Source organism: Scyliorhinus torazame, chromosome 9 (assembly GCF_047496885.1).
Source record: "Scyliorhinus torazame isolate Kashiwa2021f chromosome 9, sScyTor2.1, whole genome shotgun sequence".
Lineage (NCBI taxonomy): Eukaryota > Metazoa > Chordata > Chondrichthyes > Carcharhiniformes > Scyliorhinidae > Scyliorhinus > Scyliorhinus torazame.
Genome location: NC_092715.1, coordinates 85518242 through 85662420, shown reverse-complemented (window position 1 = coordinate 85662420; position 144179 = coordinate 85518242).

Sequence of the window (144179 nt, the reverse complement as noted above, 5' to 3'; positions counted from 1 at the left end):
CCCTGAATTTTCTTAATTATGTCCAGATCTTTAGTGCCCCCTAGTGGCCATTCGTCACCCAATTTCCTCCTTAAAGTTGCTGACATTTTTCTAAAATCCCTCACTTTATCTGGATAAATATCACATAATATTTGCAATGAACTGTTTGGATCACTCGTGTCATCCAAACAATTCCCCATAATCTCGAACTAGTCCTCAAGACTGCGTTGTTTGCCACTACAGTCCAAGGATACAATTTTAGCTGAATTAACTATAGTTTCAAAACACACGTGGAACTGAACCACCCTTCCGATGTCCCATCAATTCCCCAATCAAAAACACACGTGGAACTGAACCATCCTTCCGATGTCCCATCAATTCCCCAATCAAAAACACCCGTGGAACTGAACCATCCTCCCGATGTCCCATCAATTCCCCAATCAAAAACACAAGTGAAACTGAACAATCCTTCCGATGTCCCATCAATTCCACAATTAACCCAAAACTGAACTATCAATATTATGATATCTAATCAGTTTAATTTTCTAATCCCCAGACTGACCTTTGATTTCGTCGAGATGATCTTTCTGTACCAACCGCGAGTGACCAGACCAATCAGACCATGAGAAGAGGGGAAAATCAATGTGGTCATTTTCCAGCTACACACATTGTGGGCCCATTTCCACTTTCCTTGTCCAACATCAGTCTAATTCTGATTTCACAGCTGGCCGGTGACCGTCTGGAGAAATCCCGGGTTTCGGCACTAAATGACAATATTAAATTCTTTACCCGTCAGTCTGGCCTCAATAAAAGTCAAGATGGATTTGTAGGTCTAGTATTAGTTATTTTTAACCAACTTGCAAGGCTGACTCGCTTCACAATGATTTTCCGAACACACAAGCTGTCTCCTGAAACCCTAGAACCGAGTGAGGTCGGAGACAAAGAAATCTCTGCAAATACATTCAAATGGCATCATGTTTCACACACAAGATTCCCATAGGTCATCCTATACACCTCCTGGCCTGGCCATATATCCTGATTGGCTCACTTTGCATTCCTTAACCCTGGGCCTCTTGTTACCCAGCATCCTTTTCCCCATCCTCCTTGCCATGCTTTCTGAATTCCTTTGTCCTTTGTGAACTCACTACTATCTACATTACTGTAACTAATATTTGAACTAACTATTTATATCACATTTGTTTGTTCAATTCCTCAAAGGGAGTGGCTGCTCCTTCTGCTTCTTTGACCTGGAGTGAGGCCAGGTGATGGGGAGGAATTGGCTGGTCTGCTACCGGACTGAAGAAGGGAGAGGGGTGCTTTCTCAGTGCAGAGGAAGAGGGAGAAGAGCAGTAGTGACTTGGATGATACTACAGCTACCTGGAAGTTGTGGGTCTGCTTGCTGCTACCCCTTCTGCTTCTTTGACCTGAGTGAGGCAAGGGGAGGTTTTGGCTGGCCTGCTACCAGACTGAAGATGGGGTAGGGGTGCTTTCTTGCCCTGTCTGCAATTCGCTGTGTTTGTGTGGCTTCTGGTAATGGAACCTTCTGCCTTTGCAGAACTGCCAGAGGGGGCAAAAGAAGAGGGTTACTGTAACTATTTGGGATTTACTGGTACTTTTGTTGTAATATTGATTGTATATTGACTTTTGACTGTTTCATATTTGGAAGTGTGAGTTGCTTGCTACTGCCTCCTTTATTCCTACGGCCCGGTCCTTGGATTGGGTGGTGCCAGGTTATCAGATGCTGGTACTGCAGGTGATGAGGGGTGGCGACCCCATTCCACTGAGCAACTTGAAGACTGTGTCGATGTGTATTATGTGTGACTAATGGTGACTTTATGTGCTGGTGACTATTTACTGCTCCCAGTTTGGATGCTGTGTAAAATACTGATGCTTTTTTGTACCGTTGCTTGCTTCTATTTTGTTTTGGGGAGTTTATGCATGTTATTGAAATGTTGTTGTTTACTGTCTACTGCCCAGAGGCTGCAGGCATGGCTGCTGGGGCCCCTGTTGCTTCTGATTGGCCTGGAATTCTGGAATCACTGCTAGTGCTTGAGAGAGGGAGAGGATGATGCTTTGCCTCTCACATCTTCCACCATGCTCTGTGTCAGTGTGACATTTCCAGTGGATTGGTTTAGCGACTGCGTGATGCACTATCAATTACTACAAAGACGAGAGTAGTGAATAATCGAGGCTTTATTGAACAAAGATGTGTTGCCTCCAGTAGCTGCTACCAGAATGGGAGCAGCCCCGGTGAGCACACACATTTATACGCCGCCTACTGGGTGGAGCCAGCAGGCACGGATTTACCCATGTACCTCTAGTACAGGAGTCTTACCGTACTACATCTAATATACATCTAATACAGTTAGTGGTGACTACCACATTCACCCCCTGTTAAAAAAAGAGTCCGGCGGGGGTGGTGGAAAAATTTTACAAGTTCAGTCTGTCGGGGGCCTTGATCCTCCGCTGTGATTGCCTCGGTCCTGGTGGTGATGCGGGCGCCGACTTGGTCACCGGTGACTCCGGGAGCGTGTTGTCCTCGTCTTCATCGCCCCCGAGTGGAACCAGTGGGAGGACAGATCCTCCTGGGGCGGGGGCTGCAGTGAGGTGCACTGCGGGGAGGATGAGTGGCGCAGGGGCAACCGGAGGAGGGGGTGTCGGGTGGTGGGCCGTGGGTGGGGATCCAGCGGGTGCCAGGTCCCGGAGGGAGACTATGTCCTGGAGCCGATCGGGATGCACCAAGTAGGCGTACTGCGGGTTCGCGTGCAGTAGTTGGACTCTTCCGACCAACGGGTCCGACTTATGGGTCCGCACGTGTTTGCGAAGGAGGATGGGTCCAGGAACTGCCAGCCATGTTGGGAGCGAGACCATGGAGGTGGACGTCCTGGGGAAGACATTCGTTAGTTGCAGTGCAGCGGAGCGATTGGATGGAATGGAGCGCTTCGGGGAGGACATCCTGCCAGCGGGAGTCCGGGAGATTCTTAGACCATAGGGCCAGCAGTACGGCCTTCCAGACCGTCCCATTCTCCCTCTTCACCTGCCCGTTTCCCCGGGGGTTGTAGCTTGTCATCCTGCTCGAGGCAATGCCCTTGCTGAGCAGGAACTGACGCAGCTCATCACTCATAAAGGAGGATCCCCGATCGCTGCGGACGTAAGCGGGGAAACCGAACAGGGCGAAGATGCTGTGGAGTGCTTTAATGACCGTGGCAGAAATCATATCGGGTATTGGGATGGCGAAGGGAAACCGGGAGTACTCATCGACCACGTTCAGAAAGTACGTGTTTCAGTCGGTGGAGGGGAGGGGCCCTTTGAAGTTCCATGCACATAGCGTCGTGGTCCTGCAGATCGTGGCCACAGATGGTGACGTTGTCTGGGTACGGGAAGGTGGCCCGCAGTCTGGTCAACCATTCAGTCCATCTCATGTTGGAAGACCGAGACCCCATTAGTGACGCCGAAGGGAACCCTAAGGAAGTGATAGAGGCGGCCATCTGCTTCGAACGCAGTGTATTGGCGGTCCTCCTTGCGGTTTGGGAGTTGGTGGTAGACGGACTTCAGGTCCACTGTGGAAAAGACCCGGTACTGTGCAATCTGATTGACCATATCAGATATGCGCGGGAGTACAAAGTCTACAAAGTCTACAAAGACGAGTATAGTGAATAATCGAGGCTTTATTGAGCAAAGATGTGTGGCCTCCTGTAGCTGCTCCCAGAATGGGAGCAGCACCGGCGAGCACACACATTTATACGCCGCCTACTGGGCGGAGCCAGCAGGCAGGGATGTACCCATGTACCTCTAGTACAGGAATCTTATCGTACTACATCTAATATACATGTAATACAGTTAGTGGTGACTACCACACTGCGTGAGGGAAGGAGAGTTTTTGTACTGTCGACTGTGTATTGCTCAATGTCTGGAGGTCATGTGTTTGTCAGCTGCTGCCCCTTTTGCCTGTGGCGTGGCTCCTGGAGTAGGGTGTTCCCTTGCACTTCCGCCTCGCCCTGCGGCCGGGTGCTGCGGGAGTGTGAGGGAGTGGCGGGTTGATTTGTATGCTGGTATCTTTATCATATTGTTCATTGTTCACTGTTGCTAATTGGACGCCATATGCTTATTAACTACAGCCCCTTTATCCATGTCTTTGTCCTCGGAGGGGGGCGCTTCCTCGCTCCTCCGCCAATGTGACTTCCAGAGCATTCTGGTAAATCTCCTCTGCACCCTTTCCAATGCTTCCACATCCTTCCTATAATGCGGCGACCAGAATTGCACGCAGTACTCCAAATGCAGCCGCACCAGAGTTTTGTACAGCTGCAACATGACCTCATGGCTCCAAAACTCAATCCCTCTACCAATAAAAGCTAACACACCGTACGCCTTCGTAACAACCCTCTCAACTTGGGTGGAAACTTTCAAGGATCTATGTGCATGGACACCGAGATCTCTCTGCTCATCCACACTGCCAAGAATCTTACCATTAGCCCAATACTCTGTCTTCCTGTTATTCCTTCCAAAATGAATCACCTCACACTTTTCTGCATTAAACTCCACTTGCTTTTCTCACTGGTATGCTAATTCACATATCAAAACACCCCTTCAGATAGCTGCCTTACCAGTTCCTCGATTTTATTTTATCCCAATTTCACTTTTTAATCTTAATTTTCTCCAATTCTTAACACTTTTTGAACTTTTTAGTTGACTTAGCTTTGCAACAAATTCATTCAGCCCACCTGTTTGTACTCATGAAGTTAGATATTAAATTCCAGCTGTAATTACTTTCTTGTCAAATGTGTAATGGCAAGTTAACATTTCTTGTCTATTGCAAACACATGTAGCTACTACCAGTGACATCAGCCACCTCGCCTTATCAGTATTTAACAGTGCCTTCGTAATTACTGACTAATCAGATAATAATTGGCTTATCAGCTGTTACATATCAATTCTATTTACTTTGTTCAATTACATATATTTCTATTCCTAACTCAATTCTAGTAGTTTTTATTCTGTTGGCATTTTCAAGTTTTCCCCCCACATTTTGTCTTCTCCTGAAAGTGTTGTCTTGTACTGCTGTTACTGACATGGGGGGGGGGGGGGGTGGGGGGTCTGCAACTTCACCTCTGCAGTCACACAGTAAAGGGAGGGACAGAGAAGAGACGGCTTTGCAGTGCAGAGACCACAGATGAAATAAATATTGCTTTGCGTAGGGTCCAGAGCCCAGAATCAAAGTCCAACGAGGAATTCTCTCATGTAAATGAGTGGACTGAAAACCAGCATTGCAAAATACATTTTTCTGGAGCTGTTGGCGTTACAAGATGAAGTAGGCACGCATAGATGAATTACTCCTGTAGGCAATGGTACAAAACCTCCAACACAGTCATGTTAAATGGAGACCAGTTGTCTAGCCTGGCCATGGTTTGCTTTGGCCTGGCCTGCCAGTCAGCTGTTAAATAGAACACTGGAGCTTGCAGTTTAGGAAGACAACATGAACCTGTTTAACCAGCCAGTTCCTGTGTCCTTACCTCTCCCAAATATCTCCAACAAGGGACATTTATCCAGTGTCTCAAAATAGTCTTTGTTTTTCAGGCTGAAAATGTCTCAGCCATTATTGGTTGAAAGAGATTCAATTTGTTGAGGGACTGGTGTTTGGGAAGTCATTGTATCAGTAGGTTCACAGACTCCCATAAGACCAAAAGTAGGAGCAGAATTAGGGCATTCAGCCCATCAAGTCTGCTCTGCCATTCAATCATGGCTGAGATGTTTCATGTTTTGTGAGATCAGAGGCGACATTCTCCGACCCCCCGCTGGGCCGGAGAATCGCCGGGGGCTGGCGTGAATCCCGCCCCTGCCGGTTGCCGAAGTCTCCGGCACCGGATATTCGGCAGGGGCGGGAATCGCGCCGCGCCGGTTGGCGGGCCCCCCCGCTCGATACTCCGGCCCAGATGGGCCGAAGTCCCGCCGATAAATTGCCTGTCCCACCGGCGTAAATTAAATCACCTACCTTACCGGCGGGACAAGGCGGCGTGGGCGGGCGTCGGGGTCCTGGGGGGGGCGGGCGGGGCGATCTGACCCCGGGGGGTGCCCCCACGGTGGCCTGGCCCATGATCGGGGCCCACCGATCCGCGGGCGGGCCTATGTCGTGGAGGCACTCTTTCCCTTCCGCCTCCGCCACGGTCTCCACCATGGCGGAGCTGGAAGAGACTCCCTCCACTGCGCATGCGTGGGAAACTGTTAGCGGCCGCTGACGCTCCCGTGCATGCGCCGCCCGGGGATGTCATTTCCGTGCCAGCTGGCGGGGCAACAAAGGCCGTTTCCGCCAGCTGGTGGGGCGGAAATTCCTCCGGCGTCGGCCCAGCTCCTCAATGTTGGGGCTCGGCCCCCAAAGACGCGGAGCATTCCGCACCTTTGGGGTGGCGCGATACCCGTCTGATTGCCGCTGTTTTGGGCGCCAGTCGGCGGACATCGCGCCGTTTCCGGAGAATTTCGCCCCAGATGTTTTGTGCTTAAACAAAGGAGATTACAATGGGATGAGAGAAGAACTAGCTAAGGTAGACTGGGAGCAAAGACTTTATGGTGAAACAGTTGAGGAACAGTGGAGAACCTTCCAAGCGATTTTTCACAGTGCTCAGCAAAGGTTTATACCAACAAAAAGGAAGGACGGTAGAAAGAGGGAAAATCGACTGTGGATATCTGAGGAAATAAGGGAGAGTATCAAATTGAAGGAAAAAGCATACAAAGTGGCAAAGATTAGTGGGAGACTAGAGGACTGGGAATTCTTTAGGGGGCAACAGAAAGCTACTAAAAAAGCTATAAAGAAGAGTAAGATAGATTATGAGAGTAAACTTGCTCAGAATATAAAAACAGATAGTAAAATTTTCTACAAATATATAAAACAAAAAAGAGTGGCTAAGATAAATATTGGTCCTTTAGAGGATGAGAAGGGAGATTTAATAATGGGAGATGAGGAAATGGCTGAGGAACTGAACAGATTTTTTGGGTCGGTCTTCACAGTGGAAGATACGCCAGTGACTGATAGAAATGAGGCTATGACAGGTGAGGACCTTGAGAGGATTGTTATCACTAAGGAGGTACTGATGGGCAAGCTAATGGGACTAAAGGTAGACAAGTCTCCTGGCCCTGATGGAATGCATCCCAGAGTGCTAAAAGAGATGGCAAGGGAAATTGCAAATGCACTAGTGATAATTTACCAAAATTCACTAGACTCTGGGGTGGTCCCGACGGATTGGAAATTAGCAAACGTGACACCACTGTTTAAACAAGGAGGTAGGCAGAAAACGGGTAATTATAGGCCAGTGAGTTTAACTTCGGTAGTAGGGAAGATGCTGGAATCTATCATCAAGGAAGAAATAGCGTGGCACCTGGATGGAAATTGTCCTATTGGGCAGACGCAGCATGGGTTCATAAAGGGCAGGTTGTGTCTAACTAATTTAGTGGAATTTTTTGAGGACGTTACCAGTGCAGTAGATAATGGGGAGCCAATGGATGTGATATATCTGGATTTCCAGAAAGCCTTTGACAAGTTGCCACACAAAAGGTGGCTGCATAAGATAAAGATGCATGGCATTAAGGGTAAAGTAGTAGCATGGATAGAGGATTGGTTAATTAATAGAAAGCAAAGAGTGGGGATTAATGGGTGTTTCTCTGGTTGGCAATCAGTAGCTAGTGGTGTCCCTCAGGGATCAGTGTTGGGCCCACAATTGTTTACAATTTACATAGAGGATTTGGAGTTGGGGACCAAGGGCAATGTGACCAAGTTTGCAAACGACACTAAGATGAGTGGTAAAGCAAAAAGTGCAGAGGATACTGGAAGTCTGCAGAGGGATTTGGATAGGCTAAGTGAATGGGCTAGGGTCTGGCAGATGGAATACAATGTTGACAAATATGAGGTTCTATTTTGGTAGGAATAACAGCAAAAGGGATTATTATTAAAATGAGAAAATATTAAAACATGCTGCTGTGCAGAGAGACCTGGGTGTGCTAGTGTATGAGTCGCAAAAAGTTGGTTTACAGGTGCAACAGGTGATGAAGAAGGCGAATTGAATTTTGTCCTTCATTGCTAGAGGGCTGGAGTTTAAGGCCAGGGAGGTTATGATGCAATTGTATAAGGTGTTAGTGAGGCCACACCTTGAGTATTGTGTTCAGTTTTCATCTCCTTACCTGAGAAAGGACAGACTGGCGCTGGAGGGTGTGCAGAGGAGATTCACTAGGTTAATCCCAGAGCGGAAGGGGTTAGATTACGAGGAGATTTTGAGTAGACTGGGGCTGTACTCGTTGGAATTTAGAAGGATGAGGGGAGATCTTATAGAAACATATGAAATTATGAAGGGAATAGATAGGATAGATGCGGGCAGGTTGTTTCCACTGGCGAGTGAAAGCAGAACTAGGGAGCATAGCCTCAAAATAAGGGGAAGTAGATTTAGGACTGAGTTTAGGAGGAACTTCTTCACCCAAAGGGTTGTGAATCTATGGAATACCTTGCCCAGTGAAGCAATTGAAGTTCCTTCATTAAATGTTTTTAAGATAGAGATAGATAGTTTTTTGAAGAATAAAGGGATTAAGGATTATGGTATTCGGGCCGGAAAGTGTAGCTGAGTCCACAAAAGATCAGCCATGATCTCATTGAATGGCGGAGCAGGCTTGAGGGGCCAGATGGCCTACTCCTGCTCTTAGTTCTTATGTTCTTTCTTATGTTCTTAGGGTTCCCTTTGGCGTCACTAATGGGGTCTCAGTCTTCCAACGGGAGATGGACCGAATGGCTGACCGGTACAAACTGCGGGCCACTTTCCCGTACCTGGATAACGTCACCATCTGCAGCCATGACCAGCAGGACCACGACGCTAACCTTTCCAAATTCCTCCACACCGCCAAACTCCTCAACCTAACCCACAACAAGGAGAAGTGCGTGTTCAGCACAAACCGATTAGCCACCCTCGGCTATGTGGGTCAGAATGGAGTTCTAGGGCCCGACCCTGATCGCATGTGCCCCCTCATGGAACTCCCCCTTCCCCACTGTCCCAAGGCCCTCAAACGATGCCTGGGGTTCTTCTCGTACTACGCCCAGTGGGTCCCTAACTATGCGGACAAGGCCCGCCTACTCATCCACTCCACCGTTTTCCCACTGAGGGCCGAGGCTCACCAGGCCTTCAACAGTATCAAGGCCGACATCGCCACGGCCGCGATGTCCCCGGTCGACGAGATGCTCCCCTTCAAGTCGAGAGCGATGCATCAGACGTCGCTCTGGCCGCCACCCTCAACCAGGCAGGCAGGCCCGTGGCATTCTTTTCCCGCACCCTCCATGCCTCCGAAATTCAGCACTCCTCTGTCGAAAAAGGGGCCCAAGCTATTGTTGAAGCTGTGCAGCATTGGAGGCATTACCTGGCTGGCAGGAGATTCACTCTCCTCACTGACCAATGGTCGGTTGCCTTCATGTTTAACAACACACAGCGGGGTAAGATCAAAAATGATAAGATCTTGAGGTGGAGGATAGAGATTTTATATCGCCCCGGGAAGCTCAACAAGCCCCCTGATGCCCTATCCCGAGGTACATGTGCCAGCGCACAAGTGGACCGACTCCGGACCCTGTATGACGATCTCTGTCACCCAGGGGTCACCCGCTTTTATCATTTCATAAAGGCCCGCAATCTACCCTACTCCATCGAGGAAGTCAGGACTGTCACCTGAGACTGCCAGGTCTGCGCGGAGTGTAAACCGCACTTCTACCGGCCAGACCGTGCGCGCCTGGTGAAGGCCTCCCGCCCCTTTGAACGCCTCAGCGTGGACTTCAAAGGGCCCTTCCCATCCACCGACTGCAACACGTGCTTTCTTAATGTGGTCAACGAATATTCCAGATTCCCCTTCGCCATCCCATGCCCCGATATGACGTCTGCCACCGTCATCAAAGCCCTCAACACCAACTTCGCTCTGTTCGGTTTCCCCGCCTACGTCCACAGCGACCGGGGATTCTCATTTATGAGCGATGTGCTGCGACAGTACCTGCTCAACAGGGGCATTGCCTCGAGCAGGACGACCAGCTACAACCCCCGGGGTAACGGGCATGTAGAGCGGGAGAATGAGACGGTCCAGAAATCTCCTGGCCTCCTGCAGGCAGGAGCTCCTCCCCGACGCCTTCCACTCCATTAGGTCGCTCCTGTGCATTGCGACAAACGAAACTCCCCATGAATGTCTCTTTGCCTTCCCCAGGAAGTCCACCTCTGGGGTTTCGCTCCCCACATGGCTGGCAGCTCCAGGACCCGGCCTCCTCCGCAAGCACGTGCGGCTCCACAAGGCGGACCCGTTGGTTGAGAGGGTACAGCTACTCCACGCGAACATGCAGTACGCCTATGTAGCGTATCCCGACAGCCGCCAAGACACAGTCTCCTTCAGGGACATGGCGCCAGCTGGGTCCCCACACCCCCTCCCCCTGCTGCCCCGGCACCACCTTCCCTCCCCCAGCGCACCCCACCACAGGCCCCGCGCCAGGACGATCCGTCCTCCCCTTTGTCCCTCCCGTCGATAAAGATGATGTCGACACGCTCCCGGAGTCACCGACAACCGGACCGACGCCTGAATCACCACCAGAACTGCGGCGCTCACAACGACGGATCAAGGCGCCCGATCATCTAAATTTGTAAACTCTTTCTAAAATTTTAGACAACCTGTATGTAAATAGTTTTCCACCCCCCACACTGGACTCTTTTTTAACAGGGGGTGAATGTGGTAGTTGTATTGTATATACTGCATACGAGGGTATTACGGTAAGGCCCCTGTACTACAGGTACGGGGGTAGATCCCTGCCTGCTAGCTCCGCCCGGTAGGTGGAGTATAAATGTGTGGGCTCTCCGAGCTGCAGCCATTTCGGCAGCAGCTGCGGGAGGCTCCACATCCCTGCGCAATAAAGCCTCGATTACGCTCTACTCTCGTCTCGTCGTAATTGATAGTGCATCACACCCTTCGTTGCCATGAAACCCATGGTGGGGCTGCCATGAAACCCACGGCTGTCGGCTTGACCGGAAAAACCCACCGGCATGGACGGCCAGAAAGGTCCAACCATGATTTTTATTTTCAAGCGTGAAGGAGCCTGACAACTGACAAGTGACAAAGTTGTACGTGAATTATGGTTTGGCTCATGGGTGGAAATTAAAATCTCACTATCCTTTATAGCCTACTCTATTTATAATATTAATTTGTTCCTATACTTAAATAATTTTAGCATTCATTTAAATGCTATTCTTTTTTAATTCAATTTTATTGTTGACAATTAGAAGCACAAAATGCTCTTTTTTTATATTTTTGAAAGAACATGTGGCCACCTAAAATGGTGTCCAGCAAGGGATGCTGGAAAAAGTGGTCAAGGATATGGACAAGCAGGCTGCAGAACAGATCAAACAAAGTTCCAGTCCAGGTTTTGCCACTTCAAACGATTTCACAGGTTGTTGCGAACGACATCAGCAAAAGGCCATCTCCAGGCCACCCAGGATCAATAGAACTGTCCTGTTAATCACACTTGTTTACCAGACACAGTAGCACCTAACTTCCTTATTTGGAAGGCCTACATGTTTCCAACACTTTCAAGCATGGCCACTGAGTTCCCTCCCCAAAATTGATGTGGCAGCCCCTGATTGGACTTGATCGATCAGGCTGATCGAGCCCTGATCAATTGATTGACAAATGACCCACAGACCGCCCATCAAAAGAGTCACGAAATTCAAACAGCATTAAAGTTACAGCATAGGTTCATTCTTTCTCTTGGAGCAGCAGTAACTAACAACGGTGCCTTCCACCGGCCGGCAAAGGAGACCATCCACACTCCCAACAGAAGGAAGACCAGAGCCAGAAGAGAACCAGATTGATAACAAACTAACAGAGGACTACAAGACCGGAACGACAAATAACTGGCCTGTATCTGCCTAGTACTTGTTGGTCACTGCCAAGTTAAGTTAAGACCTTGGAACTATTGGTGTTTCGTGTAACCTATGATTGGGAGTGTGTGATTGAATAACCATAACTATTGTGTGCGCGTGAATAAATATTGTTCTGTTTTATAAACTGAGTCTCATAGTAATTTGTCCACCGTATACGGGTTAAGACACACTGTGGTTTAGACAGGCGCAACAAACTGTTCATATTGTACCACACACCAGCTTTTTCTTCAGAACCATGAAAATTGATTCTCTTCAACTACATGCCCAATTCTTCTTTTAAAGCTTGTATGGGATCTGATTCCATCACTTTTCATGTAGTGCATTCCAGATCATAACAACTCTCTGTTTGAAGAAACGTCTCACATCCCCTCTAGTTCTTTCGCCAATTATTTTAAATCCATGGTCAATGGTTGCTGGCCACCTGCCAGAGGAAATAGTTTATTTTTGTCACTAAGGGCAATTTATAATGTCCAATCCACCTAACCTGCACGTCTTTGGACTGTTCAGTTTTGGTCTCCTTGTTCGGGCGGGAAAGTGGAGCTGAGTCCACAAAAGATCAGCCATGAACTCATTGAATGGTGGAGCAGGCTCGAGGGGCCAGATGGCCTACTCCTGCTCCTAGTTCTTATATCCCCATTCTCCTGCCTCCTCTCAGTAACCCCTAATTCCATTATTAATCAAGAGCCTATCTATCACTATCTTAAAGACGCTCAGTGAACTGGCCTCTACAGTCTTCTGCGGCAATGTGTTCTACAGATTCACCACCCTCTGGCTGAAGAAATTCCTCCTCATCTCAGTTTTAAAGGATCGCCCCTTCAGTCTGAAGCTGTGCCCTCGGGTCCTAGTCTCTTCTACTAGTGGAAGCATCCTCTCCATGTCCACTCTATCTAGGCCTCCTCTAAGCAAGCCTGGTTTTTCAAAAGCAAATGGTACTTCAGATGTGGCCAAAACCTCGCTATGTTTGTACTCAATTCCCCACACAATAGACAATAATATTTCATTAGCTTTCCTAATTAATTGCTACTCTAGCCTTTTGCGATTCATGAGCTATGATACCTAGATTCCTCTGCACCTCAGAGTGCTGCAATCTCTCACCTTAGTAGGTAATTTGTAATTTGTTTATTTTTCGTTTTGCTTGCTAAAATGCATAATTTCACATTTTTCAACATTATACTCCATTTCCCAGGTCTTTGCTTACTTAACCTTCCACTCTCTTAACCCTATATCCCTTCGTAGCCTCCATGTGTCCTGTTCACATGTCATTATCCTCTCTTTGTGCCATCAGAAGTTTTAGCAACTATACCTTTAGCCTCTTCATCCATGTCATTTGTATAAATTGTAAAAGAATGACCCCACCACTAATTCCTGTGGCACACTACACATCTTTCCAATCAGAAAAAGACCAACTTATGCTTACCTTCTGTTTCCTGCTAGCTAGTCAATCTTCTATACATCGTGTAATATCTCCCACAATGAAGTGAATAATTTGTATAAGTTCCACAACTTCTTTTCTATCAAATCAGCAGATGGAAACAGGACAAATTATGTCTACTCTCAGAAGAATTTGTTGTGAGCAGTAGATTTTAATATGTACCAAGAATGTTGCTGCTAATTTGGGCACATTTTTCAGTGTCCTTGTGAGTAAATAAGTTGGAGACTAAATGAAGCTGAAGTATTGTAAGCTGGGGGATACTTCTTGTTTCCCCATCTCTTGCTTCCAAGTCTTGCAACTGGGCGCACGGTAGCACAGTGGTTAGCACTGTTGCTTTACAGCGCCAGGCTCCCAAGTTCGATTCCTGGCTTGGGTCACTGTCTGTGCGGAGTCTGCACGCTCTTCCCGTGTCTGTGGGCGTTTCCTCCGGGTTCTTCGGTTTCCTCCCACAAGTCCCAAAAGATGTGCTGTTCGGTGAATTGGACATTCTGAATTCTCCCTTTGAGTACCCGAACAGGCACCGGAATGTGGCGACTAGGCCATATTTTCATAGTAACTTCATTGCAGTATTAATGTAAGCCTACTTGTGACAATAAAGATTATTATAGGGTCAGATCACGCAATGTATGCCAATCTCCATTATATCAACCGCTGAGGTTTCTGTACAGTCATTGTCATCATTTGTTTCCATTCGTTATTGAAGATTGCCATTTCTTGCATACGTACAGTCAGTCATGTGTTTTCATGTGGCTGCGGGACTGATTACAGACTTTCATGGCTTTTCACAGTGCAGATAAGGATGAATTGTCTAATTTTTTTGGGACTGCGCAGTCTTTCTGGCTTGCTTATTTTTGACCTGCCCACAATATGCGATAATGCTTGGGTGAATAACAAAGGATTGCATTTTCAGGGTATAACAGGATGTCTGTGAGGGCTTTGGTACATGTGCACACAAGAAACACCTGTGTCTGAGTTCATTACAGCAGAGATGGGTTACACTTGACCTGCCCCACTCTCCCAGTCCTTCACATCTGTTCCCCATGGCTTGGCAAGTAAAGATCGCTGGTGATTTGGTCGACTGCAATAGATGATCTACAACAATTCATGTGCTCGTATGGATAGACTTTACAGTTGTCCACACAACTGGGCTGAGGTGCTTTCGGTACCAGTGAGGGAATATAATTTCTACTGCTACATCCACCGAGGCAGCTTTTTTGGTATACCTGAAAATGGGAGGTTGGAGATAAATGTTCTTCCTCACATGTGGACACGGGCCACACCTGGTTTTGGCCTGTGAACCAACACAGTTATTGGGATGTGCTCACTGCTGTGCACAAGCAACTATGGTGAGCCAAAGGTGAAAGCTGGGTTAGTGGTGAGGACCAGGTGCAGTTAACCATCAGCCATGAAGTAGGATGCAGCTGACTCCTGTACCGGGGCTCCCTGTGACTCATTCCCCACACCCCTATGCTGCATAGTATTGCAGGCTTTTAAACTGTCTGCCAATCTACAGTTTGTGAGACATTTCACCCATGGTGGGGAAATAGTAATTTTTTACTGTCTACCCTAAGAACTCTTGCTGCCCTTGTCAGACCATGCAACCCTGAGTCTACCAGAAGCATGAAGCATTGGGCTGGATTTAGTGTTTCCAATGTGGGTACCATCCACTGGTTGGCGAACCGGTGGGAGACCTGCGTCACTTCAGTTTTTTGAAAATTCTTTCATGGGCAGTGGGCATTGCTGGCAAGACCAGCATTTGTTGTCCATCCCTGATTGCCAGCAATTGCTAATGGTTTGCTGGACCATTTCAGGGGCAGTCAACCACATTGCTGTGGGTCTGGAGTCACATGTAGTCCAGGCCAGGGAAGGATGGCAGATTTCCTTCCATAAAGGGCATTAGTGAACTACATATATTTTTACAACAATCAATGATAGGTTCATGGTCACCATGACACCATTACCGAGACTAACTTTATACTCCAAATGTTATTAACTTAATTTAAACTCCACGACCTACTGTGGTGGGATTTGAATCCATGCTCGCTGGGCATTAGCCTGGGTCCTGGATGACTATAACATCACCGTCACACTGCCCCCCATCAGGGAGGCCCGATTGAATCAAATGCTTGATAGGTATTTGAATTTACATTGTTGGGCCTCCTTGTGATTTAGGACCCAGTGCCCGAGAGCTGAGAGCAGCCGGCCAAATTGAGACTAACAGCTCTCCATTGCCCGTCAACGCTACTGGGAGCAGTGGTTGCTGCCGGGAATGCATGCACTAGGCACCAATGAGTTTGATACGTAATCGGTCGAGGGGGGGTTAAAAGCAGAAAATATTGGACAATCTCAGCAGGTCTGACAGCTGTGGAGAAAAAGGGAGTTAACATTTCGAGTCTGGGTGCCCCTTTGTCAGCACATTCAGCTATCAGTATGTTGAGGGACAGGTTAGTCCGTGGTGTTAATGGCACGGCCATGCAAACAAAATTGTTCGCAGAGGCAGAGATTACCTTAAAGAAGGCATTAGAGGTCACCCAGGCTATGGAAAGTGCCAGGGGGCAGGGGGTGGGGGGTGACAATGCAGTCGCAGAGCATGCGAGCAGGAGAGGTCCATCAGGTTTGGCGGGAAGCCGCTGGCAATCATGGCACCATGGATGAAGGTGCAGAAAGTAATGAGCAAAAAAGCTTGGAGCAGAAGAGAGTGCAGAAATATAAGGAATTTGGTCTGCAGAACAGGAGCTATGAAGAATGCTACCAGTGTGGAGGAGGTCATCCCCCAGGAACGATGCAGATTCAGCGAAGCTACATGTTATGCTTGCAATAGGGGTGGGGGATGGCACATTAGGAGGAAATGCAAAGCTAGACAGAGCCCACGGGGGCCATCAAAAAAACCTCACACTCCAGTATACAGTGTTGGGAATAACCATGAAAATGGATCTGAAGCAGACATTTTAAACACCATAAAGGTGGGCAAGGCACCCCCAGTTACGATTGCACTGGTGGTAAATGGTCAGCCGCTTAGAAGGGGATGGACACAGGGGCCTCGGCTACAGTTGTAGGTGAACAAATGTATAATTATTTCCAAGGTGAGGTCTAGCCCCTGAAGTTAGGTAGCATGTCAGCGGGGCCAGCCACGTATACTGGGGAATCTTTAACAATCCTAGAAATTACCACAATGCACGTAAGCTATCAGGACCAGTCCGCTCAACAGTCCCCGAGTAGTAATGAGGGTTGAAGGGCAAAGTCTGATGGGCTGAGATTGGCTCCACCAAATTAAATTTAATTGATTGGAGGTCTTTCAAATTAACAAAGGAAGCCATTTTGCTGTCGTAAAACAAATCAGGAGATTTCCCAAAATTAGTTAGGCAAGATACAGGGTTTCGAAGCAAAGACTTATTTGGATCCTAAGGCCACGCCCAGGTTTTTCAAAGCTCGACCTGTCTCTTATGCCTTAAACAAAAAGGTTGAGTCTGAACTCAAGCGACCAATAGAATTAGGAGTCATCAAAGCTGTACAGTTTTCGGAGTGGGCAGCTCCAATCATGCCAGTGGTGAAGCCAGATGGAACCATTAGAATACGCGGGGATGACAAACTAACTGAATCAGGCAGCCAAATTGGACCGGTACCCAATACCAAGAATTGAAAATTTCTACGCCAAATTAGCAGGAAGTTTGATTTATACCAAACCTGATATGAGTCATGCGTATCAACATGTAGAGTTAGGGGAAATTTCCAAGGAATTTGTTAAGAGTTTGGAGTCTTGGAACATGGTAGCTTTTATTTCACTCTCGGTACATAGTTTCTCACTTTAATAAATAGTTCATTTGTTAATCCATCTAATGGTCGACCGTCTGTAAGGGGATTACATGGAAGTTAAGAATTTAAGAAAAGACAAGGACAATGAAAGACATACACGTCTGGAATGGATTTTTAATAACATTATTCAGATTTAGGCCAGTATTTTTCCAATGATAACAATGCAGGTAGAATTTTGGAACAGATTTGTGTTTCTCTATTTGTACTTTGCAAGCGATGTGCACATATACCAGTACTGTGAATGCAGAAATTCCTGTCCAGTTCAGTTGAGTTTTCAAGTATTTAGATTTATTAAAAAATTCTGAATAATGTCAGTTCAAATTTAGCTGAAGTAAATATGCAAACCTTAGTTGACTTGTTGTTTCTTATATTATATTGCGAGGGCAGCACGGCAGCTCAGTGGGTTAGCACTGCAGCCTCACGGCGCCGAGGACCCAGGCTCAATCCTGGCTCTGGGTCACTGTCTGTGTGGAGTTTGCACATTCTCCCTGTGTTTGCATGGGTTTCGTCCCCACAATCCAAAATAAATGTGCAAACTAGGTGGATTGGCCACGCTAAATTGCCCCTTAATTGGAAAAAATGAATTGGGTGCACTAAATTTATTTTTTAAAAGTATTATATTCGTCTCGTTTTAATGAAATTTAGAATCTTGCTGTAAGTGAGGTATGAACTCTCACAGGACACATTTGAAATAAGCAAAATAATTGGCACGAAATGGAAAGCCTTTAGTTTCACAAATGTGTGTGGTCAACTATAATCTGAAACTGGCAAAATATTTTCATTTAAGGTCAATTCTTGTGAAACTAAAGATCACAAATCAGGACAGTTATGAGAAAATAAAGCAACAGTGTTTAGTAAAATAAATATTGAAACTTTTTCTAACCTCTCGTGCTATCTGACTTTCCACTCTATTAAACAAGGCACTTGACATAGATTTGATGTATTGGGCAACGAAAGAATGAAAAGAATGATAGGAACGGACATAGACAGGATCCAATTATGAACATGTGCTCCTCAAAAATATATTTAATTGGCGGCATGTGGCACAGTGGCTAGCATTGCTGCCTATGGCGTTGAAGACCCGGGTTCGAATCTCGGCCCTGGGTCACTGGCCATGTGAAGTTTGCACATTCTCCCCGTGTCTGCGTGGGTTTCACCCCCACAACCCAAAGATGTGCAGGGTAGGTGGATTGGCCATGCTAAATTGCCTTTTAATTGGGAAAAAAAAATAATTGGGTACTCTAAAATTTAAAAAAAATATATATATATTTTATTGAGGTAAATAATAGTTCTAGCATCAGTACTGAGTGTGTCAGAATGTTTGGGGAGCACTAATTGTTCCGCCTAGCAATTTTGAATGGGAAACATAAAGTCAATGGCAAGTGTGGTTTGTGTTTACCTGATAATGATCATTACAACTTAAACACACCCTTGATATAGCCTGCTGTAGATGAACGCTCCCACATTATTTTTTTCACAGCAATAAGTACAATTAAAACTATGTAATCCTTATTCTCATAGGGAAATAAAGTTAGCACAGTGCTGTAATTTGCAAAGGATAAAATAATTCATTTATCTCACAGAAACTTTTATTGGGTGCTGTTAGTAAGCTTAAATAAAAATTGGTAGATGGTCCTGGCTAGTTGGCAGGTTGTTGTTAATGACAGGGATCACATTGACAGTCAGCTGTGCAATAATAATCTAATCATAATAATCTTTATTATTGTCACAATTAGGCTTACATTAACACTGCAATGAAGTTACTGTGAAAATTCCCTAGTCGCCACAATCCGGCGCCTGTTCGGGTACACAGAGGAAGAATTCACCTAACAAGCACGTCCTTCAGGATTTGTGGGAGGAAACCGGAGCACTCGGAGGAAACCCCCGCAGACACGGGGAGAACGTGCAGATTCTGCACAGGCAGTGACCCAAGCGAGAATCGAACCCTGGACCCCGGCACTGTGAAGCAACAGTGCTAACCACTGCGCTACCGTGCCGCCCATGTGCTACCATGCCGCCCATGATTCCTGATCCAGGGAAATAGATCAGGAGCAACCATGGAATGATAGGTGAAAGCACTGTCCAAGAAAATCTCTCCCCTGAAGAGAAACATTCATGATAGGAGTTTCAGATATACGTTAGTAGTCCAACGCAGGATTTCAGGCCAATAGCTTTGTTGGTTGGAAGCTCAGGTACAGGAAAGTTGGCAATTATTTTGGAGAAACTGGTTGGAATTTTGTAATTGTATCGCGTGTCCAAACAATGGGACATGACGTGCATGGGACCTTTGCTCAGTAGCGATTTGGTTGACCACACACACGCACAATCAGATGGTGGCCAACCAATTAAATATTCTGAGTGGAGCGGCCCAGCCAATCATGCGCCAGGAATGCGCTGGAAGGCGATGCCCCTGCTAGAGTGTCATGGCGACACAGTGAGTATATCGCCAACCTGGTGTCGAGAACTGGGCTAACATGAGGCACGTGTGACACTGCACTGGGAAAAGGGATTGTGCATGACTGTAAGCTAATCCTTTGTTAAAAGCAAATTGCTGCAAATGCTGGAATCTGAAACAAGAGCAGAAAATGATGGAAAATCTCAGCAGGTCTGTGGAGAGAGAATAAAGTTTCGAGCCTGGATGACTCTTCGTCAGAGCTGATTCTTTATGTTCTTCACTACAGGCTCTCGCAGTCAGGAGACCTGACAATCACAGTATTCAGCAAGTCTGAACTCTACCTCTGCGCACGGTGGCACGGACATCATAGAGAATGCACTGTCACATCATTTTTCCGTCCCGTCCCCTGATGCAGAAACATTTACCTCAGCGGGAAGGCATTCGCCTTTAAGCTCAGAGTCGCAATCTGGTCAGCACCTCACAGGTATGTTCCTGCAGCTGATGGAGGATGTGACAGCCGAGATCCCTGAACGTCAGAGGAGTGCTAGAGATCAGGCCCATGGGGAGCTCCTTGCTGATGATGGGGCTCTGGGAACACAAGAACATAAGAATTGGGAGCAGGACTAGGTCATTCATCCCCTCCCGTCTGCTCTGTTATTCGAAAAGATCATGGCTAATCTGATTGTGGCCTCAACTCCACTATCCTGTCTGACCCCCATAACCCTGAGCTCCTTTGCTGATCAAAAACTGAATCCAGCCTTGAATATATTCAATGACGCAGCCTCCACTGCTCTCTGGGAAAGACAATTCCGCGACGATATTAAATGGAAGACCACTAATTTTTGAACTGTGCTCCATGGTTCTAGACTCCCTACAAGAGGGATCATCATCTCCGCATCCAATTCCTAATTCCTTGTTCATTAAGGGTTGGAAAATTTAAGGAAATGTGCTATGATTCTCACTCCTAGAGTGCAAGGCCTAAATCTTGAAAGTTTACATTCAGAAAATATGGGCGGGATTCTCCGCTTCTGAAACTTGTGTTGACGCCAACGCAAAATTCATGGACTTCCATTACAGAAAAACTGGTGCCACACCTGGACCGTTTCCGCTACTGCTAATGGGCTAGCACGGGCATCACTTGGAACACAATTGATTTCAATGAGAAACGGTGCCGCTTTCATGATTCACACTCATGAGGCTGACAAGCTGCAGCCGCACATGTGCACTTAACTCCCCACACACACCATCTCAGCCAACAAGATGGCACTGAGGAAAGCTGCCCCGAGGTTTACGGATTCGGAGCTGGAGATCCTTTGGGTGCGATGGAGGAGCGGAACATATCCCTGGTGTGACACAAGCCCAGACAGTAGTGGTACAGTTGCAGCGTGATGTGACACAGTCCCAGATGGAGATGGTCCACTCCCTGTGCTCTATGGCCGTGAGCGCGCGGACACTGATCGAGACCAGATCTGACCTCCAGGACTGGCAGCATCAGGTGGCGGAGAAGCCTCAGAGGATAGCTCCCCTTGCACCCCCGCCACATGGAGTAGCCCAGGGGTCATCGGGCACCCCGAGGGAGGAGGAGGTAATAGGGCCAGTGTGGCGACTCTCGCAGAGGCGGTGCCGGAACACCGCAACACCTCGGAACCCCCCCTCCCCCCATTCCTGCCCATGGTACATCTGGTGGGCAGCAGGCAGAACAGGCGGCACTACACCACCCGGGACACTTGAGCAGCAGCCAGGCCCATCCAGGCCCGGTCGCCCCAGAAGATGTGCGCCAATAGGGACCCAGGTCGCAGAGCCGGAATTACAGCAGGCTGCCTCCACTCCTGCTTCACCATCTGGGGATCCACCTAGACATAACGTTCGGCCCGTAAGGCCAGAAAGTTAAACACCAGTTAAGTTGGCATGGGTGCATGGCACAGTTTAGTTATAGGGACTAGGGCACAAATCTGTATATATTCATTAACATTGAACATCTGTTGCCACCGTTACAACCTGCCTCGGTGCTTTGTCTGATGGATGCGAGGGGTGGGCCGGTCAAGGCTGTCTGGGAGGGGGAAATGGGTGGCTGCTGGGCATTGGGGGGGGGGGGGGGGGTAATGGGTGGAGCCTATGGGTGGAGCCTGTGGGTGGCCTGGGCTCCTCACCCCCCACCTCACCGAGCATCACCACCACCACCACTCCAGGTATTCGATGGGACCGTGTGATGGATGGGCCTGCTCCCATGCAGGGATCACCCAGATAGATGGTGGAAAGTGTTATCGTGGGCAGGAATCAGACATTGTCAAATAATGTGGAGCACCAGAGGTCATCGTAAAGCGTGTTATCATCATCCTCCAGCCCATGGTCCAGACCCACTGTTACTCGCAACTCGGGGCCCTCACCCCGTAGTTCTGCAGATATGTATCACAGAGGGGGTTGCTGGTGGGGTGTGGCTGGGGGGAGGGGGGTGAGGGGTGAGGGATGAGGGAGTGTGGGGTTGGGATGCACTGTCTGTGCCCCTGACGCCTCCCTCCACTCCCCCAGTCGGTGAACCTGGAGCCGATCAGAACATCCCTGTGCGTTGGCCCTGGCGCACCATACGGCTTCACATGCCTGTCTGGGTCCCATGTCCTGCCCACCCTCCCCCTCCCCCGCATCCTCCTCGTCGGACGAGGCCTGGAGTTCCTCCTTCCCCTCCAACTCATCGCCCCTCTGCTGTGTGATGTTGTGGAGGATGCAGCAGGCCACCACCATGCAGGCATTATATTGGAGGGTACCCACCCAGAGACGTCCAGGCAACTGAACCGCATCTTCAGGAGGCCGATGCACTGCTCGATTGCGCTCCTGGTTGCTGTATGGGCTTCGTTGTAGCGGGTCTCCACATTGGTCTGTGACCTCCGATAGGCGTCATCAGCCACGATTACAGTGGATAACCCCTGTCACCCAGGAACCAACCCCCCCAGCTCAGGGGGGTGTCTCAAACATGTCACGTATCGTTGAGTGTGTCAGGGTGAAGGAGTCGTGCACACTGCCCAGTGTGAGCCATCTGGGATGGCCACTTACAAAGGGAAACATGGCCACTTACAAAGGGAAGTATGACCACATGCAAAGAGTCACGGGAAATATGGCCAATGCAGGATCCAGACCAACTCAGAGCTGAAAGTGTAAATTGGCCACCAGATAACCAGACAGTATCGAAACTCCCCAGCCGATTTGCATTCTGATAGCCCATTTCCCCACAATAAAAGACTTGTACTCAGGTATCAGATACAGATCCAGACTCATCGGTGCCACTCCCTTCACCCAGGAAGCCCAAACAGCCAAGGTTAATGACCGTTCAGGACACGCCCCGCCATCAAGGCACCCGCCCCTTTATTGGCTAAAAATCGAAGGCAGTAATCGAAGCCCGCTGAATTATTGGGTCTAAAGCTAAGGACCACCCAAAAGAGCGCGAAACCCCCGACGGATAAAAAGAGACACTACCATGTGTTCGGTCTCTTTTGGCCCCGGCGCACCGGCACTCTCTTGGCCCCGGCTTGTGCCCAAAACCAATTGCAGCACCACGACCAGAAGCAAGTTTAAGACTAAAGATCGCTACCAGACAGATGAGCCCAGCAGAAAGGAAGTCACTTCTCCAGACTCAGCCACGCAAGATCTGAACAAATGCCTTGTTCCTCTGTATAAAGCCGGGTGCCTGAAGTTAAGTACAGGTTGTTGTAGTGTTAGGTGTAATTTAGCTTGTTGCATGTCGAACTAATTCTTGTGTGTAAATAAACTATCATTGAACTTGAACTGACTAACTGATTGTTGGGTCTTTGATCGATATCCGATAAAACCTTGTGGTGGTATCATTTGATACCTGGCGACTCTGAAAAGCAATATCATCATTAATAACTGCCATATCAGTATCCAGTTAAAAAGAGCAACATTATTGCCGTCTCCTGTGCGAATTGACAAAACCAGAACTGGGCGCAGACGTGCATGATGCACAGCTGATGGTCAGAAATCAGCTGCACGCTAATTGAGTGGAACCCCTTTCAGTTTGTGTCGAGCAGCCTGTCATCTGTTGGTGCCTTTGGAGGACATGCATCCCGTCGATCACTTCCTGGACCCGGGGCATCCTGTCGATGGCGGCGAATCCCCCTGCCTGGGCACCTGGGCAAGCTGGTGGGCTCGGTCCAAATCGAAGTGGATGTATTGAGGCGCCTGGGCATATCGGACATCCGTGACTGCGCGGATGCACATGTGCACTAAGGTCTATGGATCCTGGACAGGTCCCCACTCGGCGGCTGGAAGGAGCCCATGGCGTAGACATTCAGAGAGACCCTCACCTTTTCGGCCACCGGGAGCAGTTGTACTCCCCCATTCCCCCCACGGTGCCAGGTATGCCATCATCTGGCAGATATGTCGGACTGTCTCCCTGCTCAGTCGGAGTCTTCAGCGGTATGCTCGGTCCGGCAGGTCCTCGTATGACAGGAGGTGCCAGTACACACAAGGCCTCATGCGGCGCCTCCTTGACAATCCTCCTCCTCGGCCTGTTGGGCAGCCGGCTCTCCAACTTGGGCAGCTGCCTCCTGTTCCGCTACTGCCCGCTCCACTGCTATCCGCTCCGCTGTTGCAGCTTCCTTCTCCTCAAGCAACGCCCGCTCGTACAGCCATAGGGCATCCCCCAGGGCTGTGGAGACTAGCAGGAAGGCCACCATTGCTGGCTGCATTTGATGTCCATTGTCTGCAGGGGAGTGAAAGGTTGACATGTTAGCATGGTGCGTACCCCTGTGCCCAACCAGGTCTACCGGGCTACACGGGGCACTGTTTGACATTGCGGGCTCTGCATGTCCATCCGCCTCCCCCCACCCCCCATCCCAGCAACCCTGGCCCCGTCGGTGGCCAGCACCGTGGAGGTCTATGGCCCAGGCGCCTGTCCCTGATGCCAGGGGTACTGTTGGCTGGCACTGCTCCCGCCACAGGTTGGCATCGCAGCCCCCATAGGGGCTGCTGTGGGTGTTGCCCTGGGTGGGCCGCCGGTGGGTGGCGGCCAGGTGGGGTGTGATGGGGTGGGGGATGCGGGTGTGGGGGCACCCATACAGTCGGTGTCACTCTGCAGAACCAGGAGTCAGGGTCGCTGATCAATTGGGTGTCCAGAAAGTTGGCTGCCTTGCAGGCCGCGGTAATGGCAGTCCGTGCCTGGTCAACGCCCCAGTCCCGTGGGGAGTCACCCCGGTCACTCGTCCTGTTCCCCCCCGTTTCCTCTCTGCCCCATCCTGACCAGGCCCACTGCCCCACCCCAGCCAGCACGGCCAGTGTCTGAGCCGGCAGCCTGCAGTCGCTCCTTTCTGGGTCCTACCTCCCCTCTCTCTCCTTCATCAGCCACGACAGCAGTTTCACGATTTTCAAAAGCAGAAGTGAACCGCGCTGTCGGGAACTCGGCCCATTGGAGGAGGAGAATCGCGGAGATCACGGAGAATACCGGGTCAGGCACGCTAATGATATGCCAACGGTGTTTACTGTACGTGCGTTCCGGAACACAATGAGCTGCTGTCGAGGCGCCTGCCGCGATTGTGGCACCGGCACTGATTCTCCGTCCAATCACCTTTCCCAATTTTGGTGTTGGATAATGGAGAATCCCGCCCTCTGTCTTTGTAAGACATGATTATTCATGGTTTTTGCACAAAATAAATGGTTTGCATTTTGATGCTGAGAACATTGCCTGATATTACTTCATAATAGTCATTAGAACACCGTCAATCATTGCCAATAGATGAAGCAATGATATTTGCAGAACTCGGCTCCTTTGGAGTCACTAAGCTCTGCCATCCGTGCCTTCATTTTCTGTTCTTTCGGTAAATGCTGTGTGTTCCCACAAGGAAACAATACTCACCCCCAAATTGGACGAGGTGGGTCAGGATCACAGGATCATCCCGTCCTCTTTCACCTTTCCTGAGATCAGGGACTGAATCCCAGAGGGAGCCAGCCTGCTGGTGTCTGGCAGATAGCAATTGAGCCAATTAAAAAGAGTCTTGTATTTTCAACAAAGCATGGATTCTACACTGTCTGCACATCACCAAGGTTACTGAGGTAAGTGCACAGCCCCAAGTGCTTTTACTGTGAAACTGACATGATAAATGGGCTTTGATCAGTCACACTGAAGAGCTCCAACCATGGTCACTTCTGTTCACTGCTTGGCAGCCAATTGGCAACATACTGGGAGACACTTCACCTGTTTAGTACTTCGCTAACATATTTTTACGTTACCAAACTTCAACACGGCATGGCAGCAACTTATGCAGCTCCACCTTCCACCTCTGCTGAGTGGCATGAGCAGAATTCACACCTCCACCAACAGCTTCAGCAAAAACAGGAACAATACTATGGGCGCGATCATCCTAAAGGGAATAAAGTCCCTGAGGAAATGCATTTAGCTTTCAGTTTTTTACAATGGGTAGCTCCGCTCCCCGTAACTCCCCATTGTAGCAAGAGATCGGGACACCAGATCTGCGAGGCCCTAAAAGGAATCTTTGAACTCTGCTCACCCCCCCAGCCTGAACACAACATGGAAGGGCCCGCGCCCCCCGCACCAGGCACCCACAACCCAATCACGTGCTTGCAAAGCATTCCAGCTTGACACCTTGGCAGTGTGATGGATCTCTGTGACTATTCAGATTGCTGGATATCCGTTATCCCTTCTCAGTTCCCAAATAACAGAGGTCAAGTCTGTGCTTTTTGGCAAAGTCCTCTTGTACTTTATTTGTCAGCTGTGCCACTGGTAAGCTTATCTCCAATACAACATTTAGGAAGTTCCAACTAGCCCTGCAGCAAGCTAGTCAGGTTGATTGTCTTTAGCGGATACAGTAGCTGAGTTTTCATTCAATTACAGATCGTGGTAATTCTTCAAATCATAATACAGAGGATAACATAACCAAGTGATTTAAACAAAAGAAAGATGGTGATTAGCAAAAGCAAGTAGCAAAGAAATAGGTTTCAGAAATATAGATTGGGTGATTCCGGAATGAGTTTTTCCAACCCGGTAAGTGATTCTTAAGGAGATTATTATCTTAAGGTCTGGCTTTCTTTTTAGTTCTGATTGGCTTTAACTAATTTATAATTCACTCAATTCGGCCAAACCGCCTGTCCATCAATTTAAGAGATATATGTATTTAAATATACTGGTGCCAATTTCACATTCCATTGCTTGCCAATTTAATTAGAAAAACACAGTTTTCGATAAGAAATTATCAGTAATTATTCTTAATGAGTTCTCAATTATCTTCCCTTACTCTCATGGTTGTAGTTGACTAGAAAAGTCAATTTCTATCACAGTGACAACAGGGCAGTGCCCCTTCCAGCTGGCAGTGCCACCTGGACACCTTGGCAGTGCCAGGCTGGCACATAGGTGGCATTGCCAGGGTGCCCTGGTGGCACTACCAGGGTTCCATGCTGGCAGTGACAGGGTATCCAGGTGGCACCAGCAGTGTCTGGGCATCATCCTGCCCAAAGGGCATTCAGCTTGGGGCCTCCAATCCACTTGGAGACCCCCATGGGTGCCATTCCATCTGGTCCCCATTTGTGGAGAGGCAAACTACCCTTTTGGAGAGGCAAGGTGTCCTTTGGGATTGGTGAGAATAGGCACAGATGTACATAATGTGTGGGTAAGCTCTGTTGAACTGTCAAGCTTTTAAGACATTTAAATCTTCTAAAAAAAAAAAGTGCTTGCAGTTTCACTTCCTCTGTCGGTTGACACAAGACTGAGAGCTACAATTTTCAGATTGCTGCTGTGTGACTGACTCCACAACTTTTCATTATCACAGTGGTAGGAATTGACAGCCCCAAGTGGATATGTGGGGTTATGAACACAAATGTTTTTTTTTAGAGATTAAGTACTTGAATGAAATGTTGCTTTTAGAACATAGAACATAGAACTGTACAGCACAGTACAGGCCCTTCGGGCCACGATGTTGTGTCTAGCTAGTCTGAAACTAAGATCAAATCAACCTACTCCCAATCATTCTAGTGCACTCCATATGCCTATCCAATAACCGCTTGAAAGTTCCTAAAGTGCCCGAATCCACTACCATAGCTGGTAGTGCGTTCCACGCCCCAACCACTCTCTGAGTAAAGAACCTTCCACTCACATCCGTCTTATATCTTCCACCATGAACCTTATAGTTATGCCCCCTTGTAACAGCTGCATCCATCTGAGGAAAAAGTCGCTGAACATCCACTCTATCTATCCCTCTCATCATCTAATACACCTCAATTAAGTAACCTCTAATCCTCCTTCTCTCCAATGAGAAAAGTGAGAAGTCTTACAACAGGGTCGGGTCGGATTAGGACAAGTCAGCATGGATTTAATAAAGGGAGGTCGTGCCTGAGAAACCTGTTAGATTTCTTTGAAGCGATAACAAACAGGTTAGACCAAGGAGAGCCAATGGATGTTATCTATCTTGACTTCCAACAGGCCTTTGATAAGGTGCCCCACGGGAGACTGCTGAGTAAAATAAGGGCCCATGGCATTCGAGGCAAGGTACTAACATGGATTGACGATTGGTTGTCAGGCAGAAGGCAGAGAGTTGGGATAAAAGGTTATTTTTCGGAATGGCAACTGGTGACGAGTGGTGTCCCGCAGGGTTCAGTGTTGGGGCCACAGCTGTTCTCTTTATATATTAACGATCGAGATGACGGGACTGGGGGCATTCTGGCTAGGTTTGCCGATGATACAAAGATAGGTGGAGGGGCAGGTAGTATTGAGGAGGTGGGGAGGCTGCAGAAAGATTTCGACAGTTTAGGAGAGTGGTCCAAGAAATGGCTGATGAAATTCAACGTGGGCAAGTGTGAGGTCTTGCACTTTGGAAAAAAAATAGAGGCATGGATTATTTTCTAAACGGTGACAACATTCATAATGCTGAAGTGCAAAGGGACTTGGAAGTCCTAGTCCAGGATTCTCTAAAGGTAAACTTGCAGGTTGAGTCCGTAATTAAGAAAGCAAATGCAATGTTGTCATTTATCTCAAGAGGCTTGGAATATAAAAGCAGGGATGTACTTCTGAAGCTTTATAAAGCACTAGTTTGGCCCCATTTAGAATACTGTGAGCAATTTTGGGCCCCACACCTCAGGAAGGACATACTGGCATTGGAGCGGGTCCAGCGGAGATTCACACGGATGATCCCAGGAATGGTAGGCCTAACATACGATGAACGTCTGAGGATCCTGGGATCATATTCATTGGAGTTTAGGAGGTTGAGGGGAGATCTAATAGAAACTTACAAGATAATGAATGGCTTAGATAGGGTGGACGTAGGGAAGTTGTTTCCATTAGCAGGGGAGACTAGGACCCGGGGGCACAGCCTTAGAATAAAAGGGAGTCACTTTAGAACAGAGATGAGGAGAAATTTCTTCAGCCAGAGAGTGGTGGGTCTGTGGAATTCATTGCCACAGAGGGCTGTGGAGGCCGGGACGTTGAGTGTCTTTCAGACAGAAGTTGTTAAATTCTTGATTTCTCGAGGAATTAAGGGTTATGGAGGAGAGCGGGTAAATGGAGTTGAAATCAGCCATGATTGAATGGTGGAGTGAACTTATGTCTTGGTGGCTCCTATGTCTTATGGTCTTAACACCAGGTTACAGTCCAACAGGTATGTTTCAAACACTAGCTTTCGGAGCACTGCTCCTTCCTCAGGTGAATGATGAGGTATGTTCCAGAAACATATATATAGACAAATTCAAAGATGCAAGCATTTGCAGGTAATTAAGTCTTTACAGATCCAGAGATAGGGGTAACACCAGATTAAAGAGGTGTGAATTGTCTCAAGCCAGGACAGTTGGTAGGATTTAGCAAGCCCAGGCCAGATGGTGGGGGATGAATGTAATGCGACATGAATCCCAGGTCCCGGTTGAGGCCGCACTCATGTGTGCGGAACTCAGCAATAAGTTTCTGCTCGGCGATTCTGCGTTGTTGCGCGTCCTGAAGGCCGCCTTGGAGAACGCTTACCCGGAGATCAGAGGCTGAATGCCCTTGACTGCTGAAGTGTTCCCCGACTGGAAGGGAACACTTTTGCCTGGTGATTGTCACGTGATGTCCGTTCATTCATTGTCGCAGCGTCTGCATTGTCTCGCCAATGTACCACGCTTCGGGACATCCTTTCCTGCAGCGTATGAGGGAGACAACGTTGGCCGAGTCGCACGCGTATGTACCGCGTATCTGGTGGGTGGTGTTCTCACGTGTAATAATGGTATCCATGTCGATGATCTGGCACGCCTTGCAGAGATTGCCATGGCAGGGTTGTGTTGTGTCGTGGTCACTGTTCTGAAGGCTGGGTAGTTTGCTGCAAACAATGGTTTGTTTGAGGTTGCGTGGTTGTTTGAAGGCAAGTAGTGGGGATGTGGGGTGACCTTGGCATGATGTTCATCTTCATCGATGACGTGTTGAAGGCTGCGAAGAAGATGTCGTAGTTTCTCTGCTCCGGGAAAGTACTGGACGACGAAGGGTACTCTGTCGGTTGTGTCCCGTGTTTGTCTTCTGAGGAGGTCGGTGCGGTTTTTTGCTGTGGCCGTTGGAACTGTCGATCGATGAGTCGAGCGCCATATTCCATTTGTACGGGATTACCCGAAAGTTAGTGTTTGAAACAAACCTGTTGGACTTTAACCTGGTGTTGTAAGACTTCTTACTGTGCTCACCCCAGTCCAATGCCGGCATCTCCACACCAATGTGAAAAGCCCTAGCTCCCTCAACCTTTCCTCATAAGACCTACCCTCCAATCCAGGCAGCATCCTGGTAAATCTCCTTTGCATCCTCTCCAATGCTTCCACATCCTTCCTATAATGAGGTGACCAAAACTGCACACAATACTCCAAATGTGGTCTAACCAAGGTCTTGTACAGTTGCAGCATAACATCACAGCTCTTAAACTCAATCCCCCTGTTAATAAATGCTAACACATTATAGGCTTTCTTCACGGCTCTATCCACTTGGGTGGCAACTTTCAGCGATCTATGGACATGAACTCCGAGATCTCTCTGCTCCTCCACATTCTTCAGAACCCTGCCGTTTGTTAAGTAATGGGTTAAGAGACATTGTAATTAGTCATCTCATTTATGTTAAGTATCCATTAATTGACACTGATATGTCAAAGGGGCTTCAGGTGGCCTCTGTCAGGTGATGTATAGTGAGAGTTTTGTGCAAAGGCTGTTGAAAGGAAAGAAATGTGTGTTTGTGAAAAAGGAACAGAACTTTAGACTCTTCATATCACAGCAACTAAAACGTCTAACAATTGGTAGCAGAGGATGGTTGCTGTGTAAATGTGAAGGGTTGAAAGATACAACTTTTCCAGATCAAACCAAGGAGTGAGTGAGAAAAAAAAAAAAGGGATATATGGCTGAACCGGGGATAAAGATGGCTGGATATGACTATCCGCCCTTATTTTCTGAAAGGGAATCGTACGACCAATGGAGAAGTGCAGTAGTTATGTGGACTAAGGTAACTGCTTTGGGAAAGAGAAAACAAGGTATGGCATTGGCTCTTTCTCGACCATATGGCAGTAAAATCCAAAACAAAGTGCTTTCTGAGCTAGAATTGGAAGAGTTAGACTCAGAAGAAGGTCTGGAGACTTTATTACATTATATGGATAAGATTTATAAGAAAGATGACTTGTTAAATGCGTATGAAGCATGGTCGGATTTTGATAAGTTCTGGAAAATGGAGGCTATCTCCATGGAAGACTATAAATGGAATTTGGCAGACTATATAAAAGACTGCAGAAACTCAACCTGGAATTTCCACAGTCTGTGTTGGCCTTTAAATTACTTGACTGTGCTAGAGTGAGCAACATGGATAGGCTCCTGGTTTTGACAGGAGTTCAGTTTACTGATAAGGATACCTTATTTGAACAGATGACAAAAGCTTTACAAAAGTTTCTGGGGAAACATTCGATTCCGATGGCTCTGATAAGCCAAATAGATCAGCCTGCAATAAGGCAGAATATGGAAGATACACTACTAACAGGATGGCGAAATCGTATGGCTACGAACAGGACTCAAGACTATAGAAGGGGACCGAGACAAGGAAATTATGAAGACAGAAACCCAGTTAGAACCTACAATAGGAAGATGAACCCCAGAAATGCACGGGGCATGATAAATCGATGTTTTCGATGTGACTCTCAATACCATTATGCTTTCAACTGTCCAACTCGTTATGATAGAGTGTTTGAAGCGACACATGACACGGAAGAGTCAGAAGAGGAAAAAGATAGTGACCAGAAAGAAGGCATTGTCCTATTGACAAGCAGTTTTACGCCAGTAATGAGGGTGTTGGTTGCAGAATCCTTCAACTGTGCTGTATTGGACAGTGGCTGCACATCTACTGTGTGTGTAATTGACTGGTTGAAATGTTACTTGGACTCTTTGAATGCTGAAAATTGTAACAAGGTTAAGGAATTTGAAAGTTCCACAAGTTTCAGGTTTGGGGATGTTAATACTCTGAAGTCGCTGAAAAGAGTGGTGATCCCTTGCAATATTGCCGGAGTGAATCATTTCATTAGCACGGATGTTGTATCAAGTGAGATACCTTTGCTTCTGAGCAGACCGTCGATGAAGAAAGCACACATGAAACTGGATATGGAACAGGATATGTCAACAGTTTTTGGAAAGACGGTGGACTTACAATTTACAAAGTTGGGACACTATTGTATTCCATTACTGACAAATAATATTTCAAGTAGAGTGGTTAAGGATGTGTTAATGGCAGTTGAAAATGGGACTTTAGCTGATAAAAAGCTTGTGGTGTTAAAACTGCATAGGCAATTTGCACATCTGCCTCCTCGGAGGCTGAAACATTTATTAAAGGATGCAGGGGTAAGGGATGACGACTATACTAAACTGATAGAACAGGTTAGTGACCGCTGTGAAGTTTGTAGGAAGTACTGAAGGACACCAGCAGGACCGATAGTAACCCTATCTTTGGCAAGGGATTTTAACGACATTGTGGCCATGGACCTTAAGATCTGGGATAAAGCAAATAATATATTTATTTTGCATTTTGTAGATTTAGCAACCAGATTTAGTCAATCAACGATTGTACGAAGTAAAGAAAAGAGAGTAATTCTTGATTAAATCGTGGAAAAATGGATAAGGACAGGAATGGGTCCACTGGCAAAATTCCTTACGGACAATGGGGGAGAATTTGCTAATGATGAGTTTAGGGATATGTGTGAAAACATGAATATCAGAGTTATGAATACGGCTGCAGAAAGCCCATTTAGTAATGGTGTCTGTGAAAGAAATCATACTGTCATCGATGACATGCTTTGGAAAATTTTGGCAGATCGACCAAATTGCAGGCTAAATTCAGCTTTAGCATGGGCAATACATGCAAATAATTCATTGCAGATGGTTGGGGGCTATAGTCCTTATCAATTAGTGTTTGGTAGAAATCCTAAAATTCTGTCCATTTTGGATGACCAGCCTCCAGCTTGGGAGGGGACTACAATTAGCTCTGGTTTTGCTGAACATTTAAATGCATTACATCGCAGTAGAAAAGCTTTTTTGGAAGCAGAAGTCTCTGTAAGAATCCGCAGAGCTTTAAGACATAACGTACGGCCATCAGATGCCGTTTATCAGCAAGGAGACATGGTATACTATAAGAGAGACAATTCTAATGAATGGAAAGGCCCAGGGAAGGTCATAGGCATAGATGGCAAAACAATTATTTTGCAACATGGTAATCAAACTGTTAGGGTACATTCATCAAGGATAATGGGTACAGATTACAAATTTTCAAACTTAGACAGAGCAGACAGACATGACGAGGAACCAGAGTCATCTGGTACGCATGTGTAACGGAACTATGAGGACCAATTAACTGATATAGACAGGGTTTCTGTGGAGGAACACAACACTTCTGATGAATTAGAACAGGCAATTTTTCCGAAAGGGCAACTGCCAAAAGTAGGGACAAAAGTGACATACTTGCCTGAAGGGTCTAGTTAATGGAAGGATGCAACTGTTATTAGTAGAGCAGGGAAGGCCACTGGGAAGTATAAACATTGGTTGAATGTACAGCATTCAGGGGAAGGAGTCAAGACAATGGATTGGGAAAACGAAGTTCAAAAATGGAAGGCACAGAAACGCAGTGCCAGTTCAGATAGTGCATCGGATAGCGAACAGGTGCGCAGGAAAAGGTCGAGAACTATTGAAAGGACATCCCACAGCAGAAGGGAAAAATCAAGCAGTAGCAGTACAGAATGAAATACCAGGCGGGAGAGAGGACATAGTTTATCAAGATCTCGGAACATGAGTAAGACTACGAATACTAATAGGAGTAGAAGCCCACATGCACGTGAGATTTTGGTGGCTTCAAATAAATTAGATGAAAAAGTTATCAAAGAAGTTAAACAGCAAGAATTGCATAATTGGAGTGAATTTGGGGTATACACGAAAGTACTGGATAGGGGACAAAGAGCTCTATCCCACAGATGGATTTGCACGGAAAAGGTTCTTCCGGATGGAACTTATAAGGCAAAGGCCAGGCTTGTGGCAAAGGGATTTGAAGAAAACTTAGAAGATCAGGATTTAAGGGTAGATTCCTACAGCAGGAAAGGTTATTTTAAAGATCTTCTTGGCTCTATTAACCATAAAGGCATGGGAATGCAAATCTATAGATATAAAAGCTGCCTTTTTGCAGGGTCATCAGCTCCAGAGAGACATTTTTCTCCGTCCTCCTAAAGAAGCAGCTAACACAGAAGGAGTACTGTGGAAGTTGAACAAACGTGTATATGGATTAAATGATGAATCTAGAGTCTGGTATTTTTCGGTAAGGTCAGTTTTGTTAAAGTTAGGCTGCTGCCAGTTGAAAGCAGATCCTGCAATGTTTTACTGGCACTATAAAGGAAATCTTTCTGGCATTTTTATGATGCATGTCGATAATTTTTTGTGGGGTGGGACTAGTGATTTTGAAGCTATTGTAATCTCTGGTTTCAGGAAAGAGTTCAGGGTTGGAAGTCAGGATTCCGATGCATTTAAATATATTGGACTGGAAATTGGACAGACTAAGTTAGGGGCAACTTTGCATCAGCAATCTTATTTGGAAAGTATCAGCCCAACAGCAATTAGTCGTGGCCGAGTTTCACAAAAAGACGCAATGGTTTCAAAGATAGAAAAAGAGCAACTGCGAAGTTTAATTGGGCAACTGAACTGGTTAGGTAGACAGACTAGACCGGACGTGAGTTTTGATGTCTTAGAGTTGAGTACAAAAATGAATGATCCTAAAGTGGAAAACATAATAAGAGCAAATAAAGCGTTGGCCAAACTGAAAATGCAGGAGTGTGTTTTGAAGTTCCCGGTTTTAGGTGACCTTAGGCACTTGAAACTCATAGTTTATAGTGATGCGTCCTCTGCAAATTTATGTGATGAGGTTTCAAGCGCAGGAGGTTTTAACAATTTTCCTTTTGGGAAACAATGGTAAATGTTGCCCACTTGTGTGGGAAACAAAGAAAATAAGGAGAGTGGTCAAAAGCACTTTGGCTGCTGAGACGTTAAGCCTTGTAGAGGCAGTGGATATGGCCTTTTATATAAGTATGATATTGACAGAAATTTTGGGATTAGGGGATTTGGGTAATATACATATTGACTGTCACATTGACAATAAATCCCTGTGGGAAAATGTACATTCTCCAAAAGGTGTCAATGAAAAGAGGTAACGGATAGACATCGCAAGTTTGAAGCAGATGTCGGACAGAGGGGAAATAACAAAAATTAAATGGGTCGACAGGAGCTATCAACTGTCAGACTGTTTTACGAAAAGAGGGGTGAGTTCACAGAAACTTTTGGGTATTGTTATTGAAAGGCGTTTGTTTCTGTGACTGTTTTTTTTTTCTCGTCCAAACAAAAAAAAGGTGGGAAATCATGTGTGCGTTTTTGAGTTCCTTGAAAATTTGTTTTCACCTAATTTTTTTTTCTCCAGGTAAGGGGAGACTGTTAAGTAATGGGTTAAGCGACATTGCAATTAGTTGTCTCATTTATGTTAAGTATCCATTAATTGACACTGATATGTAAAGGGGCTTCAGGTGGCCTCTGTCAGGTGATGTACAGTGAGAGTTTTGTGCAAAGGCTGTTGAAAGGAAAGAAATGTGTGTTTGTGAAAAAGGAACAGAACTTTAGACTCTTCATATCACAGCAACTAAAACGTCTAACACCGTTAACCCTGTAATCCGCGTTCAAATTTGCCCTACGAAGATGAATCACCCCACACTTATGAGGGTTAAACTCCATCTGCCACTTTGCAGCCCAGCTCTGCATCCTATCAATGCCTCTTTGCAGCCGACAACAGCCCTCCACATTATCCACTACTCCACCAATCTTTGTGTCATCAGCAAATTTACTAACCCAACCTCCAACTCCATCATCCAAGTCATTGATAAAAATCACAAATAGCAGAGGAACCAGCACTGATCCCTGTGGTACACCGCTGGTGACTGGGCTCCAGGATGAAAATTTACCATCTACCCCCACCCTCTGTCTTCTATGTGATAGCCAGTTACTGATCCAATCGGCCAAATTTTCCTCTATGCCATGCCTCCTTACTTTCTGCATGAGCCGACTATGGGGCACCTTATCAAACGCCTTACTAAAATCCATGTATACGACATCAACTGCTCTACCTTCATCTATGTACTTAGTTACCTCCTCAAAGAATACAATCAAACTTGTGAGGCAAGACTTACCCCTCACAAATCAGTGCTGACTATCCTGGATTAAGCTGTATCTTTCCAAATGATCATAAATCCTATCCCTCAGGACCCTTTCCAATAATTTACCTATGACCGAAGTGAGACTCACCGGCCTATAATGCCATGAATTATACCTATTCCTTTTCTTGAACAAGGGGACAACATTCACCTCTCTCCAGTCTTCTGGCACTATTCCTGCAGACAGTGAGGACATAAAGATCAAAGCCAAAGGCTCTGCAATCTCATCCCTCGCCTCTCAAAGAATCCTAGGATATATCCCATCAGGCCCAGGGAACTTATCTATCCTCAGGCTTCTCGAAATTTCTAGCACATCTTTCTTCCAAATATCTACCTCCTCCAGCCTACCAGCCTGTATCGCACTATCCTCCTCAACAACATGGCCCTTCTCCTTTGTGAACACTGAAGAAAAGTATTCATTTATGGTCTCTCCTATATCTTCAGAATCCATGCACGCGTTCCCACTACTGTCCTTGACCGGCCCTAACTTCACCTTGGTCATTCTTTTATTCCTCTCATAAGTGTAAAAAGCCTTGGGGTTTTCCTTGATCCTACCCGCCAAGGATTTCTCTTGCCCTCTCCAAGCGCTCCTAAGCCCTTTCTTGAGCTCCTTCCTTGCTATCTTGTATCCCTCAAGTGCCCTAACTGAACCTTGTTTTCTTATCCTTACATAAGTCCCCTTCTTTCTCTTGACAAGACATTCAACCTCTTTTGTAAACCATGGTTCCCTCACTCGACCATTTCCTCCCTGCCTGACAGGGACATACATATCAAGGACACGCAGCATTTGCTCCTTGAACAAGCTCCACATCTCAATTGTGCCTATCCCTGACAGTTCCTGTTTCGATCTTATGGTCCCCAATTCTTGCCTAATCGCATTGTAATTACCCTTCCTCCAGTTATAAACCTTGCCCTGCCGTATGTTCCTATCACTCTCCATTGCTATAGTGAAAGTCACCGAATTGTGGTCACTATCTCCAAAGTGCTCTCCCACAACCAAATCTAACACTTGGCCCGGTTCATTACCAAGTACCAAATCCAATGTGGCCCCGTCTCTTGTCGGTCTATCCACATATTGTGTGAGGAAACCCTCCTGCACACATTGGATAAAAACAGCCCCATCCAAACTATTCGAATTATACTGGTACCAATCAATATTTGGAAAGTTAAAGTCACCCATGCTAACAATCCTGTGACTACCGCACCTATCCAAAATCTGCATTGCAATCTTTTCCTCCACATCTCTGTTACTGTTTGGGGGCCTATAGAAAACTCTTAACAAAGTGTCCGCTCCTTTCCTATTTCTAACTGCAGCCCACACTACCTCAGTAGGCAGGTCCTCCTCAAACTGCCTTTCTGCAGCCATTATACTATCCTTGATTAACAATGCTACTCCTCCACCTCTTTTACCACCTTCCCTAATCTTACTGAAACATCTAAACCCCGGAACCTTCAACAACCATTCCTGCCCCTGTTCTATCCATGTCTCCGTAATGGCCACAACATCGTAGTCCCAGGTACCAATCCATGCTTCAAGCTCACCAACCTTATTCTTGATGCTCCTCACATTGAAGTAGACACACTTCAAACCACCTTCATGCCTGCAGGTCCACTCTTGTGACCTTGGTACCTTCCTCAGTACTGCACGACCCTCAACTTCCTGAACTCCAGCAACGCTATCTCCTGGACTACAAATCAGTTTTCCATCCCCCTGCTAAATTAGTTTAACCCCTCCGGAAGAGCTGCAGCAAATTTCCCTCCTAGGATATTGGTGCTCCTCTGGTTCAGGTGTACAGGTCCCACCTTCCCCAGAATGTGCTCCAATTATCCAAGTAACTGAAACCCACCCTCCTACACCACCCCTGTAGCCACGTATTTAACTGCACTCTCTCCCTGTTCCTCACCTCGCTAGCACGTGGCACTGGCAGCAAACCAGAGATGACAGCATGGTCTGTCCTGGCTCTCAGCTTCCACCCTAGCTCCCTGAATTCCTGTTTTACATCCCCATCCCTTTTCCTACCTATGCTTTTATAATGGGTTAAGTCGCTGAAGGAATTTTCGTGGATTGAAATGTTTTTTTTAATGAATGAATGTTTTTTAAATAATGCCTGTGATAAACGCTTAGAACTTAATATCACCATGGCTCCTTTGGTCTGCCCATTGTGGATACTGGTGAGTTGGCATTGAGGGTGTAAGGGCAAAGGAGGTGAGAGGAGTGCATGAGTTGGTACAAGGGGTGGAAAGGGCCATGGGAGTCGGCAGAAGGGCATTGATTGGCTGGGATTATGAGGGGGCCATTGGTGGTGTGAGTACCATAAGGTGGTAGGAGTTGGCTTGGATGGGGGGGGAGAAGTATGTGTGGCGGGAGGGGTGGGGACAAGTGGTCTGCTTTTGGTTTTATTATTTATCGCACAGGTTCCCGAGCTCCGAAGCAGGCCTTTCACACAGCCCTGCTTCTGCGCCCAGCAGCCACTGTGGCTGTCTCTGAACTCTTTCTGGGGATGACTCCTATGAACATTTGCCCCTGGCCGGAATGAAAATTAGGACATCCAGGGCACATACTCCCAAGTTGGATTGGTGGGGCCAAGGATTCTTCTGATTCTGTTGCCCTGCCTCGCAAGTGAAAAATCAGCCCTTTGTCATGTTCACTGGCTGACAAAGGAAGTTCTGGATAACTAAAGTAAACCATGGGCGGGATTCTCCGTTGCCCAACGCCAATATTGTATTTGGTGATCGGGCAGAAAATCCTTTCCAACGCCCAAATTGGGGGCGCTGCCGGTTTGACGCCGTTTTCTATTCTCCGCTCCATCCAAAATGGTGTCATTGAGCCACACACCATGCGCGTCATCGGAATGCCCTCCCCCGATGGAAAAGGTTCCTGACCGCGCGGGGGACGTGTGGTCTCAGTGGTCAGGAACCCAGCGTGACGGTTGCGGACTGTGTTCAGCGCCGCAACAGTCGGCCGGGAGCCGTCGGCGAGGGCTGGGGGGACTGGTGGGTGGTGGCCAGGGGGTGGTCAGTGGGGAGGTATATCGCAGGTCGGGTATGCGCACAGAGGGCACCATGTTTTACGGCGCAACTGCTGCAGGTCGTCACCGTGCATATACACGGCCATGGACCCGGCGAGTCTCCAGCCGTTTCTGTCGTGGGAGCGGGAGGTTTACCCGGCGCGGCTGCTCGCCCCTCACTGGTCCCAGGATCGGTGAGGGTTGCAAGCCGATTTTGGCATCGTAAAACGCCACAGTTCTCACGCTGCCATCGGCACTTAGCTGCAAAATCGGAGAATCCTGTCTTTTGTAAAAGGACAATTCTGATGGGGTTCTCCATTCGCTGATGCTGTAATCATGAGACCCGATTGGGCTGAGAATAGGGGCGAAATTCTCCGTAATCGGCGTGATGTCCGCCGACCGGCGCCAAATACAGCGCGAATCAGTCCGGCATCGCGCCGCCCCAAAGGTGCGGAATCCTCCGCCGGACTGATTTCCGCCCCGCCAGCTGACGGGAAAGGCCTTTGGTGCCCCGCCAGCTGGCGCAGAAATTACATTGCCGGGCGGCGCATGCGCAGGAGCATCAGCGGCCGCTCACGGCATCCCCGCGCATGCGCAGTGGAGGGAGTCTCTTCCGCCTCCGCCATGGTGGAGACCGTGGCGAAGGCGGAAGGAAAAGAGTGCCCCCGCGGCACAGGCCCGCCTGCGGATCGGAGGGCCAGATCGCCCTGCGACACCCCAGGACCCTGGAGCCCGTCCATGCCGCCTTGTCCCGCCAGTAAGAGAGGTGGTTTAATCCATGCCGGCAGGACAGGCATTCCAGCAGCAGGACTTCGGCCCATCCGGGCCGGAGAATCGCCGGGGGGGGGGCCCGCCAACCGGCGCGGTGCAATTCCCGCCCCCGCCGAATATCCGGTGCCTGAGAATTTGGCAACCGGCAGGGGTGGGATTCACGCCAGCCCCCGGAGATTCTCCGACCCGGCGGGGGGTCGGAGAATCCCACCCCTCGGTTCTGACACCAAAATCGCGGCAGGCACCGATGTGATGCCAAATCGCAATTCAGCGTCAACGAGTTCTAGAAATCAGGTACAGTAAACACTGTTTGCATGTAATTAGTGGGCCTGACCCAGTATTCTCCAGGACCTCTGCGATTCTCTGCCTGCGGTGGGCTGAATTCCTGATGGAGCAGTTCACTTGTACTTTTAGAGATCGTGAAACCAGTGTCGTGGCTGATGAGGGAGAGAGAGAGGATGTAGGATACAGAGGTGTGACTGTGGCCTGCCAGGACGGACATTAGTTGGGCTGGCTGGGGTTGGGGACCCTGCCAGGACTGGGGGCGGGGGAGGGGGTGGGGGATGGGGCATGGGAGGGAGGTGGGGAAGGGGGGGCGTGGTGGGTGGGGGGGGGGCGTGGGTGGTGAGGGGGGAACTGGCCGAGTGGCCCACGAGACTGGGGCGGTTTCCAGTCACGACCGCCATTGCCAAGGCCTGCAAGGCAGCCATCTTGCTACGCACCCCACAGACCACCCACCTTGGTCCCTGGTTCTGCAGAGTGACACCGGCCGTATGGGTGCCCCAACACACCCCAGCCCCGCACCCCATCCTCCGCCATACCCTTCCCACGAGACCTCCACCGACCAGCGGCCCACCCTGGGCAACACCCACATTAGCCCCTACGGGGGGCCGGGCGGGGACCATGGAGCATACCGCTTGCAAGGGCAGCGCCCGCCGACAGTACCCCTGGCAGCAGAGTTGGGTGCCAGGGCCTGGGGCCCCCATGGTGCTATCCACCGATGTGCCAGAAGTGCAGAGGTGGTGGTGGGGTGGCAGTGCCGGCAGTGCCAACCGGGGCCACCATGTAGCCTGTTGGATCTGGCTGGGCACGGGGGTGCGCACCATGCTAACATGTCAGCCTTTAACCCCCTGCAGTCAATGGATATTGGAATACAACCAGCAATGGTGGCCCCTATGCTAGTTGCCGCAGCCCTGCATGATGCCCTGCAGCAGTACAACCTGGAGCTGCTCGAGGAGGAGGAGGAGGAGGAGGAAGCTGCAGCAGCGGAGCGTGCAGCAATGGAGCGTGCCACAGAGGATCAGGAGGCAGCCGCCCAGGATGGAGGCCCAGGCACCCAACAGGCCAAGGAGGAGGAAGTGCCAAGGAGGCGCCGCATGAAGCCTTGTGTGCACAGGCACCGCCTGTCATTCGAGGACCTGCCGGGCAGGGCATGCTGTTGATGGCACACCTGGCACTGCAGGGTATGGGAGAGGACACCCACTCCCAGTGCCCATCAAGATGATGGTCACCCTGAACCTTTATGTGACGGGGTCCTTCCAGGTGCCGAGCAGGGACCTGTCTGGGAAGAATGTTCCCGATGTTGGGAACGTCCAGAACCAAGGGGTCATAGACTAAGAATAAGGGGTCAGCCATTCAGGACTGAGATGAAGAAGAACCTATTCTCTCAGTGGGTTGTGAACTTGTGGAATTCTCTACCACAGAAAGCTGTTATATTCAAGAGGGAGCTGGACGTGGTCCTTGAGGCTAAAGGGATCGAGGGGTATGGAGGGAAAGCGGGAGTGGGATACTGAATTTGCATGATCAGTCATGATCATATTGTATGGTGATGCAGGCCCGAAGGGCCGAATGGCCTACTCCTGTACCTATTTTCTATGTTTCTATATTTGTATCTCTTTGATCTCAGTGCACAGGTGCATCCGCGCAGTCACGGTGGCCCTGTATGCCCAGACGGCACAATACATCCATTTCAATATGGACCAAGCCCACCAGGATGCTCGGGCAGCAGGATTTGTTACCATCAACGGGATACCCCTGGTCCAGGGGATGATCGATGGTATGCATGGTTTTCTACGAGCACCTACAGATGACAGGCCGCTCTGCACAAACCGAAAGGGGTTCCACTCGAACGTGCAGCTGGTCATTGAACATCAGCTTCATAGCATGCACGTCTGCGCCCGATACCCGGGCAGTGTGCCCAGTGCCTTCATCCTGGCACACCCGATGATTCCTGACATGTTCGTGACGCCCGTCCCCCGGCTGGGGTGTTGGCTCCTGGGTGAGAGGGGTTATCCACTGTAGTCATGGCTGATGACACCTATCCGGAGGCCATAGACCAAAGCGGAGACCCACTACAATAACACCCATACAGCAACCAAGGTCGTGATTGAGTGGTGCTTCGGGCTCCTGAAGATGCAGTTCAGGTACCTAAATCGCTCTAGAAGGGTCCTCCAGTATGATGCTGAGGGGGCCGCCCGCATTATGGTGGCCTGTCGTGTCCTCCACAACATTGTGCAGCAGAGGGCTGATATACTGGTGGAGGAGGAACGCCAGGCCTCGTCCAATGAAGAGGATGCGGGGGAGAGGGTGGATGGGCAGGACATGAAGCTGAGGCAGGCCCGGATGCTCTGATCGCCTCCACGTTCACCAACCAGAGTGAGGACGGAACTGGCCAGGGGCACGGACACCGCAAACCCCCCCTGGGCCACCCGCCCGGGCCATCCCCTCGCCTGCAACCCCCTCTGTGATACAGACCTTTTTTTTTAAATTTAGAGTACCCAAATTTGTTCCCAATTAAGGGGCAATTTAGTGTGGCCATTCCACCTACCCTATACATCTTTGGGTTGAGGGTGCGAAACCCACGCAAACACGGGAGAATGTGCAAACTCCACACCGACAGTGACCCAGAACCTGGGATCTCAGTGCCGTGAGGCAGGTCCTGGATTGGCAATGACACCGGGTCTGGTCCATGGGATGGAGGATGGTAACAACCCGCTCTGCAATGAGGTCTGGTGCTTCGCATCGTTTGACAACATCTGACTCTTGCTCATGGTACCACTTTCCACTGTCTACCTGGGTGAAATCTGCACGTGAGCTAGTCATTCCATCCCACTGTGCCATTGAATCCCTGGGGTGGCGGTGGTGGGGCTGGTAGTGGTGGTCGTGGGGAGTTGGGGGGTGGGGAAGGGAGGGGAAAGAGCACAGCCCAGCCTATCCCAGCCCAGCCCCCTCACAACATCCACCAATTCCTTCCCACCCCCTTTTCTAGACAGCCTTGACCAGACCACCCCTCAGAGCCATCTGGCAGAGCATCGAGATAGGTTATTACAGTGTTTAATATGACAACATATATACAGAGTTGTGCACTAGCCCCTATGACTAAATTGTGCCCTGCACCCATGCCAACTTAACTAGTGTCTAACTTTCTGGCCTTACAGGCCTGAACACTCCGCCTTGGTGGTTCCCCAGACCGGACCGCAGGAGTGGAGCGCGTCTGCTGTGATTCCCATCCTGTGACCTGTGTCCCCGTTTGCGGACGTCTTCTGGGACGACCAGGCCTCGAAGGGCCCAGCTGCTGCTCGGGTGTCCCAGGTGGCATACTGCCACCCTGTTCTGCCCGTTGCCTACCAGATGCGCCAGGCACAGGTGTTCCGGCACCTCCCCTGCGGGAGTCACCGACACGGGCCCTATCACCTCCTCCTCCCTCGGGTACCTGATGGCTTCCTTGCTACTCCATGGTACAAGGATGCGAGCAGACCTATCCCCTGAGGCACCCCCGCCACTTGCGCTGCCAGTCCTGGAGGCCCGCTCTGGTCTCGACCAGGGTCTGCATGCTCACTGCCATGGCTCTTATGGAGGGGACCATCTGGAACTGTGCCCCATACCCATTAACTGTGCCACCACCTTCTGGGTTTGTGTCACATCAGCCAGTGACTGTGCCATCTCCCTCTGGAACTGGGCACCTCCCTCTATGTCTTCGCCATGTTGACCAGCGCCTGGGCAATCCCACAATGTTCCCAGCCAAGGCCCGCAGTGGGCAGCTACGCTCAGGAGCCCAGCTGTCATTTCCAAGTGGCTCTGGCATATGGTTGCCTGTGAGGGGACAACATGCCTGTGAGAGGGCAACATGATTACACTGCGGGCCGGCGGGTGGGGGGGTGGGGGTGAGGCGGCAGTGCAGGTGGGGGGGGTGGGAGTGGTGTGGTGGTTCGGGTCGGGTTGAGTGTCATGTGGGGATGAGAGTGAGGGTGTTGGGGGCATAAGGGTGGTCACGGGTGAGGGTCAAGGTGGTGTGGGGTGAGGAGGGTGGGGGGTGAGGGTGGTGTGGGGGTAGTGTTGTGGGGGGTTGATACACGGGGAACAAGTCTCACTTCCTCGGCCGTGGCTGAACTCCACCCCGGCAATCTGCCTTTCCTCCGGGTCACTGACCCACTGCTCTGCCATGGTAAGGGGTTGCAGGTCCGGTGATACCCCTCCAGTCTTCTCCCGCTAACGGTGGTAATGGGCGGCCTTCTCCTGGAGTTGAGGGTGGGTGGGCGGGGAGGGGTGGGGGGGTGGGTGGTACAAACAGAAAATGACAAAGTTCGACAGTCCGATGCATGAAGCCCAGGGGATGAGTAGCTGGTGGTCTCAGTGGCCAGGGCACCAGGCCATGGAGGCTGTTATGGGTGCAGCATGTGGTCTGGGTGGCGGGGGGAGGTAAGGTTAAAGATGTGTGAGACGGGGGATGGCGCGAAGGGCACAGTGTTTCCTTCTCACCCTGGCCGCCCTGAGGTGATCGTGCAGTTTTTTCTGGCACTGCTAGCCGGTCGGGGCGGTGTTACCCATGGCGCTGACCGCTTCTACCATTGGCACCCAAGCACAGCGTATTTCATAGAATTTATAGAATTTACAGTGCAGACGGAGGCCATTCGGCCCATCGAGTCTGCACCGGCTCTTGGAAAGAGCACCCTACCCAAGGTCCACACCTCCACCCTATCCCCATAACCCAGTAACCTCACCCAACACTAAGGGCAATCGTGGACACTGAGGGCAATTTATCATGACCAATCCACCTAACCTGCACATCTTTGGACTGTGAGAGGAAACCGGAGCACCCGGAGGAAACCCACGCACACACGGGGAGGATGTGCAGCCTCCGCACAGACAGTGACCCAAGCCAGAATCGAACCTGGGACCCTGGAGCTGTGAAGCAATTGTGCTATCCACAATGCTACCGTGCTGCCCATGGTGGAGGTATGGTGGCGGCTGGCAGCCTCCTCCTCGGGACGGGGTACAGGATGATTTGCCTCTCCTCCACCGAGTCTGGGAGGGTCTCCAGCTCGGCATCCATGAATCAAGGGGCTGCTTTCCTCACTGCTAGCTTGTTGGCTGAGATGGTGTGTGGGAGTGAAATGTGTATATGTGGCTGCAGCTTGTCAGCCTCCTGTGAGTCCAGCCCCGTTTCTCATTGGAATCGATTGTGTTCTACGTGTCTCCGGTGCTAGCTCCTTAACAGAAGTGGAATTGGTCCAGGTGCGGCGCCAGTTTTGCTGTTGTGGAATTCCACACCCAAAATCCTCTAAAAGAAACATGCTACGCTAAAGTTTATTAAATCAGTCCGAGTTGTTCATGGTTTAGCAATTGGTTATATCAGCCCGAATTATCTGATTTTGTTAAAGCAGTAATAGGTAACCTAAGTTGGTGAGAGGCCTTCGTGAATGGCTCTCCTTCAACTCAGTGAGCTGCAAGATTGAAATCGGGAATGTTCACCAACTATTATCCTTGAATAAGATTTAAATCATTCCAAGTATTTCATAGCAAGTTATTGAAAAGAATCATAGAATCCTACAGTGCAGAAGGAGGCCATTCGGTCCATCGATTCTTCATTGTCCTTCTGAAAGAGCATTCTATCTCGGTCCACTCCCCTGCCCACTTCAGCCTATCCCCGTAACCGAACCCACACACCCCTGGACACTAGGGGATAATTTAGTATGACCAATCCACCCAACTTGCACATCTTTGGACTGTGGGAGGAAACCCATGCAGACACAGGGATGTGTTGTTTTCTGCCTTGCTCTCTCCAGATGGCTTTGCTGTGTTGTGTTGATCAGAGAACAGCAAATCTTGTAAACCAACAAAACTTTTTTATTTAACACAGCTACCTGAATTCGACACTTATCCCTTATAAACTAAACAGTTGATTAATCAATCATAAACTACACTCATTGTATGCATCTAACATCTAACTGTCTAACTTAATACACTTCTCTTGCTCTCTTACTATCTTCAGTCCTTCTAACCTGCCTCTGCTCTTACCACCTACTCCAACCTTCTGCCCCACAAGGCTCAGCATCATCCCTTCTATACATATAGGATTAGCTCCCTCTGGTGACTTTCTGTATCCATTTCATTAACCCTTACATTATCTTCATATATGATAACACCACAGGGGACATTGTGCAAACTCCATACAGACAAGGCTATAATTGAACCCAGGTCGCTGGCTCTGTGAAGAAGCAGTGCTAACCACTGTCCCACTGTGTTTAATCATTTATATATTAATAGAACTGTCATCAACTTCAATTGTTTAAGGCAAAATAAATATTTACACCTGACTGGACGCAGAGAGAGCGCACAGTCACTGTCGTGTGATATCAGCAAGCACTTCACTTCACATGGCCTTGCTTTCTGTGTGTATCACTTCAGTCACATCAGTTGGAAAAAAGCTATGTGGATGGAAACCAGCAGAATGTGTCAATGCTGCATGTGGGTAACACTCAACAAAATGTCTCTCATGGGCTGCAACCAGAACCCTGATGGGGGCAGATTGCCCACTACTGCCTCAACATGAGATCATTGTCATCTTACTTGGGGAGTAGCAGGCAGAAAAGTTGCAAGCTACGCCTGTCACGTGATGGCATGGAAAAGTGATGGAGTTACTGTTTACCAGACAAAGTTGTTTTTGAAAACAAGCTATACTTACATCTTAAGAAACATCGGGAAAGTTTTGGCTTGTACTTGCAACAGTGTTCCTTTAAGGAAACGGAGGTTTAATCTTCTAAGGAATGCTGTGGTAATTCCACAACAAAGCCCAAACCTTTGCAAAATTGTATTTTTCAGTTTTCTGGTAGCATAATGTGGATTATGGTAAGTTTTTAGTTTCAAAGAATTTTGAACTTATACTTTAAAAAAAAACTTTTGCATTCGCCTAGTTAAAAATGTTTGGGAACCTTTGAAAGCTGAAAAGCTCTTTTGATTTCTGAAAGTTAATGCAAAGAACTGACCCCTGGTAAAGAATGGAAAATGAAGCAATTGCAGCTATCTCCACTGCAGCCTGCTGATCTGTCTTTCACAGTGCCTTGTTCCACGTGCCAATGAGCCAGTGCAAATATTAAAAGTGTCTCTGGGAAGCAGCTGAAGACATGTGAGATTAGTGATGTCTCCGGGAGGCTTATTGGCAAATTATTTTTTTCCGCATTATCAAAGAATTAGTCTCAGGATCATCTAACAGCTCACCAAGGTTAAAATCAATTATAAAGAGTAATTACATCTTCCCGGCATGACAGGCGGCTAATTTCTGGTGACAGACTCTGAGGAGGTCCTTTCCCAGATATTGGGCAGGTAGATATAATTTAATCTGAGGTGGGATTCAACCAAAAAATTTCTAATGACGCGATTCTCTGGAAAACTTTCGAGCTGGCTTGTAATGCAGAACAATGCCAGCAGCGCGGGTTCAATTCCCGTACCGGCTTCCCCGAACAGGCGTTGGAATGTGACGACTAGGGGCTTTTCACAGCAGCTTCATTGAAGCCGACTCGTGACAATAAGCGATTATTACTAGGTGTGGAATTGCCGCAATCTTCCCAGCGCCCGGCCCAGCAAGGCCGGCAACGCTATTCAACGTTAATTGGCCCCCTTAATGAGGCCTCGCAGGCTTCTCGTCGCAAATGAAGACTCGCCAGATGATTTGCCAGGACCGAGCTCTGTAGCCACCTGAGTTGGCCAAGTCCCGATTTAAAATGGCGAACGGCAAAGGCTAAAGGGAAATTCAGCCAACATAGGCAGAAACCAGCAGGTGCCTGTTTGCTGTGTATTTAACTCTGCAAAAGCCCAGACAGCATCGATACCAGCGACCATCAGCATAATACTGTAGCAGCCATCTACATACGAATGAGCAATCCCCGGGAACAATAGCAACATTTGGGACACACAAAACTAAGCCAGACTCCCCGGCGCCAGCAGGAGCCAACACAAAAGAGGTTAACGAACACCTCAAGACCGCCCAACGATCAGGGAACCGCTCCAGTATTGGAGAAATCGAACCAAGCGATTGGAACAAAGTCCAATCACCTAGAACCAGGTACAGGGTCCGCCCCGAAAGGCGGGAAGCCCCTGGGGACTATAAAAGTTAAGCCCCAAGTTCAAATCGTTCTCCTTGACCGGGTCACTCAGCAACGCGAAGCAACCCCTAAGAGTGAGCGGTCCAAGCTGCCGCATCCCTGAAGTAAGTCTCAAGTCAACGCTCGCTATGAGGTAGGCGCTTCTAGCTACCAGTCCATACCGGCTTTGAATCCCGCAGTTGCAGATTCCGAACGAAAGGCCATTTGTTCCCCTGACCTGGTGAGCCAGTCCGAAGTTAAGTATAGGCCTGTTAGTTGTAGAAGTAGCTTAGACGTAGAATTTGTGCATGAGTAGCGATTACTGTGTACAATAAATGTGCTTTGATTTGAATCTTACTGATTGGTGTGTTGAGTTATTGGTCATTACTTGGACTTGAACCTCGTGGCAGTATCATAAAGATACTTGGCGACTCGAGAGCAAAGGTTATAAAACAGAGCCAATTGAACCAACCAAACGTTAGCAACATATTACTGGCGACATTCTGACGGGACCCGAATTAGAAGTGGCTTCACCACTCCGGGATAACCCAAACATTTGAATTAGAGATCCAATTGGGAACAGAAAACCACAAGTGTTCAAGCAGTTCTGATCAATACTCACAATTCGGAAGTGTGTTAAATGCATGCGTAACTAACAGGGCTATAAGGTAATACTGATAGAATTTTTGTTGCGGCAAAACTGTCGGGAGTTTGTATTTCGGAAATTAGCGAAAGCCGTACCCGTATTTACAGCACCACCTTAGTCCCCCTGTTCCAAATTTAAAAGAAGCATTCGGATAGGAAAGTTGGCAATGCAGGCAATGCAGCGCCTCACGAACCCAGAGGAATTTGCCGTCGCAGCGACCAGCAGCAGTAGAGTAGCACAGTGTCCCGTATGGGAGGAAGAAATTAGGAAGTACCTCAAAGGGAAAGGATAGCCCCTTTGGAGCGAATTCTGTAGCAATGAGGAAACTGGTCCCGGGAGTATAGGACATACTTGGTGGGAGAACCTGAGCGAGATCCACAAGAAGAGTTTAAGGAAAGCTCGCAAGCCGATGGCAATCGTGTCTTGCTTGGCACAGTTGCGAGGCACAGAGGAGGTCGTTAGGACGCTCCGGAAAGAGGTAGAAGGCATACATCGAATGAGTAAGGTCGATGTAACTGAGGTAGAAAGAGAGAACTTAGAGTTAAGGAGGAAGTTGAACGCAAAAGACGGAGAGGTGGATGATGCCAAGTGGGCTCACCAGTCTTGTCTGGCGCACTTAAGCAGCTTCCAGTCCCAGTATGAAAAGGCCTATCAGGACACGCAACGTGCAGTCCTGGTACGTGAAGAAACCGAGAAGCAGGTAGAAGCATTGCAGAGGCAGTGGAGTGACCTGAAAGCAGCGTTAAGATCACTCCATGCTGCCACCACGGAGCAAACACAAAGCTCACTAGATCACTCAAAGTGCCGGAAGCAGATTGCAGAACTGCAATCTCTGCTTTCAGTTCAGAAAGGATTCCAGGAAACCTTCGGAGCAAAGTTAGATGAGGAAGACGGCCCTGATTGGGAAGAGTTAAATGAGACAGCGCAGAGATATGTTCAGGGAACATGTGCGCAGGGAAAGCCACAGAAGAGGAAAACACCCCAACCCACCACAGAGCAGATAATTCAGGCTCCAATGAACCCAGTAACCACCCACCGCAGAGCCACATCAGACGACACGGAATTTTTGTATACCACCCCCTTAACAATGACCCAATTACGGGACGCGTGCGAGAAAACCACACCGTTCCTCCCCACCTGGGACCCCCACCACGTCTTTGCCAGAGTAAAGCAGCAGGCAACCATGTACGGCCTGGATGAGCGAGAGCATGTAAAGCTCACGGTTTTAAGTTTAGACCCTTCAGTCGTAGCAGCCCTTCCCGACCCACAGAATGTAGGAGGAAGCACCCTTGCAGAAATGCATACCGCGATCCTGGATGCGATCGGGTATAACCGGGGTGACCCCGTAGATGGCCTCAACAAATGCAGGCAAAAGAAAACCGAGCACCCACAGCATACGCTGGACGCCTGTGGATCCATTTTGCAGCAGTTTTTGGAGACTTAGGCCGCGCCCATTTGTCCCCAGACAACATGGCCAAATGGACCCGCACCCTTATCTCCCATGCCACAGAAACAGGACAGAAAGCGTGCGCCAATTATGATCCCTCAGAGGAGGCTCATAATGAAAAATGGGTAGTAAAAAGATTGTCCCGCGCCTGGGAGCAGTCTGTACAAAGCAAACCCGCAGTTGAAAATCCCGAAGAAAAGCAGGCCGACGCAGATATACAGGCAGTTACAACACGCCAGAACCCCGCATGGGTGAATGAAGGAAAGAACAGCCCCCCACAAAAATTATAGGAGTGTTACAACTGTGGACAGTTGGGACACTTTGCAACGGAATGCAATGCCCCACAAAAGCCACAGAGAGCCCAGCAGACGGGCACTCTAAGTATGAATAAGACAGAGCCCATTCACAGTGTTAGCACCCGTTCAAATCAGACGGACCTGAACGGAACGGACTGACGGTGTTCGGGCTCCCCCAGTTGGGTCTGCGACACCCTTTGGGATAGGTCCGGACGACCGGTAGTTGCAGCGAAAATTCTGGGACAGCCATTGAGTTTCTATGGGACACAGGAGGGTCCCGCACCCCAATAAATTCTTCCACCATGTTCCAAAAGGACACGTGGCCCACTACAGCCACCATCACCCTCAGCGGCTTTACAGGCCACTCACAGCAGGGACACATCACAGCCCCTGTACCCATTCAAATCGGCAACATCACCACCAAGCACCCCATGGTTTTAGTTGATCTGCCCCACACAGCAGAACGCATTCTGGGAATCGATTTTATGAATTCCCACAACCTATCATTTGATCCAGTCAACCAGTGTGTCTGGAAAATGGCAAAATCTGCAAGAGCCCCCACAACGCTCACAATAGGTGAATACGCGAACAAAATTAGCGCAGTAGGTGAATTTTGGTTCAACCCGACCACGCTTAGCACGGACAAGCAGGTTAGGGCAGTTCTGCAAAAGAACAGGACAGCATTCGTGACCCACAAACACGACTGTGGATGGATGACTGGCTCCGTACAAATCACAGGACCTGACCCTAGACCCCAAAAGCAGTATGGATTTCCCTAAGAGGCAGAGGGAGAAATCGCAAAGGTAATAGACAGCTTATTAGAGCAGGGCGTACTTAGATCAGTAGCCTCCACTAATAATGCCCCGATTTGGCCAGTGAGAAAGCCCGATGGATCATGGCGACTGACCATCGATGACCGGGAACTCAACAAAATCACCCCCGCAGCAGCCCCCACAGTAGCCACAAGTCCCGAGACCATGCTCAAGCAGGGACTCAATTCCCGATACGTCACGGTTTTGGATGTCAGTAATGGATTCTGGTCCATTCCATTGGCAAAGGCGTGCCAGTACAAATTTGCCTTAACCTTTAAAAACCAACAGTACACGTGGACATGCCTGCCACAAGGCTACCACAACTCCCCCTCTATTTTCCACCGACAGCTGGCAAATGGTTTAGCCAAATTATCTCGCCCCGAATGTCTGGTCCAGTATGTAGATGGCCTACTACTGCAGACAGACACCAAGGAAGAGCACATTGAGCTTCTGTCCGAACTCCTGGAACTCTTACACTCAATTGGTTGTAAAGTTAACCTCAAAAAGGCCCAGATTTTGGAAGATAAGGTGATATATTTGGGAACAATTATCACACATGGTAAACGTGAGATCGAGCTTAAAAGGATTGACTCGATTGCTAAATTGCCCCTTCCCCAGAACGTTTCAGCCCTCCGGTCGGTTTTAGGACTGGTTGGCTACTGTCGAAACCACATTGACGGTTTCGCCAGCAAGGCAGCGCCCCTCTCAGACCTCCTAAAGAAAGGAGCCCCCTGGGAATGGCTTCCGCAGCATACGGATGCTGTGGACTCTTTGAAACAAGCACTCATAGCAGCCCCCGCACTACAAGTTCCAGACCCACTTTCCCCTTACGCTATAGAGGTAGCAAGCACAGACCGCACCCTTTCGGCCGTGCTCCTTCAGGAATGGCACGAACAGTTAAGGCCCGTGGCTTACGCCTCCAGTGTTTTAGATGCTGTGAAGCAGGGTTTTTCAGACTGTGAGAGGCCCCTGCTCGCAGTATTCTGGGCAGTACAGTATTTTTTGTACATTACCGGACTCAACCCCATCACAATTCTCACCGAACACACCCCCACCCAACTTTTACTGGACGGACGACTCAAGGACGGTACAGTCAGTCAGATTAGAGCAGCTAGATGGACCCTTCTTTTGCAGGGACAGGACATCACTGTTAAAAGGACAAAGACCAACACCTTTTCAGCCGACAACCTACAGTACCCCAGACCCCCCATGAATGTGAAATTATCTCTCCATACCACAACACAGGCCCCTTTATTGCTAAAACACCCGCCAGAAGGATAGGTAGTTCAACCCAGAGCCCCAAGCACACAGACACGTGCGAACCCATAAAGATATATGTGGATGGATCTTCCACAATATTGGAAGGGAAGCGCATAACAGGATGTGGTATTTATGTCGAGGACGCGTAGGGACGCGCCCTAGAAGAAATTGCAATAAAACTTCCAGGACACTTAGGCGCGCAGGCAGCAGAACTTGCGGCCATCGCATACATAGTGGAACACCCAGATTCCTTCCCCAGTCCAGCAGACATATACTCGGACAGCCTCTATGTCTGCAACAGCCTTATGGAATTCCTACCCCTGTGGAAAGCAAGCAGATTTGTTTCCGTAGACAGAAAACCCCTCCCCTCAGCCCCATTGCTCCGTCACATTTTAGAGAGAGCACAAAACAGGACTTTTGGGATAGTCAAAGTTCGAAGTCACCATCGTTCCTCTCTCCCTGGAAATGTAAAAGCCGACGCACTGGCCAAAGCAGGTTCCAGACACGGATATTTTTGGACACTCCCCGAGAGCGCACCAGTGAATGCAGTTCAGGTCTCGCAGACTAATATCGAGGATTTAGTGCAGGCCCAGAAGCAGGACAGCAGTCTCAGGGTGATTTTAAAAGGAAACTATCCAGCACCCTACGAGTGATTTAGAAATGCTCTGACCACACATGACGGTGTGGTGTTAAAAGACACCCTTTATGTGGTTCCTGAACAGGACAGGAATCAACTGATTTGCTTATTCCATGACGGTCATGGACATCAGGGAATCGATCCCACTACAGCCCACCTCAGGCAGCTCTGCTGGTGGCCGAGTTTAAAAGAAGATGTTACTCACTACATTGAGAATTGTCTTATCTGTGCCCAGAATAATCCGGACAGATATGCCAAGAAGGCTCAACTCAGTCGCACACGACCCGTTAATGGCCCCTGGACTAACCTCCAGATTGATTTTATAGGCCCATTGCCCCCTTGTAGGAATGGTTATAAATATGTACTCGTGGTGATGGACACGTTTACAAAATGGGTGGAAACATTCCCAGCCAGAATTAATATGGCAAAAACCACAGCCAAGATTTTGACCCACCACATCTTTACAAGATGGGGACTCCCCCGCAGCATTGAATCCAACCAAGGTTCCCATTTTACGGGACGTGTCATGAAGAACGTCCTCACGATATTTGGCATTACCCAAAAACTCCACATTGCATACCACCCGCAGTCGAGTGGTATCGTGGAGCGCACGAATCGGACCCCAAAATCCACCCTCAGAGAAATGGTCCAGCAAAACAACACCACTTGGGACTCAGTCCTCCTTTTTGCGCTGATGTTTTTGCAAAACACAGTTTCCACCTCCACAGGTTACACCCCACACACCCTCATGACCGGACGCCCCATGAAAGGCACAGAATTTTTATTAGGATTAGATTTGACCAGCTCCGAAGTGACGCCCCTCAGCCACGAGAACGCAGTCAAACAATTAGTGGAAAATGTGAAAACGGCTCAGCTAGCAGCCGCAGTGAAATTGGGCACAAGAAAGAAACAGAGCAAGGCCTGTTTCGATAAGACAGTGCTTGCGACTGAGTTCAGTGTAGGACAGCAAGTCATGCTCTCCGTATACAACCCCAGCACATTCCTGTCACCAAAGTACTCGGGTCCATACTCCATTGCGGACAAAGTAAGCCCTTCCGTGCACAAGATAAAGTACCCCAATGGAAAGACTGCGTGGTTCCATATCAACCAGCTGAAGGCATATGGAACACAGTCTAACCACGCACACCACGTCATGCTCGACGCAGCACACCACACCCCGCCCACAGCCAATGTAACCCTACCATCCCCCAACACGTCCAGCCCAGCCACGGACTCAACCTCGACTCCACCCCCGAAATATACACTCCGCCCCGGAACGCCCACAGGCTGCAGCAGCAGAGACAGCGACTGTGACTCGGACGATAGCCACAGCACGCCTCCCTACTTTCCCCATGCAACAGGACCCACACCCAGCGAATCTGACCACGATTCAAGTGATCCCTTCACGATCACTTTCCGAAACAAACCCCACCACCGACCATCGACCTAAAATGATGACCCCGATTCCGTCCCCACACAACTAGACACCACCTATTGGCACAGAGATAATTCGTACAGACTCGTCCGGAATGACGAGAGTGATCCGAAATCATACCAAGCAGCCCTTTCAGCCCGGATACACTCGAGAGTTTGGACAAGACACACTTACATCCGGGAGAAGATGACGACCTTGAGTCTGACTCCCAAAACGAGAACCCCTTTGCGACCCTGTTCGCAACCAATAACTGAGGTGTCCAGATGATGTTTTAAAAGGAACCGCTTGGGAGAAAACGGTGTCCTTTCTGATGGAACCTGCAGCATGTTCTATGTTGTTTGTAGTGTTTGTTAAATGTTGTATGTCAGACCGGAAATTTCTTTTCCACGGCCCCACGCCACCACCCCTCTGATGCCCACTGGCAGTCAGAGAAACTGGTTTGGCCAGACGCTAGTTCAGAGGAACTAGTTTGTCCGCAGAGACTTGTAAATGTCCCAGGCGCCAGTTCAGCGGAACTTGTCTGTCGACAGAAACACAGACCCCCGTTCATAACTGCTCTTCTGGTTCGAGGAAGGAACCAATATGGCAGCCCCCCCCCCACGATGACTACATTTCTTGCCCATTCTTGTCGGTTGCTCAGGCAGTGGAGAAACGGCTTGGGACCGCCCTGCCTGGGAACCCCCCTCTGGTCAGCTATGCTCGGGTAGGGCACACACGGCATTGGTCGCGTCCTACCCGGGGACTCCATCCAAATCGTACCCGTCGCGGCCCATACACACCTCATTTCGGAAAGTTTGGTCCAAAAAGTTTTGTTTTATTTCAGGTAACCCTGAGGTTGCCAACCCTCTGCTATTTACATCCTCAATCATTTGGATGGTAAACCACACAGTCTGAGAGACGGCCCGCACTGGTTCAGTATTTGTAAGTGTGTCTTGTCCAGAAATTCGGTTTTTGAAAAAAAAAATGAGGGAGTCACACATAGTGACCAATTATAAAGGGAGTAATTGGCACTAAAGGACAGACAGGCTATTATACGAGATGTTAAACCAAGATAGTAACATACACTATGCTTGATCACACAGAACTCCAGAAGCTCCAGGACCAGAGAAGAGAAGAGAAGTGAAAGAAGAAGAACCATGAGGACACCCTCCGCGTGGCTCATCGTTATAATGGACATTTGGTTGCGCGCAAACGCGAACCCCCTGAGCTCAACTCCCCCAGCCAGAAATGATGCACTCCCCAGACTCCCGACCCCCGCGATCTATAATAAAGAGCATTCATTTGTGTTTTGGTGTAAATAAAGAAATGGTCATGAGCAATTGTATGATCCTGAGCTTGACTGCCAAGCCAGGAAAATGTGTATAAAACTGCTATGATTTTTTTTTGTATGGTTGAGGAAGTTAGAGTGATGAAATGTTTAGGTGAGTGTAGTTTATTAAGGATAGTTAGAGGTTCCCATTTTCTTGTTTTGTAATGCATGTCCCTGTTTGACATTGCGCCCCTCAGAATTGTTAGTAACATTTTTTTTGCATAGTAATGTTCAGTGTAGAGGCCATAGAAGAAGTGCTCGCCGGGTCAGGGAATGAAGACAACGCAGTTATGTGATCCTTCATGCTTCGCGTTAGGATCACAAGGAGGGAGTGTAGCCACTTGAGTTGGCCAAGTCCCGATTTAAAATGGCGAACAGCAAAGGCTGAAGGGAAATTCAGCCAACACAGGCAGAAACCAGCAGGTGCAGGTTTGCTGTGTATTTAACTCTGCAAAAGCCCAGACAGCATCGATACCAGCGACCATCAGCATAATAATACAGCAGCCATCTACATACTAATGAGCAATCCCCGGGAACAATAGCAACATTTGGGACACACAAAACTAAGCCAGACTCCCCGGCACCAGCAGGAGCCAACACAAAAGAGGTTAACGAACACCTCAAGACCGCCCATCGATCAGGGAACCGCTCCAGTATTGGAGAAATCAAACCAAGCGATTGGAACAAAGTCCAATCACCTAGAACCAGGAGCAGGGTCCGCCCCGAAAGGCGGTAAATCCCTGGGAACAATAAAAGTTAAGCCTCAAGTTCAAATCGTTCCCCTTGACCGGGTCACTCAGCAACACGAAGCAACCCCTGAGAGTGAACGGTCCAAGCTGCCGCATCCCTGAAGTAAGTCTCAAGTCAACGCTCGCTATGAGGTAGGCGCTCCTAGCTACCAGTCCATACCGGCTTTGAATCCCGCAGTTGCAGATTCCGAACGAAAGGCCATTTGTTCCCCTGACCTGGATGGCCAGTCCGAAGTTAAGTATAGGCCTGTTAGTTGTAGAAGTAGCTTAGACATAGAATTTGTGCATGAGTAGCGATTACTGTGTATAATAAGTGTGCTTTGATTTGAATCTTACTAATTGGTGTGTTGAGTTATTGGTCATTACTTGGACTTAAATCTCGTGGCGGTATCATAAAGATACCTGGCGACTCGAGAGCAAAGGTTATAAAACAGAGCCAATTGAACCAAACAAAAGTTAGCAACACTCACCAGCCCTCCGCTAACGAGGTCAAGCAGCAGTTAAGATGTACTTGCTCAGCCAACACCAGCCAGCTCGCAACAATGGCGTCGAGGAGACCGGCCCCAAGTTTCGGGGATGCTGATCTGTGGAGGCTGTTAGACGCCTTGGAGGCCAGGAGGGATGCCCTGTTCCCCAAAGGGTCTCGGTGAGTCAGCCACAAGGCAGCCAATGCTGCTTGGGATGGGGTGGCGGCAACTGCGGGCTCGGGGACCAGGAGGACTGACCTTCAGTGCCGTAAGAAGGTCAATGACCTACACCGGGCAGCACGAGTGAGTGGACACTAATGCCAAACCCCCCCCCCCTTCCTCCCTCCCCACCAAGGAGCATCCACCCAGCCCAACTCCCCAAGCGGCCCACAACCCTACTTTCACCCCCCCCCCGACCACAGTGAACCACGTGTGTGGCAAACAATGCCCCCCCCTCTGTGTCTCCTCAGGAAAAACTCTCCCATAATCATTGGGAGAGAGCCCAGACTGACCGGACTTAAGAATCCTCACCTCCTATGAGGAGCATACCTTGGAGGTGACTGGGGTGGCCGAGGACAGATCGGTCACCCGCGAGGGGGCTGGTAGATGCCGCAGAGATTAGGAACCACAGGGCCCAAACTGGAGGACGTGTCAAACGTGAGTTGCTATTGCCTTACTGTCTGACCCATCCCTCCCACTGACCACATGTCCATTCTCTCACAGGTCCTCCAGCCGGCGGCACCCTCCCTTGACTCCGAGGAGAACACCTCGAGGGAGAGCTCCGAGGATGCAACCGTTATCACTGCGGAACAGCTGTCATCCCCACCCTCCCCCAGTGCAGATACACACATCTCGGTGGGACATGTTAGTGGACAGGCTTCTGGGACACAATCTGGTGCACACCACACTGCTGATGATGCACATCAAATTTCAAGTGGAGACAGAAACCACCAGGCGAGACAACAGTCAGAGGGCTGCAGAATTCCAGGACCCAGCTGGGTTCCAGCTTGATGCTGAGCCTGTGTACAGACGTACTTGGAGCTGATGGGGATGATAGGGTGCAGCTGGGACATTCAGGGTGAGATGTCAGTGTCACTCCAGATCCATAGCCGCTTGGAGGAGTATCAGAGGCTACGGGCACAGGAGATGGCCCTGGCAATGCATGTCACCGAGGCCAACACAGCTAGGGTGGCGATCGAAGTGGCAAGCCGAGTGCACAACGTCGGCACCATTAGTGAAGGTGTCCAAGGCATCGCGCAGTCAGTGTCGGCCATGGCTGAGGGTCTCGGCAGAATGTCCAACTCACTGGGGACGTAACCTAGTACCAGGCAGATGTTGATGAGGCACTGCAGGACATATCCCGTTCTTAGATGGGAATAGCCGAGGCGAAACGGAGCTTGTCCAAGTCACAGGTGGGCATTGCTGTGCATGGCACAGTCACTGAGGAGCATCGTCAAGGGCATCAACACTATGGTGCAAACATTGGGGAGCCATTTAATACTGGTCCACACAAATGTGGGCTGGGTATAACAGCAAATCAGGAGTATCCTAGGCCATTGGAGACCACTGGATAGTCAGGAGCAGGGCAGGGTGGCACCCTGGTTTTCCCTCTGGAACTGGGCTCCAAAGCATTGCCAGCCTCACACCTTGGCATTGCCAGGGTGACACTTCTAGGGTGGCAGCGCTGAGATACCCGGATGCCAGGCTGGCAGTGCCACGGCTTGGGGCCTCTCCCGCTATTCACCAGCCTCGTTTCGCTTGAGAGAGACCATAATGAAGCCGGAGAGTCACGCCCCAAGTGTTCTTTTGGGCAGGTTTGGTGGGGTGCTTCTCATCGGGTATTTTGGGTGAGGTCCACACCGCTATTCAACCACACTCAGTAATTTTATTGGTCTTGGGGAGTTTCTCCCTGGTCAAGCCCACTAGAATTGTTTTCATCACTGTGGAGCTGAACTCGTTGGCCAGACCACATGAGTGAGCTTGAGAATCCCCCACACCCTCCACCCAGGGGCAATGTCCCCCCATGCACATGGGCATTACCCACAGCGTCCCAAGTGAGGACACCTCACTATGGGGTTGCTGAGGACTCTCTAGTGATATGCATTCACAGTGTATGTATAAATATGTATAGCCTCGGACCAGTAGGTGTCAGACAAGTAGTAGCATGTGACACTATGGCCTGGGGGGTGTCTTGAGGAGAAACTATTGTGGTCAGTCTTGTTTATATTAGTTCCAGTTTTGTCGCATTAGTTTCCTACCCACAGTTTATTATACGATAATAACATTAACTAATCTTGAACTGGATGTTCTTCAGTTTTTCTTTATAAATTTAGTGTACCCAGTTCTTTTTTTATCCCAATTATGGGGCAATTTAGCGTGGCCAATCTACCTATCTTGCACATCTTTGGGTTTGTGGGCACCTGGTCTAGGCCTCGCTGGGCAGGCTGTTAGTTCCTGGGCATCAGGCGAATCTGGCACAGTCATATTTAAATGAATCATCGGGTTTATTTAAATATACTGATCTGGATCTCGCCCAGCGAGTGCAAGATTCAGACCGCAATGTCTGGCGAGGTTCAGATGAATCTCGCGGAACGTCTCAAGCATTGCACATCCCACATGAGGCCTCTCGCGAGATTCATGGCCTCGTTGCATCACCAAGTCGGGCGCGATGAGCCCGATAAATCGCACCCATAACTTCTGATACTTCTGGCCCGAATGTTCACGTTCTGTTCTAGATTGGAACTGTCAATTCATTCAGTTAATAAGATACTCTATATTAATGTATTTCATTCGAAAGGATAATTTAGTTACATTTGTGTGCAAACTACCTCACCCTTTGTGATCATGTAAGCCTCATTCTTAACAGCATCTTGACATTGACAGCTCTGCTGGAAGCTCCTCTGATTTCACAAGTTCTGGTGAGCAGTAAATTATCATGTGAAAGCATGCTTGTAACTTCATTTAAGGCTTTACTATACAGCAATTTTATAGCACAAAATATCCCTGCAGTTAGTTTCTACCAGTGAATCATCCTTATATGGTACAGATCAACCATAACCTCATTGCAGAATCGGTCTAAATGGCCTACGCTTGTCCCTTTAAAATGCTCAGCACAAACAATTTCACCCTCACAATCCAAAGATGTGCAGGTTAGGTTAACTGGCCACGCTAAATTGCCCCATAATTGGAAAAAAAAATTAAGTACTCTAAATTTATATTTTAAAAAATTTAACGTGGAGTCACTTCGCAAAGGCGTGTAGGTCATCAAAGAAGAGGATTTCATTGGTTCAACACGTGGAGGAGTCCATACCCGAGAGTGAAGTATGTCATGTTTATACCATCATGGGTGGCAAAGCACCAGGTCATTTTAAAGATTACTTAGCAGAGATTACAGGCAGCTCAGAGTAACTTCTCTTTGGTATAAGCGCGAAAGTATTTATATTGTGCGGAAATCTCTGCCATTATTATTTTTCGTAATTTTCTCTCACTCCAGTGGCAGAAATTTAAAACGTTTATGATGTCTCTGGGCCCGATTTAGTGACTTGGTGTCAGGACAAAGCCATTGAATCTCATGAGAGACCTCTCACGAGATTTGCAATGCTCAAAATGTCTTGCGAGATTCAACGGAATTATTGAGCATGATCCAGATCTGATTATTTAAATGAGCTGCTGGTTGGGCCTGGGGGGGGGGGGGGGGGGTGGGGGGTGCTTTCTAGGTAGAGTGGGGAGTAAGGAGGGATTCCTGGGGGCCCCCTAATGGTTGGGGGCAGTGGGGGTGGGGGGAGTCTCAAAAGTGACCTGAAAAGTGACCTGGACAAAATGGTGCCCCAATCTGCGAGGAACCTTTCCTGCTGGTGAGATCTGCTCGTCAGCAGGAAATCCCTCCAAGTGCGACCTCGGCAGGGAGAACCATGCCGACGCCAAAACAAAGGGCAAAGTGCTGTTGAATAGCAGGTGCCATGTCGGTGCCATGGGTGTTCAGTGGAATTTAATTCAAGTCCGCTGAATCGCGCCCTCTATTATTCTGCTTTTGGAAATGATCACAGTTTCAATGCTGCAATAAATTCACCCGAGACAAGGTCATTGTCTATCTAGTCAAAGGCAGAAAGTTTATGGGGTAAATCTTTTCAATAAGCTTGGCTTCAAACTTGCATAAGCCACTAGAGCACACCTAAATGACAGCGATTCCACATCAACACTTAGACTGCCTCCCTGTCTCAGCTGATCTACTGCTAAAAACCTCATCCATACTTTTGTGACTGTGAGAGCTTACTATCCAAATGTTCTCCTAGCCGGCCTCCTATCTTTCGTTTGGATTTTTCCTCTTGTCAAGGGTTGTTGATTCAATCATAAGCTGGCCTCACTGTCTCCTAACAGCTCATGTTTGCCCATTCCATGCTGTTGGTTGTCCAAGTCACTCTTGGTCTTCCTTCGTTCCTTTTTGCATTAATGTGTCCTTCATGCGGTATTCTGTGTATACTGTAGTGCCTTATTAAATTGCTAAAATAATTCATTTTCGGCTATTGATAATGCCTGTTAAGCATAGAACATAGAAAAATACAGCACAGAACAGGCCCTTCGGCCCACGATGTTGTGCCGAACCTTTGTCCGAGATTAATCATAGATTATCATTGAGTTTACAGTGCAGAAGGAGGCCATTCGGCTCATTGAGTCTGCACCGGCTCTTGGAAAGAATACCCTACCCAAAGTCAACACCTCCACCCAACACAATGGGCAATTTTGGACACTAAGGGCAATTTATCATGGCCAATTCACCTAACCTGCACATCCTTGGACTGTGGGAGGAAACCGGAGCACCCGGAGGAAACCTACGCAGACACAGGGAGAATGTGCAGACTCCGCACAGACAGTGACCCAAGCTGGAATCGAACCTGGGACCCTGGAGCTGTGAAGCAATTGTGCTATCCACAATGCTACCGTGCTGCCCTTAAGAACAAATAAATCTACACAATATCATTTTACCGTAATCCATGCCCCTATCCAATAGCTGCTTGAAGGTCCCTAATGTTTCCGACTCAACTACTTCCACAGGCAGTGCATTCCATGCCCCCACTACTCTCTGGGTAAAAAACCTACCTCTGACATCCCCCCTATATCTTCCACCATTCACCTTAAATTTATGTCCCCTTGTAATGGTTTGTTCCACCCGGGGAAAAAGTCTCTGACTGTCTACTCTATCTATTCCCCTGATCATCTTATAAACCTCTATCAAGTCACCCCTCATCCTTCTCCGTTCTAATAAGAAAAGGCCTAGCACCCTCAACCTTTCCTCGTAAGACCTACTCTCCATTCCAGGCAACATCCTGTTAAATCTCCTTTGCACCTTTTCCAAAGCTTTCACATCCTTCCTAAAATGAGGCAACCACAACTGTACACAGTACTCCAAATGTGGCCTTACCAAAGTTTTGTACAGCTGCATCATCACCTCACGGCTCTTAAATTCAATCCTTCTGTTAATGAACGCCAACGCACCATAGGCCTTCTTCACAGCTCTATCCACTTGAGTGGCAACTTTCAAAGATGTATGAACATAGACCCCAAGATCTCTCTGCTCCTCCACATTGCCAAGAACTCTACCGTTAACCCTGTATTCCGCATTCATATTTGTCCTTCCAAAATGGACAACCTCACACTTTTCAGGGTTAAACTCCATCTGCCACTTCTCAGCCCAGCTCTGCATCCTATTTATGTCTCTTTGCAGCCGACAACAGCCCTCCTCACTATCCACAACTCCACCAATCTTCGTATCATCTGCAAATTTACTGACCCACCCTTCAACTCCCTCATCCAAGTCATTAATGAAAATCACAAACAGCAGAGGACCCAGAACTGATCCCTGCGGTACGCCACTGTTAACTGGGATCCAGGCTGGATATTTGCCATCCACCACCCTCTCTGACTTCTATCGGTTAGCCAGTTTGTTATCCAGCTGGCCAAATTTCCCACTATCCCATGCCTCCTTACTTTCTGCAGAAGCCTACCATGGGGAACCTTATCAAATGCCTTACTAAAATCCATGTACACTACATCCACTGCTTTACCTTCATTCACATGCTTGGTCACCTCCTCAAAGAATTCAATAAGACTTGTAAGGCAAGACCTACCCCTCACAAATCCGTGCTGACTATCCCTAATCAAGCAGTGTCTTTCCAGATGCTCAGAAATCCTATCCTTCAGTACCCTTTCCATGACTTTGCATACCACCGGAGTAAGACTAACTGGCCTGTAATTCCCAGGGTTATCCCTAGTCCCTTTTTTGAACAGGGGCACGACATTCGCCACTCTCCAATCTCCTGGCACCACCCCTGTTGACAATGAGGACAAAAAAATGATTGCCAACAGCTCTGCAATTCCATCTCTTGCTTCCCATAGAATCCTTGGATATATCCCGCCAGGCCCGGGGGACTTGTCTATCCTCAAGTTTTTCAAAATGCCCAACATCTTCCTTCCTCACAAGTATTGCCTCGAGCTTACCAGTCTGTTTCACACTGTCCTCTCCAACAATATGACCCCTCTCATTTGTAAATACAGAAGAAAAGTACTCGTTCAAGACCTCTCCTATATCTTCAGACTCAATACACAATCTCACGCTACTGTCCTTGATCGGACCTACCCTCGCTCTAGTCATTCTCATATTTCTCACATATGTGTAAAAGGCCTTGGGGTTTTCCTTGATCCTACCCGCCAAAGATTGTTCATGCCCTCTCTTAGCTCCCCTAATCCCTTTCTTCAGTTCCCTCCTGGCTATCTTGTATCCCTCTAGCGCCCTGTCTGAACCTTGTTTCCTCAGCCTCACAGAAGTCTCCTTTTTCCTCTTAACAAGACATTCAACCTCTCTTGTCAACCATGGTTCCCTCACTCGACCATCTCTTCCCTGCCTGACAGGGACATACATATCAAGGACACGGAGTTCCTGTTCCTTGAACAAGTTCCACATTTCACTTGTGTCCTTCCCTGACAGCCTGGGTGAGATTCTCCACTCCCACGCCGGTTGGCAGAATCGCCTGGGCCGCCAAAATTTCCCGGGACGCCGGTCCGACGCCCTCCCGCGATTCTCCCAAGCGGTGGGAATGGCCCCGTCGAGTTCCGCGGGCTGCAGACCGGAGAATCACCGGACACACCCAAAATGGCGATTCTCCGGCACCCTCGCTATTCTCAGGCCCGGATGGGCCGAGCGGCCAGACCAAAACGGCGGGTTCCTCCCGGCGCCGTCCACACCTGGTCGCTGCCGTCGGGAACAGCGCGGGAACGCTGGGGGGGGGGGCGGCCTGCGGGGAGGGGGATCCTGCTCCGGGGGATACCTCAAATGTGGCATGGCCCGCGATCGGTGCCCACCGATCGTCGGGCCATCCTCACTGAAGGAGGATCTCCTTCCTTCCGCGGCCCCGCAAGATCTGTCCGCCATCTTCTTGCGGGGCGGACTCAGAGAGGACGGCAACCACGCATGTGCGGGTGACGCCAGTTATGCGGCGCCAGCCGCGTCATCTATGCGGCGCCGCCTTTCCGCAGCGACAAGGCCTGGCGCGTGTAGATGACGCGGCCCCGATCCTAGCCGATTGTCGGGGCCTGAATCGGTCGGGATAGAGGCCGTTTCGCGTCATCGTGAACCTCGACGGCGTTCACGACGGCGTGGGCACTTTGGTGCGGGAGTGGAGAATCCCGCCCCCTCTGTTCCCAACTTATGCACTTCAATTCTTGTCTGACAACATCGTATTTACCCTTCCCCCAATTGTAAACCTTGCCCTGTTGCACGCATCTATCCCTCTCCATTACTAAAGTGAAAGTCACAGAATTGTGGTCACTATCTCCAAAATGCTCCCCCACTAACAAATCTATCACTTGCTCTGGTTCTTACCAAGTACTAAATCCAATATTGCCCCTCCTCTGGTCGGACAATCTACATACTGTGTTAGAAAAACTTCCTGGACACACTGCACAAACACCACCCCATCCAAACTATTTGATCTAAAGAGTTTCCACTCAATGTTTGTGAAGTTAAAGTCACCCATGACTACTACCCTGTGACTTCTGCACCTTTCCAAAATCTGTTTCCCAATCTGTTCCTCCACATCTCTGCTACTATTGGGGGCCTGTAGAAAACTCCTAACAAGGTGACTGCTCCTTTCCTATTTCTGACTTCAACCCATACTACCTCAGTAGGCTGATATTCCTCGAACTGCCTTTCTGCAGCTGTTATACTATCTCTAATTAACAATGCCACCACCCCTCCCACCTCTTTTACCACCCTCCCTAATCTTATTGAAACATCTATAACCAGGTACCTCCAACAACCATTTCTGCCCCTCTTCTATCCAAGTTTCCGTGATGGCCACCGCATCGTAGTCCCAAGTACCGATCCATGCCTTAAGTTCACCCACCTTATTCCTGATGCTTCTTGCATTGAAGTATACACACTTCAACCCATCTCCGTGCCTGCAAGTACTCTCCTTTGTCAGTGTTCCCTTCCCCACTGCCTCATTACACGCTTTGGCGTCCTGAATATTGGCTGCCTTAGTTGCTGGACTACAAATCCGGTTCCCATTCCCCTGCCAAATTAGTTTAAACCCTCCCGAAGAGTACTAGAAAACCCCCCTTTCAGGATATTGGTGCCCCTCTGGTTCAGATGCAACCCATCCTGCTTGTACAGGTCCCACCTTCCCCAGAATGCGCTCCAATTATCCAAATACCTGAAGCCCTCCCTCCTACACCATTCCTGCAGCCACGTGTTCAGCTGCACTCTCTCTCTATTCCTAGCCTCGCTATCACGTGGCACCGGCAACAAACCAGAGATGACAACACTGTCTGTCCTGGCTTTTAACTTCCAGCCTAACTCCCTAAACTCGTTTATTACCTCCACACCTCTTTTCCTACCTACGTCGTTGGTACCAATGTGCACCACAACTTCTGGCTGCTCCCCCTCCCCCTTAAGGATCCTGAAGACACGATCCAAGACATCCCTGGCCCTGGCACCCGGGAGGCAACATACCTTCCGGGAGTCTCACTCGCGACCACAGAATCTCCTATCTATTCCCTTAACCATTGAATCTCCTACAACTATTGCTTTTCTATTCTCCCCCCTTCCCTTCTGAGCCCCAGAGCCAGACTCAGTGCCATAGACCTGGCCGCTAGGGCCTTCCCCCGGTAGGTCATCCCCCCCAACAGCATCCAAAATGGTATACTTGTTTTGAAGTGGAATGGCCACGAGGGATCCCTGCACTGTCTGCCTGTTTTGTTTTTTTCCCCTGACTGTAACCCAGCTATTCTTATCCTGTACCTTGGGTGTGGTTACCTCCCTGTAACTCTTCTCTATCACCCCCTCTGCCTCCCGGATGATCCGAAGTTCATCCAGCTTCAGCTCCAGTTCCCTAACACGGTCTTTGAGGAGCTGAAGTTGGGTGCACTTCCCGCAGGTATAGTCAGCTGGGACACCGGTGGTATCCCTCACCACCCACATCCTACAGGGGGAGCATGCAACTGGCCTAGCCTCCATCCCCTCTTACCTTACAGAATATAGCTGCCCTGTGGACCAACTGGATCTCCGCCCTCCGACTCAGCTGCACTCTCTGTAAACTCCTGGCTCTCTTCTCACTCTTTGCGGAAATGTAGGAAACAAAATGAAAGGAGCACCTTACTCCCTCCTCACCCAGCTCCCTAAGTCACCAAACTCTCACTATAGCACTCAAATGCACCAAATTCAGCACTCCCTCAGTCACCAAACTCACACTATAGCACTCAAATGCACCAAATTCAGCACTCAGTGCAAACCAAAGCATCTTCTGGATTTCATTCTCACAAAGACATTTTCGTTATTTACTCTCTCTTTCCAAGATATTCTAAACATTCTTGACTTTGAGTCTTTTAATCATCTGGTTGCTTATGTTCTTTCATTTTTTCCTCCATTTTCCAACCTTCGTAAAGCTGAAACCATCCAAAATTCGTATCCAGTCCTATTCACCTATCACCTTTGTCCTCGCTGATTCCTTGGTCACATAACGCCTTGGGCAGGATTCTCCATCAGCGGGATCCTCCGTTTCGCTGGCAGTGCACTCACGCCCGTGGATTTCCCAATGGCGTGGGGGTGCCGACAATGGAAAACCCCATTGCTGGCTGCCAGGACGGAGGATTCCACTACCAGCGGGGGTGCGCCACTCCAGAAAATGGGTACGGCAGGACGGAGAATCCCACCCCCCAAACTTTGAAATTCTCAACTCTGCTTTCAGATTCTTCCATGGCCTTGTCCCTCCCTTTCTGTGTCTCCTCCTCCAATACTATAAACATTTGCAATCTCTGCGCTCCTGCAATTCTGGGCTCTTGAATATCCCCTGTTTTAACCAATGTATCAGTGGTGGCTGTTCTTTCAGCTACCTGGACCCTAAATTCTGTAATTCTCTCCCTATGTATGTTGAACTTTGGAACTCTCTCTTCTTTTAAGACACCTTTTATAACACACCTCATTGACCATCATCATTTCTTCTTATGATGCTTGGAGTCCAATTTTGTTTGATATTCCTGTGAAGCACCGTTGGGTGTTAAAGATGCTGTATAAATGCAAGTTGTTGTTGCTGGCAAGATACCAAACAGGTGTTGTATAGATTCTGTCAGTGTCCCATTTGGAGGGATTGATTAAGTATTCCTTTGGTGACAAAATAAAGATCTATCTGGAAGCTAGGGTGGAATTTAATGCCCTCCAGTGGAGGTAAGTTTGGAAGTGGTCAGCAGCTCCTCGGGGAAGGATATCTGGCCCACACTCGAGGGTTCCGTGATTTAATGACCCCTGGAGGAGCTGGGTGCTCGCTGCAAATTAGGAACTTTGTCCTGTCAAGGCTCTCACAGAGATTGGGTTGGTGGGGCGGTGTCACCAGATTTCACTGTGCATGACAGACTGCCCAGATTAAATGGCGCCCATGGTTTTTTTGGGTTTCACAAGACATTTATTTTGCTCACTAATTCAAATTTTGGAAAACTTGAACTTAGTTCTCTCTCTTTCCCAGTTTACACAGCTTTTAATGCTCAGCAGTTGGACAAATGACTCCCACTTCAATATCATCCTGAAAACTGTCAACCAGCGAAGTGTTCTGTGCCTGATCTTTCTTCCTCCTTTTACTGTGTGTTCTGCACTTCCACAAAGCAACTTGCATCTAATTGAATGTTCAATTATGCGGAAGATTATGAGCATAAACCCATGCCCCATTACTTTCTGGCACTAAGGTTTGGTGCTAAAATATATAATACGACTGGGCCACTTTATACAGGAGGCTCTATTTTTGTTGCCAATTTTCTTCTCTTCTCTCTGAAGGCTCTGGGCTGTGTTATAGTACCTTTACCAAGTGCCCATTACTCAATTGCAAATCTCAGTCGGCTTTCTGACTTCAGGAGATATTACAGCTCAGCCTGATCATTTTCTCATTCCATGTTTACATGTTCACTTATATTAAATGGTTGATATTCCCTGTCCTAATTTGGAGAAATTAAAACAATATTAGCAACGCTACACGAGTACCACCTTGTTGAAATTAGCTTATTGTATCCAGAATAGGGAATAGAAACGTTCTGTCTAGAATCGTTCAACCACTGACTGTATGTCTTCTCAAAATCACTGGATATTCCACAAGATGTTCCCTCTTGATCAATTACGGACAGACCAACCCCTCCCCCAACAATGGATTTTTCAAGGAAGAAAGAGTATTGGGGTAGAGGTGGGAAGGGCACTGATTTGCAATGTTGCCAGAAATGCGCTCAGAGACTAAGGTGGGGGAGGGGGGGGGGCATTTGCTGCCTACACAGAGTGTTTTCCGGCAGTGTAGACAGCTCGCCATTTCCGGCCCTTCCTACCAACAGAACTCTCGGGTTCCGTCAATGACGCCCCCTGTGGCATGTTCCCCAGAGGCGAAGGGTGGGACGCACGCAAAGCAAGGTGGACAGCAGCGGGACTGCAATATACCGCTGCCGGTCAATGGCGGGAGGAGAGCAATTGGAGAGATGGGATGAATTTATCTCTATTAAAGATAAAAAAACAACCCCGAGTAAGTGCATCATTTACGTCATGAACCTGTGAAAGATTACATAGTTACAAATCTGAATGAATTTTAAAGAAATAACTTTCATTTGCCGTTAGTTTCAGTTGCTTTAGTGGTTTCTGTTCCCCTAGGTAGCTGCTCTATAATTTTTTGATTGCTCTTTATTTGGAAAGGGTGACATGAAGAATGTAATATTTCAGTACTGTGCTGTTAATATCCGAGAAATAGGCTGCCCCTGATGTATCACCAGCTTCTTCTATCGTGGTGGGGAGTGGAGCATGAGGTGGTTAAGCATCACAGTGTGTCAGAGGAAACGTTCTAACTTAGAGTCCATAAATGCTCAAGGATTCATTTGGTCTCCTAATGTTTCTGACATACCCTCTTGAGTGAAGAAACTCTGGGCAGATTCTGTGATCCTGAGGCTAAGTGTTGACGCCGTCGGAAACGCTGTCAGGGGGCCAGCACGGCACTGGAGCGACCCTTGCCGCTCAAGCTGCTGATCGCAGCGTCAACTGGGCACCGCGGGGTCCGCACATGCGCAGTGGCACTGGCGCCAACGCGCGCATTCACAGTGGCTCCCTTCTCTGCGCGGGCCCCGATGCAACATGGCGTAGGGCTACAGGGGCCAGCCTGGAAGAAAGGAGGCCCCCAGCCCGAGAGGCCGGTCCGCCAATCGGTGGGCCCCGATCGCGGACCAGGCCACAACGGAGGCTCCCCCCACAGGCCCCCCCGGACCCTTCCACGCCGAGGTCCCGCCGGCTGAGAGCAGGTTAGTACGGCGCCGGTGGGATTCGGGTTTTGTTGCGGCTTCTCGACCCATCACCTGCCGAGAATTGGCGGGTGGGGGCCGCGTAAAGTGGCCCCCGGCTGGCACCAATGGCGCCGAGAATCACGTCCCGGTGTTGGGGAGGCGTGGCGCGATTCGCGCAGTTGCGGCGATTCTCTGGCCCGGCCCCGGGCTGAGAGGATCACGCTCATAGGATCTATGCCTACAACTCAAAAGCCCGAAAGGGAGGGAAGCCAGGGTAGGGCAAGAACTAAGAGTTCCTGCTTCAACTGCGACTTAACATATGTCTGAAGACAGGTACGCTCAGTAAGGTGACGCATAGCATCTTCCAGATATGCAAAAGATCTGTACACCTCCATCTGTACTCCACTCCTTCCCCACACTCCCCCTTGTGTTCAGTCAGGGAACAGCCTGGATAGCCAGAAAAAGGGGATATTTGTCTTTGAGCGTTTATGATTGCCTCCCTAAGGGAAGTAAGCAGAATATGCTTGGAGTTGGGGGCACCTGACAACCTCACCAATGATGAGTTGGTGTTGACTTTTTAAACAATATGAGAATTGTCACCCACAGGGCTGCCTGAATCTAACTTTTCTATGCTAATCAGAAGGTCTCCCATTGAGCCTAAATATTCTGGTGACATCAACATTGGTGGAAACTGAGAGTTGTAATACTGGCATAAATGAATGGCATTGCATCCTTAAAGTTTCGGGGCTTTTGTCCAGGCGTACAAAGTTTCCAGCAGTTAAATAATGATTGGCTCTGCTGGAAGTCTACGATTCAGTACTATCCAGTGCCTTCACAAATCTGACTGTGTCAAATTGCCTCGAAGTAGAATGCCCTATTTCCTCTGTTCCTATGTTCTTCCAAAGCAGTCAGAAACATATTTTCACTTTATTTCCAACTAAAACCTCTACAGCAGCAGCAGGACTCCTTTCATCAAGCAGGATCCATTATTCACTTCAACAGTCTTGATGGATCATTATCCAAAATGGGCTTTTCAGCAGCATTGGAACATAGGAGAAAGGACAAGCATAATCCCGAAAGAAAAAGTTGTAAGACTTTCAATTTTATTATTGTGTTTTATGTAAGAGGCTTGGAGTCTTGTGGTTTTTCTCAACTTTGTAACTATATTAATCAGAAGGGGTTCAACAGTATTCAAATGAAAGTCACCATGGACCATAACCTGCACTCTCCTTTTTAGAGAGAGAGAGATCACTGATGGTGATTTAACTTGAGAGTCACCACACCTCAGGCGAGGGGCAAGGTTAAGAAGGCGGAACCTTCATGGATAACTTCAGCCAGTGTGGGAATTGAACGCACGGTACTGGTGTCACTATGCATCATGAACCAGCTGTCCAGTCAATTGAGCGAACCCAATATACTGTATTTGCATGGGCACTGAAGCTCCTGTAACTAATAGTGCTTTGAGACACTGGGCTGAAATTTTCTATTCACCTGAAAGTTCCAAAACTGAGATTGAAAAGCAGAGGTGACTTTCTTTTGACAGGTGGTGGGACCTAAGATTGCCAGCAGTTCCCATTTGTTTGACATAAGTGCCAGGCAAAGACAATCTTCAACAGGAGAGAATCTAACCATCTGGACATTCGATGACATTACCATCAGTGAATCCACCACTATCAACATCTTGGGAGTTACCATAGACCAGAATCTTAACTGGACTAGCCATATAAATACTATGGCTACTAGAGCAGGTCAGAGGCAAGGAATCCTGTGGCGCGTAACTCACCTGCTGACCCCACAAAGCCAGTCCCAAATCTATAAGGCACAAATCAGGAGTGCAATGGAATACTCTCCACTTGCCTGGATGAGTGCAGCTCTGACAACAGTCAAGAAGCGTGACATCATCCAGGACAAAGCAGTCTGTTTGATTCGAAAGAGAAAATGCTGGAAAATCTCAACAGATCTGGCAGCATCTGTAGGAAGAGAAAAGAGCTAACGTTTCGAGTCCAGCTGACCATTTGTCAAAGCTAAAAGACACAGAAAGTGGGAAATATTTATACTATGGAGTGAGAGAACGAAAGATGAGTCATAGCCACAGAAACCAAGGGAAATATGCTAATGGCAGTCCCCACAGAGAATAAAAGGTGTAAAAGGCCAAACAGCAGCACAACTGACATCAGAGGTAAACTGGATTGGATTGGATTTGTTTATTGTCACGTGTACCGAGGTACAGTGAAAAGTATTTTTCTGCGAGCAGCTCAACAGATCATTAAGTACATGGGAAGAAAAGGAAATAAAAGAAAATAAAAGAACTTTGACAAATGTAGATGTGGGAGGAGGGGAAGGGGAAGCAAAGGGGAGAAAAGGTAAGGAAAGGGGGGATAAGAAAGGGGGTAAATATATATGAAGAAAGACAAGAAAGAAAGAAATGGTACAAGACAGTTAAAATGAAATGGGATGAAAACAAAGGGTTTGAGGTGGGGTAGAGCTAATCACCTGAAGTTGTTGAATTCGATGTTGAGACCGGGAGTCTGTAGCGTGCCTAACCAGAAGATGAGATGTTGTTCCTCCAGTTTACGATGAGCTTCACTGGAACATTGCAGCAGGCCAAGGACAGACATGTGGGCATGGGAGCAGGGTCTTGTGTTAAAATGGCAAGAAATAGGAAGGTCAGGATCCTGAATGTGCACAGACCGAAGGTGATAAGCAAAGCGATCACCCAGTCTGTGTTTGGTCTCTCCAATATAGAGGCGACCACATGGGGAGTAGTGAATGCAATAGAACGAATTGAAAGAGGCACAAGTGAAATTCTGCTTAACCTGGAATGAGTGTTTGGGGCCTGGGATGTTAAGCATGGAAGAGGTAAAGGGGTAGGTGTTACAACTTCTGCGATTGCATGAGAAGGTGCCATGGGTGATAGAAGAGGTGTTGGGTATGGTGGAGGAGTGGACTAGATTATCTCGGAGGGAACGGTCTCTGCGGAATACTGACAGAGGAAGTGACGGGAAGATGTGTTTGGTGGTGGCATCACACTGGAGTTGGCGAAAATGGCGGAGGATTTACGGAGGCTGCTGGTGTAAAATGTGAGAACGAGGGGGACTCTCTTCTTGTTCTGGGAGGGAGGGTGGGGGGGGGGGCGAGGGTAGTGTCGCGGGAGATGGACCGCACACTGTTGAGGGCCCTGTGAACATCTGTGGGTGAGAAATCACAGTTGAGGAAGAAGGAACACATTTTTGAAGCACCATTTTGGAAAGTGGCATCATCGAAACAAATGCGACGGAGGTGAAGGAGCTGAGAGAAAGCGATGGAGTTCTTACAGGATGTAGGGTGCGAAGAACTGTCATCCAGATAGCTGTGGGAGTCAGTGGACTTGTAACGGATATTAGTAGATAGTCCATTGCTGGAAATAGAGACAGAAAGGTCAAGGAAGTGTCTGAGATGGACCAGGTGAAAGTGATGGAGGGGTGGAAACTGGAAGCGAAGTTGATGAATTTTTCTTGATCTGCTTGATCAGCAGCCCATCCAGAAACATTCACTCCCTCCATTACTTATGTAATTAGCAGCAGTGTGTACTATCTACAAGATGCACACAGGAACTCATCAAGGTATTCAGAGAGCACCTTTCAAATCCATGACCACTACCATCTAGAAGGTCAAGTGCAGCAGATACCTGGGAACACTACCACCTGGAGATTCCCCCTCAGGTCACTCACCATCCTGACTTGATAATGTCGCTGTCTCTTCTCTGCCACTGGGTCAAAAGTCTAGAACTCCCTACCCAACAGCACTGTCATTGTATCTACGGCACATGGACCTCAAGGGGTTCAAGAAGGGAGCTCACCATCACTTTCTCAAGAGCAGTTGGAGAAGGGCAATTAAGCTGGTCGAGCCAGTGAGGCCCACATCCCTTGACTGAATAAATAAAGTTCTAAAGCTTCGCAGTTTCAACAGTTCCACCATTGGTGGTAATCGTTGCTGAGACTACATGACGATTATCATAGAATTTACAGTGCAGAAGGAGGCCATTCAGCCCATTGAGTCTGCACAGGCTCTTGGGAAGAGCACCCTATCCAAGGTCAACACCTCCACCCTATCCCCATAACCCAGTAGCCCCACCCAACACTAAGGGCAATTTTGTCACTAAGGGCAATTTATCATGGCGAATCCACCGAACCTGCACATCTTTGGACTGTGGGAGGAAACCGGAGCACCCGGAGGAAACCCACGCACACACGGGGAGGATGTGCAGACTCCGCACAGACAGTGACCCAAGCCGGAATCGAACCTGGGACCCTGGAGCTGTGAAGCAATTGTGCTATCCACAATGCTACCGTGCTGCCCCACTGTTGCTCTTATTAGCCTTAGTTTTATTAGCTCTAATTCTGTCACCTTTGCTCACGAGTCACCAGGTATCTTTCTGGTACCGCCACGTGGTTCAAGCTCAAGTAATGATTAATAACACAGCACACCGCTTCGTAAAAGTTAAATCAACGATCATTTATTATATACAGAAATAAATACTTATACAATAATCCTACTTCTAGACTATTACCTACCACTAAAGGCCAATACTTAACTTTGGTGATGGCCCACCAGGTCAGGGAAACGAATGGTCTATCGAATTGGGTCTGGCCTGCGGGATTCAAAAAGGCTGGTATGAGTCGATAGTCTGGAACACCTATCTGGTAGCGATCGATGGAGTAACACTTACTTGTTTCTTCATTGAAGGGTCTCGAAGGTTGCGAGTAGGAGAAGAAGGGGCGATCTGAACCTGGCCCCTTATTTTTATAGTTCCCAGGGGCTTCCTGCCTCTCGGGGCGGACCTTGACCCTGGTTCCAAGTGTTTGGACGTGGTCCCAATCACTGGGTTCGATATGCTCCAATAAAGGGGCAATTTCTTGATCGGGGGGTGGTCGTCCACCTTTCTTTGTCTCAGCCATTGCTGGCGCCGAAAAGTCTGGATCGGCTTTATGTTGCTAATGTGTAGCAATTGTTCCCGGGGATGGCTGCTTAGTATGCAGATGCTGGGTTGATGTGCTGTTAATGGTTGCAGGTATCGGTCTGGGCCGACTTCCCTAGAGCCGAATACACTGTTTTGCCTGCAGCTGTCCGCTTGAGTCCTGTTGGCTGATTTTCCCATCAGCCTCTTTCGTTCGCCATTTTAGATCGAGGTTTGACCATTTTACTCGGGAATCAGCCATTTTAGGTGGCTACAGCCCTCCTTGTCATCCTAACGCGAAGCGTGAAGGATCACATAAATTTTGTTCTTTCCATTCCCTGACCGGAGGGGACACCTCCTACATGGCCACTGCTCTGACCCTAGCTATGCACAAAAATGTTTTACCTAAACAATTCTAAGGGCGCTATGTCAGGCAGGGACATGCATTTACAAAATAACAAACTTGGAACCTCTAATTTTACTTAAATACACTATACTCACTAAACATTGCATTATCCTATCTTCCTAAAATATACAACAACAATCACAACATTTAATATACTCTTTCCTGGCTTGGCAGTCAAGCTCAGGATCATACATTTTTTTTTGTTCATGAAAAGTTTTGTACATCTTTTTATTTACAGTAATAACGCAAGTGCATGCTCTTTATTATTTTGTTATAGGTCGCGGGAGTCGGGGGTCTGGTCATAACCGAATATAAGGGATCGGATCCGATATACCGGGGTTCGAGCGCGGTACGCTCTCCTTCTCCATTTGCGGAGGCGCATAGTCTGCACTACACAGCAGAGTATCGCCAACGCTAACAGTGCTTCAATCACATAGGACAGGGAGTACCAGGTTATGAACCTGGCACACCAGGAAGATGCAGTGTCGCTGGTGACTGGGCTTTGGGTACTGCGGGGCAGTGAAACATTAACGGCAGGGAGGTTTGAAGTAATGGGGTCCGCGTTCCCGCGCAACCAAATGTCCACAAAAAGAGTGCTGAGCACGATGAAAGAAGTCCTCATGGCTGTCCTGGCTGTCCTCTTTCCTTTTCCTTCTTGTGTTCTTTGTTTTCTCCGGTTGGAGTTCTGTAAAAACAAGCATAGTATCTGTAGCTGCCTTGGTTTTATATCCGGTGTGTTAGTGTGTCTGTCCTTTTGGGGCCAATTATTCCCTTATAATTGGTCACTATGTGTGACTCCCTCATTTTTTTTTTCAAAAACAAATTTTAGGACGCGGCACACCTCCCAATGACGGACCAGTGCTGATTTATCATCCAAATGTTCCAGGATGTAAATAGCATATGGCAGCAACCTAAATGTTGCCTAAACAAATAAAACTTTTTGAAATGAAAAATGCCAAATGAGGTGCGTATGGGCCGCGACGGGTAGGATTTGGATGGAGTCCCCGGGTAGGACGGCTACCAATGTCGTATCTCCTCTACTACCCGAGCGTGTTTGACCAACGGGGGGGTCCCCAGGCAGGGTGGGTCTCACGCCGTTTCTCCACTGCCTGAGCAACCGACAAGAATGGGCAAAAATGTAGTCATCGTGGTGGGGTTGCTACAGTGATTCTATCCTTGAATCACAAGAGCAGCTATGATCGGGCGTCTGGTACCCGAACCGGTGTCAACTGAAGTGTCTGCAGACAAGCTGGTTCCGCTGAACAAGCGTCTGGTCTGCTGACCAGGTATCTGTAGACAAGTTGGTACCGCTGAACAAGCGGCTGGAAAAAAATTCTCCTGGCGGACGAACAACACAAAACAAACTTACGAACAACATAAAACATCCTGCAGGTTCCATCAGGAAGGACAACACTTCTCCCAAGCGTTTCCTTTAAACATCATGTGGACACCTCAGTTCTCTGTTGCGAACAGGGTCGCAAAGGGGGTGGCGGTTTGGGAGTCGGACTCGACGTCGTCCCCTTCTCCCGGGTGCCAAACTCCGGAGTGAATTAAGGCTGAAAGGGCTGCGTGGTGTGAGTTGGGGTTGCTTTCGTCGTTGCGGACGAGTCTGTAGGAGTTGTCGCGGTGCCAATGGGTTGTGTTGAGTTGTGTGGGGACAAAGTCGGGGTCGTCCGTGTGGTTCGGTGGTCGGTGGTGGGATTTGTTTAGAAAAGTGATCATGAAGGGATCACTGGAGTCGAAATCGGAGTCGCTGGGCGTGGGTCCGGTTGTATGGGGATAGTAGGGAGGCGTGCTGTGGCTATCGTCTGAGTCACAGTTGCTGTCTCCACTGCTGCAGTCTGTGGGCATTCCGGGGCGGAGTGTAGATTTTGGGGGTGGAGTCGAGGGTGAGTCCGTGTCTGGGCTGGACGTGATGGGGGTTGGTCTGGTTACGTTGGCTGTGGGCGGGGTGTGGTCTGCTGCGTCAAGCATGACGCGGTGGGCGTGGTTTGACTGTGCTCCATAAGCCTTTAACTGGTTTATATGAAACCACGCAGTCTTACCATTTGGGTATTTTATTTTGTATACCGATGGGCTTACTTTATCCGTAATGGAGTACGGACCCGAGTGTTTTGGAGACAGGAATGTGCTGGGGTTATATACAGACAACATCACTTGCTGTCCTATATCATACTCCGTTGCATGCACTGCCTTATCAAAACAGGCCTTGCTCTGTTTCTTTTTGGTGCCCAATTTAACTGCGGCTGCTAACTGAGCCGTTTTTACATTAGCAACTAATTGCTCCACAGCTTTCTCGTGGGTGAGGGCCGTAACTTCAGGGCTGGTCAGGTTTAAACCTAACAAGTATTCTGTCCCTTTCATGGGGCGTCCGGTCATAAGAGTGTGTGGGTGTAACCTGTGGAGGTGGAAACAGTGTTACGCAAAAATATCAGCGCAAAAGGGAGAACTGAGTCCCAAGTGGTGTTGTTCTGCTGGACCATTTTTCGGAGGGTAGTTTTTCGGGTCTGATTCATGCGCTCCACTATACCACGACTGTGGGTGGTACGCAATGTGGAATTTTTGGGTAATGCCAAATATCGTGAGGATGTTCTGTATGACCTGTCCCGTAAAGTGAGAACCTTGGTCCGATTCAATACTGCGGGGGAGTCCCGATCTTGTAAAGATGTGGTGGGTTAGGATCTTGGCTGTGGTTTTCGTGGTGTTGGTGCGAGCTGGAAATGCTTCCACCCACTTTGTAAAAGTATCTATGACCACCAGAACATATTTATAGCCATTCCTGCAAGGGGGCAATGGACCTATAAAATCAATCTGGAGGTTAGTCTAGGGGCCGTTAACGGGTCGGGTGTGGCTGAGGTGGGCCTTTTTGGCATTTCTATCGGGGTTGTTCTGCGCACAGATAAGGCAATTCTCAATGTAATGGCTTACATCTTCCTTGAGATTTGGCCACCAACAAAGCTGTTTGAGGTGGGCTGTGGTGGGATCGATTCCCTGGTGTCCATGACCATCATGGAATAAACAAATTAATTGGTTCCTATCCTGCTCAGGAACTACATAAAGGGTGTCCTTTAACACCACACCGTCATGTGTGGTTAGTGTATTTCTGAACCTCTCGTAGGAGGCTGGAAACGTTCCTTTTATAATCTCAGTGAGAGCGCTATCCTGCTTCTGGGCCTCTACTAGATCCTCGATCCTAGTCTGCGTGACCTGAACTGCACTCACTGGCGCACTCACTGGCACGCTTTCGGGGGGTTTCCAAAAGTACCCATGCCTGGATCCTGCCTTAGCCAGTGCGTCGGCCTTAACATTTCTAGGGGGGAGGAACGATGGTGGCTGAGGACTTTTATGATCCCAAAAGTCCTGTTCTGGGCTTTTTGTAAAATATGGCGGAGTAATGGGGCTGAGGGGAGGGGTTTCCCGTCCGCAGAAACAAATCCTCTTGTTTCCCACAGGGGCAGAAATTCTGTAAGGCTGTTGCAGACATAGAGGCTGTCCGAGTATATGTCTGCTGGGCTGGGGAAGGAATCTGGGTGGTCTACTATGTACGCGATGGCCGCAAGCTCTGCTGCCTGCGCGCCTAAGTGTCCGGGGAGTTTTAATGCTATCTCCTCGAGGGCGCGTCCCTGTGTGTCCTCAACATAAATCCCGCAACCTGTTATGCGTTGCCCATCTAAGACTGTGGACGATCCATCCACATAAATCTTAATGGGGTCACACGTGTCCGGGTGAGGGGGGCTCTGAGATGGATTACCTACTTTCCTGGGGGGTGTTTTTGCTATAAAGGGGCCTGTGTTGTGGTGTGGAGAGATGATTTCACATTCATGGGGGGTTTCGGGATGCTGTAAATTGTCCGCTAAGTATGTATGCGTCTTTGTCCGTTTGACTGTGATGTCCCATCCTTGCAAGAGAAGGGTCCACCTAGCTGCGCGTATTTGGCTGACGGTACCGTCCTTAAGTCGTCCGTCCAGTAAAAGTTGGGTGGGGATGTGCTCGGTCAGGATGGTGATGGGGTTCAGTCCGGTAATGTATGACAAGTACTGGACTGCCCAGAAAACTGCGAGCAGGTGCCTCTCACAGGCCGAAAATCCCTGCTCCACAGCATCTAAAATTCGGGAGGCATAAGCCATGGGTCTTAACTGGTCGTGCCGTTCCTGCAGGAGCACGGCTGAAAGGGTGCGGTCTATGGTCGCTACCTCTATTGCATAAGGGGAAAGCGGGTCTGGAACTTGTAGTGCGGGGGCGGCTATGAGCGCCTGTTTTAATGATTCCACAGCATCCGTATGCTGCGGAAGCCACTCCCAGGGGGCTCCTTTCTTTAGGAGGTCTGAGAGGGGCGCTGTCTTGCTGGCGAAACCGTCGATGTGGTTTCGGCAGTAGCCAACCAGTCCTAAAAATGACCGGAGGGCTGAAAAGTTCTGGGGAAGGGGCAATTTAGCGATCGAGTCAATTCTTTTATGCTTGATCTCGCGTTTACCATGCGTGATAATGGTTCCCAAATGTACCACTTTTTCTTCCAAAATCTGGGCCTTTTTGGGGTTAACTTTACAACCAATGGAATGTAATAATTCCAGGAGTTCGGACAGAAGCTCAATGTGTTCTTCCTTTGTGTCTGTCTGCAGTAGTCGATCATCTACATACTGTACCAGACATTCGGGGCGAGAAAATTTTGCTAGTCCATTTGCCAGCTGTCGGTGGAAAATGGAGGGGAAGTTGTGGAAGCCTTGTGGCAGGCATGTCCACGTGTACTGCTGCGCTTTAAAAGTTAAGGCAAATTTATACTGGCACGCCTTTGCCAATGGAATGGACCAGAATCCATTACTGACGTCCAAAACCGTGAAATATCGGGAATTGAGTCCCTGTTTGAGCATGGTCTCGGGACTTGTTTCTACGGTGGGGGCTGCTGCGGGGGTGACTTTATTGAGTTTCCAATAATCAATGGTCAAGCGCCATGATCCGTCGGGCTTTCTCACTGGCCAAATCGTGGCATTATTAGTAGAGGCTACCGATCTTAGTATGCCCTGCTTTAATAAGCTCTCTATAACTTTTAGGATTTCTCCCTCTGCTTCTAGGGGGAATCCGTACTGTTTTGGGGGTCTCGGGTCCGGTCCTGTTACTTGTACGGAGCCAGTCATCCATCCACAGTCGTGCTTGTGGGTCGCGAATGCTGCCCTGTTCTTTTGCAGGACTGCCCTAAACTGCCGGTCCGTGCTGAGTGTGGTGGGGTTGAACAAAACTCGCCTACTGTGCTAATTTTGTTCATATAGTCCCCTATGTTGAGCGTTGCGGGGGATCTAGCAGATTTCACCATCTTCCAGACACACTGGTTGACTGGATCGAAGGATAGGTGGTGGGAATTCATAAAGTCGATTCCCAGAATGTGTTCTGCTGTGTGGGGCAGGTCTACTAAAACTACGGGGTGTTTTGTGGTTATGTTACCAATTTGAATGGGTGCAGGGGCTGTGATGTGTGCCTGCTGTGAGTGGCCTGTAAAGCCGCTGAGGGTGATAGTGGCTGTAGTGGGCCACGTGTCCTGAAAAAGGGTGGAGGAATTTATGGTGGTGCGGGACCCTCCTGAGTCCCAAAGAAACTCGATAGGCTGTCCCCGAATTTTCGCTGTGACTACGGGTCATCCTGACCTATCCCAAAGGGTATCGCAGACCCAACTGGGGGAGCCTGTACACCGTCAGTCCGTTCCGGTCAAGTCTGTCTGATCCGAACGGGCGCTAACGCTATGGATGGGCTCTGCCTTTTTCTTACTCAGCGTGCCTGTTTGTTGGGCTTTTAAGGGCCATTGCACTCTTTTGCAAGATGTCCCAACTGTCCGCAGTTGTAGCATTCTTGTGATTTTGTTGGGGGGCTGTTCTTTCCCTCATTTACCCAGGCGGGGTTGTGAGGTGTGGCTTTTACTGCCTGCATGTCTGCGGCGGCTTGCTTTTCCTCGATGGTTTTAGCGGCGGGTCTATTGTGAACAGACTGCTCCCAAATGCGGGACAATCTTTTAACCACCCACTTCTCGTTATGAGCCTCCTCCGATGGATCATAACTACTACAGGCATTCTGTCCTGCCTCTGTGGCATGGGAGATAAGGGTCCGGGTCCATTTGGCCATATTGTCTGGGGACAAATGGGCACGGTCTACGCCTCCAAAAACGGCTTCGAAGTGAATCCACAGGCGTCCTGCGAACGCTGTGGGGTGCTCAGACTTCTTCTGCCTACACTTATTTAGGCCATCTACGGGGTCACCCTGGTTATACCCGATCGCATCCAGGATCGCGGTATGCATTTCTGCAAGGGTGCCTCCTCCTATGTTCAGTGGGTCGGGAAGGGCTGCTGCTACCGATGGATCTAAACTTAGAACCATGAGCTTTACATGCTCTCTCTCATCCAGGCCGTACATGGTAGCCTGATGTTTGACGGTGGCAAAGAAATGGTGTGGGTCTGAAGCGGGGAGGAACGGTGTGATTTTTGCACACGCGTCCCGTAATTGGGTCACTGTGAGGGGGGTGGAATATAGGAATTCCGCCTCGTCTGATGTGGCTGTGCGGTGGGTTGTTACAGGGTTCATCGGAGCCTGAACTACCTGCTGTGTGGGGGGTGGGGATGCTTTTCTCCTTTGGGGCTTTCCCTGCGCACATATTCCCTGAACATATCTCTGCGCTGTTTCCTGTAATTCTTCCCAATCAGGGCCGTCTTCCTGGTCTAATTTTTTCCCAAAGGTTTCTTGAAATCCCTTCTGGACAGAAAGCAATGACTGCAGGTCTGCAATTTGCTTCCGACACTTTGCATGGTCCATGGTGCTCTGCCTTTGTTCTGTGGTTGCAGCGTGGAGCGCTCTCAAGGCTGCCTTGAGATCACTACATTGCTTCTGTAGCGTATCCACCTGCTTCTCTGTCTCTTTCTTTACCAGGACTGCACGCTGCGTGTCCTGATAAGCCTTTTCGTACTGGGACTGGAAACTACTCAAATGCGCCAGACAAGACTGGTGACCCCATTTGGCGTCAGCCACCTCTTCGTCCTTTGCTGCTAATTTCCGCCTTAATTCCAGATTCTCTTTCTCCACCTCGCATACATCGACTTTACTAATACGATGTATGCCCTCTACTTCTTTGCGGAGCGTCCTGACGACCTCCTCTGTGCCTCGCAATTGTGCCAGACAGGACACAATTGCCATCGGCTTGCGAGCTTTTGTTAAGCTCTTTTTATGGATCTCACTCATGTTCTCCCACCAAGTATGCCCTATACTTCTGGGACCTGAGTCGTCATTATTACAGAAATCATTCCACATGGGCCATCCTTTGCCCTTGAGATATTTCAAAATTTCCTCTTCCCAAGTGGGGCACTGTCCCACTCTACTGCTGCTGGTCGCTGCGACTGCAAATTACTCGGTGTTCATGAGGCGTTGCATTGCCTGCATGGCCATCTCTCCTATCCGCTTGCTTCGGTTAAATTTGGAACAGGGGGCTAAGGTGGTGTTGTAGATGCGGGTACGGCTTGCGCTAATTTCTGAAAATACAGACTTCCGACAGTTTTGACGCAACAAAAATCTATCAGTTTTACCTTATAGCCCTGTAAGTTTTGCATGCAGACACACACTTCCGAATTATGAATTATTATTCAGAACCGCTTGAACACTTGTGGTTTTTGTTTCCAATTGGATTCTAATTCAAAATGTCTTGGGTTCTCCCGGAGTGGTTTTCCACTTCTAGATCGGGTCCCGTCATGATGTCGCCAAAATGTTGCTCTTATTAGCCTTAGTTTTATTAGCTCTAATTCTGTCACCTTTGCTCACGAGTCGCCAGGTATCTTTCTGATACCGCCACGTGGTTCAAGCTCAAGTAATGATTAATAATGCAGCACGCTGCTTAGTAAAAGTTAAATCAACAATCATTTATTATATACAGCAATAAATACTTATACGATAATCCTACTTCTAGACTATTACCTACCACTAAAGGCCAATACTTAACTTTGGTGATGGCCCACCAGGTCAGGGAAATGAATGGTCTATCGAATTGGGTCTGGCCTGCGGGATTCAAAAAGGCTGGTACGAGTCGATAGTCTGGAACACCTATCTGGTAGCGATCGCTGGAGTAACACTTACTTGTTTCTTCATTGAAGGGTCTCGAAGGTTGCGAGCAGGAGAAGAAGGGGCGATCTGAACTTTGTCCCCTTATTTTTATAGTTCCCAGGGGCTTCCCGCCTCTCGGGGCGGACCTTGACCCTGGTTCCAAGTGATTGGACTTGGTCCCAATCACTGGGTTCGATATGCTCCAATAATGGGGCGATTTCTTGATCGGGGGGGTGGTCGTCCACCTTTCTTTGTCTCAGCCACTGCTGGCGCCGAAAAGTCTGGATCGGCTTTATGTTGCTAATGTGTAGCAATTGTTCCCGGGGATGGCTGCTTAGTATGCAGATGCTGGGTTGATGTGCTGTTAATGGTTGCAGGTATCGGTCTGGGCCGACTTCCCCAGAGCCGAATACACTGTTTTGCCTGCAGCTGTCCGCTTGAGTCGTGTTGGCTGATTTTCCCATCAGCCTCTTTCGTTCGCCATTTTAGATCGAGGTTTGACCACGATGGAGTGGGTATGTCAATGGCAGGGTGTCTTTCAAGAGAGGTAAGGGGATACCTCCATTGGCTATCAGGAAGGGTCCCCAAAAACCGCTGGGAGGCTGCCAAGGTTTAATTGCCAGTCTCCTCATGTGGTAGCAGGCCTCTCCATGTGGGAAAAACAGTCCCTGGAGTTGGGAAGTGGCCATTAACTGCCAACTCTTGTGACTCAATTGGTTATCTGGTGGATGACCTCCTCCCAGCCTGTCTCCAATTGGCCAGGAACAATCAGCCCACTCTATCATTCGCTCTCTTTGATGACCTAAAATTGTATTTTCGATCACTGAATTAATGCTGGATATATAATTTGAATGGACTCTAAAATAGCTTCCTCGCACCCAAAACAGTGTAACCATGGGTGGGAATAGTGAGGTGATATAGGAGCAAAGTAGGCACCCGAATCTTCTATCTACCTTCTGCTGATTTCTGGGTGGAACTGGGGCAGCAGCATAAAAGGGGCAGGATGTGCTGCACCCAAGAAGCTTGGAGCAGCTAATTACCACCTCAACTCCACTTGGATTATTTAGGAGAGGTTGAGGAACCTAAAAAATGCTCAGTAATATCTTGTTATCTCCAATCAGACAGACATATTTATGAAATACTTTATCACGTGATGAGAGTCCTTCAATTCTGCAAAAGCAGAATATTTGAGCTGATTTTGTTAAAGCTAGACACACTGCCACCACTTCATGGCAAAGTGAAACATTGTGCAGTATGCCTATTATGTTCTCTGTGCATTCGATTGTGATGAATGTAAGAAAGTAGCATATATATTGTATTACATGTATCTGGTGCAGTAATGGTTTTAAAAGCCTGGGTTAGGATGTGTATATACCTGCTGCAGTAATATTTTTTTAAAATCCTGGTTTTAAAGACAGCCAGACTTTGTGGCTACAAAAAGTGCAATTAAGCTGTCAGAAATGTGAGATCACCGTTCTTTCAAGCTATGCTTATAACTCAAGAACTTAGGCAAGGTGAGGCCTAATGTGTTTTTGTTATGATTTCTGAGGAGTAGATAATTAGGGACATTGGGCAAATTCAGCAGACTGAAGTTAAAGTCAGCTGAATGGAACATTTAGCAGGGTGTTTATAGAATGTAGAATATAGAACATTACAGCGCAGAACAGGCACTTCGGCCCTCGATATTGCACCAACCTGTGAAACCACTCGAAAGCCCATCTACACTATTCCCTTATCATCTATATGTCTATCCAATGACCATTTGAATGCCCTTAGTGTTGGCGAGTCCACTACTGTTGCAGGCAGGGCATTCCACGTCCTCACTACTCTCTGAGTAAAGAACCAATGTCTGACATCAGTCTTATATCTATCTCTCCTCAATTTAAAGCTATGTCCCCTCGTGTTGACATCACCATCCGAGGAAAAAGGCTCTCACTGTCCACCCTATCCAATCCTCTGATCATCTTGTATGCCTCAATTAAGTCACCTCTTAACCTTCTTCTCTCGAACGAAAACAGCTTCAAGTCCCTCAGCCTTCCCTCAAAAGATCTTCCCTCCATACCAGGCAACATTCTGGTAAATCTCCTCTGCACCCTTTCCAATGCTTCCACATCCTTCCTGTAATGCGGTGACCAGAATTGCACGCAATACTCCAAATGCGGCCGCACCAGAGTTTTGTACAGCTGCAACATGACCTCATGGCTCCAAAACTCAATCCCTCTACCAATAAAAGCTAACACACCGTACGCCTTCTTAACAACCCTGACATAAAGTGCGTCTGGATGGTCAGCGGATTTGATTGTGACGTCCCTCTTAGCAAAACAGTTTGTTTTTCTGGGTGGCAACTGGGTGGCAACTTTCAGGGATCTATGTACATGGACACCGAGATCTCTCTGCTCATCCACACTACCAAGAATCTTACCATTAGCCCAGTACTCGGTCTTCCTGTTATTCCTTCCAAAATGAATCACCTCACACTTTTTTGCATTAAACTCCATTTGCCACCTCTCAGTCCAGCGCTGCAGCTTATCTATGTCGCTCTGTAACTTGTAACATCCTTCCGCACTGTCCCCAACTCCGACTTTTGTGTCATCTGCAAATTTACTCACCCATCCTTCTACGGCCTCCTCCAGGTCATTTATAAAAATGACAAACAGCAGTGGCCCCAAAACAGATCCTTGTGGTACACCACTAGTAACTGGACTCCAGTCTGAATATTTCCCATCAACCACCACCCTTTGTCTTCTTCCAGCTAGCCAATTTCTGATCCAAACTGCTAAATCACCCTGAATCCCATGCCTCCGTATTTTCTGCAGTAGCCTACCGTGCGGATCCTTATCAAACGCTTTACTGAAATCCATAGACACCACATCAACTGCTTTACCCTCATCCACCAGTTTGGTCACCTTCTCAAAGAACTCAATAAGATTTGTGAGGCACGACCTACCCTTCACAAAACCGTGTTGACTATCTCTAATCAAATTATTCCTTTCCAGATGGTTATACATCCTATCTCTTCTTAACCTTTCCAAGATTTTGCCCACAACAGAAGTAAGGCTCACTGGTCTATAGTTACTGGGGTTGTCTCTACTCCCCTTCTTGAACAAGGGGACAACATTTGCCATCCTCCAGTCTTCTGGCACTATTCCTGTAGACAAAGATGACTTAAAGATCAAAGCCAAAGGCTCAGCAATCTCCTCCCTAGCTTCCCAGAGAATCCTAGGATAAATCCCATCCGGCCCAGGGGACTTATCTATTTTCACACTTTCCAGAATTGCTAACACCTCCTCCTTATGAACCTCAAGCCCTTCTAATCCAGTAGCCTGAATCTCAGTATTCTCCTCGACAAAATTGTCTTTTTCCTGTGTGAATATGGGACACAGTTCTCCCATTTGCACTCATGTTCATTCGGAACACGGTATCACCTTCAACAGGATACACCCCCCACACCCTCATGACCGGACGACCCATGAAGGGGACAGAATACTTATTAGGGCTTGATTTGGCCAGCCCCACGGTCACCACCCTCACCCATGAGAAAGCAGTGCAACAAATCCTGGAAAATGTTACAGCAGCCCATCTCGCCGCAGCTGTTAGGCTTTGCACACAGAAAAAACAGAGTAAAGCATGTTTTGATAAAACGGTACACCCAACGGAATTTTAAGTAGGACAGCAAGTCATGCTGTCCCTGTACAACCCCAGTTCATTTCTTTCCCCCAAATTCGCAGGACCCTGCTCAATTTCAGACAAAGTCAGCCCCTCCGTTTATAAGTCAGGATGGTTTCACATAAACCAGCTGAAGGTTTATGTCACACAGTGCAACCACTCCCACCACATCTCACTCGCAGCAGCAGACGAACACGCACCGCCCATGAACGACCTATCCCTACCCTCCCCCAACCAGTCCAGCCCTCCACGGACACCACCCTCCACTCCCCGACACACGACTCCGCCTCTCCCTTCATTCGACCAGCACCGACAGCCACAGCACTGATACGTTAGACCTCATGGAACCGCCACATGATTTAAATTCTGCACCAGGCCCCAATCCCAGCGACTCCGAACAGGATATGTTTGACCCCTACGAGACCACTTATGTAAAAGCCCCTGAACCGGACCCACCGCCTGATGATGATGGATTGCCCCCTACCGCCTCCACCCTAGACACTAAGCATTGGCACCGTGACAATTCCTACAGACTTATCCGTAACGATGAGATGGACCCCACATAGGCGCTAAGAAACATACCAGTATCCAATGGCACTTTGCTGTTTATTTTGGCATTGGGGAGTTTACTGATTTCTTCCTGGTGAGTTGAAGCTTGCCAGCAGGAGAGGTTGCTCGCAGATCGCGGCACAATTTTGTCCGGCAGCCCCAAACTCCCCACCCCCCCCCTTTCAGGACCCCTGCCCCTGCTTTTTTTGTTCCCCCCCATCCCCCAACCTCGAGGAGGCCCCTGGGGAACCCCCCTCACCCCCCTCTACTTGGAAATTCCCCTTGGGGCCCAACACCTGGCAGTGCCAACAGGACACCTGGGTACCACCAGCCTGCCACTCTGGCAGTGCCCCTGCATTTTAATGCCAGGGTGGCACTTTCAGTGCACCAGGCTGGCAGTACCAAAGTGCCCAGGTGCCAGCAGGAATGCCATGGCGCCACCATGACCTATCCATGACCACCCAGGGGTCTCCAATGGCCTGGGAGATACCCCCCTAGGTGTTGTCACAACTGATCCTCGTTTATTTGGAGGTCTTCCAGGCCCGGCAGTTGAGTCCTTGGGGCCGGGTGAATCTGGCACCTGGTATTCTGATCTGAATCTCGTCCAGCAAGGGCGAGTGGTGTAGGGGCTGCACTCATTTAGGCAAGTGGAGAGTATTCCATTAGACCCTGGCTTGTGCCTTGTCAATGGTGGACAGGCTTTGGGGGGTCAGGGCTTGAGTTACTCACCTTGGGATTCCTAGCTTTTGAACTGCCCAGGTAGCCACAGTATTAATATGGCTAGTCCAGTTCAGTTTCTGATTAATTGTTACCCCCAGAATGTTGAGTGTGGGGGATTCAGCGATGGTAATGCCATTGAATGTCATGGGGCAATGATTAGATCATGTTGTTTCCTTCCCTCACTTATCATTGATCTCACAAAGTGTGGCACGGCCGAGCAGTGGTTACCTTATTGCCTCGCGGTGCTGAAGAACCAGGTTCGATCCCGACCCCGGGTCACTCTCTGTGGGGAGTTTGCACATTCTCCTGTGTCTCCATGGGTCTCACCCCCACAACTCAAAGATGTGCAGGGCAGGTGGATTGGCCACCCTTGATTGGAATTTTTTGTTAAAAATCACTGATCTCGCATCATGTGCCTCTGGTCCATGTTGTTTGAAGCTATCTCATCACAGTGTATGTCCTTCTCAGCTTTTCTCTGACATCAGCGATGCATCACCCTCTATATAAAAAGCACTTGTGTGAGTTATCTTGTTACAAGCATTGTGAGGACAAACGGTGTTCATTCCTGGCTGTGTAAGATGGAAGTTAATGTAATTCCCCTGACTCACCTGCATTGTGGAAAGGTGAACGTATAGTGTACAAGGAAAGATATAGATGCGCATGGAGAAGAGTAACTTTGTTATCTCCATACACTCTCTGTCACCCCTCAGGGTCTGCAATCTAACAGGCCTTACTCAGAGGTCATGTGTACTCCTGTCTCCATTGTGATGATGAGGCAACATCAAATGCAGCCTCCATTTTCCTCATGTCCTCCTCTCTGTTGGATCATTGAAATGAAAATATGAGTTAGTTGCAGTCTCCAAATAATATTTTTCTGTTGCTGACTAGTGAGTGACTGGCTTTAAGAACTTGCTTAGAGTAGTACCACTTTGCTATTGCAATCGTGGCCATGGCTATGAATGCTCTCGGTACAAAAGCATCACTCCCCTCACCACCACCCCCCGCCCCCCACCACCCCCGCCCCCCACCAGACCCCCACCCATTTTCCCATCTCAATAGACTTACTGTTATAAGATGGAGTGGCCAAACGTTTGGACGATTTGCATTTATTTCAATTTACAACAGTGTTTTTCAAACTTTTTTTCCAGGACCCACTTTTGCCAACCAATCTACCTTCGTGACCCATCCTGGCCAACTTTTGCAACCTATGCCGGCTGACCATTGAGACCCACGCCAGGTTTGCTTATCTTTAAGGTGCAAGGGGAGCCTACTTGGTCCTCATGATCTCACTCCAATCAAGTTCAAAGGAACAGAGGGCAATATGCAACCAAAGAGAAAATGCTGGAAAATCTCAGCAGGTCTGGCAGCACCTATAGGGAGAGAAAATCCAACCTCGCACATGTAGGTCATTGAGAAGGGCAGTCGCAACAAAATGCTTGTTTTACTCAGCACTGGATATTCTTGGGAGATGTTACACCAAAGTGCTGATATCCTCATGGACCTTTGGCATGTTTTTAACGTGCTGTTACAGGTCAGGTACAGCAGCTTAGTCTTTTCAGTTAGAGTCATCTTTAAGTTAATAGCTGACTTTGAGATCACAACCTCAAAATATATTTTTCTTTTTTTAAAATATAATTTTTATTAAAGGTTTTCATAAAATATCAATTACAAAATGAGAAAGAAAAAAGAACCCAGCAGGGTTAAGTACAAAACACAATCTAAAAAAGCAACCCCCCAAACCCCTCCCCCTGTACATAAATAATAAATTAACATTAACACCCCGACTTAACACAACAGGTGTATACACCCCCTCAGACCCTCCAGTGTAAATAACATAAACAAAAATAAAGTAACCCCCCCCCCTTCCCCCAAGCTGCTGCTGCCATTGACCAATGTCTCAAAATACATTTTTCACCCAACAGTTCTCTTTCAAAATCTGAAACTTCTCCTCTCATTTGTCAATACTTCCCTGCATATAACGCACATTGGCTTTGCATTCCTATTTGCATTGGCACAATTGATTTAGATTTAGATTTATTATCACATGTACATGTGCTACGTATTGTTCAGGCAGATCATTCCATAGATGACGAGCATAGGACATACGATAAATACATAATGTAAATATATAGACATAGACATCGGGTCAAGCATACGGAGTGTAGTGTTACATAGTAGAGAAGATGCATGGAGAGATCAGTGCAGTCCATGAGAGGGCCACTCAGGAGTTTGGTAGCAGCAGGGAAGAAGCTGTTTTTGAATCTGTTAGCGCATGTTCTCAGACTTTGGTATCTTCTGCCTGATTGAAGAGGTTGGAAGAGAGAATGCATCAGCTGGGAGGGGTCATTGATTTTGCTGCCTGCTTTCCTGAGGCAATGGGAGATACAGACAGAGTCAATGGATAGGAGGCGGGTTCGCGTGATGGACTGGGCAGTGTTCGCGACTCTCTGTAGTTCCTTACAGTTTTGAGCCAAGCAGTTGCCACACCAGGCTGTGATGCAGCCAGATAGGATGCTTTCAATGTGTATCTGTAAAAATTGCTAAGAGTCAATGTGGACTTGCCAAATTTCCTTTGTTTCCTAAGAGAGTATTGGTCGTAGCATTGATGTGGATAGACCAGGACAGATTGTTGGTGATGCGTACAACTAGGAATTTGAAGCTGTCAACCATCTTCACCACAGCCCCATTGATGCAGTCATGGATGTGTATGATACTTCACTTCCTGAAGTCGGTGACCAGCTCCTTAGTTTTGCTGACATTGAGGGAGAGATTGTAGTCATTGCACCATGCCACTAGGTTCTCTATATCCCTCCTGTACTCTGTCTCATCGTTGTTTGAGATCCGACACACTACGGTCGTGTCATCAGCAAATTTGTAGATGGAGTTGGAGCTGAATTTTGCCACACAGTCCTGTATGTATAGGGAGTAGGGGGCTATATACATAGCCTTGCGGGGCCCCATTGTTGAAGACCATCATGGAGGAGATGTCATTGTTTATGCTTAGTGATTGTGGTCTATGGGTCAGGAAGTCGAGGAGCCAGCTGCAGAGGGAGGAGCCAAGTCTTAGGTTTTGGAGCTTTATAGAACATAGAACATAGAACAATACAGCGCAGTACAGGCCGTTCGGCCCATGATGTTGCACCAAAACAAAAGCCATCTAACCTACACTATGCCATTATCATCCATATGTTTATCCAATAAACTTTTAAATGCCCTCAATGTTGGCGAGTTCACTACTGTAGCAGGTAGGGCATTCCACGGCCTCACTACTCTTTGCGTAAAGAACCTACCTCTGACCTCTGTCCTATATCTATTACCCCTCAGTTTAAAGTTATGTCCCCTCGTGCCAGCCATATCCATCTGCGGGAGAAGGCTCTCACTGTCCACCCTATCCAACCCCCTGATCATTTTGTATGCCTCTATTAAGTCTCCTCTTAACCTTCTTCTATCCAACGAAAACAACCTCAAGTCCATCAGCCTTTCCTCATAAGATTTTCCCTCCATACCAGGCAACATCCTGGTAAATCTCCTCTGCACCCGCTCCAAAGCCTCCACGTCCTTCCTATAATGCGGTGACCAGAACTGTACGCAATACTCCAAATGCGGCCGTACCAGAGTTCTGTACAGCTGCAACATGACCTCCCGACTCCGGAACTCAATCCCTCTACCAATAAAGGCCAACACCCCATAGGCCTTCTTCACAACCCTATCAACCTGGGTGGCAACTTTCAGGGATCTATGTACATGGACACCTAGATCCCTCTGCTCATCCACACTTTCAAGAACTTTACCATTAGCCAAATATTCCGCATTCCTGTTATTCCTTCCAAAGTGAATCACCTCACACTTCTCTACATTAAACTCCATTTGCCACCTCTCAGCCCAGCTCCGCAGCTTATCTATATCCCTCTGTAACCTGCTACATCCTTCCACACTATCGACAACACCACCGACTTTAGTATCGTCTGCAAATTTACTCACCCACCCTTCTGCGCCTTCCTCTAGGTCATTGATAAAAATGACAAACAGCAACGGCTCCAGAACAGATCCTTGTGGTACTCCACTTGTGACTGTACTCCATTCTGAACATTTCCCATCAACCACCACCCTCTGCCTTCTTTCAGCTAGCCAATTTCTGATCCACATCTCTAAATCACCTTCAAACCCCAGCCTCCGTATTTTTTGCAATAGCCTACCGTGGGGAACCTTATCAAACGCTTTGCTGAAATCCATATACACCACATCAACTGCTCTACCCTCGTCTACCTGTTCAGTCACCTTCTCAAAGAACTCAATAAGGTTTGTGAGGCATGACCTACCCTTCACAAAGCCATGCTGACTATCCCTGATCATATTATTCCTATCTAGATGATTATAAATCTTGTCTCTTATAATCCCCTCCAAGACTTTACCCACTACAGACGTGAGGCTCACCGGTCTATAGTTGCTGGGGTTGTCTCTGCTCCCCTTTTTGAACAAAGGGACCATATTTGCTGTCCTCCAGTCCTCTGGCACTATTCCTGTAGCCAATGATGACATAAAAATCAAAGCCAAAGGTCCAGCAATCTCTTCCCTGACCTCCCAGAGAATCCTAGGATAAATCCCATCAGGTCCCGGGGACTTATCTATTTTCAGCCTGTCCAGAATTGCCAACACCTCTTCCCTACGTACCTCAATGCCATCTATTCTATTAGCCTGGGGCTCAGCATTCTCCTCCACAACATTATCTTTTTCCTGAGTGAATACTGACGAAAAATATTCATTTAGTATCTCGCCTATCTCTTCAGACTCTACACACAATTTCCCATCCCTGTCCTTGACTGGTCCTACTCTTTCCCTCGTCATTCGCTTATTCCTGACATACCTATAGAAAGCTTTTGGGTTTTCCTTGATCCTTCCTGCCAAATACTTCTCATGTCCCCTCCTTGCTCGTCTTAGCTCTCTCTTTAGATCCTTCCTCGCTACCTTGTAACTATCCATCGCCCCAACCGAAACTTCACACTTCACCTTCACATAGGCCTCCTTCTTCCTCTTAACAAGAGATTCCACTTCCTTGGTAAACCACGGTTCCCTCGCTCGACGCCTTCCTCCCTGTCTGACCGGTACATACTTATCAAGAACACGCAGTAGCTGATCCTTGAACAAGCCCCACTTATCCAGTGTGCCCAACACTTGCAGCCTACTTCTCCACCTTATCCCCCCCAAGTCATGTCTAATGGCATCATAATTGCCCTTCCCCAGCTATAACTCTTGCCCTGCGGTGTATACTTATCCCTTTCCATCATTAATGTAAATGTCACCGAATTGTGGTCACTGTCCCCAAAGTGCTCTCCTACCTCCAAATCCAACACCTGGCCTGGTTCATTACCCAAAACCAAATCCAACGTGGCCTCGCCTCTTGTTGGCCTGTCAACATATTGTTTCAGGAAACCCTCCTGCACACACTGTACAAAGAATGACCCATCTATTGTACTCAAACTATATCTTTTCCAGTCAATATTTGGAAAGTTAAAGTCTCCCATAATAACTACCCTGTTACTTTCGCTCATATCCAGAATCATCTTCGCCATCCTTTCCTCTACATCCCTAGAACTATTAGGAGGCCTATAAAAAACTCCCAACAGGGTGACCTCTCCTTTCCTGTTTCTAACTTCAGCCCATACTACCTCGGAAGAAGAGTCCCCATCTCCGCCACCGTAATACTGCTCTTGACTAGCAGCGCCACACCTCCCCCTCTTTTGCCTCCTTCTCTGAGCTTACTAAAACACCTAAACCCCGGAACCTGCAACATCCATTCCTGTCTCTGCTCTATCCATGTCTCCGAAATGGCCACAACATCGAAGTCCCAGGTACCAACCCATGCTGCCAGTTCCCCTACCTTGTTTCGTATACTCCTGGCATTGAAGTAGACACACTTCAAACCACCTACCTGAACACTGGCCCCCTCCTGCGACGTCAAATCTGTGCTCCTGACCTCTATACTCTCATTCTCCCTTACCCTAAAACTACAATCCAGGTTCCCATGCCCCTGCTGCGTTAGTTTAAACCCCCCCAAAGAGCACTAACAAATCTCCCCCCCAGGATATTTGTGCCCCTCAGGTTCAGATGTAGACCATCCTGTCTGTAGAGGTCCCACCTTCCCCAGAAAGAGCCCCAGTTATCCAGAAATCTGAATCCCTCCCGCCTGCACCATCCCTGTAGCCACGTGTTTAAATGCTCTCTCTCCCTATTCCTCATCTCACTATCACGTGGCACGGGCAACAACCCAGAGATAACAACTCTGTTTGTTCTAGTTCTGAGCTTCCATCCTAGCTCCCTGAAAGCCTGCCTGACATCCTTGTCCCCTTTCCTACCTATGTCGTTAGTGCCAATGTGGACCACGACTTGGGGCTGCTCCCCCTCCCCCCTAAGGACCCGGAAAACACGATCCGAGACATCACGTACCCTTGCACCTGGGAGGCAACATACCAAACGTGAGTCTCTCACGCTCCCACAAAATCTCCTATCTGTGCCCCTGACTATAGAGTCCCCAATTACTAATGCTCTGCTCCTCTCCCCCCTTCCCTTCTGAGCAACAGGGACAGACTCCGTGCCAGAGGCCCGTACCCCATGGCTTACCCCTGGTAAGTCCCCCCCCCCACAAGTATCCAAAGCGGTATACTTATTTCTCAGGGGAACGACCGCAGGGGATCCCTGCACTGACTGCTTTTTCCCAGTCCCTCTTACAGTTACCCACCTATCTCCAATCTTTGGTGTAACTAATTCCCTGAAGCTGCTATCTATGACCCCTTCTGCCTCCCGAATGATCCGAAGTTCTTCCAACTCCAGCTCCAGTTCCCTAACTCGGTCTTGGAGGAGCTGGAGATGGCAGCACTTCCTGCAGTCGATTTCGGCGTGAGAACAGCTGGTGAGTCAGTTTCAGCGGGAGCATTGCGGAAGTGGTTGCTGGGAGGTAAGTCTGTCCTTTAAAAGCACTTGTCTTTGCAGGGGCAGGCCAGTCGATTTCGGCGTGAGAACAGCTGGTTAGTCAGTTTCAGCGGGAGCATTGCGGAAGTGGTTGCTGGGAGGTAAGTCTGTCCTTTAAAAGCACTTGTCTTTGCAGGGGCAGGCCAGTCGATTTCGGCGTGAGAACAGCTGGTGAGTCAGTTTCAGCGGGAGCATTGCGGAAGTGGTTGCTGGGAGGTAAGTCTGTCCTTTAAAAGCACTTGTCTTTGCAGGGGCAGGCCAGTCGATTTCGGCGGGAGTGGAGCTGGCTGGTTAGTCAATTTCAGCAGGAGCTGAGAATTTTTCTTTTTTTTTAAATTAGTTTTTTAGGCGGGAACAGGAAGTCGACCCGCGGACGTCTGGGAAGACCCTCACCAATAAATTCTGGTGGAGAGGAAACCCGAGACACTACACGTGTAGTGTCTCCCACCCGCCCTCCTCCTCTAACCTAATAATAAAGTTGGCAGCTTTGATATGAGCTTGGCTGGAATTATGGTGTTGAAGGCGGAGCTATAGTCAAAGGAATAGGAGTCTGATGTAGGAGTCATTGTTGTCAAGATGCTCCAGGGATGTATGTGGCGCCAGCGAGATAGCGTCTGCTGTGGATCGGTTCTGGGGTATGCGAATTGCAGTGGACCAAGGCAGTCGGGGAGCATGGAGTTGATGTGTCTCATGTCCAACCTCATGACAAAACCACACCTCAAGCAATCATCTTTATACTGTTTTGTTCCCGGGGTAAATTTCTTCTTTGTAGGCTGTTTACCAGTGGTCCTGGATCTCTGTACACAGCTCACACAAGCCCTGCTCTGTCCTGCCATGGATTCTCCTGAACAGCTCTCTCCAGCAGATTCAGTTGTAAGATCCTGGACATTAGGTACACTGCCTATTTGTGTCTGTGATTGTCTCTTCCTTGTAACAAACAATCCATTTTCACAGTCCGCTTGACTTGCTCGCTAGCAACTAGAAAACGGAGGAAGCTCTCCACTATGATTTAGTGCAAAAAGCAGGCACATACATGATGCTTAATGTCAAGTGTACATGCAGGGTGGATTGCCTGCTCACTGTTGCCACTTCTGACCGAAGGACTGCACACAGCTTCATTTCATTCTTATTTTTAAGGATGAAGTCAGACGAGATAAGGGGTGAGCTGGCAGGATGGATACAGAACTGGCTAGGTCATAGAAGGCAGAGAGTAGCAATGGAAGGGTGCTTTTCTATTTGGAGGGCTGTGGCTCGTGGTGTTCCGCAGGAATCAGTGCTGGGACCTTTGCTGCTCGTAGTATATATAAATGATTTGGAAGAAAATGACTGGTCTGATTAGTAAGTTTGCGGACGACACAAAGGTTGGTGGAATTGCGGATAGCGATGAGGACTGTCAGAGGATACAGCAGGATTTAGAGCATTTGGAGACTTGGGTGGAGAGATGGCAGATGGAGTTTAATCCAAACAAATGTGAAGTAATGCATTTTGGAAGGTCTAATGCAGGTAGGGAATATACAGTGAATGGTAGAACCCTCAAGTGTATTGACAGTCAGAGAGATCTAGGTGTACAGGTCCACAGGTCACTGTGGTGATATACATCACTGTAAGTACACAAAGGGTTAATGTACATACACTACACCTAGCTAGACACTAGAGGGAACACCAGAGACATGGCACACAGACAGTCAACCAATAGGTCAGTAAGATAGGACACTACCAATGGGCAGTCACGATACACGCAGAGGTGACACTACCACAGGTGGGCATTACACCAACCCATATAAAAGGACACTGCACACATGCTCAGTCTCTTTCCAGTGGAGAATCTCAGTGAGCACAGACACAGGGTTGATTGAAACACATCACTACCACCACGAGGATTGTAGCAGACTGGTTAGTCAGTCTGAGTTGCTACAGAAGGATTAACAGTAGCGTTGAATCCAAGTAGGAGAATTGTTAATAGTTTAATAAACATGTTAAAGCTATCTCCAAGTCTGAACCTTCCTTTGTCAGAGTGCACATCAAGGAAGCAGCTTATGCTACGTCAAGTGCATAACAAAACAGTCACCGAAAGGGGCAACACAGGTGGAGAAGGTAGTCAAGAAGGCATACGGCATGCTTGCCTTCATTGGCCAGGGCATTGAGTATAAAAATTGACAAATCATGTTGCAGCTGTATTGAACCTTCTTTAGGCCACACTTGGAGTATAGTGTTCAATTCTGGTCGCCACACTACCAGAAGGATGTGGAGGCTTTAGCGAGGATGCAGAGGAGATTTACCAGGATGTTGCCTGGTATGGAGGGCATTAGCTATGAGGAGAAGTTGAATAAACTCGGTTTGTTCTCACTGGAACGAAGGAGGTTGAGGGGCGACCTGATAGCGGTCTACAAAATTATGAGCGGCATAGACAGAGTCGATAGTCAGAGGCTTTTTCCCAGGGTAGAGGGGTCAATTACTAGGGGACATAGGTTTAAGGTGTGAGGGGCAAGTTTTAGAGGAGATGTACGAGACATGTTTTTTACACAGAGGGTAGCGGGTGCCTGGAACTCGCTGCCGGAGGAGGTGGTGGAAGTAGGGACGATAGTGACGTTTAAGGGACATCTTGACAAATACATTAATAGGATGGGAATAGAGGGATACGGATCCCGGAAGTGCAGAAGATTTTAGTTTAGATGGGCAGCATGGTCAGCACAGGCTTGGAGGGCCGAAGGGCTTGTTCCTGTGCTGTACTTTTCTTTGTTCTTTGCTCTTTGTTAAAAGGCGCTAGCGACCGCCATTCTCAATTTAATGCTGATAGGGGCCATTGTGTGCTTCTCTGGCAATCATGACCACCGTGGGAATGCTGTGACCAATCGCTCCATAACCCTCCTTGTCATGATATTCAAACATACATCATAACACATACATAATGATAGACAGACCAACGGACCAATTAGCACACATAACACGACAGCCAATCACAGACAAGAGCAGACACAGTATAAGACAAGAAACACGACACTTCCTGGGCAGTCCATCTGGAGACAGCAAAGGGCCAGGACCTCATAGCAAGACACTCACACAGTCACAACGTGCTGAGTACCAAGTCTGATGTATAAATAGTTAGATGGAATAAAACTGCGTTGTACCAATCGCAACCGTGTTGGTTCGTCTGTACCTCAGAGCACCCAACACCTCACTTCTGACACCCGCGACCCAACAATGGGACATGACCCGCACTTTGAAAAACCCTGGCTTATATTCCTCATTCAGTGTACTGAACAACTACATCCTTTGCAATACACATGAGGGCGGATGTTCTGTGAGGGTTTATGGGGATTCTGGGATTCCCATCTCTGAACCTGGCAGCTACGAGGTTCTCACATAGTGTTTTCAACAGGCTTCTCCTACTTGTCCAGGTTCCCACTTGTTTTTGGAGTCACTATCACAGAGGAGAATAACCACAATTATTGTAAAGGATTACTGCACAGAGATCGGTAACTGGAACTAAATGGAATTAATCTCTCATGAATGTGATTTTACATTGACGGCTCATTATTGCCTCAGTTATAACCATGGTGCTCCTAACCTTTTTCAGCTGTGCATTCCTGCTCCTTTGGGAATACAAATTTCAGATGGATGCCTCTTTAATCAGCCCCCCAGTGCTGTGAGGCATTCTTCCCAGAAGCTCTAACAGCCCTCCCCAGCAGCGTTGTTTTTAGTTTAATTTTCCACTTTTCCATTGCTCCAGGTTCCAAGATGTTGGTCCTCAGATTTTATTACCAGACCAGATTCGACCCTCCCTATGTGACTGTGGAAATCCATCCCATCATCCTGGAGGAGCAGAACATTTAGGTTTCCCTCCCTTCTATTACTCTCAGTCCTCCCCCCGTAATCCTTGACCCCATTATAATTGTGGTTGATATTTCTGAGTCATTTGAGTAGGATGTGCCTATGCCCCATGTAGACATTACCCCTCCATATCTTGTGGCCTACTGTACCGTGACATATATGGACCACCAACCCACCCCGCAACCCCACAAGACTGAGTGCCAACCCCTACCTTACCCAATCGAGAAATTTTCAGATGTCCCCCCTGACTATTGCTTTGCCATCTGTGGCTGAATTCTTTGGCAGAAAATCTTCAGACTTCCATGTGTTAGGTGCTGACCATGCCCTCTGCACAACATATATAGCATTATGGCAGCGGATTCCCAGTAATGCTCCAATCCCTCCTGGACTAGGGCAAAGACAGCCTTTTCAAGCTCAAATCACTACTTCAGCAATTATTCAGACAGTTGTCTTGCCATTCAGCCTGTGACTCCTTTGGAACTGCTGCCCTTGACTCTCTTTATTATCTGGCCTCAAGGTTTCTACGCCCCCAGTCATTACCCCCCCCCCCCCACCCCACCCCCCGGTTATGTGTCTGTAATCTCCTGCCCAGTCAAACATTGTCCTCCAGCCCCTTCCCTCTGCCTTGTTTTCCGCCTCCTAGTTGAACCTTTGAACTTTTATGCCATAGCATATTAGGACCTGTCCCCTTCTTCCCGCTGGTCTGATGCGTGGAGCCGGGCCTGAGAGAACCCCCTGAAATCAGTGTGCTGTAGCCTGACACAGAGTCTGTGGAACGTCAAGTGCAGGGCAGTGCAAGATATGCAAACTTATCTTGAAGTCACAAGCAAAGTGCAGTTCACCAGCCATGTTGGTCTCGTTATACATTATGATGTGGAGATGCCGGCGTTGGACTGGGGTGGACAAAGTAAGAAGTCTTACAACACCAGGTTAAAGTCCAACAGGTTTGTTTGGAGTCACTAGCTTTCGGAGCGCAGCTCCTTCATCAGGTGAGTAGTTAGAGCTGACATGGCCTTTTGATCCACTGTCGGGAAGTGATTCCGGTGAACTGCCTGGATAATGAGCATTCATATTTGAATGTATTCAAATGGCCTCCTGACATGGGAAATGTGATCCCCTATTGAAGGAGAAAGCATGCGATTGCAACCTGTTTGCCATCGAGGGGCAACTCGCTGCTTGGCACCCGTGATATTTTCCCCTGCTGCCCACACTTGCCCATGCTTGCCAAGTGTAGGAGCGGGAAATCCCAGCCCAGGAATCCACCAAGCTCCAAACAATCTCAGAGGTTTGCAGTCCATCTGGTAAATTCCAAACGGCCTCTCAATTGGTTCTGCAAGCTATCCGCTTGTGCTTCAAAGTCGGATCGGACCTCCAAAGAACATGGCCAGGAGTTGGCACCAAGGCTGGAATCTGCACACCACTGACATTGGAAATTCTGCACCAGACAGTGTGTTGGTTCCAGCCATGGTGCCAACTCCCAGCCATTTTCCTGGAGATCCAATAACAATTGGAAGGACAAGTGGGTAGCTGCTCACCTCCATTCCCAGCCCCACAGTGGCACCAAATTCCTGCCCCTGATCTAATGGCATAGCTGTCAGAATAGACTCAGAAGAATTGGGTATTTTTCACCATAGAAGCATAGACTTTGAGGTGATACGATGAGGCTTTTAAAATGATGAATGGCACAGATTTTGTTAAAGGGATAGAATATTTGAGCAAGACTAGGGGCATTGAACGAAATGTAAAGACAGAGAATACGTTAGGTGCCAGGAAGCATCCATAGTAGGTTGCTGAAATGTATAACGCTCATGAACTTACTGCAGACCTTGAAAGTGATCTGAATGAGAAAGGTTGAGAAAGTCTAAAACAGTTGAAGGTAGCTAAATGGTATCTAGTATTTTTAACATGAGGTGCTGTGGTTGCCTGAATATTGCTTAGTTGTTTTCAGGTGGCAGAGGAATTTTAAAGAGGTTTTCCCGTGCATTGGCCAAAGATTTCTACTGATTTTTTTGCCGGTCCTGAGCCTAAAGAGTGTTGGAGTGGAGGAAATGTGTTAATGGTGCACATAGGTGGACTATGTTTGGATGAGATAGGCTTGCTGTGTTCATCCGATTTTCCTCTACTTTACCTATATGCATGCATGCTAAGACCCTACCCACAGAGACAGAGGCCAGGAATATGGAAGACTGTCACATCCGAAACAGCGGTTAGAATGGATAAATTAAAGCATTACACACAGAAGTCAATGGAGGCTTTGATCATAATCCTCCACTTATATCATTTCAGACCAGCAAATAACCTCAATTTCTGCAAGAGGAATGGATTTATTTTATGCTCTGACAATTCCAAGCTATTTTTGCATAATTTTTAGACTTGTAGCTTTAGAAATTCATCTTTTTTAATATCTTATGATTGCACTCTTTCAAATATAAGATCAAAAGTACATTTCAGCCATTTCATCAATCTTTTACTAGCTCCTTTTGATGCAGCTGGCTGGCTTGTGTCAAATATATTTGCCTGTGACTATCAGGCAGATGAGGAGTGATAGCTTTTAAATAGTGTTGTGGTTTACAGTCTGTTTTTAAATTTAGAATTATAAGTTCATAATTGCTTAACTTTCAACAAGTGTTCATACTGCAAAGGTTCTCCATCAGTTTAAAACTTTTACATGTTTTTTAGTCACAGTTAATAAGTGAAGAGACGTGAATTTATACTGTGCCTTTCATGACCTCAGATCACCCCAGGGGAACACTTCAGCAGTCAAGGGCATTCAGCCTCTGATCTCCGGCTAAGCGTTCTCCAAGGCGGCCTTCAGGACGCGCGACAACGCAGAATCGCCAAGCAGAAGCTTATAGCCAAGTTCCGCACACATGAGTGCGGCTCAACCGGGACCTGGGATTCATGTCGCATTACATTCATCCCCCACCATCTGGCCTGCGAAATCCTACCAACTGTCCTGGCTTGACACAATTCACACCTCTTTAACCTGGGGTTACCTCATCTCTGGATCTGTAAAGATTTAATCACCTGCTAATGCTCGCATTCCAAGCATTGTCTGGCATCTTTGAATCTGTCTATATATATGTTCCTGGAACATACCTCTTCATTCACCTGAGGAAGGAGCAGCGCTCCGAAAGCTAGTGACATCGAAACAAACCTGTTGGACTTTAACGAGGAATAAACAGTGTAACAATGGGCATCAGGTTTGACATAGTTCCTGCTATAGAATCCCTACAGTACAGAAGGAGGCCATTCGGCCCATCGGGTTTGCACCAACCCTCTGAAAGAGCACTCTACCTAGGCCCACTCCCTGCCCTAACCCCTTAAACCCACCAAACCTTTGGACACTAAGGGGCAGTTTAGCATGGCCAATCTACCTAACCTGCAAATCTTTGGACTGTGGGAGGAAACTGGAGCACCCGAAGGAAACTCATGCAGACACAGGGAGAGCGTGCAGACTCCACACAGTCACACAAGTTGGAATTGAATCAGGGTTCCTGGCGCTGTGAGACATCTGTGCTAACCACTGTGTCACTATGCTGCCCATTCCCTAGGGTGCTGTTCTGAATTGCTAAACATGTAAATGCTGAGAGCTTTCTCCTTGACTGTTTTGATCTTTTCACCGCAGCTCAAAGCACCATGTTCTGTGGTTTTCTATCTTGCCTTTTTAAACTGCTGAGAGGAAACTAGCTTTAGAAATTTGGTACCTTTGCATCTTGTCTATTTTTTCAAAGATAGATTCCTTCAGCTGAATCACATGTACTGGACAAAATAAGTGTAAGATCAGTGCACAGGTTCCAAATGACTATGGATGGTCGTATGGTGGTGGCCACATTTTTGTGAGGTTTTGCAATGAAGTAGTTGTGCACATTTAATGGTCAGAAACCTAATTGAGCTGTTATTTACACCAATGTTTGAGGTAATTTAGGACAATTAAGGGTGGTAGCTATCTTTCAATTTTTTAGAACAGCAAGGGTATTGAATTTTGCAAAAGGATTTCCCCCCCGGTGGTAGATCCGATGAGCTAATGAAAAGCCCTTGACTTTAGCCAATGTCTGTTGAATTACAAAGAACAAAGAACATTACAGCACAGGAACAGGCACTTCGGCTCTCCAAGCCTGCGCCAATACAGATTTCTTATTTCGACCTACTACTTATTCCTCAAATGATCTGTATCACTCCATTCCCCGCCCATTCATGTGTCCATCACGATACTTCTTAAACGTTGCTTCTGTGTCTGCCTCCATCATTTCGTCTGGCAAGGTGTTCCAGGCACCCACCAAAACCTTCCCTGCACAAACCCCTAAACTTTCCCCCTCTCACCTTCAACCTGTGAACCCTTGCAATTGAGTCTTCCACCCTGGGAAAAAGCTTCTGACTATTCACCCTGTCTATACATCTTATAATTTTGTCGACCTCAATCAAGTCTCCCCTCAGCCTTCATCTTTCCAATGAAAACAAACCAAGTTTATGCAACCGAGTTCATAGTTAACACCCTCCAGACCAGGCAACAGCCTGGTAAACCTTCTTTGCACTCACTCCAAAGCATCCACATCCTTCTGGTAGTGTGGTGACCAGAACTACACGCAATATTCCAAATGTGGACTCACTAAAGTTTTATACAACTGTAACATGACCTGCCAACTCTTATACTCAATGCCCCAGCCGATGAAGGCAAGCATTCTGTATGCCTTCTTAACCACCTTATCCACCTGCATTGCCATTTTCATGGAACTATGGACCTGAACGCCCAGATCCCTCTGTATGTCAATGCTCCTAAGGGTTCTGCCAGTTACTGTATAATGCACACCTGATTTGATCTTCCAAAATGCATCACGTTGCATTTGTCTTGATTGAACTCCATCTGCTATTTCTCGGCCCAACTCTCCAAACTATCTACATTCTGCAGTATTCTCTGACGGTCTCCTTCACTATCTGCAACTCCACCTAACTTTGTGTCATCTGCAAACTTACTAATCAGACCATCTACATTTTCCTCCAGTTCATTTATAAGTATTAAAAAGAACAGTGGTCCCAGCACTAATTACTGTAGAACACCACTAGTTACAAATCTCCATTCTGAAAAACTCCCTTCCACTGTTACTTTCTGTCTCCTGTTGCCAAGCCAGTTCTTTACCCATCTAGATAGCACACCCTGAATCCTATATGATTTTACTTTTTGTACCAGTCTGCCATGAGGGATCTTGTCAAATGCCTTACTAAATTCCATGTAGATGACATCCACAGCCTCTCCCTCATCAATTAATTGTTTCACCTCCTGAAAAAACTCTATCAAGTTGGTAAGACATGAGCTTCCCCACACAAATCCATGTTGCCTATCACTAACAAGTCCAGTCACTTCCAAATGTGAATCCTGTCCCTCAGTATCTTCTCCAACAGTTTCCCCACCACTGATGTCAGGCTCACTGGCCTATAATTACCTGGATTATCCCTGCTTCCCTCCTTAAACAAAGGGACAACATTGGCTATTCTCCAGTTCTCTTGAATCTCGTCTGTGGTTAGAGATACTTTTGGATTCAAAGAAGAGGCATACAAATTAGCAAGAAAAAGTAATAGACCTGAGGATTGGGATTAAGAACAATTTAAAATACAACAAAGGCAGACCAAGGGATTGATTAAGAAGGGGAAAATACAATTTGAAAGTAAACTAGCGGGGAATATAAAAAGTGGCTGTTTAGCACAGGGCTAAATCGCTGGCTTTTAAAGCAGACCAAGGCAGGCCAGCAGCACGGTTCAATTCCCGTAACAGCCTCCCCGAACAGGTGCCGGAATGTGGCGACTAGGGGCTTTTCACAGTAACTTCATTGAAGCCTACTTGTGACAATAAGCGATTTTCATTTCATTTTTCATTTCAAAACCGACTGTAAAACTTTCTACAGGTGTGTAAAGAGAAAAATTAAAACTAATGTAGGCCCCTTACAGTCAGAAACGGGGGAATTCATTAAAAAAAATAAAAAAAATTTAGAGTACACAATTCATTTTCTTCCAATAAGAGGCAATTTAGCATGGCCAATCCACCTAACCTGCACATCTTTGGGTTGTGGGGGTGAAACCCACACAGACACGGGGAAAATGTGCAAACTCCACACAGACAGTGACCCAGAGCCAGGATCGAACCTGGGACCTCAGCGTCGTGAGGCTGCAGGGCTAACCCACTGCACCACCATGCTGCCCTCGAAATGGGGGAATTCGTAACAGGGAACAAAGAAATGGCTGAGGAACTAAATTTGGACTTTGCTTCTATCTTCACAAAGGAAGACATGAATAATGTACTGGACATTCTGAGAAGCACAAGTTTTAATGAGGAACTGAAGGAAATTAATATTAGTAAAGAAATAGTATTGGGGAAATTAATGGGATTGAAGATGAATAAATCTCCAGGGCCTGATGGTCTTCATCCCAGAGAACTTAAGGAGGTGACCCTAGAAATAGTAGATTCATTGGTGGTCATTTTCCAAATTTCTTTGGACTCTGGAATGGTCCCTACAGATGGAAGGTACTGAATGTAACCCAGCTATTCAAAAAGGGAGGGAGAGAGAAAACAGGGAACTATAGACCAGTGAGCCTAACGTAGGTAGTAGGGAAGTTGCTGGAGTCCATTATCAAGGATTTCATAGCCCAGCATTTGGAAAGCAGTGGTGTAATCAGACGAAGTCAGCATGGATTTATAAAAAGAAAATCATGCTTCGTAAATTTACTAGAATTCTTTGAAGATTCTTTTGACATGGTCTCACATAGCAGAATGATATGGGATTATCATTGTGTCTTGAGATGGATAGAAAGCTGGCTAACAGACAGGAAACAAAAAGTTGGAATAAATGTGTCTTTTTCTGACTGGCAGGCAGTGCTAGTGGGCTACTGCTGGGGTCTATGTTAGGACCCCAACTGTTCACATTATATATTAATGATTTGGACGAGGGAACTACATGTATGGGCTGAATTCTCCGCCATCGGGATTCTCCATTTTTCCAGCAGCCCGGGGGTTTCCCAACGGCGTGGTGCTGCCCCATAATGGGAAACCCCAATGGCCAGCCGGCAAAACGGAGAATCCCAACGGTGTGCCGCACCAGCAGGACAGAGAAACCCGCCCATGATCCCCAAATTTGCAGATGATACAAAGTAAGGTGGGAGGGTTAGCTGTGAGGAGGATGCAGAGATGTTTCAGCGGGATTTGGACAGGCTGAGTAAGTGGGCACATGCATGGCAGAATAAATGTAGGTTAGCCACTTCAGTAGCAAAAATAGGAAGGCAGATTATTCTTTGAATGGGTGTAAATTGAGAGAGGTGGATACTCAGTGAGACCTTGGTGATCTTGTGCATCGCTCACTGAAAGTAAGCGTGCAGGTACAGCAGCCAGTAAAGAAGGCAAATGGTATGTTGGCTTTCATAGCAAGAGGATTTGAGTACAGGAATAGAGATGTTTTACTACAATTGTATAGGGCACTGTTGTTGTGGCTACACCTGGAGTATTGTGTGCAGTTTTGTTGTCCTTACCTGAGGAAGGATATTCTTGCTACGGAGGGAGTGCAGCAAAGGTTTACCAGGCAGATTCCTGGGATGGCGGGGCTGTCATATGAGGAGAGACAAAATCGATTAGGATTATATTCATTGGAGTTTAGAAAAGAGTGAGAGGGGATCTCATAGAAACTTACAAAATTCTAACAGGTTTAGGCAGGGTAGATTCAGAAATAATGTTCCGAATGGTGGGAGTTTTCAGAACTAGGAGTCATAATTTGAGGCCAAAGAGAAAATGCTGGAAAATCTCTGCAAGTCTGGCAGCATCTGTGGGGAGAGAAAAGACCTAATGTTTCGCGTCCAGATGACCCTTTGTAAAAGCTGGTAGGTTTTGACAAAGGGTCATCTGGACTCGAAATGTTAGCTCTTTTCTCTCCCTACAGATGCTGCCAGACGTGCTGAGATTTTCCAGCATTTTCTCTTTTGTTTCAGATTCCAGCATCCGCAGTAATTTGCTTTTATCCAGTATCCTTATCTTGAGGATAAGGGGAAACCTTTTAGGACTGAGGTGAGAAGAACTTTCTTCACCCAGAGGAGTGGTAAATCTGTGGAATTTGCTACCACAGAAAGGAGTTGAGGCCAAAACGTTGTGTAATTTGACATAGCTCTTCGGGCTGAAGGGATCATTTGATCTTTGTGCTTGTTCCTCAGAGCATCCTGGACAACCACCAACACAACCCTTTTATGTCCAGTTGCGGTGCCCACACATGCCACCTGCTACAGATCCCCTGTAAGAAACCCCCAAGGTTATGATTGCTGTCTTCCTGTTCCTGAGCTCTACTCAGATTTCCTCATTGTATGAGCCCTCAGAGGTGTCCTCCCGCAGTACTGCTCTAATATTTTCCTTAACCAGTAGTGCTACTCCTACACCCTTTTTACATCCCCCTCTATCTCTCCTAAAGCATCTATATCCTCCAACGTTCAGCTGCCAATCCTCCTCTTCCTTTAACCATGTTTCTGTGATAGCCACATCATAGTTCTATTGAAACTATGTTCAAAATAAAACCATCTGAAATACATAGAAAACTTGTTTTTAGCAATATGTGGCAATACTTGAGAACAAAATTGGTTATGCAACTGTTCGTAAAGCTACAAGCACACATGAAAATCACTTATACAAATATGTGCTTCCAGCAGGGCGCCTCACCATTGGAAGAAGAGATTGGGAAATTGCAGGTGTTCCCTCCAGTTTTCCGTCAATATGATATCTGTTGGATTTTTATATATTTTTATATATCAGAAAATACATATACATAGCGTTCACCCACAAGTGATGGTTTGATTCTATGGCTACATTATGCCATTTCATGACTGCATCGCTGCTGCGTATCCCAGCCGTGAAGCCAGATTCCCCCAAGTTGTCATATGTTTTTAATTTGCAGGAGTTGAGAGGTTATTGAATAACAATACTGGCCTTTCAGCCGGTGGGAACTTGTGCTTCTTCATGGCCAGGAGTAATTTCATGACTGCAAGGTCCCATTGGTTGAGAATCAACAAATCTGTATCAGAGTTGGGATGCATCCAGCTTTCATTACTGACCTTTACCTGGCCTGTTTATGTCAAATGAAGGGCGACAACAGGAAGTGGGCCCATTGAAATAATATTCTGCTTCAGAGTTAAAGAACAAGTCCGAGCACTCCGGTGGCCTATCAGTAGTTACAAAGAAAAGAAATGTCACATTTCTTGGTAATACTTTGCATTGTCAAAAAAAAATTGTTTTTAAATTTAATTCCCACTTACCATGACAACAATATTTGCTTTTCTCAACCAAGTCAAAAAATGAAGGCTAATCTTTTAACATCTTATAGCACTAGCTTCACAAAATACTTAATTTCACCCATATTACAATGTATAAAAATGTTTGATTAAGATTGAACTTATCTTAAACATAAATAGCTGCGAGGCAGTGACAGTTAGACACTTTCATTAAATCCAGATGGAAACTGGAACAGCTAAGCCATGAAATTATTGTGGTGGCCTTTCTTTGTGAGATCTTTGCGACCTGAGCAGTAAAGAAAACTTCTATTGGCCAATTTAATCAGTGGATAACAGTGGGACATATAAATCAATGATAGTAGATTGACTGACATTTGACTTTGGAGTGATTTTAACCAAATCATAATTGACCATGACCATTTAAACTCACTTTGCTCACTACAATATCAAGCTGGAATCAGCCAGGAGTGCTTTGAATGATGTAATTCAGCAAATTGGAAAAAATCATTTTTAATTAAATTTTTAAAAAATAATTTAAAAGCATATTTGATTAAAATTTATGATTTAATTAATATAGTAGGAAATATTCAAATGGACTCATTGAGTTATGATTTAATAATTGCTTATATTTCAGCTTTTTCCACAGTCCACAATCAGATTCATTGGTAATGAAACCATGAGGTAACAAAAGTGATAACAGAAGAAAGAGAATAATGAACACCTCATGAATATGAACAATGAAAGAAAAAACAAAAAAGAGCAAAGCAATTTAGGAAGTTTTAGAAACAAAACAGAAAGGTCATTCTATCAAGGCAAGAGACTTGTAGCCACTGATTTCATTTGTTTGAATTTAATTTAAGACAGTATCCAGGACTTATGAAAGGTAATTTACTAATTAATTCATTAGTTTTGATTAACTACAGGTATGGCTTGGACTCCAGAGATTTGTTATGAGCCAGGGTTTAGAGAACCCCAAAGTGTAGCATGGAGTTCACCTGACCCACAACGTTTAATAGATTGTGGTATGGGGAGCACACGGCCCACTCTACAGGCGTGGTACAGCAGAAAATGAACAAGTATGTCTTTAAAACAAAACAGTGCTTATTCTATGAACGCAAGTTAACCTTTTTAAAACAAACAGTGAACATCTAAGCAACCATTAATTCAAATACAACCCCAAAGACTACAACACTAAGTAACCCTGTAAGCTGTCCTTTTAATATCCAAAAGACTTAACACACCTTCAAACAGGAGCACATTAGGTTTAAATTCAACACTGAGACCTTTTACAATTCTGAGTTCACCAAGTGATCCATAGATAGTCTTTGGATGGCAGAGATCAGCTCTTTGGGTTTACTTCAGATGCAGCTCACTGAAAAACACAGACACACCCAAGCTTTTCACAAACTGAAACTAAAACGCAGAAGTACAGCTCAGCTCCACCCACACTCTGACATCACTCCAGTAACATGAGCAGCTCCATTTCTTAAAGGTACATTTCTTAAACAGCCAGGGCCTGGGGCCCTCAGGAATTTGGGTGAGGTCGCAATTGGGAGGAGCTGCGTCATAGGGGTGGGGTCGGCCCAAGCATGGAGTATGGAGTGCGGCTTTTTCCCGCGAAATAGTGGGGGTGGTACCCGAAGTGGGGGGCGGTACTGTGTTCGATGTCCGCATTGGTTTATATGGGGTATGGGGGGGGGACTCTCTTTACCCCACTTAGGTGGGGGGGGGGGCGGGGGGCTGGAGATTTGGATGGGGAATCCAAAGGCGGATTGGAGGCAGAGGTGGGAGCGGCCGGGGTCAGCATGAGTCAGCTGGTTTACGGGAGTGCAATGGGGGTAGGGGGGTTAAGCAGTTGCGTGGTTGGGGTAGGGGGATTTGGGGGGGGGAACTGGGTTGCTGCTGTGCTGATTGAGGGGGAATCGACGGTAAGAGGAAGAATCGGGGCGTGGAGTCTCCGCCTGGGGGACTGGGGGGTGCGGGAGGCGCGGGCACGTGGCTGGCCTAAAAAAGGAGATGGCTAGTTGGCGGGGGGGGGGGGGGCGGGGAGCCCCCAATCTGGCTGATCATGTGGAACGTGAGAGACCTGAATGAGCCGGTCAAGAGGGCCCAGGTGTTCCCGCATTTAATGGGGCTGAAGGCAGACGTAGCCATGCTACAGGAAAAACACCTGAAGATTGCGGATCAAACCAGGCTGAGGAAGGGATGGGTGGGGCATGTTTTTCACTCAGGGCTGGATGTGAAGAAGCTATCCATAACTTCTTTGAATAACCTTGAGGAAAAATTTGATCTTTGATCCGATTGTACTTCTGTGGGTAGTCCATAACTAGTAAAGAATTTAAGTAACTCCTCCACAATCTTTTTAGCTGTAATATTATGTACTGGAATGGCCTCTGGAAACCTAGTAGACACATCCATTATCGTCAAAAGATATTGATTCCCACTTTTTGTTTTTGGAAGCAGTCCTACGCAATCAATTAATATCCTTGTAAGAGGGTCCTCAAATGCTGGAATGGATATTAAGGGCGCTGGTTTTATCACTGCTTGAGGTTTCACTATTGTTATGGGTCAGTGTTTAGAGAACCCCAAAGTATATCATGGAGTTCACCTGACCCACAACTTTTAATAGATTGTGGTCTGGGGAGCACACGGCCCACTATACAGGCGTGGTACAGCAGAAATGGACAAGTATTTCTTTAAAACAAAACAATGTTTATTCTATGAATGCAAGTTAACCTTTTTAAAACAAACAGTGAACATCTAAGCAACCATTAATTCAAATACAACCCCAAAAACTACAACACTAAGTAACCCTGTAAGCTGTCCTTTTAACATCCAAAAGACTTAACAAACCTTCAAACAGGAGCATAGTAGGTTTACATTCAACACTGAGACCTTTTACAATTCTGAGTTCACCAAATGATCCATAAATAGTCTTTGGATGGCAGAGATCAACAGTACAGCTCTTTGGGTTGACTTCAGATGCAGCTCACTGAAAAACACAGACACACCCTAGCTTTTCTCAAACTGAAACTAAAAAGCAGAAGTAGAGCTCAGCTCCACCCACACTCTGACATCACTCCAGTAACATGAGCAGCTTCATTTTTTAAAGGTACATTTCTTAAACACCCATTTCTTAAAGGTACATTTCTTAAACACCCATTTCTTAAAGGTACATTTCTTAAACACCCATTTCTTAAAGGTACTCTCACATGACACCATCACTTGACATGTGTGACATGATTGACAAAATTTAACTACATCTTTATGTAGTCCAGGCCAATAAAAATGTTTTTGTATTTTAGCTTGAGTTTTTCTTGTTCCCAAATGACCTCCCACTGGTACCTCGTGTGCAACTTGCAACACCTCCTTTCTATACCCTACCGGCAATACTACTTGATGAACTTCTGCCCACTTTTCATCTGCCTACATATGTAAAGGTCTCCATTTTCTCATCAAGACATCACTTTTACGGTAATAACACTCTGGTATACTTCCGGTTGCAGCTCTGCCTTGGTAGGTCGCACGGTTGGCAGCTGCCGCCAATAACGGACATTTGGGCCCATTAAGTAGCTCCAGCGACATTTGGATGATGATTCCCAGTGTGGGAAGGAAACAGTGAGGGTCCCCCAGCACCGTATGGAGTGGACCAGGAGCGGAGTGGTCAAAAAAGTTGCTTTAGAGAAGCGAGGAGAACGGGCGCGAAAAAACAAGATGGCGGCGGGCAGTGATCAGGCAGCGTGGGCCCAGTGGTCTCGGGAACAGCAGGAGTTTTTGAGAAGCTGCTTTGTGGACTTGAAGGCGGAGATGTTGGCCCCTATGAAGGCGCCAATCGAAAGGTTGGTGGAGACCCAGAAGATGCAGGGGACGGCGATTAAGGAGGTGCAGCAGAAGACCTCTGAGAATGAGGATGGGATTCTGGGCCTGGCGGTCAGAGTGGAGGCGCACGAGGCTCTGCACAAAAAATGGCAGGAGAAGCTGGAGAATCGGTCAAAGAGGCAGAACCTGTGGAATCTGGGTCTCCCTCAAGGCGTGGAGGGAACGGATGCTGGGGCGTAAGTGGCCACGATGCTGAGTACGCTGATGGGCACCGGGGCCATCCCAAGGCCCCTGGAGCTGGATGGGGCGCACAGAGTCCTGGCCAGGAGGCCAAGGGCGAACGAGCCGCCAATGGCTATGGTGGTAAGGTTCCACCGCTTCCCCGACAGGGAGTGTGTCCTGTGATGGGCGAAGAAGGAGCAGAGCAGCAGGTGGGAGAACACCGAGATCCGGATTTACCAGGACTGGAGTGCAGAGCTGGCCAAGAAGCGGGCAAGATTCAATCGGGCCAAGGCGGTCCTCCACGGGAAGGGTGTGAGGTTCAGGCTGTTACAGCACCTTTAGGGGCCAAGCCCTCATGTTGAGGGGCTAGCCCCGCGCGGGAGTGGTTTGCGCGCCGCCGATCGGCAGGGAAGGCCTTTGGCGCCACGCCAGTCGGGGCCGAAAGGACTTCGCCGGGCGGCGGAGTCCGCGCATGTGCGGGAGCGTCAGCGGCTGCTGACATCATCCCCGCGCATGCGCAGGGGGGGTCACCTACGCGTCGACCATTGCGGAGACCAACACGGCCGACGCATAGTAAAAGAGTTCCCCCACGGCACAGGCCCGCCCGTGGATCGGTGGGCCCTGATCGCGGGCCAGGCCACCGTGGGGGCACCCCCCCGGGGCCAGATCGCCCCGTGCCCCCCCCAGGACCCCGGAGCCCGCCCGCGCCGCCTAGTCCTGCCGGGAAGAGAGGTGGTTTGATCCTCGCCGGCGGGACCGGCATTCCAGCAGCAGGACTTCGGCACATCGCGGGCTGGAGAATCGCCGGGGGGGGGGGGGGCTCGGTGACCGGCGCGGCGCGATTCCCGCCTCCGTTGAAAATCCGGAGCCAGAGAATTCGGCAACTGGCGGGGGCAGGATTCATGCCAGCCCCCGGCGATTCTCCGACCTGGCGGGGAGTCGGAGAATCCCGCCCCTGGTCACCACTTTGAAAAATTCAATCAAGTTGGTCAGACATGACCTCCCCTTAACAAATCCCCATCTCTCCAAATACAGATTACTTCTGTCTCTCAAAATTACTTCCAATAGTTTCCCCACCATTGAGGTTAGACTGACTGGTCTGCAGTTTTCTGATTCATCTCTTCTTCCCTTCTTGAATAGTGGGACCACATTGTCTATCCTCCAGTCCTGAAAGGATTTGGAAACTATTGCTAGTGTCCCTGTTAGCACCCCTGGGATACATTTCATCTGGCTCTGGATATTTGTCTACTTTGATGCCTGCCAGGCCGCTCAGAACTCTCTTACGAGGTTAATTTCTTTAATTTTATCACAGTCCTTCTCTCTGATTTCTATATCCACATCATCCCTCTCATGAGTGAACACTAAATCAAAGTATTCATTTAGAACCCTACCCACGTCCTCCTGCTTCACACATAAATTACCACTGTGGTCCTTAATGTGCCCTACTCTTTCCCAAGTTATCCTTTTACCCTTAATGTACTTGTGAAACAACTTAGGATTTTCCTTTACTTTACCTGCCAGTATCCTTTCATATCCCCTTTTTGCACTCCTTATTTCCTTTTTAAGTTCCCTCTTGCACATTCTAAATGCCTTTAGGGCTTCTGCTGTTTTGAGCCCTCGATATCTGCCATAAGTCTCCTTCTTCTCTTTATCCAAAGCTGGATCCCGCGATATCTAGGGTTCACTGGATTTGTTGGTCCCACTCGTTTTCATTATTAGACCATGTTGGCCATTACTTCCCTCCTTCCTTCTTGAATGTGTTGCACTGTTCTGTCACAGATTTATCTAAAGTGTCTGCTCCCAATCCACTCTGACTAAAACTGGCTTTTTCACAGTTTAGAACTTTCATTTCAGGCCCATTCTTGTCCTTTTCCATCACAATCTTGAATCGAATGAAGTTATGATTGCCCTCGACAAAATGCTCCCCCACTTTAACATCTTGCCCAGCTTCGTCATCTCGAATTAGGTCCAGGACCGACTCCTCTCTTCTCTGTACTGGCTTGAAATGTTCTCCTGGATGCATTGTAAGAATTCTGCTCCCTGCTTTCACACTATCATTATTCTATTTCTTTTACACTTCTCTGAAATTTGCCTACATATCAGGTCTTCTATTTCTCTCGCAGAAATGTGATTACCTCTTTTTGATTTTTAAGATCTACCCATAAAGCTTCATTTGAAGAAATGTCTAAGATGTCATCCCTCCTTACTGCTGTAATTGATTCCCTGATCAAAATTGCGACACCCCCCCCCTTTTACCTCCTTTCCTGTCTCACCTGAAGGTCCTATATCCTGGAAAACTGAGCTGTTAATCCTGCCCCTCTCTTAACCATGTCTCATTGACAGTAATGACATCATACCCCCATGTTTTAATTTGTGCCCTCAACTCATCTGCCTTGTTCGTCAGACTCCTTGATTAAAATACATACCATCCATTCTTGCATTCTTGCCAAACGCCCTTGTGACTGAACTTGTCTATAACTTTTATGCCTTCCTGACTTACTTGCTGTCTCTTCTCTTTTTGGCTGTGCAACTCCTCATGTTGAACCTTCTCTCAGGATCCCAACTCCTTGCCAAGTTACTTTAAACCCTCCTTGTCAGCATCGTAAGGTAGAATATTTGCAGAGATGTTCTTCCAACCATCCACAAGACGTGCTGAGGATGTGGCGGAGTTTTGCAGATTCCATGCTGGAGAGGCAGTTAGGGCTCAACAAAGCCACGAGAGCCATTTATACCTTGGTGTAGCCAAGAGAGTTTGGAGAAACCAGTCGGCAATGCCAGCTTAGTGAAGCAAGCTGTCTGCAAAAGAGTTCGAAGTGTGCCAGCAGTTAGGAGTGCAACTTTATAAATCCCAGGCAATGCAATCTCAACAGGAGATATTGAACTATCATGAGCTGAGCAGTAATTAAAGCAGTCTGAGTCAGGGTAGCTTTTGTGGGAATTCAGAGGTTACGGGTGTGATTTACCAGCCGCGTCCCCCCAGAATCGGGATGGAATACGTTTGGTAGATCTCATGAGAGGCCTCTTCCGGGATTCCTGGTGGTCGTTATGCCTCGTGAGGTCTAACGAGATCTCGTGAGACATTGTGATTTGGATCCTGCTCACAATGGGCAGGACACAAACTCTCAGAGTATTAAAAGATATATATTTTTATTGAACATTTTCATTTGACTACCATATCAAACACATAATCCGAAAATACAATTGTATCTACAAAAATAACAGATATAAATAAGGTACATCTTTGAAAGGAACATACAAGAAATGTGATTAGGATGTGCACTTGTGGTAGCCACAGTAACAATGAGATCAGTTTTCATCATTGTGACAACTGTGGTATCTACTGTAGCCTAAAGAATACCCTGTTGTAACCTGAGGGGACGGGTGGTCCCGCAGGATAAGACAAACAGAAGGTGGTAAAGCCTGGCCTGGAGGTTTTGTCCTATTACAGGGCTGGTGCTGCAGTGCACCTGCATCCCTGGTGTAGTGCAAACATTTTGCTTTCCCTGAGTTATGGGTCCTATCTCTCCCCGCTCTTCCCTCCATCTCCTTTCTCTGGTTATTTGATGGTAAAATTAATTTTTTTGAGCCTCAGGTATTCCGCTGGGTCAGACTGCCAGTCTGCAGCCTTGCCTGGCACTGCCGACCTCCATCCGAGCAAGAGTCCCCGCTGGGAAAGCAAGGGGGCAAAGGCCAGGGCATCGGCTCTCTTCCCCTCAAAGAGTTCTGGCTGTTCCGACACACTGAATAGTGGCACTGAAGGGCATGGCTCCACCCTCACCCCTATGGCTTTGGACATGAGCTAAAAAATGAACCCGCTCAGTTTGTGACAGGCCCAGAACATGTGGGAGTAGTTGGCCGGAGCCCCCTGACACCGTTTGCACTTGTCCTCCACCTCCGGGAACAACCCGCACCACTTTTAGATGTATTAGGCTCAGCCCTGTGCATGAGGAGGTGGGCTTCACTCTGTACATATTTCGCTCCAGAGTCCTCCCCCTATCTCAATACCCAGTTCCTCCTCCTTTCTTTATCTTATCTCTTCTGGTGGGTCCCTTACTTCCTCTAACAGCTGTCCATATATGTCTGCACGTTTGTCGTCCCTTAAGCCATCCTGCGTCCTGTAGGGTGTGCCTGCGTGGGGGAACATTGTGGCCTCCATGCGAAGGAAATCCCATAATTGTAGGTACCAGAGCTCATTCCCTTTCGGGAGCTGGAGCTTCTCCATTAGCTCCCCCAGGTTGTTATTCTACTGACTATGTAGAGGTCATTTTCTTCAGCAACCCTTCATTCCTTCTCCAGGTTTTGTAAGTGGCATCTATTTTTGCCTGAATAAACCTATGGCTTCTGCAGGTGGGGACTGCAACAGACAGGTCTCTGGGTTTGAAGTGGTGTCTGAGCTGGTTCCAGGTTGTTAGTGTAGCTACCACTCCCGGGCTCAGCGAATCCTTGGCTGGGGGAATGAGAGCTTGGCAATGGTCAGTTCCTGCAGATTCATTCCCATTCAGAGCAAAAACAGAAAATGGTGGACAATCTCAGCAGGTCTGACAGCATCTGTGAAGAGAAAAGGGAGCGAACGTTTGAAGTCTGGATGGCTCTTTGTCAAAGCTAGAGAGAACAGGAAATGGGGTCAGATTTATACTATAGTGGGGGCGGGGGTGGTAGAGGGGTGGGGCTGGACAGGGAACCAGCGATAGGTGAAGATAGACAAAGACGTTGAGGACAGAAGACAAAAGGAATGTAAATGGAGGTGATTAAGGCTAAGAAGGGTGCTGATACTGGCACATAAAGAGATTAGAATGTTTGAATGGCAGAACAAAGGTGAGCAGTGTATTTTAATGGCAACTAGTGGCCCAAGTGGACTGGAGGGAAAGGGAAGGGGAACAATGGTGAGGGAAAACAAATCAATGGAAGAAATGAAAATAAAAATAAATTGCTAGAAATAAAAATGGGGTGAAGGTAGAGGAGAAAGTTCAAAGTCTGAAGTTGTTGAACTCAATGTTACTCAATGTTGTTGAACTCAAAAGTCACTGTAGTCCGGGAAAGTCCCAGAGGATTGGAAAATCGCTGTTGTAACCCCCTTGTTCAAAAAGGGAACAAGGAAAAAGATGGAAAATTATAGGCCAATTAGCCTAACCTCGGTTGTTGGCAAGATTCTAGAATCCATTGTTAAGGATGAGACTTCTAAATTCTTGGAAGTGCAGGGTCAGATTAGGACAAGTCAGCATGGATTTAGTAAGGGGAGGTCGTGCCTGACAAACCTGTTAGAGTTCTTTGAAGAGATAACAAATAGGTTAGACCAAGGAGAGCCAATGGATGTTATCTATCTTGACTTCCAAAAGGCCTTTGATAAGGTGCCTCACGGGAGACTGCTGAGTAAAATAAGGGCCCATGGTATTCGAGGTAAGGTACTAACATGGATTGACGATTGGCTGTCAGGCAGAAGGCAGAGAGTTGGGATAAAAGGTTCTTTTTCGGAATGGCAACCGGTGACGAGTGGTGACCCGCAGGGTTCAGTGTTGGGGCCACAGCTGTTCTCTTTATATATTAACGATCTAGATGACGGGACTGGGGGCATTCTGGCTAAGTTTGCCGATGATACAAAGATAGGTGGAGGGGCAGGTAGTATGGAGGAGGTGGGGAGGCTGCAGAAAGATTTAGACAGTTTAGGAGAGTGGTCCAAGAAATGGCTGATGAAATTCAACGTGGGCAAGTGCGAGGTCTTGCACTTTGGAAAAAAGAATAGAGGCATGGACTATTTTCTAAGCGGTGACAAAATTCATAATGCTGAAGTGCAAAGGGACTTTGGAGTCCTAGTCCAGGATTCTCTAAAGGTAAACTTGCAGGTTGAGTCCGTAATTAAGAAAGCAAATGCAATGTTGTCATTCATCTCAAGAGGCTTGGAATATAAAAGCAGGGATGTACTTCTGAAGCTTTATAAAGCATTAGTTAGGCCCCATTTAGAATACTGTGAGCAATTTTGGGCCCCACACCTCAGGAAGGACATACTGGCACTGGAGCGGGTCCAGCGGAGATTCACACGGATGATCCCAGGAATGGTAGGCCTAACATACGATGAACATCTGAGGATCCTGGGATTATATTCATTGGAGTTTAGGAGGTTGAGGGGAGATCTCATAGAAACTTACAAGATAATGAATGGCTTAGATAGGGTGGATGTAGGGAAGTTGTTTCCATTAGCAGGGGAGACTAGGACCCGGGGGCACAGCCTTAGAATAAAAGGGAGTCACTTTAGAACAGAGATGAGGAGAAATTTCTTCAGCCAGAGAGTGGTGGGTCTGTGGAATTCATTGCCACAGAGGGCGGTGGAGGCCGGGACGCTGAGTGTCTTTAAGACAGAAGTTGACAAATTCTTGATTTCTCGAGGTATTAAGAGCTATGGAGAGAGCGCGGGTAAATGGAGTTGAAATCAGCCATGATTGAATGGCGGAGTGGACTTGATGGGCCGAATGGCCTTACTTCCGCTCCTATGTCTTATGGTCTTATGGTTAAATCTGCAAGGCTGTAACATGCCTAATCGGAAGATGAGGCGCTGTTCCTCCAGTTTGCGTTGGGCTTTACTGGAACATTGCAGCAGGCCAAGCTCGGACATGTGGACATGAGAGCAGGACAGTGAGTTGAAATGACAAGCGACAAGAAGGCCTGGGTCCAGCTCGTGGATGGACCGGAGGTGCTCTGCAAAGCAGTCACCCAGTCGGCGTTTAGTCTCTCCAAAGTAGGGTAGACCGCATTGGGAGCAGCAAATGTAAGAGACCAGATTGAAGGAGGTGCACGTGAAGCGCTGCCTCACTTGAAAAGAGTGTTTGGAGCCTGTGATGATGAGCAGGAAGGAGGTAAAGGGGCAGATGTTGCACCTTCTGAGATTGTATGGAAGGTGCCATGGGAAGAGGGTGAGGTGTTGGGGGTGATGGAGGAGTGGACCAGGGTATCCTGGAGGGAATGGTCCCTGCGAAATGCTGACAGAGAGAGAGAGAGAGAGAGAGTGAGGGGAAGATGTATTTGGTGGTGGAACCATGCTGGAGTTGGCGCAACGGTGGAGAAAATTCTTTGCATGGGGAGGCTGGTGGGGTGAAAAGTGAGGACGAGGGGGACTCTATCCTGGTTCTGGGAGGGAGGGGGAGGGGTGAGAGCAGAGGTGCGGGGTATTGGTCGGACACAGTTGAGAACTTATTGATCACAGTGGGTGGGAAGCCACGATTAAGGAAGAATGAAGACATGTCAGCAGCACCATTTTGGAAAGTGGCATCATCAAAACAGCTGCGACGGAGGAGAAGGAATTGAGAGAATGGGATGGAGTCCTTACAGGATGTGGGGTGTGAAGAGTGTAGTCGAGATAGCTGTGGGAGTTGGTGGGTTTATAATGGATATTAGTGGACAGTCTGTTCCCAGAAATTGAAACAGAAAGGCCAAGGAAGGGAAGGGAAGTGTCGGAGATGGACCATGTGAAGGTGATAGAGGGAAGGAAATTGGAAGCAAAATGAATACATTTTTCCAGGTCCAGATGGAAACATGAAGCGGCACCAAAACAGTCGTCAATGTACCGATAAGATAGTTGTGGATGAAGCCGGAGTAGGACATGAACAAGGATTGTTCCACATATTCCATAAAGCGACAGGCAAAACTGGGATCCATGTGGGTAACCATAGCCACACATTTGGATTGGAACAAATGAGACAGGTTAAGCGAGAAATTGTGCAGTGAGAGGACAAGTTTAACCAGATAGCGGAAAGTGGTGGTGGATGGGGATTTTTCACGCCTCTGTTAGAGGAAGAAGCGGAGAGAGCCATCAGACCATCCTGGTGGGGAATGGAGGAAGAGAACAATTGGACATCCATGGTAAAGAGGACTGTTAGGGCCGGGGAACTGGAAACTGTTAATATGGTGTAGGGCAACGCAGGAATCACGAATGTAGTATGGAAGGGTCTGGAAAGAGGAGGGAGTATGGAGCCAAGATAGGAAGAAATGAGTTTGGTGGGACAGGAACAGGCTGACACGATGGGCCTACTGGGACAGTCTTGTTTGTGGATTTTGGGGAGGAGATAGAAGCGGGCTATCTGGGGTTGGGAGATTGAGGTGGGTCACTGTGGAGGTGAGATCTCCAGAGGTGATGAGGTCTGGATGCCTGGACACCTGGGCACTTCAGCATTGCCTGCTTTGATCCTTGGCACTGTTTCCTGGTGACCCTGGCACTGCCACCAGGATGCCTGCCTGGCACTGCCAGGATGTCCAAGTCGTACTTCCATGCTGGCAGGGGCACTGCCAGTGTGCCAGACTGGCCACGCTAAAGTGCCCAGGTGGCATTTTGCCCATGCTAGGGATTGGGCCTGGGGGTGCCCTGCCTCTGTGACGTGCAGTGCAGGGGGGAATTGGGGATTCCATGGGTTGCGTCGGGGGGGGGTCGAGAGTTTGGGGCACCAGCCAATTTCTTCCTGTACTCAGTGCAGAAAATGCGGCTAAGTGCGGCCTCTGAAATGAAATCGCTTTTTGCCACAAGTAGGCTTCAAATGAAGTTACTGAAAAGCCCCTAGTCGCGTGAGGCGTTCCCCATCAAGGCCCAAAGAAAAACAGAATGCCGTTAAATAGCAAGGTAGTTCCCGTTGCTACAAGGGCCAGGAACAACCCCACTAATCCTGCCCAGAAAGGACTCTTTTTTTTTTTGGTTAGATCGTGCTCTAGATGTTCGAAAGTGAAGAGTCAAAATCCCTCTTCAGGGAGACAGAGTTTTAATGGGATGTCATCACTCAGAGTGGTTACTGATGTGTGGCTGGGTTGCTGGTGGGTTGCCGAGATTTCTCTTAGTTGGATTTCCCATTTCATGTGCAGTGTGACCGACCACAGTTTGTTAATTCTTATTTACCTCATGTTAATTCTAAATGTTCGAGCATAAGATACATATTTTGACTTTGCATTGTAATATTTACTTTGTTTGTTTAAAATTGTGGAACCTTGTGGCTTTATTCTCCAAGTGGGAATCTGGGATTTCAAACTTTGCCTACTTTAAATAAAAGATGTTCCTTAACCAGATCGTAACGGAAGGACAAACATACCTAGGACATCCTACTTCAATATGATGGAGAACCAGTGCCAATGATTACAGAGACTAATATGCAGATGCATATCATTGGTCTTGCAGCAACTTGAGCCACTATACATTGGCACCCCACTGCCTCCCCCCCCCCCCCCTTCCCCCCCCTCCCCCCCAGCCCCATTGTTTGGCAGTGATTGTGATGGTATGGTAACCATCACTTTCACCATCTGTGCTTCAGGATCACTCCAGAGCTCATCGGGAAACCTGTCTGGTATATCCCAATCAGCAGCACTCAGCTGCATTACAGCCGTGACTAATGCTCTATTTGTTCATGTTAAATTCACAAGAGTTACATCTTTTGCCCAATTAACAGGCTTCCCTCTGTTGCGCGTTTCCTTTACTTTGTCTTTTCTGTGGCTCTGTTCCAATTATGGCAATCAGTGAGTTTGCCCTTCTTTCTATGTTATCTATGTCTTAATGCTTAGAGTCGCCAGGTATCAAGTGATACCACCACAAGTTTCAACCGGCTATCGATCAAAGAGCCAAACACCAGTTAGTTAGTTCAAGGTCAAGGGTACTTTATTTATACACAATTAGTCATGCAACATAAATACTACTAGTTAACTACACCTATCGACTAAGACAATTTAACTTCAGGCACCCGGCTTAGGTCAGAGAACAGTGGCCACTGTTCAATTCTGGATCTCTCGTGTTCGAAGGAGTAACTGCTGCTCAGCTGGGCTCATCCGTCTGGTAGCGGGAGTTGAACTTGGACTCGCTTCTGGTGTTGCTGCACTTGACGATGGCCATGACCGGGGTACCAAGGCCAAGAGAGCGCCAAGAGAGAGCGAACATATGGCGAACTCTTCTTCTTATACTCGTGGGGTTTTCGCGCTCTTTTGGGCGGTCCTTCAACTTGGGCCTTACTAATTAGGTGATCCCTGATCACTCCGTTCGATTCCTTAGCCAATAAGTGGGCGGGGATCTGGATGGCTGGGCGTGTCCCAAGCGGTCACTGACCCCGTTGTTTGCGTTTCCCTTGAACAGGGAGTGGCACCGAAATGTCTGGGACTCTCCCGGTTGCTTGAGTACCAGTCCTTTGTTTTGGTGAAGATGGGCCATCAAATGCTAATCGGCCCCATTAAAATGGTAATTGGACGGAGTTTCAAAACTGTCTGGATTTCTTGCTTACGAATATGCATTTTAGGCTCTGAGCCTGCCCGAGTCTTGGCTTGTTCATTTTACCCGCTAGGCTTTGCAAGTTTCTCTGTACCTAGTTGGAAGTGGCCATCCCAGATGGCTACACCTCAGGTGCTATTGATTGGATCCATATTTCCATAAAGGCCCCTGATGTGTTGGGTGTTTTGGATCACATACAGGACACCAACACTTGAAATAGTGCAACACTATTTTATTGAATCATTAACTGTTTAAACATACTTCGACTGTGGGTTTATACGATACTAGTTTTAACTAAAGACCTCTGCCTTGTCCTAACCAGTCAATGCACTCAGCACATGGTGAATGTCTGTATTGCAGGCTGTGAGCTCTGTCCTCCTAGCTAGCTGCAACTCGAATGAGCGGGAAAAAAAGGAGGTCGGCAGAAAGCGGGTAATTATAGGCCAGTAAGCTTAACTTCGGTTGTAGGGAAAATGCTGGAATCTGTCATTAAGGAGGAAATAGCGGGGCACCTGGAGGGAAATTGTCCCATTGGGCAGACGCAGCATGGGTTCATAAAGGGTAGGTCGTGTCTGACTAATTTGGTAGAAATTTTTGAGGACGTTACCGGTGCAGGAGATAACGGGGAGCCAATGGATGTGGTATATCTGGATTTCCAGAAAGCTTTTGACAAGGTGCCACACAAAAGGTTGCTGCATAAACTAAAGATGCATGGCATTGAGGGTAAAGTGGTAGCATGGGTGGAGGATTGGTTAACTAACAGAAAGCAGAGAGTGGGGATAAATGGGTGTTTCTCTGGTTGGCAACCTGTAACTAGTGGGGTCCCTCAAGGATCAGTGTTAGGCCCGCAGTTGTTCACAATTTACAGAGATGATTTGGAGTTGGGGACCAAGTGCAATGTGGCAAAGTTTGCAGACGACACTAAGATGAGTAGCAAAGCAAAAAGTGCAGAGGATACCGGAAGTCTGCAGAAGGATTTGGATAGGTTAGGTGAATGGGCTAGGGTCTGGCAGATGGAATTCAATGTTGCCAAGTGTGAGGCTATCCATTTTGGGAGGAATAACAGCAGAATGGATTATTATTTAAATGGTAAGATGTTAAAACATGCTGCTGTGCAGAGGGACCTGGGTGTGCTGGTGCACGAGTCGCAAAAAGTTGGTGTGCAGGTGCAACAGGTGATCAAGAAGGCGAATCGAGTTTTGTCTTTCATTGCGAGAGGGATGGAGTTCAAGACTAGGGAGGTTATGCTGCAATTGTATAAGGTGTTGGTGAGGCCACATCTGGAGTATTGTGTTCAGTTTTGGTCTCCTTACCTGAGAAAGGACATATTGGCACTGGAGGGAGTGCAGAGGAGATTCACTAGGTTGATCCCAGAGTTAAGGGGATTAGATTATGACGGGAGGTTGAGTAGACTGGGACTGTACTCATTGGAGTTTAGAAGGATGCGGGGGGATCTTATTGAAACATATAAAATTATGAAGGGAATAGATAGGATAGATGCGGGCAGGTTGTTTCCACTGGTCGGGGAAAGCAGAACTAGGGGGCATAGCCTCAAAATAAGGGGAAGTAGATTTAGGACCGAGTTTAGGAGGTACTTCTTCACCCAAAGGGTTGTGAATCTCTGGAATTCCTTGCCCAGTGAAGCAGTTGAGGCTCCTTCTTTAAACGTTTTTAAGAAAAAGATAGATACCTTTCTAAAGAATAAAGGGATTCGGGGATATGGTGTATGGGCCGGAGGGTGGAGCTGAGTCCACAAAGATCAGCCATGATCTCATTGAATGGCGGAGCAGGCTCGAGGGGCCAGATGGCCTACTCCTGTTCCTAGTTCTTCTGTTCTTATGAACTCTGATGCTCCCTGTCTTTATAGTGCATGTGCTCTCACTGGTGATTGGCTGCGGTGTTGTGTATGTTGATTGGTCCCACTGTGTGTCCATCAGTGTGTGTCTGCACCATGATATACTGGTGTATATTATGACATCCCCCTTTTATAAAAAATGTACCTGCGTGGCAATAAATAGTGTATCGTGAATGTTCCTGACCACGTGTGTGGGAAATATTTACAGGACTATGTACATAAAAACTAAGCTATTTACATGGGAAGGTGCCTGGTGCAGAAAAAAACAGTGTGTCACAAGAATAACGAGATGAACACTATATACAAACCACTTGAACGATTAAGCAGAAGAACAGAACAAATCAGAAAGTCCATAAGTCCACAAAGTTCACAAATTAAGTCTCTGAGGTGTTCAACGAATTCTGGTTGACCGCCTCAAGGGTGGGTCAGGAGCCGGTGGCTGAGGAGAGAGCTGGACTGCATCAGAGTGAGGAGGATGCAGAGTGACCGGAATCTCTGCATAGTCTAGGTCAGGGTCAACAGGAGGGTGTGGCAATGGTGGAGGATCACGTAGCGAGTGCAGAACTAGACGAAGGGCACGTCGATTGCGGTGCAGAGTGGAGCCATCCGGTAGACGAACCAGGAACGAGCGGGGAGTCACCTGCCGAAGAACCACAGCGGTTGCAGACCAGCCACCATCCGGAAGATGGATGTGGACATTGTCATCTGGAGCCAGAGCAGGGAGATCAGCTGCACGGGAGTCATGAGCCGCCTTGTGCTGTGCACGAGACAGTTGCATCCGGCGAAGGACCGGAACGTGGCCGAGGTCTGGGACATGAATGGACGGCACCGTCGTCCTCAGGGTGCGACCCATGAGCAGCTGGGCTGGCGACAGGCCAATGGACAGTGGGGCCGAGTGATAGGCCAGCAGGGCGAGGTAGAAATCGGACCCAGCATCGGCAGCCTTGCAGAGGAGCCATTTGACTATGTGGACGCCCTTCTCCGCTTTGCCGTTGGATTGGGGGTACAGGGGACTGGATGTCACATGCACAAAGTTGTACCTCCTGGCAAGGTTGGACCATTCCTGGCTTGCGAAGCAGGGACCATTGTCCGACATCACAGTGAGTGGGATGCCGTGTTGAGCAAAGGTGTCCTTACAGGCACGGATGACTGGAGATGATGTGATGTCGTGTCAACGTACCACCTCCGGGTAGTTTGAAAAGTCGTCTACAATCAGGACATAGTCCCTGCCCAGCGCATGGAACAGATCAATGCCGACCTTGGACCAAGGGGACGTGACCAACTCATGGGGCTGTAGGTTCTCACGTGGTTGGGCCGGCTGGAAGCGCTGACAAGTGGGGCAGTTGAGCACTGTGTTGGCGATGTCGTCTTTGATGCCGGGCCAGTACACTGCCTCTCGGGCCTGTCGGCGGCACTTCTCCGCGCCAAGAAGGCCCTCGTGCAGCTGTTCCACGCTGTGCGGGATGACAATGCGGCCCAGTTTCAGAACACCATCGACTGCCGCCAGATCATCTCTGATATTTGAACTGCGGGCATTGGCCCTTGAGCCACCCGTCTGTTAGGTGGCGCATGACGCGCTGTAGCAAAGGGTCAGCCGCTGCCTCGCGGCGAATTTGGACGCGGCGTTCATCTGTGGCAGGTAGATTGGAGACCACGAAGGCCACATGGGCGTCAACCTGGCAGACGGATCCCGTTGGGTCACACGGAGTGTTGACTGCCCTGGAGAGAGCGTCGGCAATGATTAGGTCTTTGCCCGGGGTGTATACCAGCTGGAAGTCGTATCGCCGGAGCTTGAGCAGAATACGCTGGAGGCGAGGCGTCATGTCGTTCAAGTCTTTCTGTGTTATATTGACCAGCGGGCGATGGTCGGTCTCGATGGTGAATTGGGGAAAGCCGTACACATAATCATGAAACTTGACGACACCGGTCAACAGGCCCAGGCACTCATTTTCTATCTGCGCGTAGCGCTGTTCCGTGGGGGTAATGGCAGATGATGCATATGCAACGGGGGCCCATGATGAGGCCTCATCGCGTTGCAGGAGCACTGCCCCAATGCTAGATTGGCTGGCATCGGTCGAAATTTTTGTCTCTTTCGCTGGATCAAAAAAGGCTAAGACCGGTGCCGTGGTGAGTTTGGTTTTGAGTTCTCTCCATTCGTGCTCGTGGGCAGGAAGCCATTGGAAGTCTGTCGTCTTCCTGACCAGGTTCCTGAGAGCCGTGGTATGAGAGGCGAGGTTAGGGATAAACTTCCCTAGGAAGTTGACCATGCCCAGAAATCGGAGAAACGCCTTCTTGTCCTCTGGCGTTTTCAAGGCTGTGATAGCAGCCACCTTGTCCGCACCTGGCCGCACACCCAACTGGGGGATGTGGTCCCCTAGGAACTTGAGTTCCGTCTGACCAAAGGAGCATTTGGCTCTGTTGAGGCGTAGGCCCTGCTCTCGGATGCGTTTGAACACACGCTGGAGGCGACTGACATGCTCCTGCGGGGTGGTGGACCAAATAATTATGTCGTCAACATAGATGCGAACACCTTCAATGCCTTCCATCATTTGTTCCATGATCCTGTGGAACACTTCTGAAGCCGATATGATCCCAAACGGCATCCTGTTGTAACAAAATGTGCCAAAGAAAGGTACACAGTTTCCTGCTGGATTTGTCGAGCTGGATTTGCCAGAATCCTTTCGAGGCGTCAAGTTTGGTGAAGAGCTTGGCGCGAGCCATCTCGCATGTGATCTCTTCGCGCTTGGGAATTGGATAATGCTCCCTCATATTATTGCCATTCAGATCCTTGGGATCAATGCAAAGTCTCAGCTCGCCGGAAGGCATTTTTACGCACACCATGGAACTGACCCAGTCGGTTGGTTCCGTAACTCCTGAGATCACTCCTAGGTCTTAGAGGTCCTGAAGCTGCTGCTTGAGGCGGTCCTTGAGGGGTGCTGGGACTCTGCGAGGTGCATGCACCACAGGCGTAGCGTTCTGTTTGAGTCGGATCTTAGAGGTATATGGGAGCGTGCCCATGCCTTCGAAGGCGTTGCGATGATGGCGTTGAGTTGCGCCCTGAAGTCAGCGTCCTGAAAGGCAGGCATGTCATCAGGAGAGAGAGAGTGAACTCTTTGAACGAGGTTCAACAGCTTGCACGCCTGTGCACCAAGCAGGGAGTCCTTCAAGGAGCTCACATTCTCGAAAGGAAGGATGGCTTTCCGTGACTTGTGCGTCACTTCAAGTTGGCACGAGCCGTTAGCAGGAATGATGTTGCCATTATAGTCCAATTGCTGGCAGGCCAATGGAAGGATGGCTGGTTTGACACAAAGGCTTTGGAAAGCAGACCATGCCATGAGATTGGCGGAGGCACCAGTGTCCAGACAGAATCGTATTTGGGACCGGTTGACCGTCAGGGTGGCACACCACTCATCGTCTGGATCGATGCTGTATACCGACAGAGGCTGGTGTCTTTGCTTTGGGGACAGCCTGTTTTTCATTACGACACCGACTGGAAAAGGCACCTTCGGGTCCTCGGTATCACTGCCGTGTGGGCGGTCCGCATCGGACTTGGTGACCGTGGGTTGAATTGCCCGAACGTTCCTGCGAGGCTGGCTGAAGCGATGGGAGTTGGGAGGCTGCGCTGCTCGACAGAAGGCAGCATAGTGGCCAAGTATTCCACATCGTTGACATTGTCGAGATTTTGCGGGGCATTGCCGCTTTAAATGGGCGGAGCCACAGTTGCCGCACGTCGTGATGTCAGCAAGTTCGCTGCGCCATCGTGCATGCGCGGTGTGGTCGTGCGTGGTGCACGCCTGCGCATTACGTTCCTCAACATCACCATCCCCTCGTTTGGTATGTACAAGCGCGGGAGTCCGCGAAAAGCGCTCAAAATGGCCGCCCCCATTCAGGCTGAGGCCCTGGAGGCGCTCAATCACTTGGACCCGTTCCGCCTCGTGGGGACCTTGCCACGCCGTTTCAGCCACTTGTATATGGGAATACCGACTCGTGGCTTTTTCATGTAAGACACAAGTCTCGATGGCGGTCGGTAGGGTAAGTTGCTTTACTTTGAGGAGCTGCTGATGTAGGGGGTCCGACTGAACACCGAAAACGATCTGGTCGCGTATCATGGAGTCGGAGGTGGGCCCGTAGCTGCAAGATTGCGCAAGGATGCGGAGGTGCGTGAGAAAGGATTGGAAAGGTTCATCCTTACTCTGCAAACGCTGCTCGAACACGTAGCATTCAAAACTTTCATCCGCCTCTACTCTGCAGTGTGTCAAACTTGAGGAGGACCGTCTTGAACTTCGTCTTATCTTCATCATCTGCGAAGGTGAGAGAGTTGAAAATGTGGATGGCATGGTCCCCGGCCGTGGAGAGGAGAAGAGCAATTTTTCTGGTGTCCGAGGCTCCCTCCCTGTCCGTGGCTTCGAAGAAGAGCTGGAAGCGCTGTTTGAAAATCTTCCAGTTGGCCCCGAGGTTGCCGGCGATGCGGAGCGGCGGCGACGGGCTGATGTTGTCCATGTTGCAGGATGACGGAATGCTGGCGGAAGGCAGATCACTTGCAGGTAGGTCTAAGAAGTGCTAGTATCCCACCATGCCTGGTATCATGATGTGTTGGGTGTTTTGGATCACATACAGGTCACCAACACTTGAAATAGTGCAACACTATTTTATTGAATCATTAACTGTTTAAACATACTTCGACTGTGGGTTTATACGATACTAGTTTTAACTAAAGACCTCTGCCTTGTCCTAACCAGTCAATGCACTCAGCACATGGTGAATGCCTGTGTTGCAGGCTGTGAGCTCTGTCCTCCTAGCTAGCTGCAACTCGAATGAGCGGGAACTCTGATGCTCCCTGTCTTTATAGTGCGTGCGCTCTCACTGGTGATTGGCTGCGGTGTTGTGAATGTTGATTGGTCCCACTGTGTGTCCATCAGTGTGTGTCTGCACCATGATATACTGGTGTATATTATGACAGCCCCAACTCAACATGCCGACAACTTTGTCAATAAGAAGTCCTTCCACTCAATCAAAATCCAAGTAGTTTGTGACCACAAGGCCTTTTTTAATTTCTATGCAAAGTTCCCTGGCAGCTGCCATGATTCTTTCATACTGAGGAGTTTCCAACTACCTAAGATATTTTATTTAGAAACACAGATCCGTAGTTGGCCTCTAGTGGGCAAGGGCTACCACTTAAGAAATTGGACAATTACCCTTTTTAGGAGCCCAAAGGGGCTGAGTTCAACTACAAAAGCAGCCATGTTGTCAGCCAGAGTACAGTTGAGCATGCGATTGGCATTTTAAAGATCCATTTCAGGTGCCTCGCTCACTCAGATGGAGCTCTGCAATAATCCCCAGGAAGGGAATCAAAAATAGTCGTGGTGTGCTGCATGCTGAAAAACATTTCACAGCAGAGGGGTTACAAATTGACAATAATGATGCCAAGGGCAAAGCTCACACCTCTGAGGAGGAGGAAGATGAGGAAGCTGATGAGAAGGAGGAAGCCTCTGTTCATTCAGCAGATTCTGAAACAGATGAGGGGGGTCAGGAAGTCGCCAATGGCATAACAGCTGGGAGGCATGGCTACATGGCCAGTGCTGACTCTGTGCAGGAGGGGGATCATCACCAGAGGGGTCCTTGTGCAAAATTGATTTTCTTGAGATTCACTGGCATCACAATTATCATCAGCCAGTCCCCCGTGACATACTTCCACTTAAAGAACCTTGTAAATTGACTTCACAATTACTCAAGGGCTGCCCAACATGTACAGAGGAGGCAGTAAATATCAAGGTATTGACCCAATCACATTTATATAGCTGAAACATTCATCATCATAACCATGGGCCTCATCATTTTGTACACACACATTTTAAGATGTAATTCACAACCTGCCCTGGCTCGACCCGGATTCGTAATAAATGCTGGCCTGGCCACCAACGCCCACATCCCCGTGAATGAATAAAAAAGAAGAAAATGGCTATGCGCAAATACTTGGTGCCATGTAGGTTCTGGCTATGACTCCAAGGTAGAATGATGTGCTCCAAAATCAGTGACAGCCCTATTGGTTTCCTCCCTCTGAGTTACACTTATACGTTGTGACAGTGCACAGCTGGGAGGGACCTGTGGACAGCACGGTAGCACAGTGGTTAGCATTGTTACTTCACAGCTCCAGGGTCCCAGATTCAATTCCCAGCTTGGGTCACTGCCTGTTTGGAGTCTGCACGTTCTTCCCGTGTCTGTGTGGGTTTCCACTGGGTGCTCCGGTTTCCTCCCACAGTCTAAAGACATGCAGGCTTGATGGATTGGCCATGCTAAATTTCCCTTAGTGTCCAAAAAGGTTAGGTGGGGTTACTGGGTTACGGGGATCGGGTGCTCTTTACAAGGGCCGGTGCAGACTCGACAGGCTGAATGGCCTCCATCTGCACTGTAAATTCTATGATGGTCAAGGGTCAACAGTGTGAGGGCATTCTGATGAATGGATGGCAAGAAGAAAAGTGGTAGGGGTAATGAGCATGGCTCTGTTCATCATTCATCCACTCACTAAGTCTTGGCAGCTAACTACGTGACTGCACAATACCTGAACCAGGTAGTGGTGACAAGACACTGCAACCTCCATGGCTATGTCTTGTGAACCCACTCCATGGGTGAAATTCTCCGACCCCCCCCGGGTCGGAGAATCGCCGGGGGCTGGCATGAATCCCGCCCCCGCCGGTTGCCGAAGTCGGAGATTCGGCGGGGGCGGGAATCGCGCCGCGCCGGTTGGCGGGCCTCCCCGCTCGATTCTCCGGCCTGGATGGGCCGAAGTCCCGCCGCCAAAATGCCTGTACCGCCGGCGTAAATTAAATCACCTACCTTACCGGCGGCGCGGGCGGGCTCCGGGGTCCTGGGGGGCGCTCGGGCTATCTGGCCCTGGGGGGTGCCCCCACGGTGGCCTGGCCCGCGATCGGGGCCCACCGATCCACGGGCAGGCCTGTGCCGTGGGGGCACTCTTTCCCTTCCGCCTCCGCCACGGTCTCCACCATGGCGGAGGCGGAAGAGACTCCCTCCACTGCGCATGCGTGGGAAGCTGTCAGCGGCCGCTGTCGCTCCCGCGCATGCGCCGCCCGGAGATGTCATTTCCGCGCCAGCTGGCGGGGCGGAAATTCGACCGGCCCCGGCCTAGCCCCTCAATGTTGGGGCTCGGCCCCCAAAGCTGCGGAGCATTCCGCACCTTTGGGGCGGCGCGATGCCCGTCTGATTTGCGCCGTTTTGGGCGCCAGTCGGCGGACATTGCGCCGTTTCCGGAGAATTTCGCCCCATATACTCAATGGTTCAGTATTGATTAGGAAGCAGCAATGACAATTCTCCCATAGGGAAAGCCCATGATTGGTCATCTATTCCAGGGTCAGCTAACAGTTGGATAACATTGACAACCCGCTGTGGTGATATGCCTGCGCATAGTTTTGTATATAGTTATCTATCAATGTATATGGATATCGATACGACCTCCAACGAGCAGGTGGCGATAGAGATCAACCATGTGACTCGAGATATCTGGCAGTTGGCAGTAAGTCATACTAGAGGATAGTTGCACTCGAGATAGCTCCAGGAGAATTCTCTGAATTCATGTCTTAGTTACCGTTTGTATCATAGTTCGTTAGTTATCTTTCCACGTATTCATCTTGGTAATAAAGTGCCGTACTAGTCAAGGAACGAGATATTCTGTGTGCATCTGTACTACTGCCAGAACATAACATCTGGATAGTCACCTAACAAGGCAATTACATCTCATCAAAGGGGCAGGATTTTCGCTATTGCCAATCTATCTTTCAAATGGGACTTCAGAAGAGCCCAGTTTTTTATCTGTGCCTGAGTCACTCAACCCATGCCTCCCATCACTCATAGATACCAGCTCAGATACTGACACTGTATGTTCCTTGGGGGATAGCATACAGTTGGGATCAGTTCATAGTGATTCATGATCAGGAATGGGTGACAAGCAGTCTAGGATGGTTGGTTTGCCAGCTCACCAGAAAGAAAGGTCACATGTGAGTACCGCTGTAAAAGATTCAGATGAGAACCTGGATGGCAAACAGAAGAAATTTGAATAGTGGTTACATTGACCAGCCTGCCAGACAGTTTCCTGTCACTGTCAGTGAACACTGAGGGTACGAACTCCAAACTTAGGAGAGGACATGGCACAAAGCTTGTAGTGTGTAGCTTCTGCTTCACCTCACTGTAGTGCTGCTGACCCACAGGCACTGTCACTGCTACCCCCAAACCTGCTGCAACCTCCGTATAGAACGTCATCTACTGAATACTCTGCCATCTCCGAAACAATGCAGCAAAAGTCTCTGGAAAATGGACCAAAACAGTTCCAAAAACAGTCCAGTGTATTTTTAGCTATTTTCCAAATGAAAAAGTTCCATAAATTAGATTTTCTTGCAATTGGGGTGCCTGGTCCATTGAAGAATTTTAATGAAGGGCTGTCTTCTTTCAGGATTTGACAACACAGTCATTGCCAAGACCAACATTGTCAAATTGTGGACCCCATTGTCACGCCTTGAGTGATGTTAGGATAGCGCCAATTCAACATGTCCTGGCTCAGGCAGAGAGCACAGCACTCATATCAATGAAAAACCGGGTACAGGTCATAGCCCATGCCATGGCTCCCCCTCCCTCCCGGACTCCCCTCACCCCACAGGGAAGCAAGGACACCCATTAGAAGTGACACTACATGAATGCATTTCTTGCCTTTGATTTTTCTGTGTGCCATTTCAGTGAGTAGCCTCAGAAACTAATTTTAAAATCATTGCAGCCCATTACCTCTGATAGAAACATAGAATTACTACAGTGTAGCAGGAGACCATTTGGCCCATCGGGTCTGCACCGACCCTCAGAAAGAACGCCCTATCACAGAATCACAGATAATACAGTGCAAAAATGTCGTTTGGCCCATTGAGTCTGCACCGACACATGAAAAACATCTGACCTACCTACCTAATCCCATTTGTCAGCACTTGGCCCATAGCCTTGAATGTTATCACGTGCCACCTGCTCATCCAGGTACTTTTTAAAGGAAGTGAGGCAACCGCCTCCACCACCCTCCCAGGCAGTGCATTCCAGACCATCCCCACCCTCTGTGTAAAAAACCTTTTCCTCACATCCCCCCAAACCTCCTGCCCCTCACCTTGGGCTCGTGGCCCCCGTGCCTGAACATTCAACTAAGGGGCACAGCTGCTCCCTATCCACCCTGTCCATGCCCCTCATAATCTTGTACACCTCGATCAGGTTGCCCCTCAGTCGTATCTGCTCCAACAAAAACAACCCAAGCCGATCCAACCTAAAAGATTCTCCTCTACATATTTTAAGAACTCCACCCCATTTAAGCTCTCAACACTATGATTATCCCAATTTATGTTGAGAAAGTTTAAATCACATAATATAATGACCTTATTTTTGTTATTTTTACACACCCCGCCATGAAGTATGCACATATTCCTCAATTTCCCACTAACTCTCTGTGGGTCTATAATAATCACCTGGCAATGTGGCCGTCCCTTTTTTATTCCTAAACTCTACTCACAAAACTTTATTTGATGGTGCCTGCAAGATATCATCTCTTCTTATTGCAGGAACTGACTCCTTAACTAATAATGGAGTGCCTCCTCCCCTTTAACCCCTCCTCTATCTCACCTGAAGATTCCATATCCCAGGATGTTGAGCTGCCAATCCTGACCCTCCCTCAATCACGTCTCCGTGATGGCTACTATATCACAATTCTATGTGCCCAACCTCGCCCTTAAATCATCCCTTTTACGTGTAATACTCCTGGCATTAAAGTAGAGGCCACCCAGCCTTGTCTTACTCCCTTGAAATGTAATACAGCTGTATTCTCTCCGACTCACTTGCTTTACTGTAGTATGCTGTGTTCTTATTCCGCTAACAGTCTGTGCCCCTCCCACTGCCAAATTAAGTTAAACTCCTCCCAACAGCATTCGCAAACCCAGTGATCCAGGAATCTAAAACCCTCCCTCCTGCGCCAACTCTTGAGCCATGCATTCATCTGCACTATTCTCCTATTTCTGTACTTGCTAGCTTGTGGCACCAGGAGTAATCCAAAGACAGCAACCTGAGAGGTCCTACTTTTTAGTCTACTGCCTAGCATCCTGAATTCTTGATGTAAGACTTCATCCCTCTTTCGACTTGTGTTTGGTGCAAACTTGCACCATGGCAGCTGCCTTATCACCCTCCCCCTTAAGGATGCCCTGCAGCCATTCAGTGACATCCTGGACCCTGGCACCAGGAAGGCAACACACCATCCTGGAGTCACATTGACAGCCATAGTAGCGCCTATCTGTTCCCCTGAATATAGAATCCCCTATTACTATTGCCCTTTCTTCCTTTCCTCCCCCCTTCCTGTACAGACAGGCTGTTTATGGTGCCAAAAACCTGGCTGTGTCTACACCCCCTGGGGCAACCAGCACCCTCACCAGCCTCCAAAATGGAATACCAATTTTCAGTTTGCCAGGGGACTCCTAAACTATCTGCCTGTTTCTCTTGGACTGCCTGGTGGTCACCCATTCCCTTCCATCCTCAAGTCCCTTCAGCTGCAGTGTGACCACCTCCATGATGCTCTCAGACCCGTGGATGCTCTACTGTGTCCCTTCAATGTTCCAGCTCTGAAATCCGAGCTTCCAGGAGCTCCATCTGGACACACTTCCTGCACAATTACTGGTCCGGGGACTAGAAATGTGCCTGGCTATCCACATAGAACTTTGAGCTCCTTGCCAAGGCTAAGCCCTTTAAATTTAAAACCTGAGAAGACTTTTATGTTTAAAAATTAATAAATCAACTAAGTGCCTACCCTTGCAAAAACAATGACTTACAATTTAATATAGTCTGACAAACACCTGCGCCCGCTGGTCCTATGTCACTTTTGAACTGTGACATCACCTCTGAAAGGTGACCCCAATGGTCCCAGCTGCGAGGCCGCCGCTCGCCTTTGAGCACAGATAGAAAAAGAAAGGAGTACCTCGCTCCCTCCTCACTGAACTCCCTCAATCACACAACTCCAACTTAAGCACTGGACAGCAGCCCAAAGTAGCAGTCCAGTGCAAACCCTACCTAGGTCCATGCCCCAACCCAATCCCCGCAACCCAGTAACCACACCTAAGGGGAAATTTAGCATGGCTAATCCCCCTAACCTGCAAATCTTTGGACTGTGGGTGGAAACCGGAGCACCCAGAGGAAACAATGGAGATACGGGGAGAACGTGCAAACTCCACACTTACAGTCACTCAAGGTCGGAATTGAACCCAGGTTCCAGGTGCTGTGAGGCAGCAGTGCTAACCACTGTGCCACGTGTCGCCCATTATTTCTTAGAAGGACGCCTTTTGGCCCATCGATCAGGCACTGCCCCTCTGAAAGAGAACCCTATCTAGGCCCACTCACCTGCCCTCTCACCGTAACCCCACCTAACCTAAATGTTTACCATTAGACTGATGACAATGTCTGTTGAGTGTACCATTGCTATTTAAATTGCTGTTACCTTCTGTCAGCCCTGAAAATTATTTTGGACAGACATTACCTAACGTAAAATATTTGTAGTGTCCTCCAAGGGAGGCATTTGTTAATTATACCTGTCTTGCTATTGATAGATGTCAGGCAATATACAGGTCTCTCGTTTTGCTTTCAGTCCTCTGCTGCGCTGTCTGCAAATTGAGGTTTAACGACTCGCTGTGAACTTTCAATGAAGAGACAGCTCGGAATACAGCTACATGCAAGAAATCAAAAATGCTCTTTCAATGCATTTTGTTATGCTGTGCACATGACACAGCACTGTGTGTTAACATACTCAACAATAGTCCCAATACATTTGATAATCAGTTATTAATTTGTTAAACAACATTGAATTCTGCTGATTGTGAAGACTGGTAACAGATTACTAACAAACATAATGCTCCAATGGTTAATTAGTCATTATTTCCATATGACTTGCAGTAACAAATCTCTTGGCTGCAGTTCATGTGGTAGCTGTGTATTCTCAAATATAACAACAGTAATAATTCTCATGCTCAATTAATCATAACAGGCCTTTTTCATAACATGTTGTTTGTGCTATAATTCACGTATTTTATTCTGTCCTTGCTTTCTCTGACACAAAACGAAGAAGAACATGCACACCTCGGTGTCGATGCCATTCTGTAAACAGTCAAGAGCTTCCTCCTGGGTAACATTCAGTGAATTACTGTCAAATTTCAAAACAGAACACTTTGAGTAAGATAGGAAATTGTTGTAATGGACTAGTTATAGACCACAGCAATGTCTGTGTGCTGATTACCATTTTTTAAAATTTGTGGAATATATTTACTGAAGCATATTTAAGAGCCTGCAACTGCAGTTGATTTTATAATTTTCATTTTCTAGCTTTCTTTAAAGACAATGTGTGAATCAAAATGCATATTTTTCATCTTCAATTTTCTTATCTCTATTCATCAAATCATCCTGAGTTTTGGTTATATGGATTGTTTTTCCAGTACAGTTTTGAAATTACCTTTCTTTCGGTACAAACCTAGCAATAAATGTGGGTCGATTCTTTACCCTTTGGGACTGTTATATTGAGGTCAATCTTGACTTCATCTGATGTTCAGATGCATCCGCGTTTTCAGAATTAGTTATTGTCAACTGATCTAGATAAGAAGCCATGGCTTACTTTCATGGTGGGCAGCACGGTAGCATAGTGGTTAGCACTATGGCTTCACAGCACCAGGTCCCAGGTTCGATTCCCGGCGTGGGTCACTGTCTGTGTGGAGTCTGCACGTTCTTCCGTGGCTGCGTGGGTTTCCTCCGGGTGCTCCCGTTTCCTCCCACAAGTCCCGAAAGACGTATTATTAGGTAATTTGGACATTCTAAATTCTCCCTCGTGTAACCGAACAGGCGCCAGAATGCGGCGACTCAGGGCTTTTCACAGTAACTTCATTGCAGTGTTAATGTAAGCTTACTTGTGACAATAAATATTATTATTATTATTTTGACCACTCTATTTGATATATGTTGAGACCAACTCTGGGGGTAAATGTTTGTTTCGGCTGAATAACAGGTGAAGGGGCTGTATGCTTGATTACCTTGCACGATATATTTGTGTTACCTACTCATCAACCTGTTTGTAGCAAGTAACCCAGCACAGAAACCACTGCTGGTTGACAGTACGCTCACCAGGTAGTCCAAAAGCCTGTGTGACTACCATCATGCAGAGCTAGCCAGCTCTTCTTAAATGAAATGTGCACCTAGACTTCAGCAACTGCTGGAACAATATCAGGAAGGCATAGAACCATAGAAAATAGGCCCAGCCATATTAATACTGTGGTTACCAGTGCAGGTCAAAGGCTAGGAATCCTATGGCAGGTAATTCACCCCTGACCCCACCAAAGCCTGTCCACCATCTATAAGGCACAAGCCAGGAGTGTTATGGAATACTCCCCACTTGCCTCTTTGAGTACAGCTCCAACAACACTCAAGAAGCTCTACACAATCCAGGACAAAACAGCCCGTTTGATTGCGACCCCTTCCACAAACATTCAAACCCTCCACCACCGACGAACAGTGACAGCCGTGAATACCATCTACAAGATGCACTGCAATAACTCACCAAGATTCCTTAGGCAGCACCTTCCAAACCCATGATCACGGCCATCTAGAAGGATAAAAGCAGCAGGAACCTGGGAACCCCACAACCTGGAGGTTCCCCTCCAAGTCACTCACCACCCTGACTTGGAAATATATCATCATTTCTTCAGTGTCGCTGGTGCGAAATCCTGGAACTTCTTCCCTAACAGCACTGTGGATGTACCTATACCTCAGGAGCTGCAGCGGTTCAAGAAGGCAACTCACCACCACCTTCTGAAGGGCAACTAGTGATGGACAATAATGCTAGCCTAACCAGCAATGCAAAAATCCCACAAATGAACTTTAAAACAATTATGAGGATTTCTGAGGCTCTGCCATAAGTTCATGACTGCAGCTGCATGATACACAAACCACTGTCTTTTCTTAGGATGAAGACCATTTCTGGTCTCACCACAGCCACCCCTAGTTGTTGCCTTGTCTGCTGCTGCCCCTTCTGAATTGGTGCCAAATCTAGCTCTTTAATGCCCAGAGCTGCTCGAATCATCCTGCAAGGCCAGCTAAGTCACCTGCAGTGAAAGTCAGCAATCTTTCACCAGCCATACTTCAGCCGCTGCAAGAGTAGAGAAGGAGTACCAGGCCACGGAAAGACACCCATAAGACAGGGATAAATTGAAGATAAATAGTTCAGTTTTACTGGAAATGCTGTTCGGTAAGGTTGTTATGGGATAGTTTTTGGGTGGTCATTTTCTCTTTCAAAGCTTGGCCAAGCAAGACATTGAGATGGTTCATAGCAGATGGATTGAAAAGTAGGGAATTGTAGAAAGAGAGTTCTGGTGCATAAATGCTACTCAGTGCCATGCGCTATTTTGCAACAATTGTTACATTACAATGTGTGTCCTTTTGAGCATACGCAACAATCTAAAATGTTAGCACGTCAGGCAGGAACTGTGGAGATAATCCGAGTTAACGGCCAGGATTATCTGGCTGTTCTGTCGGCTGGGTCTTCCGGTCCCACTGAAGGTGACCACTGAAGGGTTTCCCAGCAGCGCGGCTGGCGAGCAATGGAAATGACCATTGATTTCGATGGGACCGGGGGATCCCTTCAGTGGCCAATGGTGAGCCGTCCCCAGTGGGAGTACCGGAAAATCCCAGCCAACATTTCAGATCAACTGAGTCTTCAGATCTGGGTTTTGCGGTCATATGAAAGTTCATTTGACCTAAGATGTTAACTTTGTTTCTTTCCACAGAGGCTGCCTGACATGTTGAATTTTTCCAGCAATTTTTGTTCTTATTTCACATTTCCAGCATCCACAGTATTAATCAACATACATAGGAAATAGATACAGGGGAAGGCCATTCGACCCTTGGCTCCGCCAGTAATTTTGATCATGGCTGTTCATCATGTTTAATACCATAATCCCGCCTTTCCTCCATTTTCCTTAATCCCTTTAGCCCCAAGAGTTTATCTAATTCCTTCTTCAAATTACACAATATTTTGGCCTCAACTACTTGTGTAGCAAATTCCACAGATTTACCACTCTCTGGGTGTAGAAATTTCACCTCAGTTCTAAAAGTCTTATCCTCAAACTATGACACCTACTTCTATAAAACCTAGAGTTTTATAGGTTTATAGCTTTTATAGATTCCCTCTCTCTTCTAAACTCCAATGAATATAATCCCAATCGATTTAGCGTCTCCTCATATGACAATCCCGACACCCCAGGAATCAGCTTGGTAAACCTTCGCTGCACTACCTCCAAAGCAAGAATATCCTTCCTCAGATAAGGGGCGGGATTCTCCGCGAACCGGCGGGGTGGGCCACTCCGGCGCCGGGCCGTCCTGAAGGTGCGGAATCCTCCACACCTTCAGGGGCTAGGCTGGCAGCGGCAGAGTTGGCGCCACGCCAGCCGGCGCAGAAGGGCTTGGTGCCACGCCAACCGGCACCGAAGGGCCTCCACCGGCTCGTGCGAGTTGACGCATGTGCGGCAGCGCCAGCGTGTTCCCAGAACCGCTGGTGTCATCCCAGCGCATGCGCAGGGGGGTTCTTCTTCGCACCGGCCATGGCAGAGGTTGACAGCGGCCGGTGCGGAGGGAAAGAGTGCCCCACGGCACAAGCCCGCCCGTGGATCGGTGGGCCCCGATCGCGGGCCCGGCCACCGTGGGGCCACCCCCCGGGGCCAGATCCCCCTGCGCCCCCCCCCCCACTCCCCCCGAGGACTCTGCAGGCTGCCTGTGCAGCCAGGTCCTGCCGGTAAGGACCTGTTGTGATTTATGCCGGCAGGACCCGCAGAAAATGGGTGGCCACTCGGCCCATCGCGGGCCGGAGAATCGCTGGGAGGGGGCCGCTGTCAGCAGCTGCTGACCGGCACGCCGCGATTCCTGCCCCCGCCAAAACCCTGGCGCTGGAGAATTCGGCAGCTGGCGGGGGCGGGATTCATGCCACCTCCCCACCGATTCTCCAACCCGGCAGGGTGTCGGAGAATCCCTTCCAGGACATCAAAATTGCACACCATACTCCAGTTATGGCCTCACCAATGCCTTATACAATTGCAGTAAAACATCTCCATTCCTATACTCAGATCCTCTCATTATGAAGGCCAACATACTATTTGCCTTCTTTACTTTCAATGACTGATGCACAAGGACACAAAGGTCTCGCTGAGTATCTACCTATCTCAATTTACATCCATTCAAATAATAATCTGCCTTCTATTTTTGCTACTTTAGTGGATAATCTCACACTTATTCACATTTTATACTGCATCTGCCATGCATATGCCCACTCACTCAGCCTGTCCAAATCACTCTGAAGTATCTCTGCAGCTTCCTCATTGCTCACCCTCCCACTCAACTTTGTATCACCTGCAAGTTTGGAGATATTACATTTACTTCCCTAGTCCTAATCATTAATATATAATGTGAACTGTTGGGGTTCTAGCACATGTGGTACCCCACTGCCTGCCAATCGGAAAATACCCATTTATTTCAACTGTTTGCTTCCTATCTGCCAACCAGCTTTCCATCCATCTCAAGACATGACCTGCAATCCCATGTGCTTTAACTTTACTTATTAATTTGCTATGTGTGACCTTGTTGAAAGCCTTCTGAAAGTCTAAATAAGCCACATGCACTGGTTATCCCTGGTCAACTCTACTAGTTACATCTTCAAAGAATTCCAGTGGATTTGTCAAGCATCATTTGCCTTTCATAAATCCATGCTGACTTTGTCTGTTTGTACCACTGCTTTCCAAATGCTCTGCTATGAAATCCTTGATAGCACTTTCACAACTTTCCTACTACTGACGTTAGGCTCACTGGTCCATAGTTCCGTTTTCTCTACCTTCCTCTTTGAATAGAGTGCTAATATTAGCTACCCTTCAATCTGTATAAACCATTTCAGAGTCCAAAGAATTTTGGAAAATGTCCACCAATAGATCTACTATTTCTAGGGTCACTTCCTTAAATACTCTAATGTGGAGATGCCGGCGTTGGACTGGGGTGAGCACAGTAAGAAGTCTTACAACACCAGGTTAAAGTCCAACATATGCCCAAATACATAAGTGTTTGAAACAAATCTGTTGGACTTTAACCTGGTGTTGTAAGACTTCTTAAATAATCTGGGATTTGACCGCCTTCCATCCCATTAATTTCCCCCAAACCATTTCGCTACTAATATGGATTTTCTTCAGCTCCTCACTATCATTTTTCATGTCCGAATTACCGAGGCAGGAAAGTAATTTGAGGTAAACTATCAGCCATGACCACATTGAGTGACGGAGCAGGCTCAAGGGTTGTATGGTCTGCTCCTGTCCCTATTATTAGGTTTTATGTTCGCAAACATGTTGGGCGGGTTTCTCTGTCCCGTCACATCAGATTTCTGTCGGGATTCTCCATTTCGCCAGCTGGTCAGTGGGGTTTCCCTTTGTGGGGCAGCCCAAAGATGTTGGGAAATCCCCGGACTGCCTGCAAAACGGAGAATCCCGATGGCAGAGAATTCAGCCCATTATATTTCATTCAGGTTTAAAAAATGTCTGAACTCACTTAGACCAAAGGCTATTTTGTCGTGGATCGGTCTTAAAAATAATGTGTGAATGGTGCAGCTCACAATCTGATAAAAAGTCATCACTTTGAAATGTGAACTCTGTTTCTCTCTCCACAGATGCTGCTAGACCAATTGAGTATTTCCAGCACATTCTATCTTCGTACAAGACAATTTATTTTTCATTCTGACTCCAAGTTCATTTCAACATATGCACGTCTAAGCAAACTAGCAATTTAATTATTATCTCCATAAACATTGAACATATCATAGAATTTACAGTGCAGAAGGAGGCCATTCGGCCCATCGAGTCTGCACCGGCTCTTGGAAAGAGCACCCCACCCAAGGTCCATACCTCCACCCTATCCCCATAACCCAGTAACCCCACCCAACACTAAGGGCAATTTTGGACACTATGGGCAATTTTAGCATGGCTAATCCACCTAACCTGCACATCTTTGGACTGTGGGAGGAAACCGGAGCACCCGGAGGAAACCCACGCACACACGGGGAGGATGTGCAGACTCCGCACAGACAGTGACCCAAGCCGGAATCGAACCTGGGACCCTGGAGCTGTGAAGCATTTGTGCTATCCACAATGCTACCGTGCTGCCCTAACATCTAAGCATTTAGTGGAATAAACTATTTTGTGAATTGGAATAAAAGTTTATTTTAGACTATTTAAGTTGGCAGAGACACTAAAAATTTACAAAGTACTCTAGAGCAATAACATTTAAAGCAGTAACCTACTGATGCCAGCAAAAGTAAACAAGCTGCCCGATTGCCAGAAGAAGTTGTGGAAAGGGGTTGGGGGTGTGGGGGATGAGCTGATAGGTGCAACAGAATGGAAGAGACACCAAATGATCCAACAAGAACCAATGATAGCTCAATCTCCATTGTTTATTTTTCCTCTACCCTCCCATCTCCTCAAGTCTGCTGCTGCTTCCTCTTTCTATCTAATACCATTAGACTCCAGCATCTTTGAATATTCATAGACAGAACCTTAATAGTCTTTATGAATCCTAGTGGCTCAGTTCGTGATGTTCCTGTGTTTAAGCTGGAAGGCCCCTGTGGTGTTGGGTGCTCTGGTGCACAGATGAGCCAACACAGTTGTATGTGGTACAACTCTATTTTATTTTAACTCTTATAATACAGTTCATTCTGGATACTCTGCACGTGCTGTCTCCCTGAGTGTGTCGTGTAGCAGGTCTGTCCTGGTCCTCCTCTCCAGCTAATACTGACCACCAGGTGTCGTGTTTGTGCTTTTATATCTTTCTGTGATTGGTTGTGGTGGTGTGTGTTCTGATTTGTCTGTTGGTGTGTCTATCATGATGTGTGTGTTTGAATATCATGACAGCCCCAAGCTTGAGCCCAGCTTCAGGGCTTGTTGATTGCAGAAGGAATGTTCATATGGCTTGAAGCAGATTGTTACTCAACCTGCAAAATTTTCCAGCACTCCATACCATTCTCCAAAAGAGAACAATGTGAAGATATGCAAAACAAACAAAGGTCCCTTTCCCTCTACCAATCATCAGCCCAACCACCTATCTCTGCAATAAATCTACCCTGCTCCTAAAGCTCATGACTTTTCTCCAGAACCACCTTTCCCAATGCTTCCAGATCTCACAACCTCTGGTGAATCCAGACCCTGAGATGACCCTCAAAATACCTTTAGATCTGAAATCTCGCTTGCCACTGCCATGCCCCGGATGTCCTCCCCATACTTCCATATCCCACAGATGCCTAAAATGCTGATAAATCTTTGTGCATATCACACTGGTTCTTA